A 144,179-nucleotide genomic window follows, 5' to 3' on the forward strand; every position below is an offset into this window, starting at 1 on the left:
ACCGTGTACAATAAAAAGGCCAAAGCCTATAGAACAACATTGTTTTTCATTATTTATATCATAACAAATGTAATGCCCAGCAAAAAGTGACTGTGTTTGTGACCTTTTCTCAATGGCACTGTTAACAGGGTTACTGTGTTTATATGGTGTCCCCCAGGGCTCAGTTCTCGGCCCACTCCATTTTTTTAATTTACAAGCTTCTATTTGAACAAATTTGTTTTCAGTTTCCATTGCTCTTGTTAATGTTGTCTAATTTAACAGAAATCCAGGTAATGTGCCTAGTTTGAACGTGTATGGCTGATTAAGGTTATGATTTATGGCAGTGTAGATGAATGACTGACCACAACGTGGAGTTGACAGTGAGATTGATTTATCACACAAGCAGCTTCATGCCAGGTGCTTTCATGGCATTCTGAATGGACAGAAAGAGAGATGACTTTGGGGTCAAGGGTGGGTGAAGCGAGCATGGTGCTATAGAGGATGGAAGATTAAACATCTCCTTTATCTTTTCAATGAGACGTAGCCCGCACCATCACCTTCACCTCCCCCTCTCTTTATCTCATCTAGTAAGATGGGGATATTCAACATCTGAATCAAAAGCCCAAGGCCAGAACTGCTGTTTAGATGTTCAACTTCTTCATGTCAGATCTTTCAAAAGTCTTTGGTGTCATGCGATGAAGTAAAGATTTGTATGTTAACCTAGAGTCATAACGTAGTTTGAAAATACAGCAGATGTCTTTCATGCCTGTCTGGATTAATAATGATTTCACACTCATAAAGCTCTTCACACCCATACTAAGAAAAGGAAAAGCTATAGGATCACATGCAATGACATGGTGTTCACTGAAGCATTCAACTCCTAGAAAAGACACTTAACAGCTTCTCATTTCACTCTTCTCAATCCTTCCACTCCTCATATGTGTCATATTTCTCTCTTCTCTTATTTAGTCTTTTAGCCTGAGTGGCCTTTTTGTAGCTGTAAATCATACAGCAACGACCCTCATTCACAAAGGACAGTGTGGATTGGGAATAATAACATTTGAGTGTGTCTATGAAAAAGAGAAAGAGTGTGTTACTGTGTTTAATGCACTGCAATTAAAATAGTCTGAAAATATACCACTCAACTTTAATTTAAATGCATAAATGGTAGGGAGTTTCTAGCTAGTTATTTGCATTTTGCAGCTTTGTGTATCTGTATTAGTATGCAAGTGACCGGGAAAAGGGATGTCTAGTCCATGCACAGCCTTGATTTTTTTAATGTCTTCAATATTTGAATTATGCATTTATCAATAACATATTGTGTCAGCTCATGCTCACAGAGACAAAGAGAGCAAGGAGCATCTGAAAACACATTAGAAGTCATTGAAACGCTGTCTTTATTATCATCATGTCCATCCCCTTTTGTGTCTCTCTATTGAGTTTCAGTCTAAATATGTCCACAGCAAACCTGCGATGAATTAATTATAAGGAACACCTGGCAGCTCTCTCTGTGGACTGTAGTCTTCTTGAGTCAGAGAAACCCACCCCATCACATATAGAAAGCGCAGTATACAGACGAAGTCAGAAGTTTACATACACAATGCAGAATCTGCAAAATGTTAATTATTTTACTAAAATAAGAGGGATTATACAAAATACATGTTATTTTTTTTTTATTAAAAATTGACCTGAATAAAGATTTTTACATATAGTGCACAAGAGAAAATAATAGTTGAGTTTATAAAAATGACCCTGTTCAAAAGATTCTTAATAGTGTGTTGATACCTGAATGATCCACTGCTGTGTTTTTCTTGTTTAGTGATAGTTGTTCATGAGTACCTTGTTTGTTCTGAACAGTTAAACTCCCCGCTGTTCTTCAGAAAAGTCTGTTCAGGTCCCACAGATTCTTTGGTTTTTCAGCATTTTTGTCTATTTAAACCCTTTCCGATAATTCTTTTCATTCTGACACAGCTCATTAAATGTTTAGCAGTGCTCTGTTTCACTATTATATAATGTTCTTTCAGTGAGTGTATGGAACACAGGTGGTGTAAATACATTATTCATGAGGATCTAATGTACAGCTCTACATGATCCAGAATGAATACCAGAACCAGGGATACTAACACAGCATTATAACATAGTATGCATACTATTTATACAGTAGGCTGTATAATAAAGATATTTTAAATGTATGCATCGTGTATTCATTTACCATAATTGTAAAACTACTTCAGCAAATGCATTGCACTTGACCTTAGCTTACTATATATTTCTGAACTTGACTCATTACGGCTAAATGTTAAAGGAATAGTTCACCCAAAATGAAAATTTGCTTAAAACGTACTTAACCGCAGGTCAGCCTGAGATGTAGGTAATAATGGTTTTTATCATCAGAACAGGTTTGGAGAAATTTAGCATTACATCACTTGCTCACCAATGGATCCTCTATAGTGACTGGGTGCCGTCAGAATGAAAGTCCAATCAGCTGATAAATCATCACAGTAATCCACAGGTAACAAGCACTTTTCCACACTATTTATACTAAAATGGCACAGAATAGAGCTTAAATACACAAAAAGGGATGCACCTACATTTCAGCAGATTTTCATTTTTGGCTAAACTATTCCTTTAAGACTTTTACACCAACATGCGTTATGCAAACTATTTTATATATATACTTTTTTATTTCCAAGACACTGGGTGCCTTATTAATGCTCACTTATAACATGCTGAGGTAATGTGACAGCAATGTAGCATATACAGTCGTGGCCAAAAGTTTTGAGAATGACACAAATATTCGTTTTCACAAAGTTTGCTGCTCAACGGCTTTTAGATCTTTGTTTCTGTGATGTACTGAAATATAATTACAAGCACTTCATACGTTTCAAAGGCTTTTATCGACAATTACATGACATTTATGCAAAGAGTCAGTATTTGCAGTGTTGGCCCTTCTTTTTCAGGACCTCTGCAATTCGACTGGGCATGCTCTCAATCAACTTCTGGGCCAAATCCTGACTGATAGCAACCCATTCTTTCATAATCGCTTCTTGGAGTTTGTCAGAATTAGTGGGTTTTTGTTTGTCCACCCGCCTCTTGAGGATTGACCACAAGTTCTCAATGGGATTAAGATCTGGGGAGTTTCCAGGCCATGGACCCAAAATTTCAACGTTTTGGTCCCCGAGCCACTTAGTTATCACTTTTGCCTTATGGCACGGTGCTCCATCGTGCTGGAAAATGCATTGTTCTTCACCAAACTGTTGTTGGATTGTTGGAAGAAGTTGCTGTTGGAGGGTGTTTTGGTACCATTCTTTATTCATGGCTGTGTTTTTGGGCAAAATTGTGAGTGAGCCCACTCCCTTGGATGAGAAGCAACCCCACACATGAATGGTCTCAGGATGCTTTACTGTTGGCATGACACAGGACTGATGGTAGCGCTCACCTTTTCTTCTCCGGACAAGCCTTTTTCCAGATCCCCCAAACAATCGGAAAGAGGCTTCGTCAGAGAATATGACTTTGCCCCAGTCCTCAGCAGTCCATTCGCCATACTTTTTGCAGAAGATCAATCTGTCCCTGATGTTTTTTTTTTTTTTTTGGAGAGAAGTGGCTTCTTTGCTGCCCTTCTTAACACCAGGCCATCTTCCAAAAGTCTTGGCCTCACTGTGCGTTCAGATGCGCTCACACCTGCCTGCTGCCATTCCTGAGCAAGCTCTGCACTGGTGGCACTCCGATCCCGCAGCTCAATCCTCTTTAGGAGACCATCCTGGCGCTTGCTGGACTTTCTTGGACGCCCTGAAGCCTTCTTAACAATGCAGTGGAAAGTTTTTTTCGGGATTAAGTTAATTTTTATGGCAAAGAAGGACTATGCAATTCATCTGATCACTCTTCATAACATTCTGGAGTATATGCAAATTGCTTTTATAAAAACTTAAGCAGCAACTTTTCCAATTTCCAATATTTATGTAATTCTCAAAACTTTTGGCCACAACTGTACTGTTTAAAACATAAAATAATAAGAGTACAATTCCTGCTGTTTATATAGTGTATGCTGGATACTATTTGAGAACTGTATTTAATATTTTTAATTCAGGAATAATGATCCGTGTCTAGTAGGGCTGGGTTTTGACACAAATTTCACAATTTAATTTTGATTCACAAGCTTTCGATTCAATTTGATTCAATATTGATTATTCTGGATATATATCTCAACTAATGCTGTAAAATATAGAGTCAGTTGGTACTACATTACTATAATATTGAAGGTTAAAATGAACTGATTTGTATCTAAACAGTTAAATTAGACTCATCAAGTTTTTATAATAATAAAGTTACAATTACATAATTACATTTCTACTATAATTCGGTTTTTGAAATATGAACTTGACAGATTATTTCAAACATAAACACTGAAGAACAGTAAAAATGGTAATGAATATGTTATATGCTGCATATATTTATCAAAATGCTCCTCTCTAGAGTTCATTTTTTTAACTGGTCACAAATATTTTTTATGTTAGGTGAATGTGATGTTACGTGACATTGTTTACAAGCATTACAAGTTGTATTCTTTCTTTTAACATACCTTCGGATGTTCACTCATGTTTCGTTTGTGCTGAAACTGGTATGTAAAGCAGTGGAGACAATCAGTTCGCACGCGCCTCGCACTTCCGCTTTTCTTAAACTGAGGCTCTACAGCAGTCTGTCACTCCACATTAAAGGAGAAGTTCACTTCTAGAACAAAAATTTATTGATAATTTATTTACCCCCTTGTCATCCAAGATGTTTATGTCTTCCTTTCTTTAGTCATAAAGAATTTTTGAAGAAAACATTTCAGGATTTCTCTCCATATAGTGGACTTCTATGGTGGCCACAGCTCTGCCTGAAGTGTATTCCAGTTCAGGGCAGTTAGGGTATGTCGAAAAACTCAAATCTCATTTTCTCCTCCAACTTCGTTGGGTTTTGCTAGATAAGACCCTTCTTCCTTGACTGGGATCGTTTAGAGCCCTTTGAAGCTGCATTTAAACTGCATTTTGCAAGTTCAAACTCGCGGGCACCATAGAAGTCCACTATATGGAGAGAAATCCTGAAATGTTTTCCTAAAAAAAAACATAATTTATTAATGACTGCAGAAAGAAAGACATGGACATCTTGGATGACAAGGGGGTGATTACATCTGTAAATTTTTGTTCTGGAAGTGAACTTCTCCTTTAAACAGTGCCAAAACAGCATTTATTGTTTGAATACTGTAAAAAAATGAGAGAATTTAAAAAGACTTTTCACATCAAAAGTTCATTCATTAACTGAAAATAGGCTAAACTAAACGATTCTTGGCATTTAGGAATCAATATTGTTTCGTAAAAATGAGAATCAATTTTTTTCGAGCTCTACTGTCTAACGTTATTTTGTCATTTAACAAAATACTTTATTTATACACATAAAGAATTTCTCTGGCTGTGTTGAGTGTTTAATGTATAACACAGAACAAATTTAGCTGTGAGAGAGACATAACAGTGTGTTGCTTCATGTGATAATTGCATGAAAAATGTAGATTTCCGCTACTATCCTAAGAGCCCCGAAGTCCCCTAGAGAGAGACAAGGATCTGTCTTTCTCTGGTTCTTGTTTTTTCCTTCTGGCACTTCTGCCATTGACCCAGATTTCCTGGCATAGCATGATGGCATTTTGGCAAGAAACTGAGAGAGAGAGAATGAGAGAGAGACAGAGGCTTGAATGCCCGGTAGAGGTTGAGTGGAGTTCAAACTAGTTTAATCCCTAAAACTGATGTTGTTAACATATGGTTTATGGTTGAACCCTAACCTCTGGAGTTCACTTGTGTAGTCTGAGCAAGGATCAGTTATGTACTGCTAAACTGTAATCACACAATATAAGCTCTAATTATGGGAGGACGTTAATTACCATTATTCTGTTTGGTCTTGTGGTGTAGAATAAGTTGTTTTCCTGTCTGTTTTCCTGACTTTAACTCTCCTTAGCGGTTTTATGCTGTTTTGTCTTTTGTCTTATCTTTTAACTCATCTGGCCTGATTTTCAATTTCTGTTTTATCACGCTTTGTTACAAATGATGTCCTAACTAGTGACAAGACGGACACCCACAGGAAAGACAAATCACAAATTAGATCTTTTTAATATCTAAATTGTTTCTCAGAGAGAGTAATAGCATTAAATGGAGGGCAAATGAAAACTTTCGCCTTTTAGATTAGGCTTCTGAGATAAAAGAACCTAGATGTGTCCTCTAGAGATTCAGAAGAGCAAGAAAAATCTTAAGAATGTCTCAAAAAGCGCTCAGGTTTATGGTGGAATATCAGTGTTATTTTTATCATTTCTTTACACTATTGTAGTTTTTTTATTATTAATTTAAAATTAGCTTGTATTTTTATGTTTTTAATATTGATTTTATTTTAATTTTTGATATTGTTGTTTTTGTCATTTGCATTAGTTTTTCTTTAAAATATATATATATATAGTTGAGGTCAAAAGTTTACATACACCTTGCAGAATCTGCAAAATGTTAATTATTTTACTAAAATAAAAGGGATCATACAAAATGCTTATTTTTTATTTAGTACTGACCTGAATATTTCACATTAAAGACATTTACATATAGTCCACAAGAGAAAATCTTTTTAATATCTAAATTGTTTCTCCAAGAGAGTAATAGCATTAAATGGAGGGCAAATGAAAACTTTTGCCTTTTAGATTAGGCTTCTGAGAAAAAAAACAAACAAAAAAAAAACCTAGATGTGTCCTCTAGAGATTCAGAAGAGCAAGAAAAATCTTAAGAATGTCTCAAAAAGCGCTCAGGTTTATGGTGGAATATCAATGTTATTTTTATCATTTCTTTACACTATTGTAGTTTTTTTTTTTATTAATTCAAAATTAGCTTGTATTTTTATGTTTTTAATATTAACTTTATTTTAATTTTTGATATTGTTGTTTTTGTCATTTGCATTAGTTTTTTTTTAAATATATATAGTTGAGGTCAAAAGTTTACATACACCTTGCAGAATCTGCAAAATGTTAATTATTTTACTAAAATAAAAGGGATCAAACAAAATGCTAATTTTTTATTTAGTACTGACCTGAATATTTCACATTAAAGACATTTACATATAGTCCACAAGAGAAAATAATAGTTGAATTTATAAAAATGACCCCGTTCAAAAGTTTACACACACTTGTTTAGTTGTTTAGTTTAATTTCAGAAGGTTCAAACGCTCACTGATGCTCCAGAAGGAAAAACGATGCATTAAGAGCAGGGGGTGAAAACTTTTGAACAGAATGAAAATGTGAACATTTTTCTTATTTTGACTAAATATCTTATTTTTTCATTTAGTACTGCCCTTCTGAAGCTACAGAGGATGCATGTTTCCCAGAAGATCCAAAATCCAAAAAGTTTAATGCTGTCAAACCAACTCACATGAATTACCCCCCAGTTCACCAAAACGAAAAATTACGAATCGCCATAATAATGTGTGAACATTAAATCATCTGAGCTATGAAAAACAACCTCTGCACCATAAAATGTTCCTCTGTTACATTTTCACCTAACAAAACAGTTTTCAATGACTTTGTTGTTGTGTGGCTATCAAGCTTGTGTTTACTGAGAGCAGATTTGATTTGCTGCTCTCCTACTTAATTTTTTTCAGTATGTCTACTCAACCTGCTTGTTTTTTCCCCACTTTCACCATTAGGAAACACACACCCTTCCTTCACATAGCGCACCATGGCCAAAACACACCTCACAACTATCTCAACGCACTTTCCCTCAGAGCGACGGGGAACAGAGAGCGATATTTCCAGCTCAGGTTGGCTCGTAATCTGCGGCGACTGTTTGCCTGCATCCTGTGTTTGTATTTTATCCGCCTTCCATCAGCGTGACGGCTGACTGATGTGATCTGGCAGAGTAATTACAGCCGACTGAAACTCTTTCATACGCAAAACACACTGGCTTCATTTGATGCCTGACGTTATTTATTTGCTAATTCGTTCACCTTGTTGTTTCATTAATCGTTTGCTTGCAAACATATGTAGATTTCAGATGCAAAGCAGACTGCAGAAGAAACAGTGCAAGACCTTTTTAAAGGAACACTCCACTTTTTTTGGAAATAGGCTCATTCTCCAACTCCCCCCGAGTTAATAAGTTGAGTTTTACCGTTTTGAAATCCATTCAGCCGTTCTCCTGTTCTGGCGATATCACTTTTAGCATAGCTTAGCATAGATCATTGAATCCTATTAGACCAATAGCATCACATTCAAAAATGACTGACGAGTTTAGATATTTGTCCTATTTAAAACTTGACTCTTCTGTAGTTATATCGTGTACTAAGACCGGTGGAAATGCAAAGCTTCAATTTTCTAGGCTGATAAGATTAGGAACTACACTCCCATTCCGGCGTAATAGTCAAGGAAGTTTGCTGCCGTAATAAGGCTGAAGCAGGCGCAGTAATACCACGCAGCACATGTGCAAATGCTAAACTAGCTGGGAACTCATTTTTCTGATAATACTCCGCCTGCTTCAGCCTTATTACTGCTTCAGCAGCAAACTTCCTTGACTATTACGCCGGAATGGGAGTGTAGTTCCTAATCTTATCAGGCTAGAAACTCGCAGCTTTGCATTTCCACCGGTCTTAGTACACGATATAACTACAGAAGAGTCAAGTTTTAAATACAACAAATATGGAAACTCGTTGGTCATTTTTGAACGTGATGCTATTGGTCTAATAGGATTCAATGATCTATGCTAAGCTATGCTAAAAGTGATATCGCCAGAACAGGAAAACGGCTGAATGGATTTATAAATGGTAAAAATCAACTTATTAACTCGGGGGGAGTTGGAGAATGAGCCTATTTCCAAAAAAAGTGGAGTGTTCCTTTAAGTACATGCTTCTGCTGGTTCTTTTCAGTAAGTTTGCTGCAGTCAAGTTTGCTTTCCTCTTCTAGAATGACCTCTGCATTAGTGCAGAGTGTGATTGATTTGGGTGGGGGGTTTCGGTCTTGTGGGATCTCTGCCTAGCGGGTTAAAGCAATGATAGGTCTATAGCAAATAAGCTTGAGAATTGGGTTTGGTCTTATGGGGGGTTTTACCAGCACAGCACTCCGGGATTTCAAGTACCGCTGCCTTAAACCTATGATCATTAAGAGCAATCAACACATATTTTGTATGTTTTAATATTTTCTTTTCATACATCCCCAGCTGTTTCTGATTCAGCCTCCATTTTTCTTATGTTCAAGGACACATAAATAGCTAATTCATTTGCAAATAGATAAACAATTAATAGCCAGTGGCTTTTAGTTTAAGCCTCAGCCTGACAAAATCACACTTGACAGCTTGTACGATGGTTGAAAGTATTGAGGAAGCTTTCAAAACGAATTAATTCCAGCCACTTTCCCAACCAATTGAGGGTTAGGAAAGGAAATAAAGGATGAATTTAGTGTTTTACTGAATGTTTTACATTTTAAAGCTAAATGCATCAATCAGGCCACTTTGGGAACAAAATTAAGAGCTCCAACCCCTTTTCAGTAACCAGACTGAACAGCGAAAATATTTAATACATTTTTGACCCTGCATAGACAGCAATACAACTACCACTTTCAAGGCCCAGAAAAGTTAGTAAGGACATTGTTTAAATAGTCCATGTGACATCAGTGGTTCAACCTTAATTTAATGAAGCTATGAGAATATTTTTTTTGCAGAATCTTTGGGTACGAATCCCGTGAAAAACATGACTCACGATGAAAGAGCTGAAAGATTAAAAAACTAAAACAGCATGCTTGTGATTGAGTTTTTACATCACATGTGCTTTTGTTTATACTATCAGGTAGGTTTAGGTGTAGTGCAGATGGTATGTTATTTTAAAACGTCACGGAGCGTTAGACTTATAACGCCACTCAATGGACATTTCAAGTCAGAACTGCGCTGACACGTACAAAACCAACATCACATAAAACGTACCATATGTACATTCATCTGTTCGGGAAATGTTCTCAGTGGACAGTAACAATAGTAACAATACTATTTTATATCAAATAGGTCACAAAACGTAAATGGCGGTATATATTTTGTGTCTTGCGAAACGGTTCCCACAGGTACAATTTCATAATGAGTTTAGGTTGAATAAGTAGATTTTTTTTTTTTACTTTTCGGTAGTAAAATTCTAATCTGTATTCCAAGAGCTTTTATTTTGCTGGAAAATTGCAGGAAGTTTCTGTGGCAACAGGTTTACAAACGCTTCTCATTATTAATTTCGTAAAATGCTGTAATCGAATGTTGGAAATTATGTGAATGGAAAAATAAAGTGCAACTGGCACGTTGCATTCCTAGATGCACGTTAAATTTGCACTGTGAACCAAGCCACTCTGAGACTTGCAAACGCAGGATCAGTACAAGACAGCACAACAGGCTATATGTTTAGTTAATTTTATCACAATTACAGTCCACAAAGCCATATCACAATTTAAGTTTGAGTTCAAATGATGCTTTGCCAAAAAAATCATGTGAAACATGATATTAGAGTAATGTGTTTAGAGTAATCTTTTGTGTTTTGAGAGGTGTAAATGCAAGTTCTGTCATGAAACTCTAGATGGTGCAGGCTGATAGATCATTAATGCAAACTGATGATATTCACAGTGTTAATCTACTTGGCACAAGCTGATTGGTTCATGTTGCATACGCAGCCAATGAGCTTGCAGCTTTACATTTAAATGGTTGGTTAGCATTCACTAGAACATGTTAAGTTCCTCTGAAAGCCTCCACCTCCCCAGCTCCACCTGTATAGATCTGCTACAGGTTATTATATGTGACCCTGGACCACAAAACCAGTCATAAGGTTAAATTTTACAAAACTGAGATGTATACATCACATGAAAGCTCAATAAATAAGCTTTCTATTGACATATGGTTTGTAAGGATAGGACAATATTTGGCCGAGATACATCTATTTGAAAATCTGGGATCTGAGGGTGCAAAAAAATCAAAACACTGAGAAAATCACCTTTAAAGTTCTCCAAATTAAGTTCTTAACAATGCATATTACTAATCAAAAATTACATTTTGATATATTTATAGTAGGAATTTTACAAAAAATCTTCATGGAACATGATCTTTACTTAATTTCCTAATGGTTTTTGGCATAAAAGAAAAATCAATAATTTTGACCCATACAATGTATTTTTGGCTATTGCTACAAATATACCCCAGCGACTTAAGACTGGTTTTGTGGTCCAGGGTCACATATATACTACTTGTGCAGCAGCAGTATGTCTTAAATACTCACAGCAGTGTATCGACGTATGTATTGGCAATAGTAAGTTCCTGTACTTGCTTTGCAGCAGCAATAACAAGAGATTGTCTTACTATAGGGAGATGAGAGGGTCTGTATTACTTACTATTGGAGAAAGTGTAACGGCTAACTTGGATCACATGTCCAATCACATTACAGCCTTGACATTGAGTTGTGCAACACTCAGTTGCCATTTACGGATACTGAGAATGAATGAGAAGTGCCGTAAGCTGAATCCCACCTGTCGCGTAAAGTCAGTGACTTTTTTCGTGGTAAACTCAAAAAAAAAAAGTTAAATTCAAAATTATTGTTTAATGTAAAACATGTTGAAGATTAGCAGATAGGCTGTCGATTCATAAAATGATAAGCCATTTCCTCTAAAAAGCAGTTTATTTAGCATAGTACAGCCTCTCTTCTATTGACATCCATTACAAAAAAACAGCATCTGGTTTACTTTCCCACGTACTGACAGACCAGAAGCGTTTATCGCTTTTATAGCTAATGGTTGCAGGCTTGCCCTCTTGTGGCTTTGGCAATAATGTAAAAAATAGCAATAACCAGATCAAAGACCAAATACATTAACATTGTTATGTCCATTCCCATGCAAAAATCTTCAGAGAGTTGTCATGATAGAAATATATTTTTGGTTTGTTTTGTAACTGTGGTAGGACACATTAGACTATGGCACATGTTCTCCTACTTAAAGATGGGAGCATGTGTTAAATCTACCTGAACTATCTATGCTGTGTGAGAGAGAAAATTCCAGTGCTTTTTTTTTTTACCAGGGGTATCAGGGGCAAGGATTTACAAGATAAGCAGTATCACTCTCTTCTTACTTGACCTACATAAGCTCCATTGGCCACCTCACCCATCTACTGATTTCCATCTAATCAGGATGAGCTTACAGGACATCTGACTCAGCATCAGAGCCAGGGAAGAGCTTGACTGTGCTATTGAAGAGTTTGTGCAGGAATTAGAATAATCTTGAATTTTATGCATCTTGTTGCATTCAAAATAGTGTAAGGTCAGGGTTTAAAATCAGAGCAAAATGTCAAGATATCATATTACTAGGGATGCACCGAATGTTCGGCAAACAAAATTATTTGGCCGAAAATAGGAAAAAAAGCTCTTTCGATGTTCCGCCGAATAACTGGAAAGGCAGAACAAATGATACCGAACAATAATGTGATGCAATCAAATAAAGGCGAGTACTAATGCAGCAAACATGTTGGCAGTGTGGAAGCATTTAAAACTGTCCGAGAAAGACAGAGAGACTGTTTAAAATCACATTGCATGCAGTGTTGTTTTCGTCAACGATGACGATGACGAAATCATTTCGTTGACGCCACTTTTTTTCATGACGATAACGAGACGATGACGAGATAAAAATGGCTCGTTGATGATTAAAACATGACGAGACGTGTGTGAGTTTTCGTTGACGAGACGAGAATAGACGAAAATGTTAGTGGGTGGTCCGTCCGACGTTTAAAATGCATGACATTTCCGCTTATTGTGCATGCCGATTAAAACTTAAAAAGTATCTGACGCTATGGCAAGCCGTTTTAGCATTAAATACTCTTTGCTATACTAGTATGGCAAGCCGTTTTAGCATTCCATCCTTGTTTGTCTTTTATGTTCTAAAACATACCTTCATTATTGTAATTATTGGTGAAAATAGTCGATCCGGAAGCTCACATTGTGTTGAACTATAGATCTGCTATTTTCAGAACTTATAAGTGACACTACCCAACAGCAAAATACTTACTGACCTACATTAATTTGTTAAAAGACTACCTTTTTCCCTTTTTTTGACTAAAACTAGACTAAAACCTTTTTGACTTTTCGTCGACTAAAACTAGACTAAAACCTTTTTGACTTTTCGTCGACTAAAATTGGACTAAAACTATCACATATAGAAGTGACTAAAATTTGACTAAAACTAAGAAGCATTTTAGTCCAAAAGACTAAGACTAAGACTAAATCTAAGATGGTTGTCAAAAACAACACTGATTGCATGTATTCGATGACTACAGAACGTTATGTTGTCTAATACACGCACAAATTGTATTTATTCTGACAGTGCTGCACAAGTTTGTTAGCCAGGGTTCAAAGTCCAAAGCGCGAGGAAAGTCTGCGCTGAAACAGCGTGATGAGAATCATTCATAAATCTGCTGCTGTCAGCAAAAAGTAGTACTGAGGTCAATGTTAGTATTGTAATTTTACTGTTGTTCTGTAAAATAAAATAAAAAAGTAAGACAAAAATAATGAAACAATCATTACAACAGCTCCATTAATACATTTATTATAACATTCTCCTTTGCTCAGCAAGGCTGCATTTATTTGTACATTAACAACACATGCCTGACTCAAGAAGTGGGTCTTAAAAATGCCCAAAGAATATTATTTTACTAACTTATTAATGTTAAGTTAAATTGTGCTTTGTTGGTAGGCTATAATGTCTACTAGAATGTAAAAAATGTTCAGTGTTGAGTAAATATTTTTAAATTGTTGTTTTGTAATTGACTTTTTTTTAAAGCAAGACAAAACTGTAAAAAGCACATTTAGGCTATTTAATTTATGCAATGGTGAAAAAAATTGGCAAAATACATGGAGGAAAAAACACAAAAAAATGTGTTCAGTAATTGGCCTTCGGCCCAGTTTTCAATTTTGTTCGGCTTTCGGCCAAGAATTTTCATTTTAGTGCATCCCTACATACTACACAACTACACATTATTCCCATAACAGAGTTGAACTATTGCACTTGGTAAGGTGAAAATAGCCCTTAAAATTGTCAGAAAGACCAAATTATTTTAATTATTTATTCATTATAAAGTAAAAAATAATTTAAATGCAAAATTACACTAACAGTCAAAAGTTTTTGAACAGTAAGATTTGTGTTTTTTGAAAGAAGTCTCTTCTGCTTACTAAGCCTGCATTTATTTGATCCAAGATACAGCAAAAACAGTAATATTGTGAAATATTTTTACTATTTAAAATAACTACTTTCTATTTGAATATATTTTAAAATGTAATTTATTCCTATGATCAAAGCTAAATTTTCAGCGTCATTACTCCAGACTTCAGTCTTCCATGATTTTTCAGAAATCATAATATGCTGATTTGCATATTATTATTATTATTATTATTATTATTATTATTATTATTATTATTATCATCAATAGTTAAAACAGTTGAGTACTTTTTTTTTCAAGATTCTTTGATGGATAAAAAAGATCAAAAAAATTATTTGAAATAAAAAGCTTTTGTAACATTATACACTATGATAGATAGAGTGATATAAATTAATACTTTTTTTACCAAGCATGCTTTAAATTGATCATAAGTGATGATAAAGACATTTATAATGTTACAAAAGATTTCTATTTCAGAAAAATGCTGTTCTTCTGAACTTTCTTAAAAAAAATTCCACTTAGCTGTTTTAAACATAATAAATCATGTGACTGGAGTAATGATGCTAAAAAATCAGCTGGAATAAATTACATTTTGAAATATATTCAAATAGAAAATAGTTTTTTAAATATTTCAAAATGTACTGTTTTGCTGTAAAACAAATAAATGCAGGCTTGGTGAGCAGAAGAGACTTCTTTAAAAAACCTTACCGTTCAAAAATGTACTTGTGGCAACAATGTAGTCCCCATTTAGATAATAATGGATGTGTAACAGTTGTTTTGTTTTTTTAATTACTTTTAAAGGAGCAAATGTCTTATAATGTCAGCATAACAAGGCAGATTAGACAATTTCTGCATTTTCTCGGAAAACGCATAAAACACTATAGAAAAAAACTATGTGTGATATTTGAATTTCGATAAAATGAGAAATTAAACTATAAATCATTGGTTGAATTCTATAAAACCTATTAAGGTATTGGTGATGAATGGCATAAAAAATGGATGATATTTAATAAATAGCGATTGCATTTCAAAATAAAACCATACATTAATTTTAAAATGTAGAAATGAACACGACCACAATCACAGATTTCAACTTACTATATTTTTGTACTGATGTTCGTCCTGCCCATTTGTATGAGCAAGACAGTACTGGGTGTGTGTGTGTGTGTGTGTGTGTGTGTGTGTGTGTGTGTGTGTGTGTGTGTGTGTGTGTGTGTGTGTGTGTGTATGTTTATGCTCAGCGGACAATGAAATGAAATGTATTATTGCTGTGCATTACAGCTTGAAAGCAAAAACCCTCATATGACATTCAGAGCCACATCTTTTCCCTTACGGTTTCTTTTTCCCTTTTCTTCTCTGCCTCTCACGCTGAATCCCACTATGCATGTTAATGCTAGTGTCATCACATTGCGACAGGAAATCTCTCTCTTTTTTGAATGATGCAACTGTTTGGTCACATCCTGTATCTCTGTCTCTCTCTCCGCACTCAGATTCAAATGTAAACTAGTATATTTTCAAAAAAAGGGAAAAAAAAGAAAATCTTGGCGGGCATGGAAATGACCCTGAAGAAAATCACAGATGTTCTTCCCAAGTGAACCCAACACCACACACACATACAACGACACGCAAATGATCTGGAGTTTCCTTTCCCTGGTCCCTTAATCAGCTAGTGTGTGTGTGTGTGTGTGTGTGTGTGTGTGTGTGTGTGTGTGTGTACCTGGTATTCATCACGTTGTGGGGACCAAATGTCCCCACAAGGATAGGAATACCAGTAGATTTTGACCTTGTGGGGACATTTCTCAGGACCCCATGAGGAAACAGTCTTATAAATCATGCACAATGAGTTTTTTTGATGAAGTAAAAGTGTGCACAATCTCCTGTGAGGGCTAGGTTTAGGTGTAGGGTAGGGTTAGGGCAATAGAAAATACGGTTTGTACAGTATAAAAACCATTACGCCTATGGAATGTCCCCATAAAACATGTAAACCCAACATGTGTGTGTGTGTGTGTGTGTGTGTGTGTGTGTGTGTGTGATGTAGGAAGACGGAATCCAGCTGGACTGAGACTCACAGTCCACAGCTGGACACGAACCATTATATCCTAGAGCTACATTTAACACAGCACCGCGTCACTCTTTCTACCCGCTTCATTTTCTTTTCCACCATCTTTATTCCAACAGGGAATTACAAGATGAGTAATTTTCTCCACAACAGATGCATTTACTTAATGCATTTAAGCATAAATTAAAAGAACGTGCTGAGTATGCTTGACGAGTGCAGATTGAATATGTAAAAAAGTGAATCAAAAATGTATTCTTAAAGTAGATCAAGTGAATCATTTTAATGACAGCTGGTGCAGTTAAGTTGTTGTCGAAAACAAGTAATCAATGCTAATTACTTATTCATAACATGAACCGTTATAGTATGCTGATTACTTATCAGCTAATGTTAATGTATAAATTGTGACAATTTTTAAATATTTTTGTAGCAGTAGTAGTAGTCCTTAAACTATGGAGGCCCATTTCTGCCACTGAATAAAAAATAAAAAAAAAAGGTTATTGTGACAATCTCACAATTCTCTTTTTCTCGGAGTTGTGATATAAACTTATTATAAAGTCAGAATTGCAAGTTCTGAGAAATGAAGCCAGAATTGTGAGATATAAACTTGCAATTCTTATGTTTATTTTCACAATTGCAAGTTTAAATCTCGCAATTCTGTTTTTTCTAGCAAATGCAAGTTTGCATCCTGCAATGACGACTTTTTTTTCTAGCAAATGCAAGTTCTTGCAATCATAACTTCTCACAAATGCAAGTTCTTGTTGTGATATAAACTTTATAAAGTCAGAATTGCAAGTTCTGAGAAATGAAGCCAGAATTGTGAGATATAAACTCGCAATTCTTAAGTTTTTTTCATCAGACGTTTTTTTACAAATGTAAATTAAAAAATTTAATCTGGCAATTCTGACTTTTTTTCTTGCAAATGCAAGTTCTCTTTTTTTCTCAGAATTGTGATATGAACTTACTATAAAGTCAGAATTGCAAGTACTGAGAAATGAAACCAGAATTCCGAGATATAAACTCGCAATTCTTACTTTTTTTCCTTAAGCGTTTTTTTACAAATGCAAATTTAAATTTTTTATCACGCAATTCTGACTTTTTTTCTCTCGCAAATACAAGTTCTCTTTTTTCTCAGAATTGTTATATGAACTTATTATAAAGTCAGAATTGCAAGTTCTGAGAAATTAAGCCAGAATTGTGAGATATAAACTCGCAATTCTCACAATTCGGACGTTTGTCTTGCAAATGCAAGTTTAAATCTCACAATTCTGATGGTTTTCTTGCAAATGCGAGTTTAAATGTAGCAATTCTTACTTTTTTCTCGGAAATGCAAGTTCTCGCAATTCAGACTTTTTTGTTTCAAATGCAAGCTTGTATTTCGCAATTAGGACTTTTTTCTTGTGATTTCAAATGTATATCTCACAATTCTGCTTTTTTCTCGCAAATGCAAGTTTGTATCCTGCAATTACGACTTTTTTTTCTAGCAAATGTAAGTTCTTGCAATTTTGACTTTCTCGGAAATGCAAGTTCTCTTTTTTCTCAGAGTTGTAAAATAAACTTATTACAAAGTCAGAATTGCAAGTTCTGAGAAATGAAGCCAGACATGCAAGATATAAACTCGCAATTCTTTCTTTTCCTCAAACGTTTTTTTACAAATGCAATTTTAATTTTTTTATCACACAATTCTGACTTTTTTTCTCGTAAATGCAAGTTCTCATTTTTCTCAGAATTGTGATATAAACTTATTATAGAGTCAGAATTGCAAGTTCTGAGAAATTAAGCCAGAATTTTGAGATATAAACTCACAATTCTTGTTTCTTCTCGCAATTGCAAGTCTGTATCTCGCAATTCTGACCTTTTGTCTCTTAAAGGAATACTCCACTCTATACCCACAAATGCGAGTTTAAATTCCTCAATTCTTACTTTTTATTACGCAAATTTAAGTTCTTGCAATTCAGACTTTTTTCTCGCGAATGCGAGTTTGTATCTTGCAATTGTGACTTTTTCTCACAAATGCGAGTTTATATCTTACAGTTTCGACGTTTTTCTTGCAAATGAGAGTTTAAATCTCGCATTTTTTTTCTCGCAATTGCAAGTTTGTATCTCACAATTAGGACTTTTTTCTTGCAAACGCGAGTTTAAATGTCAAGTTCTCTTTTCTCTAAGAATTATGATATAAACTTATTATGAAGTCAGAATTGCAAGTTCTCGCAATTCAGACGTTTTCTTGCAAATGCAAGTTTAAATCTCACAATTCTGGAAAACTTGCAAATGCGAGTTTAAATGTAGCAATTCTTACTTTTTTCTCGCAAATGCAAGTTCTCACAATTCAGACTTTTTTTGTTCGAAATGCGAGTTTGTATCTTGCAATTCTGACATTTTTGCTTGCAATTGGGTGTTTATATCTCACAATTCTGACTTTTTTTTGGCAAATGCGAGTTTATATCTCGAAATTCTGACTTTTTCTTGCAAATGTGAGTTTATATCTTGCAATTCTGACATTTTGTTTTGCAAATGCAAGTTTGTATCTCACAATTCTAACTTTTTCTTGAATATGCGTTTATATCTTGTGATGTTTTAAGCTCGCAATTCTTACCTTTTTCTTACAATTACGAGTTTATATCTCACAATTCTGACTCTTCTTGCAAATGCGAGTTGTTCTGACTTTCTGTTCTGACACGCAATTCTGACTTATTTTCTCACAGTTTACTTTTTTCTCATAACTGCATGATATAAACTCCCATTTGCATGATAAAATCAGAATTGCGAGTTCATTGCAATTCTAACTTTAATACTGCAATTGTGAGTTTATATCACTCAATTCTCAGAATCTCAGAATTGTAATTTTACATCTCGCAAATCTGATTAAGTCGCAATTACCTTTTTTATATTTTTTATTCAGTGATGGAAATAGGCTTCCATACCAAACAGATGTTAAAAAAGGACAAAAAATCCAAATAAATTTTCAGCATTTTTATTTTTAAAATGTTTCTATTTACACAAAATCTTCTCATGTTTTTAATTCAGGTGAGGAAAGGTACAGAATTCAAGCTCAAGTTGGCAGAGACATTCAACATTTCCTACACGAGGATAGAAAGAGTACAAATTGTGTGTTTATTTACAGTATATTTGATTTCAAGTTAAAACATTTAGAAAGGTTTCTCAACGTCCATCTGTCATCATCTTTTTCATCCGAAAGAGATTTCAAATGGAGACAAAAAAGAAATATACACGCATTCTCTTTATAATAATTTAGCAAACGATATTGACAACAAAAAGCGACAAGGTGTTGTGTATATATTGCTAGGCATTAAAACAGGGTGTAGTGACGACACAAAAGTGATGGAGACCAATATCGTGAACGGGAAGGCCAATCAGAGAGCTGCTCCCATGAAAACAACATCTTTAAATCAAAAGCCACCAACCACATGACCTTTTAAACTTCTGTCACTGGTTTTAGAATTGCTATAAAACTGTGTAATTGCTATCATTTACAATCTTCTGGGGAAATTTCCATTTTAAGATCCAGCATCAGCATTTGATAAATCGACTGTGGGAGCGCTCAAACAAAAAGCTCCTGAACTAAGGTCATTCCCCCTGTTTGTTCAGAGATCATGTGACCAAAATCAAAAGCACAAATACCAAGACTAAACAGTTAAGGGGCACTTGAAGAGACGGTACACTGCTTGTCTGATATGTATAATAAGTGGGCAAAGCTACATTATCAGACTCAACTCAGAAAACATTCAAACAAGTTCAAAATGGCTTATAAAGAAAGGTTGGACTGATTACATTAGCAGATTTCACTCGTTAATGTCCTCAAAATGTATTTTGGCTTCTGTGATAAATTACAATATACACTATAGAATAGAATGAATTTGCACTTCATTTAACTTCATGAATACAGACTTTGTCTCATTTTTGTCTTTTTCAAAAAACAGAGGGGTTCAGTAGCTATCTGTGTCTTACTCCTACTCACCTACTCAAATCTTGTTGCTTTGTTTTTATTTATTTTTAAAAAGGCACACTAGTGACCTTCAAAATGAAACATGAATGGGTTTAACATAATGCAAGATACAGTTTTGAGTTAAGAGGTAGCTTTGGGACATATGGCAAGGCTGTGACAGATAAAGAGGAGACGTTGGGATATAATAGGCTGGGTTTATAATATCTGACTCTTTTTTGGGGGGGCCAGACATGAACAATTTTACTAATGCCCGATTTATAAAAGAGCTGAATCGACAAATCCTTACATGGCTCGAGAAATGCATACAAAAATGTTTCCTCTAATGTACTGTCATCAAATCTAAGAAAAGCACCAGCAAACTTAAGTTACTGCAGCACCACTCCAACTGGAGATTGGAGAAAACACATTACAAACATACTTGCACTCACTCATATCACGGTAACTGCATAGCTACATGAACGGTCAGATTATGGATTATTTTTTGGGATAAAATCTCACTAATCCTAAAATCTCACTGTGGCCAATTAATTAGCATTCAGCATTTCAGTCTTAAACATATCTCTGTTTCTATATGTGGTATCTGCATAATTAGTATTTTGTGAGGCTTTCAAATGTGTTCTGGAAAATAGGATTATGGGGTTTAGTCAGGGTAGACGACATTCAATTTGGCATAAATGAGGCTGGGAGAGACAGTCTGGTGTACCATTTGCCATTTTAGGTTTCAAAAGGGTGATATACACCTTTTTATGTTCACTTTTGCAAACTCCGCAACTATTACCCAACAGTCTATGCAGCATAAATTGACCAATGTTTCTACAGTCACATCTAATTTTCCCAACACAGAATGGTACAACCTATTAAATTGACTATATTTCTACCCCTTATGATCTCTTTTTCATTTCCATTGAATACAAAATTGGCGCCTACCCTGACTAAGGTCCATTATGGTTATTTCAGCATAACGATGGATGATGAAGAGGTAGACACAGTGAAAATAAAGAAGAAGAGGGTTGCAGAAGATGCTCCCAGCAACATGTCTTCTGTAGAAATAGACTAAAAATAAAATTGACATTTACACTTTACACTTAAAATTCATGAGGACATCCTAGCCAGGGAATGGAGATTTACGTGTTAGTGCTCTAATCAAACACTTCAAACACAGTACCAAAGCAAACAAAACAACTGCTATCCTCCTAACTCTACAGCTACCAACGTGCTCTTCGTAGACATCTTCAGACAGCGTAATAAGAGTATTAAGTTTTAAAAAGGACAGATTCATAATGCAACATGGTATCATCTAGTCCTTTTTTAGGGAAATCCAAGGGTAGAGTTTCGTATTTTGGCTGATTTGGAAATGAAAGATGGTCCTAAGTAGTTGCAGAGTCTATACAGTGGTTAAAACAAGCTTGTTTGGTTGATATGTAATGATTATCTATAGAGAACATAATCCTAATTGATACCATGTTGGATTTTTCACATTTTTCTTAACCAATCAAGGCAAAAGTGGTCCATTGTAGATTCAAGAAAAGGTGAACTCGTAGAATCCATCAAGGGCTGGTTATGGGACAATTTTACAGCTACTCCAAGCAATGCTGTTTGTGGTGAAATGCAAGAGGGCAGTTGTCAGAAGGCCATGTTGAGGTTCTTGGTTTGAGTAGTTGAGTTGCATGCTGTATGTTCCCTTTATATCTACATGACTTCATTAAGACCTGGTGTCAACTTGGTTTGGATTACTCAAATTCTTCCATTGGGATTTAAATGGCTGGCTAAGCTGTCCTGTTGACTGGATGAAGAACAGAGGAATGGCAGAGTTTAAGGAGAGGTCTGACTCGATGACTGTGGAATGGTAGAATGGTGGACTTCAAAGGCAGGTCTGGCTGGTTTACTCTGGAATGATGTACTTACAATGTGAAATCTGGCTGGTTGACAGTGGAATGGTGGACCTAAAGGGGAGGTCAACTCGTTCCCCTTCCTTGGCATTAAAGTGTGCTGGTTACACTGAGGTCTGGGTTTGGTAACTCTCCAGATTCAGGAATTCCTCAAGCTCCCGTTGTTGTAACCCTGAAGACTTTTAGTGAAGGTATGAAGTATGTGCGTGTTTGTTTAAAGGTGTGTCTGTGTGTATTGGCGTGTGTGGCAGTGGATTTGTGTGGCAGTGTGTGTGGGATAAGCGTTGAGTCTTTGTATACTTTTTGGGTGTCGGAAGAGGCCACCCTCATCCTCATTCATTACTGGTGTCGAATCGTTCTTCGGTTCCCATAGGAGACTCTTGAACTCGATGTTTGCACTGGCCTTGGGTATGTCGTGTGGTGGAGCGGGAGTGGCGGGCAAAACAGGTAGTGACAGTTTGTGAGCTGCAGTCACAAACTGAATCCTGCAAAGAAAGAAAGATTTTAAGACATTTGCTTGATTCAGGGTTTATTCTTTGGAGCAGGTGTCTCCAAACATTGTTAAGCTTTAACTTGCTTCAACACACCTGCCTAGAAGTTTCTAGCATGCCTAGTAAGACCTTAGAGGCTTTCACACCACATAGTTCTAGGAATTAGCCAGCATGGTGGTTCCTAGAGAACCAGTTCCCCCTATGGCCGTTTTCCTGGTTGCATTCGCACCGGCAGTAGGAATTCTGAAGCGGCCGGCAGTGATGTTGCAGCATTTACAACTGTGATCTGAGCTGTTTTTGTTGTGTGTTGTTGGTTTCGTGATAATGGAGATAGAATGTAATCGCACAATTTACACGATTGAAAGAGCATGAAAATCTGACTTATGTCGCTTTTCCACAGCATGGTACAGTATGGTTTAGTAATCTCACTTTTGGGGGGGTTTCCACTGTGTACAGTACCTGGTACTTTTTTTCAGTACCACCTCAGCTGAGGTTACCAAAATGTGACATGTAAACCGCCATAAATCTCCTGTGACAACTTCCGTTGTTAAGTATTATCCAGGCTGAGTAAAGAACACAACACTGCAAACGACAGGTAGCAAAATTTTGTTATCGCTGTTTTTCATGTTTGTGAAGTAAATATTTTTGAATAGCTTTTTAAAAATGCCGGGTAGTCGGTGTTTCGTATGTGTTTGGCCAGTCAGCGTACACTTACGGCATTGGTAGTTCCTATAGAAATGTTTGAGACACTACTCTAAAGTATAAGCTAATTTAATTCTTCCAAATTGAGTTCCTAGAACTAAAAAGATTCCTAGTTCCTGTGGTGGGAACACGCCAAGAAGCGGGAACTTCGGCCAATAGTTCTAAGAACTATAAAAGGTTCCTCTGGTGTAAAAGCCCCTTTTGATTAGCTGGTTCAGGTGTGTTTAATTAGGGTCAAAGCTAAACTCTGTAGGACACCGGACCTCTAGGACCAAGTTTGGAGGCGAGTTTGTATAACACAATCAGATGTTCATGATTAAATGCAATCAACTACATCAGGGATGGGCAATTTCAGTCCTGAAGGGCCACTGTCTTGCAGAGTTTAGCTCAAACACACCTGAACAAGCTAGTCAATGTCTTCAAGATCACTAGAAAGCTACAGGCAGGTATGTTTGATTAGGGTTGGAGCTAAACTCTGCAGGACAGTGGCCCTCCAGGACTGAAGTTGCCCAGATCAACAGTGGTGACACTAGAACTTGACTGTCTCACCTCCAGGGTACTAGCGCTTGAACTCGTTACATCCTTTCCGGTGGCTACAAACTCGTCTCTTTGGGTTTTCATAAACCGCTTATTGACAATCTTTGTGATGTTGTCTGTGCTGATCAAGGCTCCAGGTAGGCATTCAGGCTTTGGTTCGTCCATTGTGCCTGGTGGCACAGTCCTGCCGCAAACATTGCGGAGAAACTCCTGGACCATGCCGTACTTCTGAGCTCCCGCTTCTCCCAGACCGATACCAATGCTAGGACAGGAGGGTTTCCCAGCAGCTTGTCTTCCAGGGCATGGATCTGCTTTCCATAATGATTCAACACTTCCGGAGTGTTCGACCACACTAAAGAGACTGGTCAAGCCATCATTGAGGCCACTCAGCACTGGGCTGTCCCGGGTCGTGGTGGAACGTGCCCAGGCGGAACCGTTCTGACATCCACTACGGTTATTAAGATTCCATACACTGCGATCCCTTGAGGAGGTTGAGGAGGTCTCGAGTTTGGAGGAGGAGGTGGAGACCCTGCGAGTAAGCTTAGGTGAGCCATATTTGGGTGAGCAACATGGTCTATCTATGCGACTGTGAACCTTCTCTAAAGATGTAGAGATCTGTCGGGAGCGTACAGATGAAAGTGAGGTGGACGGACGAGGAGACCATGTTTTCCCCTGAAGGCCCCTAGTTGTTGAAATTGGGCCGTCGGTTTGTAAGCCAATGCTGACAAACTGTGCTGTTTGCGTTCCTGTACTTGAAACGCCAACTGTTTGGCTCCCAGTATCTTTGCTGCACTTCCTCTCAAGGGAACTGGAACGAATGGCCTGTCGCACACAGTTGGTAATTTCCTTCATGTCATCACTCAGGTTGCCTGAAATTTCCAGTCCGTGGAATGGTGCAGAACCTACGGTCCGTCCTTCAAGTAGATCTCTATGCTGCTGTGAAAGTGAATTTAACCACTGCTCATAAGTGGATGAGGAAGTGGTCAACAAAGGTGCAGATGCAGCAGTTATGGCTCCGTCTCTAGATGATGGTCCTTGATGAGGATCCTGCTGGGCCTTTTCTTTGACTTGCCTCCTCTCCATTCTCCTCACAGTTGGAGGACTGTAGTAGATGCGAATGCCTGTCTTATCTGGAGCGGTGTAACTTCTCTGGATGCACTCCTTGCTTAACTCCAGTCCGGGGAAGCTGCTATTAGAGTTGGTGCTTGGGCAGTCCCATGTCTTAAACTGGTCACCCTTCTCCAAGACTGCAGAATCATTGGTTAGGTACTTCCAATTCTTCTTATTGAGATCACTTAAGTCGGTGCGAGCCAGAATGGAAGCAGGAGCAGTAGTTTGATGCTGTGCAACATTGCATTCTGGAACTCCACTGACCTTGTGACCAGAAAGGAACAGGCTGGTGTCCAGCAGGTTCTTAAACTCAGTGAGGGCAGAAATTGATTTGGTCCTGTAACGAGAGAGTGGGGATTATCATAAAACAATCATGTCTGATAAACAAGGCACAAATTTAAGACCTTAAAAGATTAGTTAACTTCCAGAAAAAACATTTCCTGATAATTTACTTACCCGCATATCATCCAAGATGTCTTTCTTTCCTCAGTCACAAAAGAAATTTGTGTTTTTGAGGAAAACATTCCAGGATTTTTCTCCTTTTAATGGACTTCAATAGTGGCCAATGGGTTGAAGGTCTAAATTGCAGTTTAACACAATCCTAAGCAAAGAATAAGGATCTTATCTAGCAAAATGTAAAAATATTTAGACTTTTTAACCACAAATGCTTGTCTTGCACTAGCTCAACCTCATGGATTACGCAGTCACATTGGAAAGATGACGCATGACGATGGTGGAAATACCGATCCAGTGTTTACAAAGTGAATATGCAAAGAAATTCAAACACCCTTTACTAAAAAGGGTAAAATAACATTGTTCAATGATTTTGGAGTCAAAAATAAGATGTTTTTTTTTCACCCTACCCTACCGGTTTGAACCAAAGTACACAAACAAAGGACTAACCGTGTGTATAAATGTTTTTTTTTTTAGAAAATGACTGATCGTTTTGCTAGATAAGACTTTTAGTCCTTGGCTGGGATCATATAGAGCCCTTTGAAGCTTTACTGAAACTGCAATTTGGCCCTTCAACCCGTTGACCACCATTGAAGTCAACTATATAGAGAAAAATCCTGGAATGTTTTCTTCAAAAAATGGAATTTCTTTGCGAATGAATAAAGAAAGACATGAACATCTTTGATGACATGGGAGTAAGTAAATTATCATGGAAGTGAACTAATCCTTTAATTTAAGTCAGTTTACCTTTGCAGTCCTGAACCACTGGTGGCAGCATCTGCTGAGATTTCTTTTTCAGATGTTATGTCATGAAGAGACTGAAAAGGAAATGATCTATTTTAGTGAAGTTTTACAGAGCAGCATGCCTTGGTCTTCCCCCCACACAGTACTCCCATTCATTTATGTGGTATTACTGAGTCAGACGATATTCTCTTTAGGAAATGAGGTCATTCAAAACAGCTAGTTTCCTCTGCGGGGGTAATGATAGTGGTATGGTTCGCCACGTCTATATAAATGACCCAAATTTTCTCAATGAAGCATGGTATTAGACTTTTATCATTAAGGATGTCATATCAAACATAAAAATTAGAGCACTGTCGGTGCTGATAGCCTTGTGGGCAGTGCACTGACATGCAGCGCTTTTGCGCTCCGGGTGTCTCGTGTTCGAATCCCGGCTTGAGGACCTTTTCCAATCCCGTCCCCTATCTCTCTCCCACTTCGCTTCCTGTCAATACTGATCTGTCCTATCACAATAAAGGTAAAAATGCCAAAAATAAATTACAGCACTGAGCTGGATGGTCACAAAAAGAAACACAGAGAAAAACTATGTAGTCTCATCTTTTTTTCCAGCCTCATTACTTACAGTGTGGTTAGTTCAGACAAACTGACCACACTGTCTCAGGCTTCTTTCCATTTGGACTAAGCACACAGTGCACAGCCACATGGATATGCAAAACCAGCTGTTCCAGATAGGTGATGCAACATGCTGAGAGCCGGTCTGCAGGCGCTCTGCGGAAATGTTTAGAGATACTGTCATATCCGCCCATTATGTGAGGGGAGCCCAAAGTCAGCGAAGGAAGTGTGGGGATGAAGTATGCGCAAAATATGTCATGATGACATCCCCCACAGACCCAAATAAAACAACAGATTAAAAGGGCTCAGAAAAACATGAAAGGAAAACATGAAAGCAGGGAAAAACAAAGCTTCCCAGGCCTTTTAATGCACTTGACCATAAAAGTTACTGTTCACCCTTCACGCCTGTTCATGTTGTTCCAAACATGTTCCAAAACTCTTTTAAAAAATGTACAGTAGACTAAGTTTGTGAATATTCTGGACCACTTTTTGGTGTACTTGTGTCCTCTGAAACTTGAAAGCGACAAGCACAGTCTTTTGGAAGGACATGAAGGTAAATAAACTATTTTTGAGTAAACAAATCCTTTATCCATATGATATCTGACCTGTGTGCCTTTGTTCTGGGTTTCTCGCAAACGCTGTTCCCATTGACTTCTTTCCTGGTTGAAGTGCTCCAGAAGTTCTAGCCTCTCTCGGCTCCAGTTCTTCTCGCTGATCTGCAGTTGTTTGGTGAGGTCCATCACAGCAGCGTAAGAGTCCGCCAACAGGTGTTGATGCTCTGCTCGCTCCTTTTTTAGTGCCCCCTTGAGGTCTGGAGAATCCTTTTCACTCCCAGCAACAGATGCCTTCCCTATTTTCCCCTCCAGCTGATGATAAAAATAAAATACAAAATGAGACGGTGAGATAAAAAGATGTTTTCAAAAGTGGAAGAGTAACCATAGAAACAGCCCCATAATATTGCAGTCAGATGCAGACAGCTGCACCATCTAGACATGACATTTTATAGATATTTCTTTGCCATACGCCATTAAATACGCAGATAAAAGTGCAATTAAATAAGTAGCTCAAAATGCAAATTTACTCACCCTCAGGCCATCCAACATGTAGATGAGTGAAACAGATTCTAGCTAATTGTACCTTTCTAGCATTACACTTGTTAACCAATGGATCCTCTGTAGTGAATGGGTGCCGTCAGAATGAGAGTCCAAACAGCTCATAAAAACAACACAATAATCCACATGACTACAGTCCATCGCTTATTTTGTGAAGTGAAAAGCTGTGTTTCAATGAAACAAATCCATCATGAAGGCATTTTAACATTCACTCCTTCCATAATCCATACTAAATATCTAGATCTTGAACTATTTTTACTTCTAACCTGTTTTCACTGGAGAAAGCAATATTGTAAATGGATAGAGGTAACAAGGAGCAACAATGTAAAGTTAAAATATGCTTTCATCAGCTGTTTTAACTCTTATACCGATGGCACCCATTCACTGCAGTGGATCCATTGATGTTCTGATGAACAAACAAACTCTTCTACAACTCCTAATCACCTGAGGGATTTTTGATTGAACTATTTCTTAAAATATGCTTAAATGAATAAAAATATGAATAAAAAAATAGAAAATTATTCTGCCAAGTACTGCCTCTATACATGATATTGGCTGTTTTACAGATTTTTCAAACATGGCTCAGCCAGTTAGATTGTTGTGATATTTGGTTATATTTTGTATTATGTTAAAATCCAGCAATAGTATTTATGAAGCCAGTCTACTCCTTATCCCCATTCTCATTTGAATTCCTTCTGTTCTCTCGGCTGAAGCCGCAAATCTTGAGAACTCATAAATTTTGTGAGCGTATGCGAGTCGGGTTATTAAAACACACAGCCTGCTGGGAACTCATCAGACAATCAGTGACTAGCTTCTCACGGTGATAATGCCTAATGAGTTTTCCTTTGGATGGCAATAAGAGGTTAATGGGTTGATGTGGTTTATTAAAGAGGGTGAAAGATATTTGTTCCAGATACCTCCTCATAAACCGCAATGATTATAAGAAAGAAGAATGAGCAAGAAATGCTTTCATTTCTGTTAGACTGTTGACTGTTGATTGTGATTTATTTTAATCACTTTTGACTCATTAATAATAGGTGGCAATGTGCAGCATCAACAGAGGACTTTATAGCATTAACCTAACAACATTAGTGGTATCAATAACCTGTCTTGTTAATGCAGTGATAAATCATTTTCTCTGACAGGTTGTTATTAGTGCCACAGAGGTCACAGATAATACTAGAGCGTTAAATCCCACCTCTCCCGTGCCTTGGCTTATTCTCTCAAACACATTCTTAGAAAAACAAAGGAAGTGCAGATAAAAAGGAGGAATGGCAAGGAGGAACCTATCAGAGCAGCAATTGTGAAAGCAGTAGGTTCTCTGGAGAGCATAGGGCTATTGCTTTTGGTGCGATCTATGCTATGTGCGCATATTTTTTGTCCTGTAACCTTTTCAACAATAAAGGGTGAGTATTTTAGCTAATCTAAACACAACTGATTGCATGCCCTGGCTCTCTATGCACTGATTAAGGCATCTACAAAGTAAACACACTTGACTTTAAGCTGCAGTGCAGTTTCTGCTCCATTAGCAGCACCAAACAGATTAGCAACAATAATGACTATCCAAATAGCTTTCCTGAACACTCCTTATGTGTTCTGTTCCATTGTTTTCTATTTATAAGTAAATGTAGTCTACAGTCCAGACTACACTTGTCTAACATTGCCATATTTCCTGCTCTTTAGATATTTTCATTGCTATCAGCCATTGATAAGTTATATTGTTATCAGTGTACTTTTTTTCTTTGTACATGACACTAATATGTGTATTTTAAAGAAATAGTTCACCAGAAATGAAAATTCTGTCATGAATTACTCACCCTCCTGTCATTTCAAACATTTCAATACCTTCATTCATCTTTGGAGGACAAATTAAAATATTTTCATGAAATCCGAGAGCTTTTTGAACCTTCATAGATAGCAACGCAACTGACACGTTCAAGGCCCAGAAAGGTTGTAAAAACATTGTTAAAATAGTCCATGTGACAATAGTAGTTCAACCATAATTTCATGAGGCTACAATAATTCTTTTTGCGCACAAAAAGGAAACAAAAATAATGACTTTATTCAACAATTTCTTCTCTTCCGACAAGCGTTCATGAAAGTATGTGACGCATGTGAGTGGTGCTGCTCGAGAAAATTGCAGACAAAAGGAGACAATTGCACATACAAAGTTTGGTGTCAATATGTCAAAGCTTTGTAGAGATACAGCCTCAGATGTAGTCTGGCATTATGCCTCAAATTTTTTGCGTCGCTATACAAAAATGGGGTTCTCTATCAATGCAAAATCCATAACATTTTGTCAGCACAGTCTGAAGATGATCTGACTCGATTTTGGAAAAAATCGGACCAACGGTCTAGGGCAAGTTCGAAAAAATAGGTTTTCAACATAAATCAAAACGGCGGACAGGAAGTTCGGCCAACTATGGCATAATTGGTATCTACATTGTCAGCATGACCCAATATTTTGAGACCACTTTCATTACAATAGGCTTATGTGGTCAACAGTTATTAGCATTTTTGAAATTTTCATAATTATTGGCTAATGAATGGTTTATTACTCTTGACCAATAGGTGTCGCTGTTACCAAATTGATGTGGTGTAATCAGTGTGAGGTGACAATGGCACATACAAAGTTTTGTACAAATATGTCAAAGCTTTGCAGAGATACAGCCTCAGATGCACTTTGGCATCTTTCTAGCTAATTCATTGATGTCAGGATATCACCCCAGTCAGCTACACAAGACACACCCTCTGGAGAACCACTTACTCGTTCCGGATCACCTGACTTCTAATTGCACTCACCTGATTCCACTCACCACACCCTTTATATACCCAGCACTTGCATTCACTCTTCATCTGGTCTACCGATCACACCTCTAGTTCCTGCTGGTTCTCCGTAGCTCATGGACTCTGTTTCTCTCATCTGGTTCCGCGGAATTTCCCACCTGCACAAAAGGACTGTTCAGATAAGCTCACGTTTCCTTCCCACCAACCATATTGCTGTTTGCTACTTACCTGCTGTTCAAATAAACTTACCTCTTTTATATTATACTTACCTCCGTCTCTGCCTTCGTCTGTGTGTGACAGAAGACCAGATCGACAAAATATGAACACCGAAGAAACCACTGCACCGAACCCCGCACCTAACCTTCTCACCGAACTCGTCCATGCTTTCAAGGCGGCACTTACACCACCTTCACCGCCATCTGCCTCAGGAAGTCCCATGGCCGTACCTAATACATTCGCTGGAGAGGCGGCTGAGTGCAGCGGTTTTTTGCTACAAGTTGAACTATACATCCGGATGCAACCACATCAATTCACTTCAGAGGATTCCAAGGTAGCCTTTTTAATCTCCCTTCTCTCTGGTAAAGCTTTACAATGGGCGAAAGCCATGTGGAATGCCAATAGCCCCATGATTCATTCATATGAGCAATTTACCAGTCATTTCTCTGAGGTTTTCAGCACAACCACCAGTGTACTCACCGTTTCTGATCAACTGTTCCGGTTGCAACAAGGCTCTTCTTCGGTGCAAGAATACACTCTCCACTTCCGGACGCTGGCGGCGGCTAGCGGCTGGAACGAGATCGCCCTGCAAGGTGCCTACAGGCAAGGTCTTCAACCTGAAATTCGTGCTGCTATGGCGCTGTATGATGATTCCATCGGTCTGGAGACCTTTTTACAACGAGCAAATCGAATATCTCAGCGACTAGCCGCCTGCCAGCCATCACTAACCGCTCCTCAGCCCGCTCCGGTGGCAGCTTGCACTCCAGTACCAGAACCTATGATCATCGATTCAACCAAATTATCTCGGCTGGAACGTCAACGCCGCCTCACTTCCGGACTTTGTCTATATTGCGGCAAACCTGGTCATATCCTGCGCACCTGTCCAGTCCGACCCCCACGTCCCGTGGTGAGTACCATACAAACTGATATTGAAACCGCCAAGTTAACTCTGATTCCTGTAACAATTCATACTGCTGAACATTCCTTCTGTCTGTCTGCTCTGATCGACTCAGGCGCCTCCGGAAATTTCATCTCACAAGACTGTCTAGATCGCCTGCAACTACCTCGCCTACGTCATCATCCTGAATATGCTGTAAAAACTATACAGGGAAAACCATTAGGACGTGGGCGGATTCGTCACTCATCACCTGTAATCACTCTGCAAGTCGGCCTGTTTCATCGCGAGAGGATTAAACTTCTGGTACTGGAGAACTCCACCGTGGATATCATCCTCGGACGTCCCTGGCTCCACTCTCATCATCCTGAACTCCGCTGGGATCCGTGTGACATCATCAGCTGGAGTAAGCATTGCCTTAAGAATTGTATGTCAGATGAACTGCCATCTACTCCTGTCCCCTTGTCTCTAGCTTCTACTCGTGTCGAGAGTCCGGACGTTACGACCTCGATTGAAATCCCAGCGGAGTACATAGACTTCGAGGATGTATTCAGCAAGCAAGCTGCCACCCACCTACCTCCACATCGGCCATGGGACTGTGCTATCGATCTGCTACCTGGTGCTCAACTACCCAAGGGACGGGTATACCCCCTGTCCAACCCGGAGCGCCAGGCGATGGAGGAGTATATCCAGGAGGCTCTCGCTCAGGGATTCATTCGACCATCGACCTCACCAGCCGCTTCCAGCTTCTTCTTCGTGGGTAAGAAGGATGGAGGTCTCCGTCCCTGTATTGATTACCGTCAAATCAACTCTCAAATAATTCAACAACCTTACCCACTTCCACTCGTGCCTGCCACCCTCGAGGAACTACGTGGAGCTCGTATCTTCTCCAAATTGGACCTGCGGAGTGCATACAACCTCGTTCGTATTCGTGAGGGAGACGAGTGGAAGACGGCCTTCATAACACCCAATGGCCACTATGAGTACCTCGTCATGCCCTATGGTTTGTCCATCAGTCCCTCCGTCTTCCAAACGTTTATGAACGAGGTGTTCCGGGAATTTCTACATCAGTTCGTAGTTGTCTATATTGATGACATTTTGATTTATTCCCGGAACCAGGCCGAACATCGCCAGCACGTCCGTCAGGTCCTACAAGTCCTACGTCAACACCATCTTTTCCTGAAGTTGGAGAAGTGCGAGTTCCACAAAACTGCTGTGCAGTTCTTGGGCTATAACATCAGCCCCGAGGGTGTGCAGATGGAGTGCAATAAGGTTCTCGCCATCCAGGACTGGCCGCAGCCCAGGACCATCAAGGAACTGCAGAAGTTTCTCGGATTCTCCAACTTCTACCGTCGATTCATCAAGGATTACAGTTCCATCACTGCACCCCTGACCTCCCTCCTTCGAGGCCAACCCAAACATCTTAACTGGAACCCCTCGGCCCACGAAGCATTCCAGCGCCTAAAGAAGATCTTCAGCACTGCTCCTCTCCTACGTCATCCTGATCCTGAGCTTCCCTTCGTAGTCGAGGTTGACGCATCTACCATCGGCGTCGGAGCAGTGCTGTCACAAGCGGCTGGTGACTCCAATCTCCTCCATCCCTGTGCCTACTTCTCGAAGAAGTTATCCCCGGCGGAGCAGAATTACGACGTAGGCAACCGCGAGCTGCTAGCCATCAAGCTCGCCTTGGAGGAGTGGCGCCACTGGCTGGAAGGGGCTAAACATCCTTTTATGATCATCACAGACCACAAGAACCTGCAATACCTTCGTGAAGCAAAACGTCTAAACCCAAGACAAGCCAGGTGGGCTCTGTTCTTCACCCGCTTCCAGTTCAAAATTACCTATCGCCCTGGATCTAAGAACATACCAGCAGATGCTCTATCCCGTCAATTCTCCAACGACTCAGTTCCCGAAACAGAGCCCATCCTTTCACCCGATCTGATCGTTAGCCCCATCCAGTGGGATATCGACACCTGGATCCAAGAAGCCACCCTCCAAGAGCCTGCTCCGCCGGAGTGTCCAGAAGGAAAGATCTACGTCCCTAGCTCTCAACGTCAACACCTTCTGGACACTGTCCACCAATCTCCGGGCTCTGGACACCCAGGTAGCAGAAGGACCCTCTCGCTCCTTCAATCTCGATACTGGTGGTCCAGTATGACCCGGGATGTCATCAGGTACGTCCAAGGTTGCTCAGTCTGTGCCACTACTAACTCTCCTCGTCATCTGCCTTCAGGAAAACTGGTGCCACTCCCAGTCCCACAGCGGCCCTGGTCCCACCTCGGGGTAGATTTCGTAACGGACCTCCCGAACTCCGACGGCAACACCTGTGTACTCGTCATTGTGGATCGATTCTCCAAGGCTTGTAAACTGCTGCCTCTACCGGGTCTTCCTACGGCTATGGAAACTGCAGAACTCCTCTTCCAACAAGTCTTCCGACACTTCGGTCTCCCCGAAGAGATTGTGTCAGACCGGGGTCCGCAATTCATTTCTCATGTCTGGAAAGCATTCTTCAAATCACTTGGAATCTCTGTTCATCTCTCCTCAGGGTACCACCCACAAACCAACGGCCAGACTGAGAGGAAGATCCAGGAACTTGGACGTTACCTCCGGGCATACTGTTCTGAAGACCAACACAGCTGGAGCAGGTTCCTCCCGTGGGCCGAGTACGCACAGAATTCTCTACGCCAGGACACCACCGGACTAACACCCTTTCAGTGCGTGCTCGGTTTTCAGCCACCGCTGTTTCCCTGGACGGAGGAACCCACGAATGTTCCAGCTGTGGACTACTGGTTTCGAGAGAGCGAGAGAGTGTGGGACTCAGCTCACCGTCACATCCAAAGAGCCATCAGACGCCATAAGGACTTTGCCGATGCTCATAGGAGAGCAACTCCACTGTACCATCCTGGAGATAAGGTATGGCTCTCCACGAAGGACATCCGGCTAAAGTTACCTTGTCGCAAGCTGAGTCCCCGCTATATTGGTCCATTCGAGATCCTGAGGCAGATCAACGAAGTGACATATCAGCTCCAGCTCCCACCCAGGTACAGAATTCATCCCACCTTTCACGTGTCCCTTCTAAAACCCTTTTTCCCTTCTGCCACAGAGTCCACGGGAGCTGGAGCTGAACCCCCTCCTCCTGAAATCTTGGATCAGCCATCTGTCTACGCGGTTCGTGAGATCCTGGATTCCCGACGTCGAGGCAGACACCTGGAATACCTGATCGACTGGGAGGGGTATGGACCGGAAGAACGATCCTGGGTGGCCAGAGACGACGTCCTAGATCCCCAACTTCTAGCTGACTTTCATCAGAGCCACCCAGACCGTCCTGCCCCTCGCGGTCGTGGTCGCCCTCGACGTCGGATTAGGGCGTCGGGAGCCGCCCCTGGAGGAGGGGGTAATGTCAGGATATCACCCCAGTCAGCTACACAAGACACACCCTCTGGAGAACCACTTACTCGTTCCGGATCACCTGACTTCTAATTGCACTCACCTGATTCCACTCACCACACCCTTTATATACCCAGCACTTGCATTCACTCTTCATCTGGTCTACCGATCACACCTCTAGTTCCTGCTGGTTCTCCGTAGCTCATGGACTCTGTTTCTCTCATCTGGTTCCGCGGAATTTCCCACCTGCACAAAAGGACTGTTCAGATAAGCTCACGTTTCCTTCCCACCAACCATATTGCTGTTTGCTACTTACCTGCTGTTCAAATAAACTTACCTCTTTTATATTATACTTACCTCCGTCTCTGCCTTCGTCTGTGTGTGACAATTGATGCATTAAATGAAAACCATTTCGTATTTTGACAAAAAAAAAACTTTTTGTCAGCATGGTGGGAAGATGATCCGAGCCATTTTTCATATCTCCTGACCACTAGGTGGCGCTGTGCCAAAACACTGCAGGTAGCCTCATGTCATGCTTATTATAACACACACCAAGTTTAGTCTCAATATGTCAAACCGTTGTGGAGATATAGCCTTGCATCCATTTTTATGTGCTTTTCGTAGAATTCGTTCGCACATTATTCGAGAATGGTTCAGCTAATCAACTTGAATTCCATAACTTTTTGCCAGCATGGTCTGAAAATGATCTGAGCCAATTTTAGTGAAAAAAAAAAACGGACTTGATGAATGGATTAAACCATATTGTTCTTTTGGTTTTAGTTCATTTGACAGATACTGTGTCAAAGCATAATGGCCCAAAACACAGCTTTAAAGACCTTTTATGTTAGAATAAGAAGTTTAAATATATTTTAAAAATGATAATATCAGGACATCCCTATTTATTAATGTTTATTTTAGATGGTAGGAACACCACAAATAATGTTGAGTGAAGTTTTGTTCATGCATCAAATGAAAACATCAAAGAATAAAAAATCTTAATCCATCAAAATGAAGATCTAATAAAAATGTCAACCTAGCCCTAGCGTCCCCACAGCTGACAAGTTCTACCTGTTGCAGCTTATCCACATTGTGTGCATGAAATAGACAATGACAGTCAAAACACGCCATTTTCCATCATTGGCAAAATTCACTGCATCACTACTTGTTTCTCATCTGCAGCCTTCAGTGTTTATCAGATTGATCCACAAACTGTATCTAAGTCCTGTTTCTTTCTCAGCTCATTAATTAAGCTATTAAGAAGACTGCAGTCATGAATGCATCTCAGAGCAAAGATATTAAACTTATCCTTCACCATCATGCCAGAAACGAGCCTTTGAGCACACACACTCCCTCTCGCCCCCCAGTGAAATGCCACATTGCTGCTGACACACTGCAGATGGTTCACACAGCTCTCTTCCCTGAATACCGCTCCATGTCCTAACCAACACCAGATCAAATAACAAATTTACAGACCACATCCAACATCTTTTCAGCCTGCGTGACAGCAAACTGATCGCAATACATGTATCTGGCTGCAGTGTTCAAAAACTCTTCTGCCCGAGGTTTCCAGAATGAATCTCCCAAGAGGAATTACTGTAATCTGTGTATGTTAAATCAATGACTATGGCCCTGAGTGCAGGAGTTAAATTATCCACTGAGATCAATGCTCAAGTAATTACTTTACACCTACAGTGCAAAGTACCTATAAAATGATTCACCTCTATGGACTCTTTCAGATTTTATTGTGTTACAAAACACAATGTATTTAACAGAGAATTTTCACACTCGACAAAGTACTCCGTAATGTCTTTATGCAGTATTTCTTGAACATTTTATTAAATGATTTTTAAAAATTAAGCAACAGGAAATGACTGCATGCATAATTATGCTGTAAATCTGTAATATGAGCATCTCTGAAAGACATTACAATTTACAGATATCTCGTAGCTTCCTAAAATTAAGGTTGAACCACTAATGCCACTGATGTGTCTATTTCATCGATGTTCTTACTACCTTTCTGGGCCTTGAATGTTTCAGTTGCACTGCTGTCTATCCAGGGTCAGAAAGCTCTCGGATTTCATCAGAAATATCTTAATTTGTGTTCTGAAGATGAATGAAGATCTTACGGTTCTGAACAACATAAGGAATTATCATTTTTGGATTAACTATCCCTTTAAGGAATGATTCCAGCTGAGATACGTTTTCAAAACTTGTCCACAATCCTGCTGGCATAGATTGATTTATATAAGCCATTTACTGTTGGCTACAGGAATATATTGATTTAAAAGCCACTTTATGCTTTTATTGCAAAGTTTCAAATTGAAATGCAGAGAACAAACTGTATTTTCAGGCATTTACTATGTAAAATGAAGATGTCAGGTTCTTTAGAAAGAAATCTTGGCACTTGAATAATGGAAATAAGAAGTTATAAATTCAGCCAGGCGAAGCTATGGTCCAACATTTACTTCCAGTCCTATTAGTTTAAGTTGTCTGATCCATCTGGATCGCCGGCGACTCACCTGAGTGATAATGCTCTTGAGTTCCATCCGTTCAACTTCCCATGATGCTTTAGCACGGGCAAACTGCTGCGTTAACTCCTGCGAGCTCTGACGCTCCTCACGCAGCTCAGCGCTCAGGTCTTGTAGGGCCACTTTCAAGTCCGAGAGAGTACTGCCGAATCCGCTAGGCTGCTGAGGGCAACAGGAGATGGAATTTAGTTACATTTACAGTTGCAATCGAAATTATTCAACCCCCATGAACTACATTTTGGCTGAAGAACAAAATTTTGTGACAACAATTCAACAAAGGCACCAGTACACTATTAGAGAAAGTTTATTCATACACATCTGAGTAATTTTAAAAACTTTAAGTTTATGAATAATGAAAGACAATCTAATTGGCTCTAAACATTCATGATCAAAATTATTTAACCCCCAAAAGTCAAATCTGGTGTAGAATCTTTTATTCTTAAAAACCACCAATAAACGCCGTTTGGAATTACTTAGAAGCTTCTGTCAGCTCTCTACTGCAATCTTGGCCCATTCCTCGGCCGAAAACTCTTTCAGATTACTGATAATCTTTGGTTTTCACTTTGACCAAATATTTCCACTGAGAATTAAATCTGGAGACTGAACAGGCCACTCAAGAACACTCTATGACTGATCCTTGAACCAAGCTTAAGTAGATTTGGATGAATACGTTGGGATGATTGTCCTGCAGGAAAGTCCACTGATCATCAGCTTCAGTCTTTGCACCAAAGGCATCACAATTCTCGACAAAATGGCCTGATACTTCAAAGAATCCAGGATGTCCTTCATACAGTCATGTTTTCTACTTCCTGCTACAGTAAAACAACCCCATAACAGGACCAAAAAGTTCCAGTTTGGTCACATCACTCCTTAAAACATTCTTCCAGAACTCCACAGGTCTATCCAGATGAATTTTAGCATGTTCAAGTTGGCCTTTTTTCTTCTTGGTCAGGAGTGGTATTCGGCAGGACTTGTCTAGAGTGCTTATAAACTGCATTAAAATATTTTTCCTCCTCTCGTCGGGTCATCTTGCTAGTCTTTGGCTGTACATTGCAGGTTTTTCTCAGTTGCTCCGATCAAACATTTTTTGTTATTGTGCTTTTTTTGTTCACACTTTGAATTAAGGAATAATGCTGCCAGCTGTGTCTCTAGGAACTTTTAAATGTCTTGGAAATCTTCATATAGCCTTAAACTTTCTAATAAATTTCTAATAAAACAATTTCTTCTCTACAGCTTTTGTGAGAGCTCTGTTGACTTTGTCATTTAAGTGTAGCTACTTAAACTTTAGCACATGCATGGGCTAAATGTATGTATCTGTAACAGCTCAAGCTAATTCAGTTTTTTTAATGGAGTTTCTAAAGGCTTAATTGTTTTTTAAGACAATTTTGTTCCCTACCATCAAAATAACTGACTAAAAAACAGCAATGTTGAACAGTGGTTGAATGATTATGACACAGTTGTGTTATTAAAAAATCCTTTAACTCGAAAACATTGACATTATCACTTTTAATATGCCAGTAATCTGTTATAGCTGCAATTTTTATAAAGTCGTGGATCTTTAGAAAAGCTTTTATTTGTAAAGTACTTCAGTCTCTGGGGGATTGAATAATTTCGATTGCAACTGTACATACTCAAGAAGACTTGACTATAATGAAATCCAAATGTAAAGCATGTTATTGTCCTGCAGAAGCGTTTTAACCCACCTGTGGGCAGCTTTTCTCTGCCAGGCTGTGCTCTTTGGGTGTAGGGTTGAGTGGCTGCTCCTCAGCAGCTGACATCTTGTTGTCTCCATAGTGGGAGGACAGACCATCTTCCTCAAGCAGGATATGGAGATCTTTGACACTGTTAACCTGGAAAATATGAAAATAATCGGACTTATATGATATTTACAAAGTACACTACGGTTTAAAACAATTTTGTTTGCTTAAAATACAGTAATATTGTGTAATATTATCACAATTTAAAATTCCTGTAATGCAAAGCTAAATTTTCAGCATCATTACTCCAGTCTTTAGTGTCACATGATCCTTCAGAAATTATTCTAATATGCTGATTTGCTGCTCAAGAAACATTCCTTATTATCGATTCTGAAACAGTTGTAATTTTCTGTATTTCTGTGGAAACTGTGATACATTTTTAATGATTCTTTAATAAAAAAGAGAATTTAGAAGAACTACATTTAACAAAGTTGAAATTTCTTCTAACATTATAAATGACTTCACTGATCAATTTTATTCAGTAACCACCCACAATCCAGTTTAATCAGGCTCCAAATGTGAAAGAATTGTGCCTTGCTGATTGCGCTCAGACCTTGTGAGGATGTTTGCAGTGTTTACCAATTTGCATAATACCTTCAATGAATCAGGTGATAAAACAATGCAAACAGAATGTTCAAATAAACCTGTGTTCAGCATGCACAATTCATTCCTAGTGAATTCGCCCTCAGCTGTTAAATAAAAAAGGCTCCACACCTCTAGGATATCCTTGCTCTCGGTGTCTAGTTTCTTGCCGAGTCTCCACTGTTTAAGGAGCCAGCGCAGCTTGAGGCTGATGAGGAGCAGGCTTTCTTTGAGCTGCTGAGACTCCTGCACCAGCAGGTTTCTCTCCTGACTCCACAGCTTCTGCTGCAGGCGCGTCTGAAGACTCAGACTCTGCAGCTGGAAGTCTCGGCGGAGGAGAGCCTTCTGATGCTCTTCCTGAAGCTATAGACAGAGAATGAAAGAGAGACATCAAAATAAAGAACCTGAGGTCTGCAACCAATCAGATTTTAGGGTTAGGGTTTTGCGTTATCAAGTGTTTGCACCTGAGAGAATTTATGTGTGTCGTTGTGGCGCGCCTGTCTCTCCTGTGACAGCGCTTCCTGCGCTCCCTGAGCCTTCTCTCTCGCCTCAGACAACAGAGCGTGCAGCTCGCCAACCTGCTCTGTCAGCTAGAGAACAACATGAAAACAGAGAGAAGGAGAAAGAGAATGCAAGTAATTGGTAAATGCTGTAGCTGCAGAGTATTTGTGATACAAATAAATTGCAAAAAACAAATGGCAAAACATGCTGCCATGTACAGCAAATGTCAAATGCTACAATGGCAAAATAATAACCACATCAAATTAGATCTGAATCTGTCTGATTATGATATCAAGTTTGCAGAAAATACAGTCTGTATTATTCTTCTTTCTGTAAAACAATAGTTTAGAACACAGCCTAAAATAGTCAGCAACAGGCACACACTTGCAGATGGGTGTCTTTGGCTGTTTTTAAAGCCCTTTGCGTCACAATCGTGTTAAGTTAATAATAGACTAACTTGTTTCTCAAGACTTACAGTGCCTTGCGAAAGTATTCATACCCCTTCTTTTTTTTTCATCTTTTCTTTCAACTTTTTCCTCCTCAACAATCTACAATCCACGCGCCATAATGACAAAGTGAAAACAGAATTGTCACAACCTCATATATTTATTAAAAATAAAAATAAAAACTGAAATAAGTATATTGCATAAGTATTCATACCCTTATCTCAGTACTTAACTGAAGCTTTACAGCCTCAAGTCTTTTTTGGGTATGATGCAACAAGATTTGCACATCAATATTTAGCAATTATCTGCCATTCTTCAACCTCACCTCTTCACAACTCAAGCTTTGTCAGCTTGGATGGGGTCTGGCAGACATTTTCAGGTTCTCCAGAAATGTTTGATTGAGTTCAAGCCCAGGCTCTGGCTGGACCACTCAAGGACATTCACAGAGTTGTCTATAAGCCACTCTTGCTGTGTTCTTAGGTTTATTGTCCTGTTGGAAGTTGAACCTTCTGCCCAGTCTGAGGTTCTGATTGCTCTGGACTAGGTTTTCATTAAGGCTATCTCAATATTTTGGTGCAATGAGCTTTTCTTCTACTCTGAAGAGTCCCTCAGTTCCTGCCACTAAAAAACAACCCCGCAGCATGAGGCTACTACCACCACACTTTACTTTTAAGATGGTACTCTGCAGGTGATGAGCAGTGTCTGGTTTCCTTCAAACATGATGCTTGGAATTGAGGTTCATCAAACCAGAGAATCTTGTTTCTCACAATCTGAGGGTCCTTTAGGTGTTTTTTTGCAAATTCCAAGTGTGTTTTCATGTGTCTTCACTGAGGAGAGGTTTGAGTCTTGCCAAACCACCATAAAGCCAAGATTGGTGGAGTGTTGTAGTGATGTTTGTCCTTCTGTAAGTTTCTCCCATCTTCATATATAATCATGGAGCTCAACTAGAGTGACCATCAGCTTCTTAGTCACCACTCTAGCCCAAGGCCCTTCTCCATCAATTGCTCAGTTTGTCCAGAAGGCCAGCTCTAGATAGAGTCCTAGTTATTTCGGACTTCTTCTATTAAGGGTAACAGAGACTACATGCTTCTGTGAACCTTCAGTGCAGCAGAATTGTTTTTGAAATCTTCCACAGATGTGTGGCTTGATGCAATTCTGTTTCTGAGCTCTACAGACAGTTTTTTTTTTATCTCAGAGCTTAATTTTTCTTCTGATATGCATTTTCAGCTGTTGGATCTTTTATAGACCTTATTAAGACGTGTGTATGCCTTTCCAAATCATACCTATTCAATTGAACTTGCCACAGGTTAACTCCATTCGAAGTGTAATAACATCTACAAGCAATATGAATGCTCCTGTGGTAAATTTCAACTGTCCCAGATAAGGGTGTGAATACTTATGCAACGGAATCACAGTTTTTAATTTTTAATACATTTGCAAAGTTGTTAAAAACCTGTTTTGTTTTCTTAAGGAGTTTAACATAAGGCAGCAACATAACAAAATTGTACAAATTAAGGGGTATGAATACTTTTGCTAGGCACTGTATATAGAGCCCTCTAAGAAGGTGAGGAAACCAGTCTGAACATACTTTTTTTTGTTTTGCATCCCTAGTCGTTTTACTCTAGCAACATCAGTCCAACATCGAATGAGCTCTCGCCAAATTTCATCACATGAGATCAGAGCTTGAGCACAAGATGGCAGTTTTCTCCTTTTCTTTGTGAAAATCACATTTGCTATTTTGTAGAAATGCTGGGTGATTAATTGTTTGGGTGGAAACTGTTGATGGCTGGAGGTTTCACTGGAATGCTGCAAGGGCGTTTGGCACAGCGAGTGGGACACCAAATTACATAATGCGTTCTTTCATGATTTAAAGCTCAGCATAATGGACTATTTTTAATCATAATGTCAAAACTTTAAACTGTCCTCAATTTAAATACTGCATATTTCTCAGGAGATATTTATGTAGTCTTTAACAAACTTAACAGATCCAAACTGCACCAAATCTACCAGAAAAAATAAAGAAGTAGGCCTCAGCCTCATAAGACATCCTGTACAAACACATCAGCTTCTGTACTGAGGTAAATATAGTGTAACGTAAGAGCGTAGTGGGATTAGAGCAAAACTAAACCGCGTTGGCAGCGAGAACTATACTTGCTCATATCTCTCCATGGGTGAACAGGTCTTGTTTTATTTATGAACACATGGGTATTTTTATATTGTAACCACATAAATATTCTTCAGAGTCTATGAATGTCCCATTTAATAGACTTTTGCAGCCATTACCTAGAATCTAATTTCCAAATTCCCTGTGAACCTCGGATTTGAGTGACCGTAAGTCCTCATTGTAGCTTCTGAGCTTTTGAAATGTACTAATTATCAACTGATAGAACCACTAATTCTGTGGATTATATGCATTCTGGGATTGCCTTATGTATGAAGATTTTGTCCAAAACCGTCCAGACGAGCAATGAGTTTTGGAACACAGCCAGTGTGTGTTCAACTGTAAGACACTAACAGAAGTGAAATGTTTTTGTGTGTGCATGTTTTAGTGCCTTACCAGATCAGAGTTTGTTTCCTTTAAGTCAGATCCCTCGTCCTTGTTGCTGTCTTTGTGGCTGTTGCTCTCCTCCTCTGCCTTGCACAGGTGAACTTTGACCTCACAGTCTGGCTGGTCTCTAGAGTCAGGCTGTTGCATGCATGCATGGGCAAGTTAATGAAGGAAAACAAAAAAACAACAATAAAAGACGAGCATGATAGAAGACAGACAAGATCAAGAGGAATATGATGAAGGAATGGAGTGATGTAAGGGCAGAATAGACACATTTAAACAAAATGACAAATGAAACATGGGGAAAAGGCATAGTGATACCCATCACCAGCAAATAAAAAATCACAAGACGATGAAAAGTATGTATAGGAAAAACAGTTTGGTCATTGTGATATCAGACAAAATGGCAAAAAGAAACAAAACAACAAGTAGGGAAAGCATCATCTTTGGTTTGAGGAGGAGGAGGAAACAGGAAATGGAGTAGAGGGAAACAAAGGAATCATAAAGAGAGGGAGAAGAAAAACAAAGGGAGAAATGTAGCAGCGACCACAGGTCATGGTGCCCATGCAGTGAGGAAAAAGAGGGAGAGAAGGAGGAAGGGAAAAGTCTGGATTGGATCTCAAGAGTTGGGCCTCTAATGGAGCCTAAATGAATGCCTGTTAGATTCATCCAAATGTGTCTAATACAAAAGTGCTGTACTGGACCCCACTGATTTTCTATGGATGAACAAATACAACTTCAAAATGTCTTCTTTTATGTTCCACAAACAAAAGAAACTCATACAGATTTTTTATGACATGAGGATGAGAAAATGATGACCTGCTCCTTTAAAGGGAAGTTTACTTTCAGAATAAGAAATTCCTGATAATTTACTCACCCCCATGTCATCCAAGATGTTCATGTCTTTTTGACTTCAGTCGCAAAGGAATTAAGGTTTTTGAGGAAAACCTTACAGGATTTTTCTCCATATACTGTAGTGGACTTCAATGGAGGCCAATGGATTAAAGGTCCAAATTGCAGTTTCAATGCAGCTTCAAATGGCTCTACACGATCCCAGCTGAGGAATAAGGGTCTTATTACATATTCAAGTAGGAAAGGTCATGCTCAGTTAGTTATTCGTCTATGTATTTCGCTTCAAAAAGGTAGGGTAGGGCGAAAACCTCCATCTCATTTTCTCCTCCAAATTCAAAATCGTCAGACATCGTTGTTTTACTTTTTTTTATTATTTTACTTTCTTTGCACGTTTGCTTCGTAAACACTGGGTTGGTACTTTCGTCCAAGTCATGCGTGACCTTTCCAACGTGATTACTTATTGAGTGAAGTCCAGCAAGTGCAAGACAAGCATTTGTGGTTAAATATACCAAAATGGTATGATACATAAATTTTTTTTTAGCAAATTATCGATCGTTTTACTAGATAACACCGTTATTCCTTGTCTGGGATTGTGTAGAGTCCTTTACAGCTGCACTGAAACTCTAGTTTGGACCTTTAACATGTTGGCGTCTATGGAGAAAAATCCTGGAAACGTTTCTTCAAAAACCTTACATTTTTTTTCAACTGAAGAAAGAAAGACATGAACATCTTGGATGACATGGGGGTGAGTAAATTATCAGGCATTTTTTATTTTGGAAGTGAACTTCTTCTTTAAGAGGCTACGCTACTATCATTCTTTAGAAATATCTATGAATATCAAATAATGATTTTACACTTATTTGCTAACATGCATGGATTAGCCAACTTATGATCGCTTGAATAGTCAGGTTAAAAATGCAAAATCTAAATTCTAAAATAAATAAATATACTTTACAAACAAACGTATACTATTTGGTCACATTTGAATGTAATGACATAAAAATACCTACTGTAATACCAAAACAGTGGATTCTCCAATCAAAATAAAAACTTTCATAACAGGTCAGTTCGTAACGGTGATCTACTCCATTAGAGGCCTAAATGCTATCCACTATGAGGCCTTATTATGCGCTACAAGCATGCATTGTTATAGTGGTCGGCAAACCTTTCTAAGGCAAACTCAATGATCTAATCAGGCAAAGCAACGAAAAGAAAAATTGCAGATAAAAACAGACAAAAATCCAAGCAAAAAGAAAAGAATAAAGATGCAACGGAATATCTGACCAAGAGATTGTGTTGCATACCTTCTGTTGGGTCGTGTACTGGTTGAACTGAGCATCTGCAGGGCATGAGCAGTTTGCTGCAGGGTCCTCAGCCTCCGACAACAGGGGCATCAAGGACATCCCTTCCACACGCTCCCTCTCTGGGGGTTGCCCCAGGGCATCCACCCTCTCACTGAGGGCCTGTAGCTGAGCCTGGAGGGACTGCAGTCTGCCATGCAAGGCCTCCACAAGGGGCAGCGTGGAGTTCTCAGCCTGGCTCTTCTCAAGCAGAACCGGTTCTGCAGACTCATTTGTCGTAATCTTACGATAGACACCGTCTGGTGAGATACAAGATGGGTCGGGTGACGTCAGAAGCTGAATGGCTGAGGTAACAAGTTGCGCCTGGTCGCGAATGGCAAGGAGGTCTTTTATGCTGAGGCACTGAGCTGTATGAGTGTGACTTGTTCCTGAAACTATCAGATTCTTCTCCTCTAGAATATCGTTCTGCTCATCGCCAACCGGGCCTTCGCGATGCGCCTGGCTGGGGAGGCACTCAGCCGAGTCCCCTGCTTCAGCATCGGTCTCCAACGCTGGACGCGCGGAGCCTTGGTTGGAAGCCAAGTCGCATCGTTGAAGGTTAGAGAGAAGTACGCGGTTCTCATACTGAAGCTTTTTTACTTTGCCGTTCAGCTCTGAGATCTGAAGCCTGGCAGCATGTAATTCTTTATGGCTGGCTTCGTTTAGTTCAGATTCTCCATCTTCAGAATCACCAGGAAGGATTGTGGGTGAAGTGATGGTTGTGGATGACGACGGCTCTATCTCAGTGACAGGGGGAAGCTCAGACTTGTAATGGTTAATCTCGTTCATCAAGAGCTTGTTCTGCTCTTCCATTTCTATCAGAGAGCGCCGCAGCAGATCCGCCTCTTCTTCTACAAACTGTAAGTGCCGCTGTAGCTCCATCACATTCTCAGATGTTGAAAGCAGAAGCTGATTTCCGACTCCACCCGGGATGCCGACTCCACCTGGGGAATCTTGGATCTTCATGTCGTCCATTTCGGCACGAAGGCCGCGGTTCTCCACCTCCAACTCTACGATCCGTCGGCTTAGGAGGTTTGCCTCCTCTTCTACCAGTTTCAGGTGGACTTTGACCTCAGCCTCTCGGGTGTGAGGAGAATCAGCGACCTCTTCAACAGTTAGTGAGGCATCAACCTCTCCGTACACAGAGCGATACTTTGCCAGTTCCTCCCTCATGGCCTCATTGTCTTTGACCATCTTGGTGAGCTTCTTGCACATGAGAGCTGACTCCTCTTTGGCGAAGTGAAGCTGGCACTTTAGGTCTGAACTGTCCTCTGGAGGCTGGAGAGGAAGATTTGCAGAAACGAGACAATTACTAGCTGCTTCAATATTGAACAATATGCTATCCCTATACCCCTCTTCCACCACCACTTCAACTTGCTAAATCTTCTGATCTTGAACCAAAATCAAAAAGCCATTGGCTAAGGTGGGGTAATGTCCTTGCCGCATAACAGGGTTCCCGCTCTAAGCCAAATGTCAAAATTCCCTGACTTTCACGGACTAAAAGCTGAACTTCCATGACCTATAATGATAATAATTGCTCACATATCATCAACTTCATCATCATTAACTTTATTTATAAAGCACTTTAAAACAGCCACAGCTGACACAAAGTGCTGTACATTAAAAACTAAAACAATCAACATTCACAAAAAAAAAAAAAAATGAAACAAACAGATACATTTATAACTAATTAAGTTATTAAGAAACTAAGTCTCACTGAGGCCAAAAGCCAAAGAATAAAAATGGGTTTTAAGACGTGTTTTAAACATATATATTTTAGCACAAAACACACAATTTTTTTCTCACAATTTAGACTCTTTTATCTTGCAACTCTGACTTTTTTCTCAAAATTGCAAGTTTGTATCTTAAAATTCTGACTTAACTCGCAATTGCGAGTTTATATCACATAATTATGACTTCATTTCTCAGAATTGTGAGTTTATATCTCGTAATTCTAACTTTATAACTCACAACTGCAAGTTTATATCATGCAATTCTGGCTTTATAACACACAACTGCAAGTATATATCACACAATTGCAAATTTATTTCTCAGAACTGTGAGTTTGTATCTCATAATTTTTACTTAATTTCTCAGAATTGTAGGTTATTTCTCATAATTCTGACCTTATAACTCGCAATTGCGACCTTATTTCTCAGAACTGTGAGTTTGTATCTTACAATTCTGACCTGTGTGTTTATATCTCGTAATTCTGACTTTATAACTCGCAATTGTGACTTTATTTCTAAGAATTGTGAGATAAGTCGCAATAATCTTTTTTTATTATTATTTTTAAATATTTATATTTATTACTTTTATTTTTATAATTTTTTGTAGTCAGGTTATGCAAGAAGGTAACAAGAACAACTTTTTAGGATCTCTTTTGTGATAAATGCATTTGGTCTGTACAGTAATATCTGAACCAAGACCACTTTGTAGAAGCTGATCAAGAAAGTAGACCACAACCATAATGGCCTTAAAGGGATAGTTCACCCAAAAATGAAAATTCTGTCATTGATTACTCAACCTCATGTTGTTCCAAACCTCTAAGACCTTCATTCATCTTCAGAACAGACTGTATTTTATAAAGCTACGAGAAAAATGTTTGTGCGCGAAAAAATAAAAAAATAACTATTTTATTTAACAATTTATTTTCTTTCGTGTCAGCCTTTGACGCGCATTCAGAAGAGTACCACAACGTAGGGCTGGACAATATGACCTAAATTCAAAATCTTGATTACTTAAATGCTAATTTTTTTGGAATGGCTTAAAAAAGCAGAGCATAGACTACTCCTCCATGTTGCCATCAAACCTGCTACTGTAAACAAAAGCTTGCAATGCTTCTGATTGGTCCAATGCGAAATAACCAACTTTTACGTCAGTTAGAGATTCTGAATTTCGGTTTTGCTTACTTTCCGATTAATCGATGCATGCATGTTGTGGTACTGTCGTAAATGTCCATCAAAGACCAATATGGCAGAAAGGAAATTGTTAAATAAAGTCATTATTTTTGCATTATTTCATAGCTTTATAAAATTTTAACCACTGATGTCAAATGGACTATTTTAACAATGTCTTTACTACCTTTCTGGGCCTTGAACGTTTCAGTTGCATTGCTGTCTATGCAGGGTCAGAAAGCTCTCGGATTTCATCAAAAATATCTTTATTCGTGTTTCGAAGATGAACGGTCTTACAGGTTTGGAACGACATGAGGGTGAGTAATTCATGACAGAATTTTCATTTTTAGGCGAACTATCTCTTTAAGAAATAATAGAACAATGACAATAAACATTTTAAATTGATAACACCTGCTTCTATAAGTACAGTCTGATATCAATGTGTACTTTACCAGTCCTCGTTCAGATCGTAATAATATCACAATAGCAGCATAACAAGTCATCTAATGTATTGTAGTATTAGTATGTATTACCTGAGGCGATGGTTTTTTATCAGGTTTGTTGTTTGTTGGTCTGGCACCTCTCTTCTTCAAAGAGTTCTAGAGAGAAAAGATGATAAATTAATTTAAAATGTGTAAAAACATGAATGAGTAACTCTTGAAAATCCCCTCCCCAGCCACCGCTCATCCACTCTGATAACACACCATCACTTCTATCTCTCTCTTTACGATATTTTATTCACTAAATAAATCATAATTTGGCAGGAAACCAGCATGGAATTAAACTGATACACATCAAAGAGTGAGGTTTTTCATTGTTTCAATGAAATAAAAAAAACGTCACTGCAGAAAAGGAGATAGGAGAAGGAAAGACATTATAAAACAAATAAAAAAAGAGTCTTGGATGCTGATTAGTTAGTACATATTCACAATATAGCACAGCCTTATTGCATAAAATAGCACAGGAGAATGGGTGCTGTTTGGGTGAATACAGACAGACTGCTGCGTGAAATTCAATTTTCACTTTCTGTGGTATATGGGCTGACAGAATGGCACAGGTTAATGGCAATGCAGCTTTTAATGGCACTAAACTTCATTAAAATCAATAGATTTGTGCTGAAAGAAAATGAAGGCACTGACTTAGCAGTGTATCGACCATTTTTGTGCCACTGTTTATTTTAATTTAATGTGTTTTGCTGAGTGTGTGGAAAAGAAGTCTGAACATAATGAGATTATAGCAACGTCATTTATCCCTCTACTAACTCCCACAAGGCCTGAACATGTAACGGCTGTACAGTGTGTGTATACACATGCTGTGTAATGGGGTTTTCTTCTGTGTATGACTCCTCCAGCACGAGCACACTCACTCACACTCACTATAGTGACTGAGTGCTTCCTGCTCTTGCACTCCACACAGTCATGATAAAATTCCATCCACTTGCCAGGCTGATGCAATTCTGCCTTTCTAATGCAATGGATGTGTTTCCCAAACAGTCTCTTTCTTGTGACACTCACTTTCACAATTTCATATTATACGTTTTTTTAATTGACGTTTGCAAGAATATTTGTATTTGCCAATAGATTGACCCTCACTGATTTGAGTAACATGAACAGTTTAAAGACAGTTCAAACTGTCTACTAAAGAAAACATCTTTCATGACTCATAGTGTGCAAAGCGTGTGCGAATAAGTTCTTTTTACCCCTTCCAGAAGTCATGTGGCAACATGAACATGGAATATTCCTCATATTAAGCAACCAACATGAAAATATGGGGAACGGAATTACAATATGAGCAGTTTTACTAAAGACAATGGCTCACCACTAAACAGCTATAGGAACCAAAATATATATGTGACCCTGGACCACAAAACCAGTCATAAGGTTAAATTTTACAAAACTGAGATGTATATATAATATGAAAGCTTAGTAAATAAGCTTTCTATTGATGTATGGTTTGTTAGGATAGGACAATATTTGGCCGAGATAAATCTATTTGAAATCTGGAATCTGAGGGAGCAAAAAAATTAAAATACTGAGAAAATCACCTTTAAAGTTGTCCAAATTAGGTTCTTAACAATGCATATTACTAATCAAAAATTACATTTTGATATATTTACAGTAGGAATATTACAAAAAATCTTCATGGAACATGAACTTTACTTAATTTCTTAAAGATTTTTGGCATAAAAGAAAAATCAATAATTTTGACCCATACTATGTATTTTTGGCTATTGCTACAAACATACCCCAGCGACTTAAGACTGGTTTTGTGGTCCAGGGTCACATATTTTAAACAGAAGTATTGCAAAATAATGCAATGTAAAACACAATTTCATGCCTTGTAACTCAGCGGCACTGGCAGGCGTGGCAAAGCGTTCATTTTGGAGAGTTTGTGAACTAAGTTCCAGATTTTTTTCACATGATGGGAATAACAATAAAACAATAACTTGTTCAAACACTGATCACTTCTGGTCTAAAAGCTGCAACTACAAGTCAAGATCAAAATGACGTAGCAAGAGATCTTTTTATTTGCTTTGTAACGTTACATACATCTAAATTTAACAGATTACTGAAAAACTAGATGTATTTACAAGATACTAGACGTGATAGCAAGTTGCTAGCATGTTGTTAACATGTTTATAGCATGTTGCTAGCAGGTTTTTCTCATTACCATGTTGTTTCGTGCATCATATGCATGTTGCTACCATTTTGTTAACATGATTTTAACATGATTAGCATGTTTCTAGCATATTGCTAACACGTTTGTAACATGATTATCATACATGTTTTAGCACAATTAGCATGTTCCTAGCTTGTTTCTAGCATAAGTAGCATGTTGATGGCATTTGTTGCTACCATGTTTTTAACATGATTGTTAAAATGTTGCTATCATCTTAAAACATGATTTTCATGTTGCCAGCATGTTACTAACATGATTAGCATGTTAGCATATTGTTAACATTATTTTAACATGATTAGAATGATGCCAAAACGTTTTGCCATGACTAGCATGTTCTTAGCATGTTGTTAACATGATTGTTACTAGCATGATTAACATGTTTTTAACATGATGAGCCTATTGTTACAACAGTTAGCATGTTGGTAACATTGTTAACATGGTTTTAGCGTGATTAGCATGTTGCTAGCATGTTGCAAAATGATTAGCATGGTCTCAGCTTGTTTCTAACATGATTAACATGTTGCTAGCATAATCAGCATGTTGTTGGTGTTGCTACCATGTTTTTAGCATGATTAGCATGTTGTCAACATGTTTTAGCATGACTAGTATGTTCTTAGCATGCTTAGCATTTTGCCAGCATTTTATTAGCACGTTAACATTTTTTAACATGATGAGCCTGTTGTTGGCGTGATTAGCATGTTTGCAATATATTGTTAAAATGGTTTAAACATGATTAGCATGTTGCTAGTGTGTTTCTAACATGTTACTAGCATGATTTAGCACAATTAGCATGTTCTTAGATTGTTTTTAACATAATTAATATGTTGTTGGCATAATTAGCATGTTGTTACCATGTTTTTAACATGTTTTTAGCATGAATAGCATGATGTTAGTATGCTTAGCATGTTGTTAGCATGTTACTAGCATAATTAACATGTTAACATGTTTTTAACATGATGAGCCTCTTGCTAACATGTTGGTAACATTGTTAATGTGGTTTAACATGATTAGCATTTTGTTAACATGTTCCTACCCTGTTTTAACATGTTAAGCATGTTGTCAGCATGTTTAGCATGACTAACATGTCCTTAGCATGTTAACGTGATTAGCATGTTGCCAGCATGTTACTAGCATGATTAACACGTTAACATGTTTTTTTTTTAACATGAGCCTGTTGTTCGCATGATTAGCATGCTGGTAACATATTGTTAACATGGCTTTAACATGATTAGCATGTTGCTAATGTGTTTCAAACATGTTGTTAGCATGTTGCTAGCCTGTTCCAAGCATAATTAACATGTTAACATGTTTTTTTTTAACATGAGCCTGCTGTTAGCGTGATTAGCATGCTGGTAACCTATTGTTAACATGGCTTTAACATGATTAGCATGTTGCTAATGTGTTTCTAACATGTTGTTAGCATGTTGCTAGCCTGTTCCAAGCATAATTAAAATGTTAACATGTTTTTTTTTAACATGAGCCTGCTGTTAGCATTATTAGCATGCTGGTAACCTATTGTTAACATGGCTTTAACATGATTAGCATGTTGCTAATGTGTATCTAACATGTTGTTAGCATGTTGCTAGCCTGTTCCAAGCATAATTAAAATGTTAACATGTTTTTTTTAACATGAGCCTGCTGTTAGCATGATTAGCATGCTGGTAACATATTGTTAACATGGCTTTAACATGATTAGCATGTTGCTAATGTGTTTCTAACATGTTGTTAGCATGTTGCTAGCCTGTTCCAAGCATAATTAAAATGTTAACATGTTTTTTTTTAACATGAGCCTGCTGTTAGCATGATTAGCATGCTGGTAACCTATTGTTAACATGGCTTTAACATGATTAGCATGTTGCTAATGTGTTTCTAACATGTTGTTAGCATGTTGCTAGCCTGTTCCAAGCATAATTAAAATGTTAACATGTTTTTTTTAACATGAGCCTGTTGTTCGCGTGATTAGCATGCTGGTAACATATTGTTAACATGGCTTTAACATGATTAGCATGTTGCTAATGTGTTTCTAACATGTTTTTAGCATGTTGCTAGCCTGTTCCAAGCATAATTAAAATGTTAACATGTTTTTTTTTAACATGAGCCTGTTGTTCGCGTGATTAGCATGCTGGTAACCTATTGTTAACATGGCTTTAACATGATTAGCATGTTGGTAATGTGTTTCTAACATGTTGCTAGCCTGTTCCAAGCATAATTAAAATGTTAACATGTTTTTTTTTTTTACATGAGCCTGTTGTTAGCATGATTAGCATGCAGGTAATATATTGTTAACATGGCTTTAACATGATTAGCATGTTGCTAATGTGTTTCTAACATGTTGTTAACATGTTGCTAGCCTGTTCCAAGCATAAATAACATGTTAACATGTTTTTTTTTAACATGAGCCTGCTGTTAACATGATTAGCATGCTGGTAACATATTGTTAACATGGCTTTAACATGATTAGCATGTTGCTAATGTGTTTCTAACATGTTGTTAGCATGTTGCTAGCCTGTTCCAAGCATAATTAAAATGTTAACATGTTTTTTTTAACATGAGCCTGCTGTTAGCATGATTAGCATGCTGGTAACATATTGTTAACATGGCTTTAACATGATTAGCATGTTGCTAATGTGTTTCTAACATGTTGTTAGCATGTTGCTAGCCTGTTCCAAGCATAATTAAAATGTTAACATGTTTTTTTTTAACATGAGCCTGCTGTTAGCATGATTAGCATGCTGGTAACATATTGTTAACATGGCTTTAACATGATTAGCATGTTGCTAATGTGTATCTAACATGTTGTTAGCATGTTGCTAGCCTGTTCCAAGCATAATTAAAATGTTAACATGTTTTTTTTAACATGAGCCTGCTGTTAGCATGATTAGCATGCTGGTAACATATTGTTAACATGGCTTTAACATGATTAGCATGTTGCTAATGTGTTTCTAACATGTTGTTAGCATGTTGCTAGCCTGTTCCAAGCATAATTAAAATGTTAACATGTTTTTTTTTAACATGAGCCTGCTGTTAGCATGATTAGCATGCTGGTAACCTATTGTTAACATGGCTTTAACATGATTAGCATGTTGCTAATGTGTTTCTAACATGTTGTTAGCATGTTGCTAGCCTGTTCCAAGCATAATTAAAATGTTAACATGTTTTTTTTAACATGAGCCTGTTGTTCGCGTGATTAGCATGCTGGTAACATATTGTTAACATGGCTTTAACATGATTAGCATGTTGCTAATGTGTTTCTAACATGTTTTTAGCATGTTGCTAGCCTGTTCCAAGCATAATTAAAATGTTAACATGTTTTTTTTTAACATGAGCCTGTTGTTCGCATGATTAGCATGCTGGTAACATATTGTTAACATGGCTTTAACATGATTAGCATGTTGCTAATGTGTTTCTAACATGTTGCTAGCCTGTTCCAAGCATAATTAAAATGTTAACATGTTTTTTTTTTTTTACATGAGCCTGTTGTTAGCATGATTAGCATGCTGGTAATATATTGTTAACATGGCTTTAACATGATTAGCATGTTGCTAATGTGTTTCTAACATGTTGTTAACATGTTGCTAGCCTGTTCCAAGCATAAATAACATGTTAACATGTTTTTTTTTAACATGAGCCTGCTGTTAACATGATTAGCATGCTGGTAACATATTGTTAACATGGCTTTAACATGATTAGCATGTTGCTAATGTGTTTCTAACATGTTGTTAGCATGTTGCTAGCCTGTTCCAAGCATAATTAAAATGTTAACATGTTTTTTTTAACATGAGCCTGCTGTTAGCATGATTAGCATGCTGGTAACATATTGTTAACATGGCTTTAACATGATTAGCATGTTGCTAATGTGTATCTAACATGTTGTTAGCATGTTGCTAGCCTGTTCCAAGCATAATTAAAATGTTAACATGTTTTTTTTAACATGAGCCTGCTGTTAGCATGATTAGCATGCTGGTAACATATTGTTAACATGGCTTTAACATGATTAGCATGTTGCTAATGTGTTTCTAACATGTTTTTAGCATGTTGCTAGCCTGTTCCAAGCATAATTAAAATGTTAACATGTTTTTTTTTAACATGAGCCTGTTGTTCGCGTGATTAGCATGCTGGTAACCTATTGTTAACATGGCTTTAACATGATTAGCATGTTGCTAATGTGTTTCTAACATGTTGCTAGCCTAGAGCCCTGCATTTGAGCCCGAGCCCGTCGGGGCCCGACTTTTTTTTGCCCCTAGGGCCGGGCTTCGGGCCAATTTTCACGTCATAACTTGCACGCATATCGGGCTTCGGGCCTGCTTTAGAAAAATATAAAAAGTTTAATGAGATTTAATGCGTGCGTCCCCGGAAGCGCCAGTGATGCCTAACTCGCGCATAGCAGAGTATGAGCGGAGCGCGGAGTGGAGCGGTGTGATTTTGAATGGAGGAAAGAGCGGATTTTTTTAAAAGTCGGAGCGTCATGATTTTCACTCTCTTCAAGAGCGCTCCACCACCGCTCCATCATGAGTACAATTCATGCCAATGGTCCATAATATAACTGCACATTAAGCAGGAAATCATATGTTAAACATGTTCAGCTTGATAGAGATGGATCACTCAAATCAGAAATAGTGTGATCTGTAGGTAAAATAACTGACGAAAACGTATTATTTTCATTACAAACTTTGCACTGGATAAAGCAGCAATACTCTTTTAATGCTGACAATTATCAGCTGTGGTCGCTGGTCGGAACAAATATTGCACACTATGTTTGAAAATCTCCTGTTATTTTATTTTATTATATTTTATGAACAGGACTGTTACATTTCACACATACTTATTTATTTATTTATTTTTTGACGCGGAGCGGTGTTTCTGATATCAGTGAGCGAGGAGTGGAGCTGGAGCAGAGCGATTATTAAATGCAAGGAGCGCGGGGGGAAATTGTTGCCGCTCCACTCCGCTTACATACTCTGCGCAACACAGAGATTTTCAGCCACGTGGTAAAGTTGTGTTTTTGAAGTTTTCTATATTATTATTAATTCTTTATATATTTGTTCATTATTCGTTTACTTTACCACTGCGACTTTGTATGTTCCGGTTTTGCGCAGCAGAGCTGCCTGCCCAGTTTGAAATGCCTTTGTTCTGAGATGGTGATAATAAACTTTAAATCTAACATTGTGATATATTGATGTTTGTTTTATATCTGTGGACTGCATTGTAGACTAGTCAAGTGTTGATTTGATATATAGGTTAAATTGAGTAAACTCACTGTGGACCACATACCGCTTGGATATCGATGTCACTTAAAAAACTAAAACTTACATTTAAAAAACAAACAAACAAACAAACAAAAAACTCCAAACATTTCTCTAAATTGTTCTGATAAAAAAACCAAAACGAAAAAACATAAACTTCCTATTAAATACGAATCTGGTCTATTTTAATGGCTGTAACAGTATAAGCTGTTTGGCGGAAAAAAAGACGGGCTTCGGGTCGGACTCGGGCCAAAATTTTTGATAAGCTGTCGGACACGGGCCGGGCTACAGCCTGTGCGTTTCGGGCCAGGGCCGGGCTAGGGCTTAGATTTAAGGCCCGTGCAGGGCTCTATGCTAGCCTGTTCCAAGCATAATTAAAATGTTAACATGTTTTTTTTTTTACATGAGCCTGTTGTTAGCATGATTAGCATGCTGGTAATATATTGTTAACATGGCTTTAACATGATTAGCATGTTGCTAATGTGTTTCTAACATGTTGTTAACATGTTGCTAGCCTGTTCCAAGCATAAATAACATGTTAACATGTTTTTTTTTAACATGAGCCTGCTGTTAACATGATTAGCATGCTGGTAACATATTGTTAACATGGCTTTAACATGATTAGCATGTTGCTAATGTGTTTCTAACATGTTGTTAGCATGTTGCTAGCCTGTTCCAAGCATAATTAAAATGTTAACATGTTTTTTTTAACATGAGCCTGCTGTTAGCATGATTAGCATGCTGGTAACATATTGTTAACATGGCTTTAACATGATTAGCATGTTGCTAATGTGTATCTAACATGTTGTTAGCATGTTGCTAGCCTGTTCCAAGCATAATTAAAATGTTAACATGTTTTTTTTAACATGAGCCTGCTGTTAGCATGATTAGCATGCTGGTAACATATTGTTAACATGGCTTTAACATGATTAGCATGTTGCTAATGTGTATCTAACATGTTGTTAGCATGTTGCTAGCCTGTTCCAAGCATAATTAAAATGTTAACATGTTTTTTTTAACATGAGCCTGCTGTTAGCATGATTAGCATGCTGGTAACATATTGTTAACATGGCTTTAACATGATTAGCATGTTGCTAATGTGTATCTAACATGTTGTTAGCATGTTGCTAGCCTGTTCCAAGCATAATTAAAATGTTAACATGTTTTTTTTAACATGAGCCTGTTGTTCGCGTGATTAGCATGCTGGTAACATATTGTTAACATAGCTTTAACATGATTAGCATGTTGCTAATGTGTTTCTAACATGTTTTTAGCATGTTGCTAGCCTGTTCCAAGCATAATTAAAATGTTAACATGTTTTTTTTTTACATGAGCCTGTTGTTAGCATGATTAGCATGCTGGTAATATATTGTTAACATGGCTTTAACATGATTAGCATGTTGCTAATGTGTTTCTAACATGTTGTTAACATGTTGCTAGCCTGTTCCAAGCATAATTAACATGTTAACATGTTTTTTTTAACATGAGCCTGCTGTTAACATGGTTAGCATGCTGGTAACATATTGTTAACATGGCTTTAACATGATTAGCATGTTGCTAATGTGTTTCTAACATGTTGTGAGCATGTTGCTAGCCTGTTCCAAGCATAATTAACATGTTAACATGTTTTTTTTAACATGAGCCTGCTGTTAGCATGATTAGCATGCTGGTAACACATTGTTAACATGGCTTTAACATGATTAGCATGTTGCTAATGTGTTTCTAACATGTTGTTAGCATGTTGCTAGCCTGTTCCAAGCATAATTAAAATGTTAACATGTTTTTTTTAACATGAGCCTGCTGTTAACATGGTTAGCATGCTGGTAACATATTGTTAACATGGCTTTAACATGATTAGCATGTTGCTAATGTGTTTCTAACATGTTGTGAGCATGTTGCTAGCCTGTTCCAAGCATAATTAACATGTTAACATGTTTTTTTTAACATGAGCCTGCTGTTAGCATGATTAGCATGCTGGTAACACATTGTTAACATAGCTTTAACATGATTAGCATGTTGCTAATGTGTTTCTAACATGTTTTTAGCATGTTGCTAGCCTGTTCCAAGCATAATTAAAATGTTAACATGTTTTTTTTTTACATGAGCCTGTTGTTAGCATGATTAGCATGCTGGTAATATATTGTTAACATGGCTTTAACATGATTAGCATGTTGCTAATGTGTTTCTAACATGTTGTTAACATGTTGCTAGCCTGTTCCAAGCATAATTAACATGTTAACATGTTTTTTTTAACATGAGCCTGCTGTTAACATGGTTAGCATGCTGGTAACATATTGTTAACATGGCTTTAACATGATTAGCATGTTGCTAATGTGTTTCTAACATGTTGTGAGCATGTTGCTAGCCTGTTCCAAGCATAATTAACATGTTAACATGTTTTTTTTAACATGAGCCTGCTGTTAGCATGATTAGCATGCTGGTAACACATTGTTAACATGGCTTTAACATGATTAGCATGTTGCTAATGTGTTTCTAACATGTTGTTAGCATGTTGCTAGCCTGTTCCAAGCATAATTAACATGTTAACATGTTTTTTTTTTACATGAGCCTGCTGTTAGCATTATTAGCATGCTGGTAACATATTGTTAACATGGCTTTAGCATGATTAGCATGTTGCTAATGTGTTTCTAACATGTTGTTAGCATGTTGCTAGCCTGTTCCAAGCATAATTAACATGTTAACATGTTTTTTTTTTTACATGAGCCTGTTGTTAGCATGATTAGCATGCTGGTAACATATTGTTAACATGGCTTTAACATGATTAGCATGTTGCTAATGTGTTTCTAACATGTTGTTAGCATGTTGCTAGCCTGTTCCAAGCATAATTAAAATGTTAACATGTTTTTTTTAACATGAGCCTGTTGTTAGCATGATTAGCATGCTGGTAACATATTGTTAACATGGCTTTAACATGATTAGCATGTTGCTAATGTGTTTCTAACATGTTATTGGCATGTCGCTAGCCTGTTCCAAGCATAATTACAATGTTAACATGTTTTTTTTAACATGAGCCTGCTGTTAGCATGATTAGAATGCTGGTAACCTGTTGTTAACATGGCTTTAACATGATTAGCATGTTGCTACCATGTTTTTAGCATGACTAGCAGATTCATGGCATGCTACATTTTCAGTGGCATTGTGATGTTACATACATCTAAATTTAACAGATTGCTGAAAAACTAGATGTATTAGCAAGTTACTAGCATGTTTTAACACGTTAACATGTTTTTAACATGTCTGTTGCTAGCCTAATTAGCATGTTGCTACCATGTTTTTAGCATGACTAGCAGATTCATGGCATGCTGTTAGCATTTGATTAACATCTTAACATGATGAGCCTGAAGTGCTAGCATGTTAATATCACATTAGGTGCGTTCCGATCGACAGGGTCCCTACGCAGTGTTCACTGCTCCCTACTCCCTTAGCACGGTATATCCGCTGAAGTGGACTTCGCTGACAATAATCGCTCATTCGGAATGCCCTGGAACGTCATCAAAGCAAATCAACGGCAGGGTCACGCAGATTATGATTTAACATAAATAAATATTGTAATTTATTTTACTTTCAAATTTAAATACATATAAAAAACGTATGTATCTAAAAAATATAGTCCAAATGTATATGTTTAGACCGTTAACACATTAACAGATTGTAGTGGTCTTATCTCACGCACTTACAGCCTATATTTAACTATCCTGTGATAACATTAAATAAAACAAGACAGAGCTTCACCTCGCCAGTTTTACTTTCATTCATAAAATACAATATGCAAATGTAACATGACTCGCCATAACCATTCATAAACACTCTAATTTGTATAATAATAACAACATTTATTGCAACCGCTCCATTGCAGAGCCTTTGAAAAAAAACTTCAACGGCTCTGCTCCATCATTACTTCAAACTGGTGAGGCGGTGCGCAATGACAGTTGAGTAGTTTTCCCCGTCCACTTCCTGTAAAGTGAAGTACCGATGTTCCCTTACTCCCTATGCCGTTCGCAGTGCCCTTCGAACTGAACATGTTCACTCCCTTCGGTTTGGAATCTCACTTAAGATGGCAGAATACCCTGTGAAGTCCACTTACGGTCGAATGGAACGCACCTATTGTTAACATGTTTGTAGCATGTTGCTAATATGTTTCTAACATTCTAAACATACTCCTAGCATGTTAACATTTTTAGCAAGACTAACAAGACAAAAACCAGCTAAAACCAGTTGATTTTTTGCCTCTTTAACTCTGGGGCACTGGCAGGCGTGGCAAAACATTTAATTCACTTTAAATGCTGCAACTACAAGTCAAGATGAAGAAATGAAGTAGCAAGAGATCTTTTCATTTGCATTTGCATTCAAAAGTGGAGGCAGATGAACGTGAGCTTGCAGGCGTGGCTTTAAGAGAATGAAATGTTTTGACTGGAAGGTCCAGCAATGACATTTTGATTATACATCACATTTGCTAACATTAAGATCTATAGCATGTTTTTAGAAAAGAGTGAATTGTCATTTCATGCTGACTTCAATAAGAAACACAATGTTCATCATTGCATAATTCTGTACTGCTAGCACATGTTGAATCCAAGTAGTTTGTCACCTGAGCTCTGAAAAGCTTATCAGCTACCTGAATTTCAACACCACGAAACCTAATGCAGGTACGGAAATCTGAGAAGCGCACACACACACACACACAGGTCTATTCAGCCGTGCCCTGATCTTGTGCCTGCTTGATTTATTCTTATGAAACACACTCATCCTCCAACACAGGATATAAGGAATAAGATGATGGCATGTTACAGTCAGTGATGAAGAAAGAGTGTCACTGTATTAAAAGAAAACCCCATCCATCCTGAAGGAACAACGGAGGACCCATTTATATCAGTCTCTCTAAATTCACCTGCTCATTTGACTGAATTATGATGACTTGAGTTAGTGGAGTGTGTGAAACTGAGAGGTTCTCCAAGTCACACACTTTTTCCTTCAAAATTGAATGAATGTCGCGTAAGAGAGCCTGTTGAGACACGAGTCTGGATAGAGAACTGAATGTTTCTAAGAGGATTCTATTTCTTTCCTGTGTTTAGACAAGAAAATCTACGTACAAAAGACAGCATAGGAAGCATGTGTGCACACTGGTTTGAGGAACTTGAGACGTTGTGTGGAGGGACATTTAAATAGGTCTTAAAAATAACTGTTGTGTGACAGAACAATCACAGCACTTTAACATGAACATGTCAAAAGGCATCACTGAATGGAAGTGTTAGTTATTTGTCTGCGCTCTCCGCCATCTCCAGAGGTTTGTGTACTCCTCTACATCCCAAATGACTCCAGAGAGAGAATCACACTTCATTTCCTTTCATAAAAATAGAAGGTGACAAAGAGAGAAAGCTGGGAGGAGAGACACATTGGTAAAGATGTGGATGGATTATCTATTTTGAGAACTGAAAATAATGCCATGAAAAAGAGAAAAACAGCTGATCAGGAGAGCATTGTGTTCACTGAACAAATCACAATATAGCTTTTCAAATCATTGATTTTCAGTAAAAGTTGCGATTATATATTTATATTAAATAAATAAATGTGCGACGCGTGTTTCTGAGTGAAATCAGTATTACCAAAATGAATTTGCAATACAGTGGTGGCACAGAAGAACACACAAGTTTGCTTCAAAAGGCCATTATTGATCCCCCGGAGCCATGTGAGACACTTTTTATGATGAATGGATGCACTTTATTGGGCTTCAAAATCTTAACAGCCATTCACTGCCTTTATAAAGCTTGGAATAGGTAGGACATTTTTAATAGAACTCCAACTATATTTGTCTGAAAGAAGAAAGTCATATACATCTAGGATGTCTTGAGGCTGAGTAATTCACGGGGTAATTTTTATTTTTTGGTGAACTATCCCTTTAATTTATTGGAGAGTCGAATCCAGACATTTTTCCACAAATCTGAATTAAAAACGCTAAATTATTTTAATTTTTAACTGAACGCCACAACTAACAAAACATTTTGTGACAACAATGGACTGCAGCATGCAAACTATTATACTACGCTTGTCATTGCGAATGCGTTCTGCTTCACATACTAATTAAAACAGTATTCTGGATGGAGTGCACACTGCACACCGCTCCATAAGCTGGACATAAGCAGAGAGAGAGGCCGTGGTAAATCCATTTTCGCATTGTATGTTTTTTCTCAATTCCCAGACTGCAGAGACACGAGTCCCCGACCGTTCCAGACTATAATGGGTTCCCATGACAACGGCTTTTGTAAGCAGTTCCCCTGTAGAGTTCAATGGAACAAATTGATGAATAAATGGGGGGAGGAAGTTGGAAGAGGGAAAACAGGAAATCACAACCTTTCAAATCCATTTGACATGAGGAGGCCCCTCTCCTGTGGCACAAACAGGCAAAACAACCGCAGAAGATGACCATGCTTTGCCAGCTTTCTCTCTTACTAACTGTACTGAAACACAAGGGTGCTAAAAGCCAGATCATTAGCATAGCATTTTTCATAAGCAACTGCGAGCCTGCAGGTGCTGCGTGTTTCCCACACACAGTACGTCCCTCCGTACATGATTGGGAAATGAGATATTCTGTCGCTTTGATCCATGGCAACTGAATGTGTATTAGTTCACAACAGCAGGATGGCAGTGATAAACAAATACAATACATTTCCATTCCAGTCTTAAAGGGACAGTTCACCCAAAAATGAAATTTCCCCCATAATTTACTCACCCTCAAGCCATCTTAGGTGTCTTTTTTCAGGCAAATACAATCAGAGTTATATTAATAAATGTCCTTGCTCTTCCAAGCTTTATAATGGCAGTGAATGGCTGTTGAGAAGTCCAATAAAGTGCATCCATCCATCATAAAAAAGTACTCCACACTGTTCCGGAGGGTTAATAAAGGCCTTCTGAAGCAGTGTTGTTTTCGTCAACGATGACGATGACGAAATCATTTCGTTGACGCCACTTTTTTTCATGACGATAACGAGACGATGACTAGATAAAAATGGCTCGTTGATGACTAAAACATGACGAGACGTGTGTGAGTTTTCGTTGACGAGACGAGAATAGATGAAAATGTTAGTGGGTGGTCCGTCAGACGTTTAAAATGCATGACATTTCCGCTTATTGTGCATGCCAATTAAAACTTAAAAAGTATCTGACACTATGGCAAGCTGTTTTAGCATTAAATACTCTTTGCTATACTAGTATGGCAAGCCGTTTTAGCATTCCATCCTTTTTTGTCTTTTATGTTCTAAAACATTCCTTCATTATTGTAATTATTGGTGAAAATAGTCAATCCGGAAGCTCACATTGTGTTGAACTATAGATCTGCTATTTTCAGAACTTATAAGTGACACTACCCAACAGCAAAATACTTACTGACCTACATTAATTTGTTAAAAGACTACTTTTTTCCCTTTTTTTGACTAAAACTAGACTAAAACCTTTTTGACTTTTCGTCGACTAAAATTGGACTAAAACTATCACATATAGAAGTGACTAAAATTTGACTAAAACTAAGAAGCATTTTAGTCCAAAAGACTAAGACTAAGACTAAATCTAAGATGGTTGTCAAAAACAACACTGTTCTGAAGTAAATCAGTACATTCGTGTAAGAAAAATATCCATATTAAAAATTTTCTAAATCATAATCTCTTGCATGTGTTCACGAGAGAGTGACTTTTCAGCGGATGACATAGGATGTAGACAAAGCGTAAGCTCCGGTGAGAATATGCTAGTCTCTCAAGAACCAAGTTTTGTTAACAGCAAAGGAAGTCTCCTCTTGGTTTCTATCGAAATTCTCAGACATTTTTCTTTACAAATTCTGATTTTGTACTTGAAGTGTGCGCATCCGCTTTCGTCACCGCGTTGGCCACTCTCTCATGAGCGCGTGTACAACAGTTAACGGAAGCTAGAGATTGTCTATAAAGTTTTAAATATGTTTATTTTTCTTACACGAACGCATCAAATCAATTGAGGAGGCATTTATTAACCCCCCGGAGCCATGTGGAGTACTTTTTATGATGGATGGTTGCACTTTGTTGTTCTTCAAAAAATCAACAGCCATTCAATGCCAAAGCTTGGAAGAGCCAGGACATTTTTTATATACATACAAATGCATTTGTCTGAAAGAAGAAAGTCAGTGAGTTAATCATGGGATAATTTTCATTTTTTGGGTGAACTGTTCCTTTAACACGAGGCAACTGCAGACAAGAATCCACTTTAACCTACTTCTTTCAATCCTTATACCCACACGCTGCCATTTGAGATAGTGGAAAGTATGCTTTTCTAGCATTTTCACCTCGTTAAATGTTAGCCAAGGTGTCTTGAAACAAAAATATGAGATTTCATCAGGATTTCATCAGGATTTACCTCTCTGTAATGCGTCAAAAACAGGCTGCTACTGTACCTTTAAGACCTTAACATTTAATCGACTGACCTCTATTTAAATAGAGCACGAATAAACATATATTTCAAAAGAGTAAGGAAAATCTTAGTTTGCATGATACATCTCTTACATAATGGAATCCTAATGGAGCACATACACTTAAATCACTCATATACGCACACACACACACACACACACACACACACACACACACGCACACACACACACACACACACACACACACACACACACACACACAGGTGCATGCAGCTCCTCTGCGAGCCAGGTTTTACTGCTTGCATCTGTCAGCAAATCACTGTTGCTGTTTTACCAATGCGAACACATTGTGTCACATATTGGGCTCATCCTGTTCTTGGATTACTAATTCTGAAGTTTTGGCATATAGCAGCATTTGCCTACAGCTTTCTCACACTCACGAAGAGTGACATATGCTTCTGTCCACCCGTGAGCGGGACGGTTCTTTTACATGCTTATCAGGCTGAGTGTTAATTAGAGCTGGGAAACACTTTTATAATTACACATAACGCCCTGAGACCCATGAGAGAAACGCAGATATGAGTGTGTGGGGGATACAGAACGGAGAAGTGATGGATGGAAATAGAGTCACGTGATTCTTCAGAAGTCAGTCTAATATCCTGATTTGGTGCACAAGATACATGTTCTTTGATTAATAGAAAGTTCAATAAAACAGCATTTATTTAAAATACAAATCTCTAATATTATAGATGTAGTAAGGACATTGTTAAAATAGTCCATGTGAGACCTGTGGTTCAACCGTCATGTTATGAAGCTACGAGAATACTTTTTGTGTGCAAAGAAAACAAAAATAATGTCTTGCTTCCCTTACTACATTTCTGGGCTTTGAACGTGGTAGTTGAATTGCTGTCTATGCAGGGTCAGAAAACTCCAAAGATGAACAAAGGTCTTACAGGTTTGAAACAACATGAGGGTGAGTAATTAATGACAGAATTTTCTGACATATTTTAAACTATGGTAAACTATGCCTTTAACTGCACCCAAAGTTGTCAATAGTGGAGCACAGGCATAAAGGACACATAAAGGTCACATGGATTGAGGAACACTGTGTCCTTCCACCTCATTCTGTTACACCTCTACATGAACACATTATTAATGGGGCTGTAGCATATGAAGAGGCCGTTCTGCCTCTTTCTTTCTTTTTGGCTTGTGAGGGTTTAATCTCTACGCTTCTGTTGTATGCACACTCTTCACACACACATACAAAAAATGGCACCACAACAGCATAGGACTCCTCCCTTTCATTCTATTATCCTTTCCTTGAGTGCACTCCACTGTTTCCATTTATCAACAATTTCTACATTCAACTGGAAAAACTGCATCATTAATTAAAACACTGCAGATCTGATCAACCATCTCATGAATATAACAGAATGTAGACCTGTGAATTTCTAGCTCAGGAGTTCTCAACTCTAGCCCTCGAGGTCCATTTTCCTGCAGAGTTTAGCTCCAACCCTAATCAAACACACCTGAACAAGCTAATCAAGCTCTTCATCATTACTAGAAAGTTACAGGCAGGTGAGTTTGATCAAGGTTGGAGGTAAACTCTGCAGGAAAGTGGACCTCAAGGGCCAGAGTTGAGAACCTCTGTTCTAGCTGATCACTTAAAAGGTTGCATTTTGTGCCATTTGGTGAAGTTCAAAAGATTAATGACTGAGAAACAGACAAGGAAGAGGTGGTGAATCACACTTGTACTGAGCATGAAGTAATTGCTCCCAGGTGTGGGCCAATCAAATCTAACTATAGCAGCCTGTTTCTCATTAGCACCACTGACACAGCAATCAAAAGCAGTCACAGTTTGCCTTACATTGGGGAAATATCCCAAAACCACTGCCAGAAGATATCTTTATCTATAACCTGAGAGAAAATTGAAATGACGATAAAATTTCTTTCCCTGAATATGATAATCTTTACATTTTTTAACATTTACAGTTGAAGTCAAAAGTTTACATACACCATGCAGAATCTCAGAATGTTATTTTACCAAAATAAGAAGGATCATACAAAATGCTTGTTATTTTTTATTTAGTACTGACCTGAATAAGATATTACACATAAAATATAGTCCATATATAGAGAAAATAATAGTCGAATTTATAAAATGACCCTGTTCAAAAGTTTATTTAGTGGTTCTTAATACTGTGTTGTTACCTTAATGATCCACAGATGTTTTTTTTTGTTTGTCCCGAACAGGTATACTTCCCACTGTTCTTCAGAAAAATTATTTCAGGTCCCACAAATTCTTTGGTTTTTCAGCATTTTTGTGTATTTGAACTCTTTCCAACAATGACTGTATGATTTTGAGATCCATCTTTTCACACTGAGGACAACTGAGGGACTCATACAACTATTACAGAAGGTTCAAACGCTCACTAGCTGCATTTCCATTACCCCCTAAATATGCATAATGGAAATGCGTCAAATTGCACAAAAACTCCCATATATCGCAAAAAAGTTTTTACACTGGCATGAAGTGGTTTTTCAGGCAATTCGAAAAAGGAATATTATGCAAAACAGCAATGGAAACATTTTTTTTTTTGCATTTACAGGTCACATTTGATTAAATATAACCAAAATCCCCCAAAAATCAGTTGCCATGACTTATCGCGAGAGGAAAAAATTACGTTTTAGTCACATAACATCGGTTAATGGAAACGCAAATCTGTAATGGAAACGCTCACTGATGCTTCAGAAGGTAACAAAATGCATTAAAAGCCAGGGGGTGAAAACTGTAGATGTGTACATTTTACTTATCTTGCATAAATATAATATTTTGGTTCATTTGGTGTTGCTACAGAAGATACTTGCATGTTTCCCAGAAGAAAAAAAAAGTTAAATTTACCCAGATCTTCAAATTCAAAACGTTTTTACCTCTCAGCTCTTAATGCATCGTTTTTCCATCTGAAGCACTAGTGAGTATTCGAACCATCTGTAATAATTGCATATGAGTCCCTCAGTTGTCCCCAGTGTGAAAAGATGGATCTTAAAATCATACAGTCATTGTTGGAAAGGGTTCAAATACACAAAAATGCTGAAAAGATTGGACAGTGGACAGTTTAGTTTCATTTTTATAAATTCAACTATTATTTTCTTTTGTGGATTATAGTAAACGTCTTTTACGTGAAGTACTACATAAAAATAGCATTTAGTATTTTGTATGATCCCTCTTATTTTGGTAAAATAATTAACATTTAGCAGATTCTGCAACTTTTGGCTTTACTGTACATTAATGAGAAATGACTATAAACCCATTCAGAATCAGCTCTTCATCTACGACCTGTCCTAGACACCACCAAACCTTTGGATTGAGTATCTGTCCTCGTTTCCTGCGTGAAAGACAGTACAACGTCGTAATGGGAGCAAAACAACCAGCTCCCCACAGCCGCATAAACTGCTCTTTGTCTTTTTATCTCGCCCTCCCATTTCACAGGAATTCAATCAGGGAGCCCATGCGCTCGTTAGAGAGAATAGCAAGCACTTGACGCTCATTAGCGTGTCAGGTTGCGAACCGCATGCGCTCTTGGCGGATGAAAAACTCTCCAAACATTCCTCTCGTTGCTCACTTTGTTCTCCCATTTCTATTAAGAGTGACATTTGGCATTCAGAGAGGGAGGCTGAATTTGGAGGAGGTTTTTGGAAAAGACCAAAATAGGTCAGATTCCATAGTTTACAAGCATGAAAATAAATGGGTAAAATTTGTAGGTTTGTAGACATTTCAATGGTCTATTCTTCATTTTTGCATTTGCAGACAGTCTGTACTTGTCCTGAACTAAAGCACATTTCAGACTCAATTCAATTTTCTTTTCAATTTGTAGTAGAACCTCTCAAACCCCAAGAGGCTATATGTGAAATCTCAGAGAGCAAGCGAGTAAGAGAAAGAAAGTCTGAGCTGGAGAAAAAATGATGGACAAGTAACACACAAGACCACTATATTATAGGATATGGGAGGGAGGTCCTGGAGAAAGCCATCTATAAGCATTCCCATTCATCTCAATGGCAATTGTTTGCCTAGAGCAGGATCTCAATGGAAGTAGGCGAACTTGAAATCGCACTCAATTTTGCAACCCGTCTTTTTTAAGCCATAAATGCATTGTGACAGGGCTGATTGCACCACAAGAACACACCACAGTCCAAAACACAAGTGACAATCTTGAGCCGTGACGTCAAAAGACAAAGATTGTCAATAAAGAATGACGCTTTATGGAGTCACATGGTGTAGTTATGGCATACTAACAATGCTAACAAACCCCTTTAAGAGGCACCTTATATATTTCATTTTTTCTGATTCACTAAGTTATCTCAAGCACTGATACAAACAAGTCATGACTGTTAGATGCGCATTGAGACAGCTACAGTGTTGATAGGGGGTGAAGAAGACAAATAGAGAAATTCACATTGAGACATTCAGTTGATTTGCTATTGACATTACAGTTCAGAAAATGTTGCAGCACACTATTGAAAAGTCATTGTTAGATTATTGTAATAGTCAAGCATTTAGATGGTCAATTATAGAGCAACAGTCATTATTCTGTTTCAATAGACAAGACATATAAACCAGATTATTTATCCAAGAGCTGTATAATTAGATTGAGCATTTAATGACTTGTTAATCGATGGCCTTTCTCTATTAATGAAGATAATGGTCTATAGTACATAAAACAACAAACACATTGCACTTTAATCAGTACTTGAATAGATTTGTTGCCAAATACCACCGAACTGCGTTGGCGGAACAAACTGAAGTATGAATTTAGTATGATAGCATGATGAATTAGTGTGCATGCTGGTATAAAGAGTTTAGTTGTACTGTAAATCAAGGCATGCAGTAAATATACAAGCATATTGTGCACAAGCAGAAAAACTAGGGGTAATAGTGAATCCCACCACAAAACAATGTATTTGCAGCCACTAATATTGGCACCCTTGGTAAATATGAGCAAATGGCTGTGAAAATCATTCTGCATTGTTTATCCTTTTGATCTTTTATTAAAAAAAAAATTACAAAGTTCCAACCTTCCACTGAAGTAAAACAATGGACAATTGGGGGGGGGAATCACATTATGAAATAAATGTTTTTCTCTAGATAATGTTGACCATAATTATTGGCACCCAATTATTGCGACATCCTTTTCCCAAGATAACAGCTCTGCGTTTTCTCTTATAATACCTGATATGTTTGGAGAACACCTGACAAGAGATCAGAGAGCATTCTTTCAAACAGAATCACTCCAGATCCTTCAGATTTCCAGCTTCATGTTAGTGCTTCTTCTCTTAAGTTCACTCCACTCATTTTCTATAAGGTTCAGATCAGTGTTTTGTGATCAGTGACATATTTTTGTGTTTATTTTGATGTTCATTTTGGATCATTGTCCTAATCAAAGATGCAACCATGAAATTTCTAACATTTTTCTGTTGGTATTTGATAGAATCCATGATGCCATGTGTCTAAACAAGATGTCCAGGACCTCCGGCAGAAAAATGGGCCCACAACAACATTAAAGATCCAGCAGTATATTTAACCGTAAGCATGGGGTACTTTTTTTTATCGAAACCCAGTTGGCTTTTTTATTTTGACAGGTTGCCATGAAGTTTCTGTGTGTACAGTGTACAGTATGATATGATGCTAGTTTTCTCAAATGAAACGGTAAAAGTGACACTCACAGCAGCTTTGGAGATTGGGTTTATCTGTTCATGTATGTATGTATAATGGCATGTGTTAAAAAAAAGTCTTGCGAAGAAAATAGCTATAATAATATCTGGATTTATTACACCAAAATGTATTACCCAATATCAATTAACTTAATTTAAAGGTATGGATCAAATAGAAATGACTTTGTAAGGTAACTACTGCACAAATCCACCTTTTACATGTAAATGTATTAACATAAATTTTCAATATGCATAAATCTTACTGTTACATATGTGACCCTGGACCACAAAACCAGTCATAAGGTTAAATTTTACAAAACTGAGATGTATATATAATATGAAAGCTCAGTAAATAAGCTTTCTATTGATGTATGGTTTGTTAGGATAGGACAATATTTGGCCGAGATACATCTATTTGAAAATCTGGAATCTGAGGGTGCAAAAAAATCTAAATACTGAGAAAATCACCTTTAAAGTTGTCCAAATTAGGATCTTAAAAATGCATATTACTAATCAAAAATTACATTTTGATACATTTACAGTAGGAACTTTACCAAAAATCTTAATGTAACATGATCTTTACTTAATTTCCTAATGATTTTTGGCATAAAAGAAAAATCAATAATTTTGACCCATACAATGTATTTTTGGCTATTGCTACAAACATACCCCAGCGACTTAAGACTGGTTTTGTGGTCCAGGGTCACATATACAATTAAATCAAGTTCAACCCATATTTTATGTGATTTATACACACCTAGACCCAGGTTAAATATTAACAAATTGGATGGTATAAAAATTATTCAAACAGATTTTGCTCCAACATTTTGAATTCCAATGTCACTTTCAGTTTTTATCCAGAATCTGGTATTTACTGTACAGTATACAGTAAGGACTACCGTAATACTCTGTTTTAATAGAGCTGTAGTTTCTGCTGGCCATATCAGCTCAGGTTATTGGTCTAGACAGATTACATTGATAAGGTGAGCAGGTCACTGGCCAGCAGTAATAAAGCCATTTCACTGAAGAGAATCGCTGAAAGTGTAATTCTGACGTGATTAAGTCATCAATCTCACTCTCTGCTTACTTCTCAAGCCATTATATCTAAAACAGAAGATCCTAACTACAATCACACTTCACACGCACAGCGCTTCTCCAAAAGCAATTTAGGAGCTTTGTCTGTAATGAACCCATCACATTTTAAGATGACTCATAAATCTATATTTAAACCACAGGGTTGCCATTTTCGAACGTGCTAAAATAATACGAGTCTGCAGATTCCAACAAGCCATAATGAATAACTCTTTAACAGATCAGTGAGGTGTACAGACGCAGATGAATATTGATAGTTAGTCTTGTGCAAAAGCAATGAAGCGAAGACTGTTATCCATGCTCTATATAAATCAATGCCGCAAAGTGCATGTGCATGCTTTTCTATAGCACTCAGTGTGAAGATTGTTGGCTGACCAAGATGAGGTTCACGGGACGTGGAGTTCCCAAGAGCCTAAATGTGAGGAGACATGTCTTACATAAGATCTGTCTCATACTTAAAATCAAAGCAATGGCTTACTGATCTGATTAGGAAGAAAGCGGAGGATCTGAGATCTAACCATTTTAGCTTCACCTAAGAGACCTGTGAATTCGATGTAATGATGTAAAGGCCTCAACATGTGTGTATATCTGGTAACAGGAGTAGGGACTTGTTTTTTGTACAAACAAATGCTTCTTTTTTACTTTTTTAACATCTTACACAATATAAACAATATATAAAAGCATGAATGAATTGTATTAAACTGACTTGGTTCAATAATATGGCTTTTTTAGCATAATCAATAGCATTGCAAATGGAATTCATTTAACCTCAGTCTTGAGAAACACAAGTGGACAGGAGCTGCGTGACACAATTGAAATAGCACTGGAGATCAATAAATCAATACAAGCTCTCTGTGAGAAAAAAAGCTTGTACAACTCTTACAGAAATATCTGTACCACAAACACACAGTTGAAGTCAAAAGTTTACATACACCTTGCAGAATCTGCAAAATGTTAATTATTTTACCAAAATAAGAGGATCATATAAAATGCATGTTATTTTTTATTTAGTACTGACCTGGATACGATATTTTACATAAAAGATGTTTACATATAGATGTTTAATACTATGTTGTAACCAGAATTATCCATGTTTTTTTTTGTTTTTTTTATGATAGTTATTCATGAGTCCCTTGTTTTGTCCTGAACAGTTAAACTGTCTGATGTTCTTCAGAAAAATCCTTTAGGTCCCACAAATTCTTTGGTTTTTCAGCATTTTTGTGTATTTGAACTCTTTCCAACAATGTCTGTATGATTTTGAGATCCATCTTTTCACACTGAGGACAACTGAGGGACTTGCAACTATTACAGAAGGTTCAAACACTCACTGATGCTTCAGAAGGAAAAAATATGCATTAAGTGCTGGGCGTGAAAACTTTTGAACAGAATGAAGATGTGTACATTTTTCTTATTTTGCCTAAATATCTTTTTTTTTTTCATTTAGTACTGCCCTTCAGAAGCTACAAAAGATACTTGGATCTTTCCCAGAAGATAAAATAGGTCAAATTTACCCTGACCTTCAAATTCAAAAATGAACAGCTTTTGTTTGTTTGAACCTTCTCTAATAGTTGCATATGAGTCCCTCAGTTGTCCTCAGTCTGAAAAGATCAATCTTACAATCATACTGTCATTGTTTGAAAGGATTCAAACACAAAAACACTGAAAACCAAAGAATTTGTGGGACCTGAATGTAAAATGTAATTTATTCCTGTGATTGAAAAGCTGAATTTTCAGCGTCATTACTCCAGTCTTCAGTGTCACAGAAATCATCAAAAATCAGAAATTATTTGTTGCTCAAAACATTTTCTATTATTATCAGTGTTGAAAACAGTTGTGCTGCATCATATTTTTGAAGAAACCATGAAACCATCAGGATTCTATAATAAATAGAAATATTAAAAAACAGCATTTATTTGAAATAGAAGTCTTTTGTAAAATTATATGTCTCTACTGTCACTTTTGATCAATTTAATGCACCCTTGCTGAAAAAAAAAAATCTCATTGATCCCACACTTTTCAAAAAATATGCCACTAGTATCAAACAATAATAAAAAATAAATAAACTTATTCAATCAGCTTAGTTAGCATGTACTTGTCTGGATAATATTCCAGCCTCCAAAAAGATTGTCACAGCAGGGAACCTGACAGATCTAATCCTGTCCAACATGCTAAACTTCTTTCAAACAGCTGATCTCAGCCGGTTTCCACAGCCACCATCTTAATACATGACATGCTGCTCACCTAATGCAGTTTATGTGGACATGTATCCAGGAGACAACACAATTACACCAGCATTAAAAGCAGAAATAGACCAGCCAGTTGGTGCGTGCATGTGTGTTTTGTGTGTGCATGGGTTTTATAAATGACCTACAAGCACTGCAGCATTGTCACTATCAAATCTAATAACCTCCAGCTGGATGTGTGTATGTATCAGACGTAAGCGTCCAGACATCAGTCAAACACACATTTCCCTTTCTGCGCGTTCTTTGTCTGTCAGTTCTGCATAGTGCTGAGCTCCATAAAAAAGAGCCTACCGCAAACCCGCTCCCTCCCAACATCCTCTTATTGTTTGTTTTGCCTGTGCCATTTGTTCAGTCGTGTAATTCTCAAGTGGAAGCAGTTGGAGATTACAAGCTCTCTGTCTGATGTGTACAAACATACCCACACATACAGAGCTATTAAGTGTTCGTATAACATCAGAGCCTTGGTTAAAGATGGATAAGGGCTTTCATTTAAATGTGCAGATCAAAATCCTACTACGGTGACTTTGATGTCAGAACACTGACATCCCAGATCCTTCTAAAAAGTGTGCCTGACCAACATGTCCCGCTGTGTCTGGTGATCTGACATTCAAAAATAGCTCTTAGGCATTAAACGGATCAGAGGAAAAAGGAAGACATGATTGAATGACAAACAGCAACAGTCAGAGGACCAGTCAATCAGTCGAGTGCTGTATGTAAACATGAGATATTACACACAGACATCTGCTCTTGCCTTTAGTTTGCATAAAGACTGTATAAGTGTGTATGACAAGCCAGACAAAAAGTAAAGCTTGGTTTAGCTTATTTGTTTAGAAATTACAATACTGTTCAAATTAGTTTGGGCTTGGTAAAATTTTGTAATGCATTTTTTTTTTTTTACATACACCTTGCAGAATCTGCAAAATGTTAATTATTTTACCAAAATAAGAGGGATGATACAAAAATGCATGTTATTTTTTTTATTTAGTACTGATCTGAATAAGATATTTCACATAAAAAATGTGCATAATGGGCACAAGGAAATAATTAATGAATTTATAAAAATGACCCCGTTCAAAAGTTTACATACGCTTCATTATTAATACAGTGTTGTTATCTGATTGTTCTAAAGCATTGGTTTTTTTGTTTAGTGATAGTTGTTCATGAGTCCGTTAAACCGTTAAACGGCCTGCTGTTCTTCAGAAAAATCCTTCCTTAGTTTTTCAGCATTTTTGTGTTTTTGAACTCTTTCCAACAATGACTGTATTAATTTGACATACATCTTTTCACACTAAGGGCGAACTGAGGGACTCATATGCAACTATTACAGAAGGTTCAAACACTCACTGATGCTCCAGAAGAAAAAAAAAAAACGATGCATTAAGAGCTGGGGGTGAAAACTTTTGAACAGAATGAAGATTTTGCATAAATATCATATCATTTAATACTGCCCTTCAGAAGCTACAGAAGACACTTACATGTTTTTTCTTTTCCCAGAAGACAAAATATGTTACTCTGATCTTTAAAATGATCTTAATGTTTCCTTTTGGAGCATCAGTGAGCGTTTGAACCTTCTGTAATAGTTGCATACGAGTCCCTCAGTTGTCCTCAGTTTTAAAAGGTGGATCTCAAAATCATCCAATACACAAAAATGCTGATTTGTGGGATCTAAAGAATTTTTCTAAAAACAGCAGGCAGTTTAACTCTCCAGGACAAACAAGGGACTTTATCACTAAACAAAAAAAACAGCTGTGGATCATTCAGGTAACAAGACAGTATTACGAATCAAGTGTATGCAAACTTTTGAACAGGGTCATTTTTATAAATTCAACTATTATTTTCTCTTGCCGACTATCTGTAAACATCTTTTATGTGAAATATCTCATTCAGGTCTGTACTAAGTAAAAAATCACACGCATTTTGTATGATCCCTCTTATTTTGGAAAAACTATTTATATTTTAAGGTGTGTGCAAATTTTTGACCCATACATTTGAATTTAATTTAAATATAAAGCTGAATTTTCAGCATCATTACTCCAGTCTTCAATGTCACACGATCCTTCAGAAATCATTCTAATATGCTGACCTCTCCTCATGAAACGTTTCTTATTATAAACAATGTTAAAAACAGTGTATGTGTTTGTAGTCTATCCTATATAGTGCAGCCTAGGCCTAAATGTACACCATGAGTTCTGCATGATTCAGTCTTGCGTGTCTTGTGTAGTATGTTTAGTTTTTCATGCAGACCTTTACTAGAGCATGAAATCACTATCTATATGTGGATGTGTGTCATATTAAACCAAGGGGTTGGTTGCACTTCCTGTAATGCAGGAATAGTACAGGTCAAATATTAACATTGGTGTTTGCTAAGGCAATTCTCAAAATTACTATTGCTCATACAAATTCGTTAAAGTTGGACAACTCAAGATGTACTTAAATGGGTCGAAACAGGACTCTAAAGTTTAACTAACTTAATTTAAAAGAATTATTAATTTTACAGCTATTAACATGCAGTTGTGTCCAAAACTTTACATTAAGTTTACACTTAAAGGGATAGTTCACCCAAAAATGAAAATTCTGTCATTAATTACTCGTATCTTAATTTGTGTTCCAAAGATGGACAAAGGTCTTATGGGTTTGGAACAACATGAGGGTGCATAATTAATGACCTATTTTTAATTTTTTTGGTGAACAATGCCTTTAACCGCATCCAAACGTTTGAATATATATGTTCCTTATTTCATGTGAGTGAATGTATATGGGTGCGTTTCTTACTTGCTTTTATTCTCAATTTTTCCCATCATGTTTTAACCCAGTACAAAACTACAAATGCCATGTGCTTTGATCCCTCTATACAGGTCAGACCATACAATACAGAAAAGCACAACAAACACAGCTGCCAAACCTTCCCAGACTCAAGACCTCACAACCTGGCAGCTATTGTGCCTTCATTTAACTCGGTTCTTTGTGTTATTTAGAGCCATGTAAATATTGGATACAATGAAAACTGCACAGTGTAAATAATTTTTATCTTCACTGATGCCAAAAATATCTTGGAGTCTGAGAACACTTACTTTATTATGACTGTGTGCATTGTGCGTTCGTGACTCTAATTCACTGAATAGTACTATAACTGACAGAAAAGGGCAATTCGAAATGACCAAACAAGCATTACAAAGTATCATGGTACAGGACGTTCTACTAGAGTTACTGGACCATTAAGGCACTATTAGTATCTTTAAGGTGTCATGTAAAGGCCATTGTAGATGAATATAGTGCTCATTCAATACCATCCATTCAGAGAGCATCACTGCACCATGGTACCGCCACTGTAAGGGAAAAGTAAATCAGTTTGTCTTTACATGACAAGGCTCATCTATCTGGAAACAATTTCTTATAAAAGCTCACAGCACTGTGCTTACTGACCTATGACTGTTCTTGTAATCATCAAATAGTTTGTGAGTCAGCATTTCATTACCCTAGTTCTGACCACCAGCTGAATCCCACATCATCCCTCGAACTTTCAGGGAATTTTCAGAAATCCCAGAATATTCCAAAACGACAAGGGAAAAGACAGGGGTTTTAAAGTTTAAATAGCCCTGACGCATGACTCCGTTGACTGTTTTCCTCATCTAGTGTTTGTTTCCATCAGAGCGGCTGATGCTGAGTTAATGAACCCTGCTTCAGTGACCCTGAACTTCCTTCCTTTCTCAGGGTTTCCCCCTCAGAATGAAGCAAAGATACTAGCTTCCTGAAAAATATAAATAAAGGTTCAGTCAGCCTCATAGGACTGTTTCCTCTAGCATAGTCTTGGACTCTGGATCAACAAACAAGCTGTAGTCATATGGATGATCCCATTAATTTGCTGTTCGTGAGACGCATTGGACTCTGAATGATAAATTAACACATGAGCTGTGAGTTCGAATGTGTATTTGGAGAAGGAAAAAGCAGTAATTAGGTTCCGCTCTTATCCTAACCTTTAACTGTACTGAAGACTATTAAATGCCTGTAAAACAGGCCCTATAAAACAGCCCCTCCACATAGCGACCACCATCAGAAAGCCATAAACACATACAAACACACACCGTCTTACACTCCCAGCAGCGGGAGACATGTGAACCTAATCACCTGTGAGACTTCACACCAGCTACAGAACCGATCAATACTGGCTGTGTGTTAAATGAAGTACTGAGAGAGAGTTTGAGAAAGAGCGATGGAGAGCATAGAAGGAAAACGAAAAACCTTTGTAGGATAGGGAAAAAAAGAGGATTTTTTGGGTGGGGTTTTATCTAGGTTAAAAAAAACCTTTATCAGCAAGCTTTCATTTTGAGTGTTTATTTTTGTGTCAGGAAGGGAGGTCTTTGATGGTGATCTGATGACATCAGCATGGTCCTCATGCCGGCGCTATTCTGTGTCGCTGACCTACTAAAAGCCTGAGAGCCATATTAAGACTTATATGGCTTAATATACAACAAATGATTCTCTTAATGAAATACGTAGTAGAAAACCCATGAAAGATTTATGTTATTTAAATAATCCGAGTTCTCAAAGACTTACTTTTAGTCATCATTTGGGTAGCACAAATATTCTGAATGCCTTCGGCAGAATTCAGATTAGCAATTTTAATCTAGATTAAAAGAACCGTATGTAAGAAATGTATTTCAGTTAATCATAAAATGGCCCTGACATGTCACTAGACATTAAGAAATCATGTTCATTTCAAATACTTATATCACTGACAACAGTGGTCCGGCCAGGATATTGTCATTTAAAAGTGAGAGTTGCAGCCCACAACTGATGTTATTGTTGTCATTTTGTGTTTTGGTCTGAGGCTCCACCCTCCAGCTATCGACCAATCACGAAGTCAGTAGAGTTTCGTGATCCGGGTTGCCAGCTCTGCTCTAGTTACAGCTGCAGCTAAGAACGTGTCGGATAAAACATGTATAACGTTACGAAACCTAAAAGACCTCGTTATGAATCCGAAATACGTCATGACAAAGTCCGAAATAAAACAAGGATTTGTATAGGAGATGATTTAGCCTATTTCCAAAAAAAGTGTTCCTTTAAAGGCTCTTTAAATTGACCCTGACTGGTTTTGTGGTCCAGGCTCATAAATATGTCTATATAAGACAAAAATAATGTATAATCAATCCTTATCAGCAACTTGAAAAATAAGTTTCATTATTTTATACAGAAAAAGATGTATGAAATCAGTTTAGCCATCATTATATACAGATATTTTACTGTAGAATGCCACGATTGACCCATCAGAATTGAGTCAGCATTGAGTTATACATCTTTTTCATCCTGTATTTTGTTAACTGAGTGTATGTATGTCCGACAAGATATTGTGTTCTGCCAGATCATCAGATCATCTTCTTTCACATGTAATGATCCATCGTTTCTTCCCATTCTTTGAGTCATCTGTTGTCTGAAAGGCTCTACTGGCTCTTTTCTGGAAGTTCAGTTGAGTATGAACTCTCGCTGTGTACCATAAGTGCTCACTATGCCAAGAATTCAGTCCTCAACAACAGAGAGTGGCACGCATCCTGCCCTGGGCTTTCAGCCAATAAGAACGCAGAACAAACCTGTGAGTCGACCAAAAGCAGAGCAGTCGAGCGAATCAGAGCACTGGCATTGACTATCACAGCAGTATACAACACCCCGTAAAATGATTCTCAAAGAAAAACTGAACTGACCAATAATGACCGTTGCTTCATACAATAATGCATTCATCACTTTCTATCACGCAGCAGACATAGCTAATAGAGCACAGACCGAACATTGAGCCAACACAGACCATCCTGCCAATGATCCATTACTCAGAACACAAAGAAACATTTATTGCCAAAAGAATGCAGGCCAAAATAGAGAATTAACCAAACACAAGGAGCATGCTTTATGTTCCTCCTCGTTAAACTGTCAGTAGAGAAAATCTAATGCTAAATTCATGTGCTCCCGTCCACCCTCAAACCCACCCACCCGAGCTGACATTTACACAGAGAAAGTCAACAGATCGGTCCAAGCGGAGAGCTCTCAGCTCCTGTCCTAACACACATAGAGCTTTGACTACAGCAGAGCAATGTACCTCAAGTTAAACGAAAGTGTCAACATTAAGAGTTCTGCCCCAAGCCAAATCAACTACAATATAAGGGTCAATGACGTGACGCCCCCTTTTTCTGTCCGGGTTAAATTTATTTTGCAGAAAAAACAAAAAAATACATAAAAATCTCTCATCTACTTGTTATACCTTCTTCACCTACTAAACCACTCTAACTTCTCCAAATTTTTAAGTTTTTCATCATTTTTCTGCTATCCGAAGTGCCAAAACATCATATGGGGCGACCGTCCAGCCTTGACTTTTGTTAGGACAACTGGTTTAAAAACACTTTAAATCAACTTAAATATATAAATTTTCCTAGTTGGCATAATTTCAAACATGTTTTACATCCATTGACAAAACTATAAAGCATTTGCACATATATTTCTATCATGATATACAAACGAATGTTGTCCGAATTATGTTGATTCTATCCATATCATCCGGGGCGACCATCATCAAACCACAATTTTGGGACCTTTATTTTGAAAAACATCTCAAGGATGGGATATTGCATCAGCCAGACACAAGTGAAGACCCCCTGAAAACAACTTTAAGGTAACTCAGTCTCTCTCATATAGTAAGAAAAAGCATTTTTTTAACTGCTGTAATGTCGTAGTCACTTTTGGTCATCATGTGGGGCGACCACCCCAAAACTGTGAATTATAAGTTTTTTCCCACAAATCTATATTTTGATGATAAATTTGATAGTGGCATGTCACTAGAAGAAGCTAGTTTGGTTTCTGAGGCTAACTGTTAGCCTGTTATACTTGAGTGAACTTGAAAACATCATATGGGGCGACCGAGTATCATGTGGGGCGACCACTGCTGAGTGTTTTAAATGATGGATATATGTCCTGTATTTGTAGTTTTCATATTCTATACATCAATTATATACATAGAGTTAATTGTTTAAGCATAATTATTTGTATATTTTATCTTTTTTTCTAAATTCAGCCATTTTCCATTCCTTTTATAGGGATAAACATTTATTTTTTGTTGTAGTACAATCCTACACGAAAAATGTAAAAAATATACAGAATGACATTCCATTTATGTGACTATACATGTATTAGTCATTTTAAACAAGTTTTAACCTATTTTACCTATTTCCTAGATGGCACGATTAACAAGAAAAGAGAAGACTGCTCGTCATAGACAGAAAGTCAACTCCGACCCTGCAGCAAGAGCAGAGTATCTTGCAAGGAAAAGAGAGAGGTAAAGAAAAAAGAGCTTTAGCAGTGAGCTAGAGTCACTAGAGCTACAGAAAGTAGGAGACCAGGGTAGATCAAATAAACAGTTTAGACTGTATGCTACAATGAGCTATTAAACATTGGTCACCGAAATTGTTCTCATCAATCTGGACAACTTTTATAAATTAAACTCATTAGCTAAGACCAACAGGAAGCCGGATATTTTGATTTGAATGTGGATTTTTGGAAAAATCAGGCTAACAAATTCATACTCCTCATAAGAACAACATGCTGTTCACACCAAACTTTATCAACATGAAAAGAAGATTCTAAATATGCTAAATTGCGAGCAGATTTTGGATATCTTCGTGGTGATTTTTTAAAGTGATTGTAAAAAAGATAACCGTAATATTTTTTTTCATATCTTTAAAGTGCAGCATCCAAACTCTTTAAAACTTTTTTCACACAGAGAACTAGTCATTCTGAGCAAATGCTGTTAATCCCATAAGTATACAAGGCTCTATGAATTAAAGAAAATTAAAGAAAGAAATCAGAAATCTGCTCTCACTCTGCCTGCCTCCAAGTATGTGTGTCGAGTGTAAGAGTGAGTGCAGGGGGAAGGGGTGAAAGGGAGAGGGAGAGAGACCAGTGAATAATGCTGTTTTGCAGACCATCTTTGAGGAAGAAATGCACATTGATATAGTGTAATCTACATAAATATGTCTGACCTTTGAGAGGCTGATATTTGAGAACATATAAAGGTTCACTAACTGTTTCATTGTTTGTATTTTGCAGTTGTTGTTTTTTTTTTTTTTTTACTGAACTGTACCATGAACTTGTCCTATGCAGTCACATTGCAAAAGATTAAGAAAAATACAACTTTTTAGCATGAGCGATTTATCTTCATTGATAGACAATTATTTTCATAATGTTATTTATTGAATTTAAAATTATAATTAACAATTTCAAGACAATCTTTGACAACAATACAAACTTTACATTTTAATATGAATACTTTTTTTAAGCTTAATATTAATTTACATTAATAAATGCTATTTAATTATTGTTCATGTTAACTAATATAGTTAATGTTAACAAATGAAACTGGATGGCAAAATTTTATATATTGTGTGTATGTGTCTGTGTGTTGATTTTAAAAAGTGCATCCCTTTCAATTCTGTAAACTTTAAATCCAAACTGGCAGAGCGTTACTGTGAATGCATGTGCCAACTGGGCACAATTTTCCTGATGCTATCGGGATGGTCATCGCTGCTTGCAGCTTTAATTAGGGCCCGAGCACCGATGGTGTGAGGACCCTATTGGAATTGCTCCGTTTAAATGTTAATGTCCTTCTGATTTGTTATATTTAAATGTTGAAATGTTATTTGAATAAAAAGAGATCAATTTTCTTTTGTCTTGAACTCTTTTGTGTACATTTTAACTGAATTTTTATACCTGTGGTTTTCTTATCATTTGGGGCGACCATATGTCATGTGGGGTAACCAACAAATGGCAATAATTACACTAAATTCATAACCAAATATCCATCAGTTTAGCCTCAAATATTAATCAGTGGTATGCTATTGCTGAATGTGTAACATCTTTATGAATGCAAATTCATTTTTTTTTGCTTTTGAAGTAAAAATCAGTATTGTAACTGGATTACGAGGGAGACTCTGATATTATAGAATAAACTTGTAAAATAATGGTTTTCAAAAAATGAAAGGGGACTAAAGTTTGTCTTTCTTCATCAGTTTATCTACTTACTGATATGTGTTCAACTAGTCTTAATAATACATAAAAATGTGAATTTTGAGATATATTACGGTCGCCCCAGATGACTTTTTTAAGGCTATGTTTTATTAACTAAGTGTAAAAACACTAAAATGTAATTTTTTTTACTTTTCTTTATAAAGGCATGTGTACACTACATTCCAAATATTTGGAAAATGGTCAAACATATCCATATTTTTGGTATTTTAAAATTGGCCTATTAAAAAGTCTTATACGTCAACGACCCATAAACACTTTTCCTTTCAGAAACTTTCCCTGGGGCTCCTAATGAAGCCTTTTCAGCTAATCTGAAACTAATTAATGATCCCATTTTTTCCCAATTAGCAACTTCTTACTACACAACTTACACTAATTTCCATCACTGCAGTTAAAATGGCCAAAAATGGATATAAATAGCCAACATCTGTAGCCACATACATATGACTTGTGGTTAATATAGAATTTAAAGGCATAGTTCACCCATAAATGAAAAATCTGTCATTAATTACTCACCCTCATGTCGTTCCAAACCCGTAAGACCTTCACTCTTTGAAGAATTTATTGAATAAAGTTGTTAGTTTTGTTTTCTTTGTGCACAAAAAGTATTCTTGTAGCTTCATAAAATTATGGTTGAACCACTGATGCCACATGGACTATTTTAACAAAGTCCTTACTACCTTTCTGGGCCTTGAAAGTGTCAGTTGTGTTGCTGTCTTTGCAGGGTCAAAAAGTCCTTGAATTTCATCAAAAATATCTTAATTTGTGTTCTTACGATGCACAAAGTTCCTAAAGTTTTTTTTGTTTGTTTTTTTTGGATGAACTATCCCTTTAAATTCTATATTAACCGATAGAGATATTATTAGCGGTGAATTCTAAGACATGCTTCATATTTTTATGACAAATGATACCACAAATCCTGCGATTTGTCTTCAAATGTACAGATTTTGCATGGTGGACTGTGACACAAGCTAGAAAATCAACCAAAATCCCATAGACCTACACTGAAGGAAGGACCTGAGTGATATCTAGGAACCACAATATCATAGAGATTTAGAGGTGGGATATTGTCACTTGGGTCAGTAAGTAACCTAGTGTTGTCCAATACCACATAGCTATGATTTACCAACCACACAGATGAGCTTTATCCACCTTAGCAGTATCTTTATTTCTGGTTCATAATGCATAACACTTCTTTCCTGTGGTAAAATTCACATCCGCTGATTACATTTTCCACAAATCTGAGATGTGTCATACTTGGAACATCTACAGCTCATTTTAAAACCCACTTGGTATCTACTCAACATCCTGAAAGTTTCTAGAATAATCAGTCGTCTCTTACCTCTCTGGCCTTCTCCATCTCTGCTTGCAGGACCTGCTTGGCCACCTCCAGATCCTGTAATTTCACCCTCAGCTCCTCGTTCTCCTGTTCCAGACGAGATCTCTTCTTCTCCACAGTGTCCAGCTCATTGTGCAGACGGATGGACACATCCTTCGCCACCTGAAACAATGACAACTGTTTTATGAGGTGAACATTTTAAATAATCTTTTTGGAAAAAAAGATGCACTGTGAGCTATAGAAGCCCATTTCCACCACTAAATAAAAGAAAAAAAAAAGGTTATTGTGACTTTTTATCTGACAATTCAGACCTTTTTCCTAAAAATTATGAGACATAAACTTGCAATTGCGGATTATAAAGTCAGAATTGTGAGATATAAACACAATTCAGATTTTTTACTCAAGATTGCGTGATATAAACGTACAAATTTGTGAAATAAAGTCAGAATTGTGAGATAAAAATTCGCAATTCTGACTTTTTTCTGGCAAATGCAAGTTTATATCTTGCAATTCTGACTTTCTTTCTTGCAATTCTGACTTTTTTCTGGCAAATGCGAGTTTATATCTTGCAATTCTGACTTTCTTTCTTGCAATTCTGATTTTTGTCAGGCAAATGCAAGTTTTATATCTTGCAATTCTGAAAAGATGCACTGTGAGCTATAGAAGCCCATTTCCACCACTGAATAAATTTTTTTTTAAAAAGGTTATTGTGACTTTTTATCTGAAAATTCATCCGACTTTTTTCCTAAAAATTGTGAGATATAAACTTGCAATTGCGGATTATAAAGTCAGAATTGCGAGATATAAACACAATTCTGATTTTTTACTCAAGATTGCGTGATCTAAACGTACAAATTTGTGAAATAAAGTCAGAATTGTGAGATAAAAACACAATTCTGATTTTTTACTCAAGATTGCGTGATATAAACGTACAAATTTGTGAAATAAAGTCAGAATTGTGAGATAAAAACTCGCAATTCTGACTTTTTTCTGGCAACTGCGAGTTTATATCTTGCAATTCTGACTTTCTTTCTTGCAATTCTGACCTTTGTTTTGCAATTCTGACTTTTTCTGGAAAATGCAAGTTAATATCTTGCAATTCTGACTTTCTTTCTTGCAATTCTGACATTTTTTTTGCAATTCTGACTTTTTCTGGAAAATGCAAGTTTATATCTTGCAATTCTGACTTTCTTGCAATTCTGATTTTTTGTCAAGCAAATGCAAGTTTATATCTTGCAATTCTGACTTTTTTCTCACAAAATTTTTTTTTTTTGGCAAATGCGAGTTTGTATCTCGCAATTCAGACTTTTTTTCTCGCAATTCTGACTTTCTTACAATTCTGACTTTTTCTGGCAAGTGCAAGTTTATATCACTCAATTCTGACTTTTTTCCACATAATTCTGACATTTTTTCTGGCAAATGCGAGTTTATATCTCGCAATTCAGATGTTTTCTCTTGCAGCTCTTTGTTTCGCAATTCTGATTTTTTTTCTGACAAATGCGAGTTTGTATCTCACAATTCTGACTTAACTCGCAATTGTGTGTTATAAAGTCAGAATTGCAATTCTGAGAAAAAAATTATTTATATCTCGCAATTCTGACTTTACAACTCGCAGTTGTGAGTTTGTATCTTACCATTCTGAGAAAAAAGGTCAGAATTCCGAGAAACTTGCGATTGCAAGAAAGAAAGTCAGAATTTTTAGATAAAAAGTTGCAATTACCTTTTTTATTTTTATTTTATTCAGTGGCGGAAATGGGCTTCCTAGTGAGCTGCCTTTGAAGACAAGCTTGGTGGAAAAATAACTCAAGATGGTGAATAAGGCAAGAAAAATATTTATATTTATTATATTTTAATATTACATAAATGATAAACATATAAATAAACATTTAATGCAATGCTGAAAATTTGTTTAGTGTACTGCCAAATACTGATTCAAAATACTGCATGCTGTCATAATTAATCATATTATAAAATCCCTCCTGTTTTCGCTTTTAGCTTTGCCAGTGAAAAGTAGTGAAGAAGGTTAGTTTATAAGTCTGTGATTCATCTCTCCCTAAAGGTAGAGGAAAGCTCATTAAAAGCGGTTGATCGTAAAGCTGCACTAACTTCGGTGTTAGGCAAAGAAAGAGAGAATCCACTGGTGTGGTACTGGTGTTTGGATCGTTTTAGCAACACAAGGCTATTTTTCATTACTGACAATGTTCGTATGTTTCTAAAGGGCACATGTAAAGAAAGGATGTAGGTTTGTGTGAGAGGAATGAGGAAAAGACAGGGCAGCAGTCACTGAAAGGAGTAAATGGGGATTGTGAAGGGGTAGGAGGAGAAACACAGTCCCTGTTTGTGAGGGAGGATTTTCTCCTCTCTGTGTGTCTGAACCACAGCCAAGGTGCAGCTGGGTACCCACAATGCTCCTCTGTACCAGCACCACACTCTAATTCATATCAGATCCCTCCATCTCTCATTCTTTCCTTTTCTTTATTTCACCAACAGTCTCTCTGTCTTTAATTTCTCTTTGTCAGGAGCTTTAATCATCTTTGTTTATCTATCAGTGTTGTGGAAGAAACAACAACTAAACTAAAACTAAAAACAGCAAAACCACTAACTCAACTATATTTTTAGTAGTGTTACAGTAGTTGTTTCAGTTCAGCTTTTCCAGTACAAGCTTTTCCCCCCAAAGTGTTGTGCTGTGGTATGATAAAGTCGTGTTCACTGTTTTACTGGTGCTTTATATTGTTTCTGCCACTGAATAAAAAAATTAAAATAAGGTGACTTTTTTTTAACAATTTGGACTTTTTTCTCAGAATTGTGAGATATAAACTTGCATTTGCGTGAAAAAAGTCAGAATTGCAAGTTTATATCTTTATAACTTGCAATATAACTTTTTTCTCACAAATGCGAGTTTATATCTCACAATTCAGATTTTTTGTGAGACATTAACTTGCAATTGCGAGTTATAAAGTCAGAATTGCACGATATAAACTCACAATTGCATGTTATAAAGTCAGAATTGCGAATTTTGAGTTTATATCTCGCAATTCTGACTTTTTTTCCACAATTCTGACTTTTTTCTCAAAATTGTGAGATATAAACTTTTATATTTCTCAGTCATTGCGACTTTTGTGATATAAACTTGCAACTGCAAATTATAGTCAGAATTACGAGATGTAAACTCAAAATTTAGAGAAAAAAGTTATAAGAGATATAAACACGCAATTCTGACATTATGTTTGAGTTTCTATAATTCTATAATTTCTATAATTTTGAGAAATAGTGAGAATTGCGAGTTTGTATCATGCAGTTCTGAGAGAATTCAGAATTGCGAGATGTAAACTTGAAATTGTGAGAAACAATGTCCAACATTGTCCACATTATCCTACAGTATATGAAGAAAAACATTGAAATTATAATTAGAATATATAGGTTATGTACCAGTACTATGTACTATATATAATATTAAAACCTTTTAATGAGTAGAAATATTGACTATGTATTGACAAACAATAAAATGGAATACCCATATCATTTATTTTCTTACAATTTTGTTATTAGTTATGCAATTTTGTATTTTAGTTTTAATATTGTATTATAAGTGTAATGTAAGTGATGTTTTTAATAAACTTTTAATGAAATCTTTTTTTAATGAACTGTAAACATTTTTATATATCAATGCTATTTTTGATTATATATTCAACTTGAAGACATATACAGTTATTAACTGTAAATTGCACACCATTAAGTTTAAAAACACCATCATCAAAACCTAAAGATCTTCGAATTCCAAAAGTTTTCACCCCCGGCTCTTAATGCGTCATGTTTCCTTCTAAAGCATCAGCGAGTGTTTGTATGAAAAGATGGATCTCAAACTCATACAGTCATTGTTGGAAAAGGGTTCAAATATACAAAAATGCTGAAAAACTAAATAATTTGTGGGACCTAAAGGATTTTTCTGAAGACAGTTTAACTGTTCAGGACAAACAAGGGACTGAAAAAAAACTATCACTAAACAAAAAAAAAAAGCCTGAAACATTTTTATTCAATCTATATTTTTTATTTAGTGCTGTCAAACGATTAATCGCATCCAAAATACGTTTTTGTTTACATAATATGTGTATACTGTGTATATTTATTATGTATATTTAGATACACACACATACAGTACATAGTTTGAAAATATTTACATGTATATATTTATATTCATATAATTTATATAAAATATAAATGTATTTTTTAATATATACATGTGCATACATGTGTAATATATGTGACCCTGGAGCACAAAACCAGTCTTAAGTCGCTGGGGTATGTTTGTAGCAATAGCCAAAAATACATTGTATGGGTCAAAATTATTGATTTTTCTTTTATGCCAAAAATCATTAGGTAATTAAGTAAAGATCATGTTCCATGATGATTCTTTGTAAAATTCCTACTGTAAATATATCAAAATGTAATTTTTGATTAGTAATATGCATTGTTAAGAACCTAATTTGGACAACTTTAAAGGTGATTTTCTCAGTATTTTGATTTTTTTGCACCCTCAGATTCCAGATTTTCAAATAGATGTATCTCGGCCAAATATTGTCCTATCCTAACAAACCATACATCAATAGAAAGCTTATTTATTGAGTATTCATATGATGTATACATCTCAGTTTTGTAAAATGTAACCTTATGACTGGTTTTGTGGTCCAGGGTCACATATGTGTTTACGATTAATCGTTTGACACCACTAGTTTTTTTACAATAAAGTTCCAGTAACTACATCTTTTAGCTTTTTAATATAACTATAACAAGACTTTTTAAACAGTCTTTTTGTGGACAAACAGCCAAGCACAAAATAAATCAATATCGCCATTCATGCTATAGTATAAAATACATTTCTAAACCACAAGCCCAGGGTTTTGTAGTAATTGCATGTCTGCATGTCCTCTCACACAAAAGCTTTAATTATCAGAGCTCCATAAGTGTCTGTTGGACCCAGATTATTTGCATTCACTCCTCCCTCTACACCTGCCTTTGTCTGACAATGTCACGGCCAGTTGTCGTTTTTACATGCAAAAGAAGACAGACACCTCTAGATCCACAGGGAAAGGGGTGAAGCACTTCAATGCCGTGTGTGTGTGTGTGTGTGTGTGTGTGTGTGTGTGTGTGTGTGTGTGTGTGTGTGTGTGTGTGTGTGTGTGTTTAGGTGCTTTGTTGTCCGCCCCTCTCACCACAGCCTGATGTGGAACAAGCTGGCATATCTGACCAAACGCAGAAATCAAAGAAATTTAATGACCCATCAAAGACCAATAATGGCTCATTTACATGTGACCATGACTGTTTGTCAGCAGAACTTGGTCAAATATGTAAATGGCTCTGTGGAATTTGTTTGTCTTTGATTATGTGTGTGTGTCGCTCTTCTCTGATCCTGCTTTTCAGGATTGCTCCGCCTCTCCGCTGTGCAAACGGTCGTTTCAAATGACTTCCCTCCAGATCTGTATCTGCTAGCATCTGCGGGACAGCCGCACTATAAACTCACCCTTACCCTGCTTAAAAACAGCAAGTTGCCCGTTGGTTAACCTCTAAGCCCACATGCAGCTCAGATGAGCCATATGAAGACAGTCCAAGGGCACCAAATACAGTTGTGTTGAAAGAAACCCATTAACACAGTTTCACTAAACGGACTGACGCTTTAAATGCAGCTTCCAGCCATATGTCACTCTCGAGTTCATTTTACAAACCCTGCCTTTGTAACTCACACGCGAGTAATAGAGTCAACATGAAATGGCATTCGCAAGCCCTTTTACTTACATAACGCATTGCATTTCTGAGTGAAACAGGATATTTGGTTAGATCAAATGTAGGGCAGGTAAATGGAAACTTTAGTCACCTGCTTCTCAATTTTTTATTCTAGAAAAGAGACCCTAGTTATCTCAAATGTGCCTGCTCTAGAGTTTCATCTCAGCTTGGGTTCTGTTTTTCAAAGTAGGGCTTTGTCTAGCTCCATGGCTGTTTGACGTGTGAATGCGGCACATGGCTGATTATGCATGTGCACTCCTCATATAGATGATAATGAAGCGGTTCGACGGCGAGTGGACCAAGCCAGCTACACAATGAGGAGGTGTTCATTACTATGTGTGTCTTTCTCACTCCTCTTATCTCCAGGATGCTGCTGTTCAGCTGATATGTGAACAGGCGAAGGCCAAACTGACCAAACAGTATTTTCCTCGCTTATCAACATCTGTCACCCTCACTTCCTCTTTATTATTCTCCTTCTGCCTGGAGAATTTTTCTGCTCAGGGGTTGCGCTTTTATAGCTTAGAAGATGCAATGCAGGTCTCATTAAGACCAAAAAATACTTACATTTTGTGCATATGCTAGGGTATACAGTTGAAGTCAAAAGTTTACATACACCTTACAGAATCTGCAAAATGTTAATTATTTTACCAAATGCATGTTACTTTTTTATTTAGTACTGACCTGAATAAGATATTTCACATAAAAGGTGTTTACACATAGTCCACAAGAGAAAATAATATTTGAGTTCAAAAGTTTACATACCGTACACTTGATTCTAAATACTGTGTTGTTACCTGAATGATCCACAGCTGTTTTTTTTTTTTAGTTGTTCATGAGTCCCTTGTATGTCCTGAACAGTTAAACTGCTTCAGTAAAATCCTTCAGGTCCCACAAATTCTTTGGTTTTTCTGAATTTTTGTGTATTTGAACCTCTTCCAACAATGACTGTATGATTTTGAGATCCATCTTTTCACACTGAGGACAACTCAGAGACTGATATGCAACTATCACAGACGGTTCAAACACTCACTGATGCTTCAGAAGGAAACACGATGCATTAAGAGCCAGGGTGTAAACTTTTGAACAAAATGAATATGTGTACACTTTTGTTATTTTGCCTAAATATTGTATTTTTTTTTTCATTTAGTGCTGCCCTTTAGAAGCTACAGAAGATACTTATATGTTTTGCAGAAGACAAAATAAGGTTAACCTCATCTTCAAATTCCAAAAGTTTTCATCTACTAGCACTTAATGCATTGTATTTCCTTCTGGAGCATCAGTGATAGAACCTTCTGTAATAGTTGCATACGAGTCCCTCAGTTGTCCTCAGTGTGAAAAGATGGATCTCAAAATCATACAGTCATAAAAAAAAAAGTTCAAATTAGGGATGCTCATATTGACCGTGTAACCGTTAACCGACAGTAAGAATTTTAACCGATTATTACTATCAGTTAAACGGTTTAAATTATTTTTATTTTTTATTTTTTATTTTTATGTTTGCTGCATGGTGAAAGAAAAATAATGTTTACTCATGGGCGCGTGTGGACACGTGCAGTGCGGCTGTTCAGACATATTTTGCTGAGCTCCTGCTTTACCTTCTCTTAGTTTGTGTAACTGATGTAGTAGCCTATATGCAACACAATGGCAATGGCGATATTGGGTTATCAGAGAGTGAATCCGTGAATAAATGTATTCAAATTCTGAATTAATTATAGTCTAAAAAGTGCACGCTCCCCTTACAATCACTGGAAAGCTGTCACTCATACATTACTGTAGTTCATCGCAATCTCACAAAGTTAACAAAGTAATAAAATAACCTTTATTCTGTACAATTAATCTCTTATTTACATCATGTCTACACTTCCTTTGTTTTAATGAGAGAGTTCGCGGAGGTGTAGAAATCAGCAGAACTGAAACCGGCACTTTGAGTGGTGAGTGGATTGTAACATAGCCGCCTCTGATTGGCCACTGCGATTATAAAATCAACATATGTGACCCTGGACCACAAAACCAGTCTTAAGTCGCTGGGGTATATTTGTAGCAATAGCCAAAAATACATTGCATGGGTCAAAAATTTGGATTTTTCTTTTATGCCAAAAATCATTAGGAAATTAAGTAAAGATCGTGTTCCATGAATATTTTTTGTAAAATTCCTACTATAAACATATCAAAATGTAATTTTTGATTAGTAATATGCATTGTTAAGAACCTAATTTGGACAATTTTAAAGGTGATTTTCTCAGTATTTTGACTTTTTTGCACCCTTAGATTCCAGATTTCAAATAGATGTATCTCGGCCAAATATTGTCCTATCCTAACAAACCATATATCAATAGAAAGCTTATCTATTGAGCTTTCATATGTTGTATACATCTCAGTTTTGTAAAATTTAACCTTATGACTGGTTTTGTGGTCCAGGGTCACATATATGTCTGTGATTGGCTATTGAACGCTGTGAAAACACATTTCTCCACATATGACCAGTGGATGAAAAGACCCGAACCGCAAATTGAAAGGATTTTTGTGATGTGTTTTTGTCGCGGATCTAACAGTTAACAGGCAGCGTTCCAGTCTATCCGTACAGCATGTGGACGTGTTAAAAACTAGGTACACTGAGGTATAGGCTGGCCTGCTATATATTTTTATGTCCGACGAGAAGAATAAGACCGGTACCATCAACTATTATTTTCTCTTGTGGACTATATGTAAACATATTTTAAGTGAAATATCTTATTCAGGTCAGTACTAAATAAAAAAAAAACATTAATTCTGTATGACCTTTCTGGGCCTTGAACGTGTCAGTTGCATTGGGTCAGAAAGCTTTTGGTTCAGTGTTGTTTTTGACAACCATCTTAGATTTAGTCTTAGTCTTAGTCTTTTGGACTAAAATGCTTCTTAGATTTAGTCAAATTTTAGTCACTTCTATATGTGATAGTTTTAGTCCAATTTTAGTCGACTAAAAGTCAAAAAGGTTTTAGTCTAGTTTTAGTCAAAAAAAGGGGAAAAAGTAGTCTTTTAACAAATTAATGTAGGTCAGTAAGTATTTTGCTGTTGGGTAGTGTCACTTATAAGTTCTGAAAATAGCAGATCTATAGTTCAACACAATGTGAGCTTCCGGATCGACTATTTTCACCAATAATTACAATAATGAAGGAATGTTTTAGAACATAAAAGACAAACAAGGATGGAATGCTAAAACGGCTTGCCATACTAGCATAGCAAAGAGTATTTAATGCTAAAACGGCTTGCCATAGCGTCAGATACTTTTTAAGTTTTAATCGGCATGCACAATAAGCAGAAATGTCATGCATTTTAAACGTCTGACGGACCACCCACTAACATTTTCGTCTATTCTCGTCTCGTCAACGAAAACTCACACACGTCTCGTCATGTTTTAGTCATCAACGAGCCATTTTTATCTCGTCATCGTCTCGTTATCGTCATGAAAAAAAGTGGCGTCAACGAAATGATTTCGTCATCGTCATCGTTGACGAAAACAACACTGTTTTGGTTTTCATCAAAAACATCTTAATTTGTGTTCTGAAGATGAATGAAGGTCTTATGGGTTTGGAACAACACGAGGGTGAGTAATTAATGACAGATTTTTATTTTTTATTTTTTGGGGTGAACTATGTCTTTACACATCTGCATCCTCCATTAGGACTGGGTGTGGAACCACAGAAATGTTTTATGACATCTGATTTTAAACTCTCTGCCAATAAGCGGAAAACTACTAGATTATCAAAATTTTCTTGATATTAATCTCATTTCTGATTTTTGCTTCCTACAGCTGTAAACATTCTCTGTTTCTCAGCTGTTGTTTTGTATAAGCACATGACTGGAGAAGCTCAGATGGATAACAGAGGGAGAAAGGAAGCTCCAGTGTTCCTCCAAACCCAATTTCACAAGCCCCAACAGCTGATGAGAAGGTGTAGAGCTGTTTTCCGTCCTTCCCCTGACAGATCTGGGAGATGTTGCTCTCATTGGATGAGAAATGAGGCCAGTGCTTTAGAGAGCAGGAAATGGTGCAGGGATCTGACAAACATTCAGATCCTCCATCAACCCTTTTCACCCCCACCCCCTCCTGACCATGACATCATCCCCTCCCCCTTCATCTCGAGAGACGGGATGGGAAGAAGTCGAACATGGGAAACTCGTCTATGACAGAGTAAGTCCAAGGGGGAAAAGATATTTGTCTTTCACAGCCTCTTGGTCAGAACATCACTGACCTCTGAATGGAGTTCATTCATACGGAAAGTACCGAACAATAACTGACACGCACGTGGGTTATGTGCTTTATCATCTGAGACCCAAAAAGTGTACAGAAATTCAAGGGTTTTACTTAACATATAAAACATGATGGCCAGACAAATGATTAGTCATCCTTAATTTGTATTATATTACATTTATGTTAATTACATGGCTTTCTTGAATACTTGATTGCAATTGGTGATTGGCATTATTCTGGGGCAATCAATTTCCTAAATATCTGTGCTCCCCAGATCATTCTTGTCACATAATATAATATTTTTAACTCATATGTGACCCTGGACCACAAAACCAGTCTTAAGTCGCTGGGGTATATTTGTAGCAATAGCCAAAAATACATTGCATGGGTCAAAATTATTGATTTTTCTTTTATGCCAAAAATCATTAAGAAATTAAGTAAAGATCATGTTCCATGAAGATTTTTTGTAAAATTCCTACTGTAAACATGTCAAAATGTAATTTTTGATTTGTAATATGCATTGTTAAGAACCTAATTTGGACAACTTTAAAGGTGATTTTCTCAGTCTTTTTGATTTTTTTGCATCCTTTCTGATTTCAAATAGATGTATCTCAGCCAAATATTGTCCTATCCTAACAAACCATACATCAATAGAAAGCTTATTATTGAGCTTTCATATGATGTATAAATCTCAGTTTTGTCAAATTTAACCTTATGACTGGTTTTGTGGTCCAGGGTCACATATTAGCAATCCATATCCAATTATTTATAGTTTTGGTAAGTAAGCCAGATAATACGCAGAATAACAGTCAGCTGGTCTTTTTTTGTGCACAAAAAGTATTGTCATATCTTTATAAAATTAAGGTTGAACCACTGATGTCACATGAGCTATGAAACTATGAAAGATGTTCTTACTACCTTTCTGGGCTTTGAACTTGTCAGTTGTGACGCTGTCTATGCAAGGTTTAGAAAGCTCTTGGATTTCATCAAACATATCTTAATTTGTGTTCTTGTGTTACAGGTTTGGAACGAAATGAGAGTGAGTAATTAATGACAGAATTTTCATTTTTGAATGAACTATCCCTTTAAGCCCAGAGTATAATGCAGTTCTTTTGTTGTTTTGTGTGAGCACATGACCGGAGAAGCTCAGATGAATAACAAAAGGAGAGAGGAAGTTAAAGTGTTTCTCCAAACCCAATTTTCATAAGCCACAGCAGCTGATGAAAAGGTTTAGAGCTGTTTCCCATCCTTTCCTTGACATACACTAGCATATGCGTACAGTAAAATGTGCAGCTTTTCAAAGTATACAAATGCAGGCGGTCGACACAGGCGCTCTAAAAAGCTTAATCTTAGTCCAATGTCTGCTCTGTTTTTCTCCAGAAGTTATGACCAATAAAAATGTCTTTGTACTCTTTTAAAATAAAGTTGTGGCTATCTCATAACCCTCTCACACAAATGCTTGTCATTGTGGGCGTCTGTTGTTGTCGCAGTCTCTGCTATTTTGTTGTTGTTCCATCTCTTTAGTTTTATTTTCTACTGTGAAACAGTGGCCCGGTCCAGTGTTGCCACCTTGTGGAACAATTGATTAGTGGGATGTATGTAAATGCAGTGACGAACGCAGAAGTGACAAAAGTGAAAGAAAAACAAAACAACCAGTCACGAATTTGAAGTACAAAACGAGGATTTGTAAAAAAAAAAAAATGTTGGAGGATTTCGATAAAAGCCAAGAGAAGGCTGGTTTTCCTTTGCTGTAAACAAAACTTGGCAAATTCTCACCAGATCTTACGCTACGCCTATGTCCTATGTCATTCAGTGAAATGCCATTGGCATGTAAACTCGTGTATGACAGTTAGTGGAAGCTATATAATGTTGATTAAATAATTTATTATTGACTAATTGTCAGTTTCAGATTTTGGCTGCATTAAAACGTTAATGAGGTTTTCTGTGTTTCATAGGATATAGGCGAACGTGATGATGAACGCAGAAGTGACGGACACGGAAACGCAGTGGAGAGAGCAAAACAAAACAGCAGTCACGAATTAGAAGTACAAAACGAGGACTTGTAAACAAAAATGTCAGAGGATTTCCATATAAGCCAAGAGCATATTGAGAAAATCACCCTTAAATTTGTCCAAATTAAGTTCTGATCTGAAGTTTTGATCTATTTACAGTTGGAATTGTACAAAATATCTTCATGGAGCATGATCTTTTACTATGATAATTCAAGAAAATTGATCATTTTGACCCAATACAATGTATTTTTGGCTATTACTACAAATATACCCATCCTACTTAAGACTGGTTCTGTGGTCCAAGGTCACAAATAAACCTAGGATGGCATGAGGCACAGAAACGCAGTGGAGAGAGCAAAACAAAACAGCAGTCACAAATTAGAAGTACAAAATGAGGATTTGTAAACAAAAATATCAGAGGATTTCCATATAAGCCAAGAGGAGACTGGTTTTCCTTTGCTGTAAACAAAACTTGGTTCTTGAGTCTAGCATATGTGACCCTGGACAACAAAACCAGTCATAAGGGTTCATTTTGGCATCAACTCATGCATCACATTAGAGACCTGCGCGGGACGGATTTTCCAGTCCCGCTCCCGCAAGATTGTGTCCCGCGTCCTCCCACTCCCGCGGAAATAAATGTTATCTCGTCCCGCTCCCGCCCGCGACATTCATGTTTTGTCCCGCTCCCGCCCGCAAAAGCCCGCATAAAATTAACCTATAGAGATTTTTTCAGTACATCGGTTGAATTTACATGAAAAAGTTCAGTAACATCTCGTAAGTTCCACTAGACCCCAGCATAAATGCTCTGGATAAAATATTTGTTATTTAGGCTAAGCATCAACATTCACAAACCACTGTTATTCTTAACAAAAAAGCAAACATGAGCTACTGCGTGCATCCACGGCAGAATGCAAACAAACAAAGCTCCTTTAAAGTTGACATCTCAGTACGCAATCTCATAAAGCTCTTATAACACAATTGATATTATGCACAATTAGCCTTTCATAAATGTCTACACTTTGTGTGTTGTAATTCGTAAGCACGCAATATTCAGCACTGTGCAAAACTTTTGAGCAGTGAGTGGATTTTAACTTGAACACCACTGATTGGCGATGCGTTCCAGAAATCAGCAGATGGCTACATTCCTCACGCTGCAAACAAGCTTTAAATCGAAACTGCCTATTTTCACGCTTACTAATCATATTTATGTTGTTCTTGCAGCTTTTGTGCAATAGGTGAATAACAATTTTTTGTTTTTAGATATTTTATGTTTAGATATTTCTATTTTGCGGGAGTCCCGCGAATCATTTTATTTTCCCGCATCCCGCACACACACGAGTCTCTACCCGCCCGCACCCGCACTTGCCCATCAAGTTTCGTCCTGCGCCGCACTCTGTTGCGTTGGGTCCCGCGGGATTGCAGGTTTCTACATCACATCACGCATACATCACACAATATATACTGAATAAATAGGTTTTCCATTGATGTATGGTTTGTTGGGATAGAACAAAATCTGGAATCTGAGGGTGCAAAATCACCTTTTTTGTCCAAATATAGTTCTTCGCAATGCATATTGACAATCAAAAATTAAGTTTTTATATATTTACATGGAAAATATCTTCATGGAACATTATCTTAATATCCCAATGATTTTTGGCACACAAGAAAAATTGACAATTTTGACTGATACAATGTATTTTTGGCAAATATACCCATGCTACTTAAGACGTTTTGTGGTCCATGGTCACATATTCTCATTGGAACTTATGTTACGCCTACGTCATCCACTAGAACGCTACTCTCTTGTGAACGTGTGTACGATAGTTAGTAAAAGTTCAATTAAGTTTACTAATTGATTATCAAATAATTGTGAGCAGCTACATTAAAATGTTTTCTGTGTTTCAGGAAATTCAATTCAGTGCATCACTTCAGAGTACTGATTGTTGCACTAGTTGTCTTCATAACCCTGTAAGGCTACAAGAAAATCTGACTTAGCACTTAGATCTGCAAAATGCTTTGTTGCTGTGCTAAGCTGAATATAAAGAAACAATGTCCTTCCTCCCTAAAGCCTCGCAGGCCTGTCACTGCGATAGCAATGGAGTATTTCAACCAGTTGAATGCACGAGCGCTGTGAAGATCAGTGTAATCTGACCTGGCTGTGCCGGTAGTGAGGAGAGACAATTGACCCTGTGTTAGGAGACTCTTGTCAGCAGTTAAAGAATTCAGCAGAGGCTGAGATGTTTTTTTTCTGCACACACCATCCCCCTTCTGTGTTTCACGCCACAAATCGATTGTGTGCTGCAGCCTCTGATTCTTACCAGCTGTGTCCTGAGTGGTAAAACTTAAGTATGTGACAGTGTTACTTGTTAAAGTGCAACACAGTCAGTCTCAGTAGCACAAAAGAGCCACAGCATTTGCTTGGCAGAGGAAATCACTCTCCCTCCTTTTCCTCCCTCTGTTACTGTATACAAATCAGCCATGTAAAAGAGGAATACAGACAGCGAGGCAGTGCTGATGGGAATGAGATCATGCTTATTTGTCTTCTCACTGACAGACCACAGAAAGGAAGCATTGTGTCCTCAGCCATGTGAGACAGTTGCCTGTGTGGTGCATTACATGCTGCCTAAAGCACGATCTTATAGTCTACCGCAGACGTTTACATCATTGGATATTTTCATCAGATTTCATGAGGCACAAGATTATTAAAACAATGATTTAAGATAGGGTAAAAATTAATTTAAGAAACGTGTCATGAACGTGTACTCTCCTTAAAGGGATAGTTCACCCAAAACGTTACCCCATGATTTAGTCACCCTCAAGCCATCCTATATAAATGTGACTTTCTTCTTTCAGCCGAATACAATCGTGTTATATTGGCAGTGAACAGCTGTTGAGATTTTAAAGTCCAATAAATTGCATCCATCCATCATAAAAAGTACTCCACATGGCTTCGGAGGGTTAATCAAAGCCTTCTGAAGCAAATAGATGCGTTTGTGTGAGAAAAATATCAATTGTTTAATCTTTTTAAACTATAATCTCTAGCTTCCGCCAACTGTTGTAAACGTAAAGAACGCGGAAGCACAAAAGAGAGATCTAAACGAAACACCAGTCACGGTGTTTCATTTACAAAACGAGTGTTTGCAAAAGAAAAATGTTAAAGGATTTCAATATTAACCAAGAGGAGGCTGGTTTTCCTTTGCTGTAAACAAAACTTGGTTTTCGTGAGACTAGCATGTTCTCATTGGACTTTACGCTACCCCTACGTCCTTCGTCATCCGCTGGAACGCCACTCTCTTGTGAAAGCGCATTCGACTGTTAGCGGAAGCTAGAATTTATGGTTTGAAGTTTTAAATATAGATATTTTTCTTACTCAAATGCATCAAATCACTTCAGTAGGCCTTTATCAAATCCCCAGACCAGTGTGGAGCACTTTTTATGATGGATGGATGCACTTTATTGGTCTTCAAAATCTCAACTGCCATTCACTGCCATTATAAAGCTTGTAAGAGCCAGGACATTTTTTTATGTAACTCTGACTGTATTCATCATATGTGACTCTGGACCAGTCATAAGGGTCAATTTCGTGAAATTGAGATTTATGAGTTATCTGAAAGCTGAATAAACAGTGTACCATTTATGTATGGTTTGTTAGAATAGGACAATAATTGGCTGTGATACAACTATCTTCAAATCTGGAATCCTGAGGGTGCAAAACAATCTAAATATTGAGAAAATCACCCTTAAATTTGTCCAAATTAAGTTATTCTAATCAAAAATTAAGTTTTGATCTATTTACAGTTGGAATTGTACAATATATCTTCATGGAGCATGATCTTTACCATGATAATTTAAGAAAATAGATCATTTTGACCCAATACAATGTATTTTTGGCTATTGCTACAAATATACCCATCCTACTTAAGACTGGTTTTGTGGTCCAAGGTCACATATATACCTAGGATGGCTTGAGGCAAGTAAATCATAGTGTACTTTTCATTTTTGGGTGAACTGTCCCTTTAAATACACTTAAATTGTATTTTGTTAGAATTGTATTATATGCAAACACTGTGTCTTAAAAACATACTTTCAGGATTTAAAGTACACATGGCGTAGTTTGAGTCGAACTCAACTTACAAATTGCGAATCACAGTTAGCTAACACAATATGTTTGGTGGTTTTTATCTGTAATAATGACTTCACACCAACCAAACTAGTAAGTTGCTCTAACCTTGACGTCTTGCTCCAGTGTTCGGATGAGCTCCCCGTCCACTTGTCCGGTTTGAGCCACACGGATGCTGCGTCTCTCTGCCTTCTTGAGGCGGTACTGCAGGATGCGGCAGGTCTTGTTAGCCTGATCCAGCTGCTGTCTGAGCTCCTGGAGCTGATAGACATCCTCCTCCATGTACATGTCTCTCATCTCCAGCATCTCAGAGCGAAGCTCCTCCATCTCATCCTGATATACACACACAAACCATTTAATCATCATTTTAGAAATGACTATGCATTTTGCAAGCGTTTACAAAAACCCAGTGGTGTTAACCTCAAAGAATGCACATGATGCTTCTGACCCAGGATCAAGAGCAGCGTGAAAACCCATTTGAGATAGTACTTTGAGTAATATCTGGATCAAATGTATTACACAACATTACGATTTTCCTGGAGACTCTTTTACTACACAGTTTACATAATAGCTCCATGTTTAGAAAGCAGCTTTGCTCCAAACCCAAATAAACTATTTATACCCCAAACGGGTAAAAAGCGTCTAATAGATGCAGTGGGCCACCGCGTGCTGTCACACATTTCCAGTGAATATAGGTCAACTACTGCAGAGCAAATCACGTGCTCAACGCGCGGATAAACAATGGAGTGAAAAGTGGGCGCGGGCGCAGTGGACTGACTGCTGCAGCATCTGTACAAACAGCTGCATTATTCAAGCAAACACCCGCGCAAGAGACACTAGCCACTAGCCTTTTTAACGCTTTCATATTAGGCATGGCAAATGAAACAGATCTGGTTCTGTCATGGTCTTGTGATAGTTTATGAAAACCAATATTACAAAAGAATCACTGTTTATTTCTTACATATGACTCATAGTAATGCTGGACGAATGACAAACCCATATGATAGTAAACAAGGATCTTAAATATATGCATGGCGAGAAGAATGAATACAGTGTTAACAGTTTCAGGGGGAAACACTGACTAAGGAATATAGACATTTAGATAATGATATATGGCAGAAATACAGTATTATACTGCTTACCCTGCAACAAATGTACCATTGTGACTAGTTTCCACCAGAATATTAGAGTTACTACAGTTATTTTGACTAATTACACTTAAAAGCATCTTGTTTCCATCTCACAATAATTTCTGTCATTTCAATTTGGTTTTAAGAATTTCTTAACCTTATTTTCTTGATAATTCAGTTCTAAGTGGGCTAAAGTGTAATTAAATGTACCACTTTTATTTGATTTCTGCAAATTAATGGGTAACACTTTACATAAGGTTTCATTAGTTAATGTTAATGTATGAACAAACAATAAACAATACATTTATTACACTATTTATTCATCTTTATCAACGTTAGTTAATAAAAATACATCATTCATTCATTGTTAGTTCATGTTAGTTCACAGTGCATTAACTAATGTTAACAAACACAACTTGTGATTTTAATAATGCAATAGTAAATGTTGAAATTAACTAAGAATATCAATAAATGCTGTAGAGGTATCATTCATTCTTAGTGCATGTTAACTAATGAACCTTACAGTGTTAACAATTAATGCAATAATCTGGCATTTTCATTTTGAGTGGGTTTCATTTTTATAGTGTAATAAACAAAAATATTATGAAAGCCTCTTATTCTAATATTGCATTACTGTAACTCTAACTGTACAATTTGGGAAAGAAAACGTTATTTAAAGATTAAGCAAGGTGCATGAAGTACCATTTTGGTTCTGTTTAGTTCTTAAGATGGTTATTTTAGAGGTTTTGATGTTGCATTATGTTCTTGAGAACAGTGTTTTGGTTCTTGGGCGTTTAAAGCACCAACACATCGATGGTTTCGAAAGGACTAGACAATAACATCAAGTTGAACCTTAACCTGAATGAAGCAACTAAGATATTTTGGTGGAAACTGTGGTTGCCATGACTATAAGGCAAAGGCACTGCTTTGATTTTACAATAAAATAATAATAATAATAATATAATCATCGTGTTACCTTTAAATAATCATTCTCCGACCTGAGTTCCTCTATTTCCCTGACTAATTCCTCATGCATCCCGTCCATTAATTCCTCAGTCAGGTCTGAAAACGCCAAAGACGTGCTGGCAGGCATCCTGCTGTCGAACGAGGTGAGCGAGCGCTCGTCCCCGGGACTAACGCTCCCCTCTGCGGCGTCCATTCCCAGCGAGAGCCGGTCTTTCTCCAAGCTGGTTTTGGTTTGACCAATCCTGTCCAACAGTCCATGTTCCGCTGCCGCTTTTTCGCCATCAATCCCGCCGCGGCTGCTGGTCTCGGTGTCGCTGCTAAGAGCATCTGTGGAGACTTTATTCTCCTCCGAGGCGCAGTCGGAGAGCTCGGAACTGCTGTCGGTGAGTGAGAGTTTTCCAGGAGCGCAGCCGGAGTCCTTGCTTAAATCATCCGATCCGATGCTGGCATCCGAAACTTTTCTCCGGCCGCTTTTATTAGACTTAACGCTGCCCTTCTGAGCACCGGCCGGGGACAGCGCGGGTTTGCCGGTTGGTTTACTCTTCTCTGTTTTTGTCTCCTTCCCGGTAACCGGACTACGTCTGGACACGCGGCCGCCTAAATATATGGCCCCGGGTTTAACGCTCAGTGTCGGGGTGCCGATACCGCCGCGGATTTTAGTGAGGGACCACCCGGGCACATCTTTGGGTCTTGCAGGAGACGGTGCCCGGTGTATTTTCTTTTTCTCGGTAACTTGTAGCGGCTGTGCAGGCGGCTGCTGTTGCGACGGCTGCGGCTGCTCTTGTTCGCCGTTGCTGCTCTCCATTTTCTGCTTTTGCCTCTTTTCCTTCGACGAGACAAAATGCGTCGGGGAACCGGTGTCAACCTTTGTCTTGGTCATTCATTCCGTTTACGAGACCCGAATATAGCTGAAATGTACCTCTCCCCTAATACAGAAGTTGAACTGGTAAACGCTTCACACCAGATCAGCCGACATTAAAACCACTGGAAATCCACAAGAAAATGCGATTGCTTGGTTTGAGATGCTTATATTTTTTATTTACCACGTCTGCAAGAAATTCCCCCGTGTGCTTCCTCAGTTTTGAAATGCGGCTGCTGCTCTGCTGAGTGTCGGCTGGAGTGTTAGTTGGGTTCCTTTCTCTCCGCCCAGATAGCGGCTCTGACCGTGACGAATGGATCTATGGAGAGCTTTGCGCGCAGAGCACTACTGCCACCAAGACACAGCACATGAACCCTTCATCCTGAAGTAGGGTTTGGAATCGACCACTAGTTCTTATTCAGAACCTGTTCCATTCGGAAAATACCGAAATCGAATTATTTTCATTACGTTTCTGTTGAAGATTCCAACGTGTCTTTTCGATGCACCGAACTAAAATAGTCTGACAGTAGATATATTATAACAGTGTGAACAGTTCTTTTGCGCATTCAGATTATGCAGCGCAAAACGTGATACTCTGACCAGTGTATTACGATTCCTTAATGAATTACTCGACTCTCTTAAGTGGTTCATTAAGAGACAACTCGAACAGATTCCTATGTTTTTGGTTTCTTATGTTTTTGCGACTTTTTATCTCAGAATTGCGAGATAGTTATTCTTACTTTTTCTCAAATTGCGTGATATAAACTCACAATTGCGAGAAATAAAGTCAGAATTGCAAGATAAAAAATAGCAATTCTGAATTTTTTCTGCAAATGCGAGTTTGTATCTCGCAATTCTTACTTTTTTCTTAGAAACTTAGAATTCTGAGAAATTAAGTCAGAATTGCAATTCGGAATTTTTTCTCACAAATGCGAGTTTTCAGAATTGCATGACATAAACTCAGAATTGCAAGATAGTGTCACAATTCTTACTTTTTTCTCAGAATTGTGTGACATAAACTCAAAATTCTGTGAAATGAAGTCGGAATTGCGAGATAAAACTCACAATGGGAGTTTGTATCTCGCAATTCTGACTTTTTTCTCAGAATTGCATGACATAAACTCAGAATTGCGAGGAATTAAGTCAGAATTGCAATTCAGAATGTTTTCTCACAAATGCAAGTTTGTATCTCGCAATTCTGACTTTTTTCTCAGAATTGTATGACATAAACTCAGAATTGCGAGGAATAAAATCTGAATTGCGAGATAGTGTCACAACTCTTAATTTTTTCTCAGAATTGTGTGAAATAAAGTCAGAATTGCGAGATAAAAACAAAAAAAAAATCAGTGCCTTTGTTTTGTCTCAAGATGCACACCAGTAATGTTTTCTTCTAAGCATGTTTATAAAAATTAGTTAAATGTCCTAATTGAACTATGGCCTAATCCTGGCTTAGTCTAAGCCCTGTCACAATTCTTACTTTTTTTTTCTCAGAATTGCATGATATAAACTCACAATTGACTTTTTCTCTCAAATGTGTTTGTATCTCGCAATTCTGACTTTTTTCTCGCAATTGCAAGTTTATGTTTCACAATTGACTTTCTAGAATTGTTAGATATAAACTTTCTCAGAAAAAAAATTCTCAGAATTGCATGACACACTCATAATTTGAGAGGAACGAAATAAGAATTTTGAGTGATAAATCAGAATTGTGAGATATAGTGTCACAATTCTTACTTTTTTCTCAGAATTGCGAGTTATGAAGTCAGAATTGCAAGATATAAACTTAGAATTCTTAAGAAATTTTTAAAAAATTCTCAAAATTGCACGAAATAAACTCAAAATTGCGTTAAAATCAAGACAGAATTGCAAGATAATGGTGAGAAAAAAGTCACACTACCTTTTTTTACTCAGTGGCGGAACCGGGCTTCCATACCATTGACTTTTATAAACTGGCTCTTTTTAATAAATCATACAATAAATTTTTATTTTGATTCATGAACAAATGACTTTTATGAGTCGGATCCTTTAAGTGAATGACATTAAACATGGTGTATTTCCCAAAAGCGTTATAAGCTATCTACGGTCATAAGTTCCATTAAACTCTATTGTTAACAACGGAAAACTCCGACCATAGTTAGTTTGGGAAAATGCACTCCAGGGTGGTAAACAGTGTAGTCCAATTCACAGAAGAATGATTTAAATGAGCCGGCTCTTTTTTAATGAATCACAAACATTCAGTGTTCCACAAACATTCATCAAGTGTAGACTGCTTCCCATACGAATTACTCTTCATAAACCTCCAGGACAAGCAGTGTAGTGCGATCTCCGAATGATGACTTTTATTATGAGTCGGCTTTTTTGATCAATCATGTACAGACCAACCAGTATAGTCAGATTCCCAAACAAATGACTCGTATAAGCCATCTCATTTTGATGAACCTATTTAATGACTTAATAAATCTTTTTAATGGATCTCGAAATAAAATGAACTAGTGTTCAGTTGAGTTTTATAAAACTTTAATAGTAATGATTTTTTTAATCTTTAATCGTCTCCATAACACAGTCTGTTTTGTCTTTTTAGCTTCAGTTATTTGTCTATATTGGCTGATCCATATTTGACATCAGTGAATATTTCTTGTATAGGTTCACTTTTAAGAAAATGAGCTATTGATAGATCATTATTGCCAAGCATTTGGGTCACACCATTTTTGTCTTAAAACTTTATAGTTACTTGATGATCAATACATTTTTCTGTGCTGATGACTGCCTCCCACAGTAGGTAAGGCAGGAATGTGAGCATAGGTCACATGCGCCATAATTAGTCTGTAATGATCTGCTTTATTCAGAGAATGTCTTCCTGGCCAAACAACAGAGCCTTATTAAGGGCTCCTTCTGGGATCCTGACAAAGGTGGTGCTCCCGAACTTCACATGAGCACATAGTTAATAGGTTCACCCATGAGAACACCCTGCTGGAAACAGAGCAGAGAAACTGGTTACTGACTGTACTAACTGAGCCGTTTTCAATGCCACATGAAAGAAGAGGATTTGTCCCAAACCTCCAGAGTCTCAGTTTGAGACTGAGGCAGATCAATGAAAGGCTTCACTTAATCTTTTATTGATTTATAAAGAGGAACAAGCCTTCGTCCACGGGTGATGCATTCCTGTGTATGCACCGACTGTACTTTTGTTCTTTATAAAGAGCAAAACTGCCACTGTATGTCAGAAATCAAAATAACACAGATGTGCTGATGGCATTATTTGCTACAAAACATATAAATAAGAGTTTTGGAATGGATAATGGAAACCTGAATGCATTTGTTTCCTGTAAGACAGCAATTATCTGTGCAGTGTTGAAGCGTTTAGGGATTTTGTTACTGCTATGACTGTAATGGCTGTCAGCAGCCTTGCCACACTTGACTGAGGAATGTAAACCCACAGGGAGACACAGAAAATATCCCCAGTGCTGCTGGATATTACATATTCTATTTCATGGTGGGCTTAATTAATGTAAAACAGTATTTTAGTCCCCTGTCCTGTATACTTGGCCTAAATAAATGTGATAATGATACTAGCAGGATTTCTGCTGTTGTTGCTCCGTCTCTGAGGACTTGGACCCCGCAGTCCTCTGGTCTCCATGTAATGGTTGTGGTGGCGACAATGACGAAAGTGGGCTCATAAATCCTTTTTGGTCTTGTCTGATGAGAAATACATCTTGTGGACTGATGCACATAGTTTGACTTAAAAGCACAAAATGAAGATTTTTTTTTATTAAAATAACTAAAAAACACTATGTATTTTATTGACTTGTGTACTTACATTATTTTAAATGTTTCCAAGAATGTTTAAAATCAGATAAATAATTAATTTTAACCCATAGTAGCCCATACCTTGTCATTGCATCGCCTGCCAACGACATCATACACCCACGATTTCCGTGGTATGTTAATCGTTTTATCTACAGTAATGTTAATAAATATTTAATACATGAGCTCATCCATGAACATGTTTTCTGCCCCAGTCCCGTCCGAGTTAATATGCGCCTTTATAGTGGCGAAAATCACTTGCATTTACGGATTACTTAGAAAATATTTTTTGTTTATTAGAAATGATTTTTTTTTTTTTATCATTTTAATAATTACTTAGAAAGAAAGAAAGAAAGAAAGAAAGAAAGAAAGAAAGAAAGAAAGAAAGAAAGAAAGAAAGAAATTATATATTTGGGTATCAGAAAACACTGGGTAACTGAAGAAAAAACAATGTCTCAAATTTTTCTCTATCCACTTACCACTAAAGAAAATGTCACCACTTTCTATGGATTACATGAAAAATAATAAAATAGAAAATTAAATAAGATTGTATTAAGTTGCATTGATTAATTGTATTAAATAAAGCAAGCTGTAAAACAAACAAAACCCTATGTATGTTGTGATAATTGTTATGTATGTTATGCAATTATCTAATTTAAATTAATTTTGCATAAATATCAATCAAATATATCAGTGATCAGACAAATATATATATAAGTATATGTATGTATAAAATGTTTTAAAGAAAGGTGGTTGCAACACCTATTTTCTATGTTAACAACTAACATCAATCTGGTTATTAAACTTTATTTATATATGTGTGGAATATTTTGGTAATGAGTTTTCAGAAATTCAAACCTCACTTAAAATTAACAGATAGGACACTACCAGTCAAAAGGTTTTGAGCAGTAAGGTTTTTAATGTTTTTTTATAGAAGTCTCTTCTGCTCACCAAGCCTGCATTTATTTGATCCAAAATACAGCAAAATCAGTAAAATTTTGAAATGTTTTTACTATTTAAATTAACTGTTTTTATTTGAATATATTTTAAAATGTAATTTATTCCTGTGATTTCAAAGTAGAATTTTTAGCATCATAACTCCGGTCACATGATCCTTCAGAAATCATTCTAATATTCTGATTTGCTGCTCAAAAACATTTATTATTATTATTATTATTATTATTATTATTATTATTATTATTATTATTATTATGTTAAAAACAGCTGAGTAGAATTTTTTTCGGTTTACTTTGATGATTATTCAGAAGAACAGCATTTTTCTGAAATAGAAATCTCTTGTAACAATATTCAGGTCTTTATCATCACTTTTGATTATTTTAAAGCATCCTTGATAAATGAAAGTATTAATTTCTATAATTTCTTCCCCCTTTCTGATAAATGCTGATCTTTGGATCTTACTATTTATCAAAGAATCCTGAAAGAAATGTACTAAACTGTTTTAAATAGTAATAATAATAATAAGAACAATAATAATTGTTTCTTGAGCAGCATATTAGAATGATTTCTGAAGGATCATGTAACACTGAAAACTGGAGTAATGATGCTGAAAATGTAGCTTTGATCACAGGAATAAATTACATTTTTTAAAATATTCAAATAGAAAACAGTTATTTTAAATAGTAAATATATTTTAAAATGTTACTCTTTTGCTGTATATTGCATAAAATAAATGCAGGCTTGAGCAGAAGAGACTTCTTTAAAAAAAATATTAAAAATCTTACTGTTCAGAAACTTTTGACTGGTAGTGTATAACTTATAATTGTGCCTCTTGAGGTTATAATTAGTATTTTCAAAGTTAAGCATCTCATTTCTGTGAGGTTTTCATGACCATTTATTAAATAAAACATAAAAAAATAATAATTATTGCAACTGTTGTAGAGTTCCAGGCCATATTTAATAACTTTTTTTCTCCCAGAAGCTTTAAATTAGTATGATAGATGTGTAAGACCAGTTTCTGTTAAAATATATATTGGTTCTAATAAAAAAAAAAAATCCTTATTTGTACAGAGTAGAGATTATTGCTAATTCTAACAAAACTTTGGTGTGCTTACAACTACTATTGTATCTTGACAAAGGTGGATATTACAACATCTGTATCAGAGACATGAGCTCAAAGCATTCAAAAGATGTTTTGTGTGTTAATTTAGCCACTAGTGCCACCTAATGGTCACATTAAGCAACCACAACAATGACTTCTAAAAAAATTACCAAACCTTAACTGACCCCTGAAATGACTCCTGATACCATAAAATGTATTGTATATATTGTGCCAGTAATGTTTCATAATAACTTTTAGGTTTCAGGTTCCTCTTATCTGACTGTGATATAAAGATTCACTTTACACATACTCAGCCAAACTCATGCATCAATGATGAGAAGGCAGTTCTTTCTGTGCGAACAGAAACAAAGCCATGTTGTACAGGGTCAGTGGGTGTAATTGGCGTATGTAATGCTGGATGAAAGAGTCCTTTTTACTGTAGTTGTGCTCAAGTCCCACTCTTTAGTCCTGCGAGGTCTGTTGGAGCAACAGTGCAGGAATAATTGTACCCTGGTTCATGGTTTTTGATGAAAAGTTTATCATTTGCCTCCACCACTGTGTTTTATTGCTGACAGCTGACTGGCTGCTCTGTTCTATTTGGATGAAAATGTGGCTCTAGGCTCTAGACAGCACACATTTATCTCATAGTATATTTTAACCATCAAGGCCAGTATGTCAAAGTGACACCTGTTTTTAACCTTTCATGGCTCTTTGTCTTTGTCAGCCTCAGAGGTGGTTTCCAACACACACATTTCAATGAGTACAATTAAGCAGTGAGGTCAGTGCAGGTCAGCTGTGCTGTATTGAGCTGCTCTGGGAACAGTGAGGTATATCAGTGACGTCTGCCTTCATTATTAATGAGAGACATAAAACAAACAGAGCAAATTTTTATTAATAATGCATACGCTTTTCATTACACTCAATCGTTTTGATGCCTTCATAGAGAATGCCGTATATTTGTGGCTCGTAGCACAGAAGCACGGCACTGTTAACCTGCTTCTCTGTACTATTTAACATTTTCATCAATGACCTCAAGTAATAACTGCTCAACTTGTATGAATTCAAGCATTTCTTGGAATGAACATTAGGCTGAATTGAAACTGGAGTAGCCTGAAAGGTGGTTCACAGAACAGACTGTACTATACGATAAGCAAGGTTGTGCTTTTCGGTTCAATAACTTGATGTCAAGATACTGTGTAATAAATGACTGGAATGAGAGGCAGTAATATGATCACTGGCAAAACTCAGTAAGTAAAACTGAAGGCCTAAAAATGCTGTCTAGTTAGGCAGCTCACCATGGTTTTAAGACACAGCCTTGATTTATGAGAGTGAGAGTGCTGAATATTTTAGTTTTGTTGTCATTTTTCCACGCAGCTATTCACGTTTGTTTTGTGTGTGTGTGTGTGTGTGTGTGTGTGTGTGTGTGTGTGTGTGTGTGTGTGTGTGTGTGTGTGTGTTTAAAATTTATATTAGATATTATGTATTAAAATATGACATTAAAGCACTATAAAAATGAAATATTAACATTTTATTATAATATATGCATACATGTGTGTGTATAAAATTTATTTTAGAAATTAATCATATTAAAGTATGAGATTAAAATGCTGTGTGTGTGTGTGTGTGTGTGTGTGTGTGTGTGTGTGTGTGTGTGTGTGTGTGTGTGTGTGTGTGTGTGTGTGTGTGTGTGTGTGTGTGTGTGTGTGTGTTTGTGTAAAATAGTTATTAGAAATTTATTTTATTAAAAATTATATTATATCAGAATTGTATATAATAATATAATATATACATACACGTATTGTTACAATAACAATATATATGTGAGCAAAAAATAAATATTAAAAAATCCATAACAAATATAGTAATATCATACTGTATATCATAAATAATAAAATACAGCAGTTACATTGCTTCTTTTGTCATTATAATAATAAATGAATGTGGGGTTTATTTAATAACATTTTTTTAAGCAACCCTTTAGATTCCTTCTGATATTTATCTGAATAATTTAATGCAATTTAATTTAATCACAGCAGCCAATAAATACCTATTTGAAGCTGTAACAGTAAATGTAACTATAAGAGTTTATTTTGTTAAAAAAAAAAAACACGAAAACTATAGTGACTTTGAACCTTTTATGTTAATATTTTTTATTAATTAAAAATTAAATAAGTCGTGTATACGTTTTACGCTATTATAAACGAACCATACTGATTGTATCGCATATCAAGTCATTAAAAAAAGTAAATGTTGGGTTTAAGTGAGCAAACTCTGCATTATAAACACATTATTGTGCAACTACGATGCAAATAGCCTTGCTCTGACGTAGCCTGTCAGGCGACGAAATCCCCGCACTATAATTGGCCAAGAGGCACGTCAATCATATCACCCATATCGATGTCTTCCGGCTGTGTGTCAGCCCTTCAGCAGCAGCAGCAACAGCAACAGCAGTAGCCCAGCAGCATCATCCCTGCCCAAGAGAAGCGAAACCCAGCCATCATCACAGGTAACGATTTTCTTCTTTAAAAGTAGCTCTTTAGACTCATTCACACCAGTATCTAAAGTTGTAAAGCAACGCTTACCAGCGGGCGAAACGCTCTCGATTCGTTGCTAAGTAAGTTTGTCAGTTAACATTAGCTGCTGGAGCTTTAGCCCGTTAGCATCTGTTTACAAGCTCCGGCTGTGCCTCTTAACCTAGAGAGCTGCCTACATGCATAACACTGCTTAATAAACAGCGATCACTGGCAAAATAAACGAGGAAATCTTAATGTCAACAAAACGCTGTCTAGTTAGGCAGCTCACCAGGTTTTGAAACACAGCCCTGATTTAGAGTGAGAGTGGAGTACTGAATCTTCTAGTTTTCTTGTCATTTTTTCACATAGCTATGCACGTTTGACAACAAACAAACAAACAAACAAACAAACAAAAAAATGTCCAGAAAAGCCTTGTCTATTGATCGACAGTATGAGTTTTCAGAGGTCGAAACCTGTCGTGTTGAATTTAAAGGCTGTTTACTTGTCATTTTCCCAGCTTATTTTGCTATTACAGCTAAACAGACGTTTTGTAAACGCTTTGCTTTTGACATATTTTGTACTGACATGAACAAGTTTGTGTTATTCCCTGAGGCTTTATACACCAGCATGTTATGGATTTGAAAAAAAAAAAAAAAAACATGCTCAGTACATGACTGAGAGAGAAGTTACTTGATCTCTATTTACTGTAAGATTTTTTTTTTTAAATATTTTCTGTAAGCCATTCCAAAAATCCTGTTTTAGCAAAACTGTCAGAATTACAGGTTTTGGCCAGATGATTTTTTTTTTTCTCAAAGAGGTGTGTGTTAATGTTGACTTGTTTGCATTTTGTTATGTTGACTCATGCAAGTTCTGTGGTTTTTAATTACAGCATCTGATAAAAATGAATAGGTAGTCTATAAAAGTCCTGCCAGTTCATTACAGGTGTTCAAATGGGTAAAAGGGTACAGTATTGTCAAGTGGGTCTGCCATGTGGACCGCTGAACAGTTATTGCTTGATTTCCTTTCCTAAGGTGTTATGCTGTGTATTGCTTGGGGCAAGTCTGTAGACAGATATAGATGAGTATCAGGCCACATTCCAGAGAGTAAAGCAAGGTGTCACCGCTTTGTTTTATGTGCAAGCGCATGGAGATTCCCACACCGCCTTGACTTGCTAACTAGTGTGTGTCATTGTCAGGTATGTGCTTGCACCTCTCCCAAGCAGACTACATTCCAAAGGTCTCAATGAAACTGAGAGTAACGCAAAAGACTGATTCATTCCCCTACTGAAATCTCGTGGGTGTTTGTGTTTCCCTACAGTAACTTTATTAGGCAGTTATGCCCTTTCAGGGATTTCCTCTGCCTGGTACTGATGCGAAAAAAAAACTTTGTTTGCAATGCCGATCATTGTTAATAAACTCTAAATTCTCGTTATGGCCTAATGAACATTTGTAGAAAATGTAATCACTCTCAGGCCGTCCAGGATGGAGAAATGTATCATTACATCACTTGCTCACCAGAGGATCATCTGCAGTGAATGGGTGCCGTCAGAATAAGAGTCCAAACAGATTATCACAGTAATCCGCAAATAATCCACACACCTTCAGTACATCAGTTAACATCTTGTAAAGTGAAAGTTGCGTGTTTTTAAAGCACAAATGCATCATTGAGGTGTTTTTAACTGACACTTCTGGCCAAAATACCAGTTCAAAATAAATAATATTGCTTTCTCCAGTGAGAAAGTCCATCTCCTGTCAAAATCCACCAACATACACTCCCATTTAAAAGTTTTTTAATGTGTTTTAAAGAAGTCTCTTCTGCTCAACAAGCCTGCATTTATTTGATCTAAAATACAGTTAATATTTTTACTATTTAAAACAACTGTTTTCTATTTGAATATATTTTCAAATGTAATTTATTCCTGCGATTAAATCTAAATTTTCAGCATCATTACTCCAGTCTTCAGTGTCACATTCTAATATGCTGATTTGCTGTTTATCTAAAATAAAAAGCTTTTGTAACATTATACGCTAAATACCTTAAAGTTTAAAGTCTAAGTCCGAAGTATAATTTTTTTAAATTTTTGGTTAACATAATGATAATAATAAATGTTTTTTGAGCAGCAAATCAGAATATCAGAACAATTCTGAAGGATCATGTGTGTGGAGTAATGATGCTAAAATGCAGCTGTACAATCACAGGAATAAATTACATTTTAAAACATATTCAAATAGAAAAGTTATTTTTTTTATTTTTTTATTTTTTTTTTTTTGCTGTTTTTACCGTGCTTTACAAATTCAAATCTTACTGTTTGAAAACTTTTGACTGTAGAACTGTTTTAAACTGTTTAAGCTTGAAAATGGTACTTGAATTGTACGTCTTTCTCTCCTGATTCAGACTTTTTTAAACTTATATTTTTATTACAAACACACAGCTTTTCACTTCAAGATGTTAATTAATAGACTGGAGTCATATGGATTACTTGTGGATTATTGTGATGTTTTATCAGCAGTTTGGACTCTAATTCTGACGGCAACCACTGCAGAGGATGCACTGGTGATCAAGTGTAATGCTAAATTGATTCTTACAATCTAGTATCTAAATCTTGAATGCCCTGAGGGTGAGTAATTCTGAGCAAAGTTGATATTTTTGGGTGAATTATTGATGATAGTGTGCTGGATCTCGTAAGACCCAGACTTCTCATTACCGCACCTGCACCTGAGTCTTTATTTTTCACGCAGAGATATTGTGCGTGATTATCGGTTGCCACGGCACCCGCTTTCAGTCGTCTCTGATTCTGTTCCTCTCGCTCCCGGGAACCCTGTTCCCAGATCTGAGATCATTACTCTAGCACAACACCGTGTCTCGGGGGACGACTGAGACGTCTGTGTTATTTTAACATTTCAGCTGATTGCAGAACACTTGTTTTCCCATGTAGGTGAAAGTGCATCAGAGATAATGTATTAGATTCTGTTGAAACCTTGAGCAATACCGTCTCTCTCTCTTTGTCTGTCGTATTTGATTTCAGAGGATTGGTTGTGTCTCCTTTTGACCCTTTGCTTGTTTTGACATTGGCTCTAATGTGTATTTAAGGGGATAGTTCATCCGAAAATCTAATTTCTGTTATTATTTGCTCAGTCTTGTGTCATTTGAAATACAATCTTTCTTTAATGGAACACAAAAGGCTGATCTAATTTCTGTTCAACTTAAACTCACCATCTCAACTCTATAATCCGTTCACCATGGTTAACAGCCCTCTGGAGGGGATAATTATCGGTGAATAACCTTTTCGTTTTTTTCATCCTACAAAGCTACTATATGACATGTATAACACACAAATTGACCAATAAATTATTCAGAATTTCTATTATATATATTTTTATATACATGTACTTATTTTATTCTTACCCAATTCAGTCAACCACTGTAAAAACTCTTATATACATGATATATAAGAGTACTGGGTTTAAAAAAATCTGTGATTGCATTTTGTCTCCGTGTTGAGTAACCGGCAAAATACTGGAAGTGGGACATTCCACGAACGAGAATCCCGACCGTTTTCCAAGGCTGCGTGCTATATTAAACCCATTCAAAAATCATAATGTGATTGAATTAAATAAAGTTATTTATATGAGTTTAGGTTACATATGTGTGTGCTCACAGTAAATGCTGCTCCACACAAACAGTCAAACTCCATCTCTGCATATTGCTATGAGTTTGAGTTTATTATAACGTTCATCTGGGAATGCAATGTGTGCCATTTAATTAGATTTGTAAGCAAATCATTTATAAACCTGTGCAAACACAGGAGAATACATCAATATTTTTCTGAATATGTTAACCGTTCATCGCATTTAAAAAAAAAAAAAAAAAAGCTCAAAACCTCGCTCTGAGTTTATACATTTTGATGTCCACATATTTAAGAAATTGCAGTGGTTGTAGCATTTCGGTTGTAAAGAATTGGCCAAATATTAAAGATTAAGTGGACATTTGAATTTAATGTTGTTTAGTCAATATTAAATAAGGATAAGGTCAATAATCCTCAATAAAGCCATATGAGTACTTGCTTACTTGCTACTATATTTGAAGTAATTATTATTGCCTCATTGCTATTAATGCATTTAAATCATTTTAAAGGCTGTTATTTGCTTAGGTCTATTTGTATAACTACAAAATAAACTATATTTTTCCAATTACTCGATTAATCGTCAGATTATTCAACCAATTACGCAATTACCAACATAATCATTAATGACAGCCCTAATTTATGTTCTTTAATTCAATTAATCTATGCTCTGTAATGCCTGCTACCAAATATGGAAGTAAATGGAAGTAAGAAAGTCTTGCATGATTGGAACAACATAAGGGTGCGTAAATGTCAATGATGGCAGAACTTTTTTTTTTTTTTAAAGTGAACTATCCCTTCACAATAACGTCCCACACCTTCACATCCCTTTTCTTCTTTGAAACCTGACTGTCTGCATTTTTTGAAAAACAATTAATGATTAAAGAGTTGATCTGACTGTAACAGAGACAGCTGAAAGTTGTCTTTCACACTGCTGTTAGACTCATTTCCTACTCTGATTCACTCACGAGTCATCCGTTTGGCCTGACCCTTGACATCTGCCCTTTATAAACTCATAAATAACCTTGACCCGCACTGAGGAAAGCAATTCCCAATTGAAAACAAGCATCACGTGGTTTGGGTCATCAGAAACCAATTAGACATTGCAAAGTGGTTGAGATGCTTTTGAATAGCTGTTTGTCCTGAACAGTTAAACTGCCTGCTGTTCTTCAGAAATGTCCTTCAGGTCCCACAGATTATTTGGTTTTGCAGCATTTTTGTGTACTTAAAGTCTTTTCAATAATGACAGTATGATTTTGAGATCCATCTTTTCACACTGAGGGACTTTTACAGAGGGGTGAAAACTTTTTGAATTTGACGATTAGGGTAAATATAACTTATTTTGACTTCTGGGGAACATGTAAGTATCTTTTGTAGCTTCTGAAGGGCAGTGCTAAATGGAAAAAAATATGATATTTAGGCAAAATAAGAAAAATGTCACATTCCGTTCAAAAGTTTTCACCCCGATGCATCGTTTTTCCTTCTGGAGCATTAGTGAGTGTTTGAACCTTCTGTAATAGTCCCTCAGTTGTCCTCAGTGTGAAAAGATGGGTCTCAAAATCATAGTCATTGTTGGAAAGGGTCCAAATACACAATAATGCTGAAAAACCAAATTGTGGGAAGGACTTTTCTGAAGAACAGCGGGCAGTTTAACAGTTCAGGACAAACCAGGGACTAATGAACAACTATCACTAAACAAAAAAACTGCAGTGGGTCATTCAGATAACAACACAGTTTTAAGAATCAAGTGTATGTGAACTTGAACAGGGTCATTTTTATAAATTCAACTATTATTTTCTTTGGGGACTATATGTAAACATCTTTGATGTGAAATATCATATCCAGGTCAGTATTAAATAAAAAACATGGAAAGATGCACAATTTGAGGTGTCATTCGTAAATAATACAAGGGTTGTAGACCCCTAAACCTATATGAGCAGTAGTAATATTGACACTTTCCTTGGGAAACACTGTTATTGAATTTGTAAGGTAATTTGGTAACACTAAAACATGTCAGATAAGGTTTATCATTAAAAAACAAACATTACGGAACACACTTGTAGCTTTGCATATCTAACCTAATAATGGGTTGGTTCATTGACTTTTAAGTTTTCTGTGGAAAAAACCTTTTCTCAAATGGCCAAAAAGTCATAATGGTTAAGGAAAGAAGTGTAGCAGTAAGGGAGTCTTCAATGCAGCTTGATTTGTCTTTGCTTTTCATGTTACTTAAGACTTCAGAGTTGTCCTGGGGCTGTAATAAAACTGCTAATTGCTCTCCAGTAATTTGTGCTCAGGGAATTCGTGGAGCACAAATGGCAGCCTCCTAGTACAGACCGGGAAAGATATTCAGCAAGCTTTCTTTAATTAACTCCAATAGCTACATAAAGTTTTGTCGCTGGCTAATAGACTTTAACCATGCTAGAAGCGTTCCCTCAGGTCTTGTCTAGACTGAGATAAGGCTGTCCCATGATATGAGTCAGGTCCGGTAAAGGCGTTTCAGCATACAAGCCCATGGGCGGAGACTCACTAGCTCCACCTTTCATTTCAAGAGCGTCCAGCTAGATTCAGTCAAACATGACGGATGAATAGCTGAATGAATGTAGGCTCTAAGATTATTGGAGTAACAGATAGATGATTGTTTTTTTTTTGTCCATTTCAGTCCTTTTTTTTTTTTTTTAATTTAAATGGACTGTATGGTCCACCATTGAGTTGTTTTCTTGTTTGTGAGTGTGGTTTTGACTCTTTTATTTTGGTATCTCCACAGGTGCCCCTGTTTTGGACTTGGTTGTGTTAACAAGTCTCCAGAGACAAGAAAAGAAAAGAGAGACCATGTTTTAGAGACCTCGTGTTGGCAGCCCAATTTCTACAATGAACAATGAAGACGAGTTCTATGATGCCGTCACAGGTAAGACATTTTAAATCTTTCAATTTATAGTATGTTTAGTATTAAAGGGATAGTTCACTCAGAAATTAACGTTCTGTCATTAATTACTCACCTTCATGTTGTTCCAAACCTGTAAGACCTTTGTTCATCTTTGGAACACAAATTAAGAAATTTGATGAAATCCGAGAGCTTTCTGACCCTTCATAGACAGCAACGCAACTGACACGTTCAAGGCCTTAAAGGTAGTAAGGACATTGTTAAAATAGTCAATGTGACTGTTTAGTGGTTCAACCGTTATTCTATGAAGCTACGAGACCGCCAGGGGTCAGAAAGCTTTCAGATTTCATCAGAAATATTATAATTTACTCATTTTTGAGTGAACTATCCCTTTAATGAAGGTCTATTTACATGTGTCCATTTGCACTCTAACCAATCATAGATTAAAAAAAAAAAAAAAAAGGAAGTTGATTCAAGATCGGAAGTCGTTCATAGCGTCACCTCTGTGACACAAGCCCATCCAGGGCTGTCGCATGTCATGAAAACATTGTCATTCTCTCAGCGCTGCCTGAGTTCACACACAGCAGTATTAAACAGCTGTGTTTTCTGAGAACCATCTCATTTGTACCCTATTGTGAGTGTTTTGGCCACTGTTGACTTTAGCCTGCAGTCTTGTGTGTTTGTTATGACAGAGTGGCCGCAACACTGTGCGCCGGTCTGGTGTCGGCTTACCGCGGCCTGTTCATGGCTTCAATTATGTAGCGCTGCGTTCAGATGGTCTGATGGCTTCTGTCATTGCTGAAATGAAATGAGATGAAAATAATGTTATGAATAAATAAACATGGCGATACAGACTTTGGCAGGTCATTGTGCTGGACTCCTGAAGCCTGATGTCAGCAGAGTTGCTCATATCAGATGGTACAAAATGTGAAAGAGACAGATTTTATACCAAGTTATTAAATGGTGACATGGTTAATAACTGCATGTTGATATGAGGTGTACAGAAGATATTGGGTGAGGTCTTCAGCATTTAATTTTCCCAAATTTTCAAGAGAGATTTCAATGACTGTATTGGTTGTTGGCTGTTCTCTTCAGAAAAATCCTTCAGGTCCCACAGATTCTTTGTTTTCAAACACTCACTAATGCTTCAGAAGGAAACACAATGCATTAAGAGCCGGGGGTGAAAACTTTTGGACAGAATGAAGATGTGTAATTTTTAATATTTTGCTTAAATATCATATTTTCTTCATTTCAGAAGAGAAAATAAGAAAAATCTCCATTCTGTTCAAAAGTTTTCACCCCATGGCTCTTAAAGTGCCCCTATTATGCCTTTTCAAATATGATATTTCATGTAGTGTGTCATGTAGCTGTATGTGAACATAAACTATCTGCAAAGTTGTGACACCGACAGTGCACTATAAATGAAGTTTTTGTCTAACAAAAAAAAGAGTCGGCTCACATTCGCATAAACGAGTCGTCAGCAATTCGAATCTTTTTTCTGTAACGGCCACACGTCACGAGCTACACATTTGCGTAATGTCCGCCCACGTTCAATTTCGCGAACAACTTGCCCGCCCACAAACAGCAGGCCTACCATTTTCACGTGGATTAACGTTACATCATGTCAAGAAGACGCCCTGCGCTGTGAGAGTGAATTTGTTTTATATGCCCTTCCGAAAGATGACACTACCAAGAATGAGTGGTTAACATTAATTTTTTCAACACCTCAGCAGTCCAATGCCAATCTTGTGTTGTGTTCGCGTCATTTTACTGATGACTGTTTTTCCAATCTTGGGGAGTAACGTTACAACGCGAGATTCACCAAACGCATGGTTTTAAAAAATGGATCAGTGCCCGGTTTATCTGGACCGGCTTGCTCCTCTGAACTTCTACCTGTAAGTATGATTAATAATTGGTGATTTTATTTTCTAGCGATCGTTCAAAATACGTCTTTGTGTGCGTTATGGTGTGTAACAACCCCGCACATGTCTTGGTAAGCGGCTAACTTGCGTTTCTGTAGTTCTGTTGTTCAGCTGTGAGTGCAATGTAGTATAAAAATTGTGATTGATGCAGCTTGACTGTCTGTCTGCCTTATTAGTTTAAGTAATGATAAACGATGGCTTAACGCAGTGTTATGGGTTGTACGTTACAGTGTTGAAGTTCACAACGTAGAGGTGTGCCCGGTTCGCTTACAAAAGCAAATTGCAAGCACTTTCCACAGTTATAATATGACACCCACTGAGAAACGTCCTGCTCCAGTCGTGCTTGCATAACAGTTTCTTGTCGATGTGCCACTTCTTCAACCGTTTCATCGTCAGACTCCGGCTCGAATTGATAGGGTAAAATCGAGGCTATCTTTTCTATGCATTAACAGGTTTCCACAGCTGTCATTCAGTTATGCCAATGGGCGTTTCATTTTGCGCTGAAGCGGTAGACCAATCCAAAAGGACTGCACCATCTGACCAATCACAGCAGTGAGGGCTCACTGAAAGGAGGGGTTTAGAGAGACTGATTCTTCGAACTGCTTCACACGAGTCGTTTACGAATCATTTAGAAACGGGGTAAAATTAAATCTAATTTTTGAGAAAACTAAAGTGTTTTTTGAACTTGCATACATGTAAACCTGTTTTAAGAGACTATTACAACAATATTAACTACCTTTAACGTCATAATAGGGGCACTTTAATGCTTTGTGTTTCCTTCTGGAGCATCAGTGAGTGTTTGAACCTTCTGTAATAGTTGCATATGAGTCCTTCAGTTGTCCTCAGTGTGAAAAGATGGATTTCAAAATTATACAGTCATTGTTGGAAAGGGTTCAAATGCACAAAATGCTAAAAAAAGAGAGGAATTTGTGAAACCTGAAGGATTTATCTGAAGAACAGCGGGTAGTTTAACTGTTCAGGACAAACAAGGGACTAATGAACAACTATCACTAAACCAAACAAAACAAAACAGGTGTATATAAACTTTTGAGCAGGGTCATTTTTATAAATTCAACTATTTTCTCTTGTGGACTATTTGTGAACGTCTTTTATGTGAAATATCTTATTCAGGTCGGTACTAAATAAAAAAATAACATTAAATTTTGCACAATCCCTCTTATTTTGGTAAAATAATTAACATTTTGCAGATTCTGCAAGGTGTATGTAAACTTCTGACTTCAACTGTGTATCTTAAATATTATTATTAATTGCTTTTTTTTCATACAAAAATTGTGGAAAACAAAAAAATAAAGGTTGGCTATGCCTGTTTCACTGGGGGAAAAAAACAAACAAACAGAAAAACTATTAACTTAATTCTTTCGATTATTTGTGCAGCCCTAATTTTATATATTTTATATAATTTATTTTGAAGAGTAAAATGTTTCACCCTCTTAAGGTTGCAGTCATGCATCTCTGTCTGTCTCTCTAAATAAGATGTGTTTGTGTGCCCCAGGCTTGGATTCAGACGAGTCGTGTGAAGGCACATCAGAAGCCAGTTTTAAAGATGCTGTAGTGTATGACGGCGCTCAGAAGAACAATGGAGCTGTTCCTCAGGAGAACGGAATTAAGAAGCACAGGTACAGCCAGATTCCAGCGCTGTGACCCATATCCTCCTTTATCATGCTCTTTGTCTCTGCGTTTAATCTTTCTCACTCTCTCTCTCTGTCTTTTGTTTGTCTAGATTTTTATTGTTCATCTTACCTTGATAGTTAATTCAAGTTCTTTTTTTAATCTGCACATCTGAAAAGTTTTTCAAACTAGTACACTTAAGAGATATATGTGCATGCCTATTAATGGGAAAATATTCTTCTGCCCTCTTAGGTCGTCTCTACCTGCCCCCATGTTCTCCAGGAATGATTTTAGCGTATGGAGCATTCTCAAGAAATGCATTGGACTGGTAAAGATAAATAAATAATCATTTTAGCTGTAAATTTGGACTAATTTTAATAATTAATTTTTGTGGGATATTCCGGAGTTTATTATTTGTTATCTTCAAACAAAAATGTTAACTTCCCTTCCCCCTCGAAACAATACCTGTTTTCTCATGACGTGTACCCAACGTGAGAATGGATCAGTAATAAACCCTCGCCTACAGCCACTGTCACTCACGTGAGATCACAGCAATTAGCTTTTCACACAAAAAAAAACTTCTCAGGAAGGGTGAAATCTTCTAAAATCCAATTCCTTTTCAGTAGTGAATTATGTACATGCAGTCACATGTCACTGTTCAAGATCATGTCAAGCTGACATAGTTTAACTTAACCATATCTCAGGATGTTCTCTATTCATTTGCACTCCATCCAGCTGTTTTTGTATTCAGAAATGTGTTTTAGGGGCCCCTTAAGGAACTTGTCTGAACACTGTCTAATGGACATGACCCTGAAGTAGTGTACTTATACAGGGTGACATATCTTACAAATCTGACTTTTTCTACAACCCAGTAAATTATTTTGATATATGCCTTTCTCTGCAAGCTTGTGCAGAAACAAGCCACTACAACTGTACAACGGTGTACCAGTTCTAACACCATGGCGAAAGTTCGAGCAAAGCATGCCAACTGTTCTGTCATTGGCTGCACAGATGAGCACAGAACACCTATTTAGAGTCCCAGCCTCAGAGGAGAAAAGAGAGCAGTGGATTTATTGATGTATTTACTGTATATTACGCTGCTGCCATGCAGATCTAATATAAACGTGATTTCCTTCCCTGCTGTTAACCTTCACAGGCATAACCACCTGTTTTTGTAATTCCTGTGTGTTTTTAACATGAACTTGTGTGTATCTGACAGTTTAAGCGCAATACGACATGAAAGAGTGAGAACTTGGTTTAATACTCGCATGCCGCGTGACAGCCGCTTTCTGTGTGCGTATATCAAAAGTTTAAACTAGGTTAAAGCTAGGGCTGTCAGTCGATTTTAAAATTTAATCAAATTAATTACATGGTGTGTCGATTAATCTAAATCACAAAATAAATTTGACTGAAAATACCCACAAAAGATTATTTAAAGCTATTTTTGTGTTAAATGAGAAAGTATCAAGTAGAAATTACAAATCATAGCTTTAGAAAGATGTATTGTATTTTTGATTGAATGTAGAAGTTATTACATGGCCTAATGATAATTTGAGAAACATCTCAGTATTTTTTGTTGATACGATGAAAGTCATTGGTAACCAAAACAGCTTTGTTACCAACAGCCTTCAAAATAGCTTCTTTTATGTTCCACAAAATGACGACATGAGGGTGAGTAAATGATGACAGAATTTACTTTTGTTTTTTTTGTGAACTATCCCTTTGTTTGTTTTTATTTTGTTTTAGTGGTTGGCATAGATTAAAATGGCTAATTTGAATTCTGCCGAAGGCATTCAGAATATGTGTGCTACCCAAATAATGACTAAAAGTAAGTCTTTGAGAACGGGTTTCTCAAGCCAGGTGGCGCATTAGACCAGGGGCTCATCTCCTGTTTCCAAAATGCATCACAAACTGCTTGACAATTGCATTTTCAACACAATTAACTATACAAACTTGTGTAACCAACTATTCCTACACTGCATGTACTTCTGCGCAAAAGACTGCGCAAATGTGCGCGTTGCAGATAAATACACATTTGCGCACTGGCATGGATATCTGCGTGTATAGTCTTCGGTTATACTGCGTTGCTTTTAGAAGCGTCAATTCAGTTGTTGCATATAGTTTAATGTCTTTATTTTGGGATTATCAAAGTAAATAATAACTCGCGCACGTGCCCCAGTAAAAAGGGTCTAGCAACGCCCCTGCCCTGAAGCAAACCCAGCGGCTTCATAGCTGCATCCATGTTAGCACGTCTCGTTTGATGTGGTAATTTCACAGTAGGCATACACACAGGTTCGAAGACTCGTTCTCGCCCCCTACAGTGCAATTCGGCTAGGTATACATCCGTGCTAAAATATCAAGGTGAAAGTCATCATAGCTTCGTTGTATAGACCCAGCTCCCAACCTAACTTTGAGAATAGATTAACGGCGATATTTTTTTTATTTATTTTTTTTAGTTGTTGCCCTGCGTCATATGTATCAACCATAGACTGTAAAAAAAGATGGACGACTCATCTCCGCTTCATTCCATATAGGAAAGTGAAGCCAAAATGTCTTAATATGGCCGCTGCCATCTTGGGGGAAATTACGTCATTTGGAGCCAGATTCTGCGCAGTAGAGATTCGTTTGGAGCCAGAGTCTGCGCAGTAGTGTCGCGAGGCGGAGCCGCGGTATCAAAGTCCCGCCCAAACTCCCGCAGACCCAATCGCAAGATCACAATCATGACACCACACCCCGTTTTTATAGCATAAAATAACTACCTAAAAGCGAACTTTTTTGAAAAATGAACACTTGAACATGAATCAGCATTATAAGAACTACCTCACACGATGGAAACCATCTTTGGAAAAAAATTATTTCAAGTGTAATTCGATTATTTAGTTTGGCTCAAGTCCCATTAGATTACATGGAGAGGGCGGGGTTTATGACCTATACTGCAGCCAGCCACTGGGGGGCGATCGAAAACTTTTGGCTTCACTTTTCGAGACTAGTGCGGCACACTTGGTATCAACAGTCAACTATATGAAATATAAAATGATGTACAGATTTGGGGGCAGGGCCAGTGCGTTAACTGCGTTAAAATATTTTAACCACGTTATTTTTTCAGAACTAATTAATCAAGTTAACGCATTAAGCTGACAGCCCTAGTTAAAACACACGATTTGAGTGCGTTAGACAAATCAAAACCAAACGGATGGATTTTTTTGGCAGAATGTCTGAGGCATTAGCTGTAAAGGCATAGCTCATTTGCATTTAAAGAGACATGCACAAAAACAGCATGTTTCTGCGTTCACTCAAAATAGGAATTTACAAAATGATATAATAAATTATCTGTGGGGTATTTTGAGTTGGAACTTCACAGACACGTTCTGGGGACACCTGAGACGTATTTTACATATTATAAAAAGAGTCATAATAGGTCTCCTTTAAGAACTACTAGTCAACTCATTTGAAAATGTGGCGTTTTCAGAACTCGTGAAGTTGTAGCGGTTTTTGATCCTGCTCACCCTTTTTGCCGGTGCTGTTTTCTAGGAGCTGTCCAAGATCACCATGCCCATTGTGTTCAATGAGCCCCTGAGCTTTCTACAGAGAATCTCTGAGTATATGGAGCACACATACCTCATCCAGAAGGCCTGCTCACAGTCCGACTCTATAGAGAGAATGCAGGTGAGACCTCGCACACCTTGGGTGTTATAATTGGTGTATAATTTCAATTATAAGCTGAAGGGCTGGGTTAGTATCAAGATGAATCATAATACTTTTTCTTTTTATCTATTAAGACGGTCGCTGCTTTCGCTGTGTCCGCAGTCGCTTCTCAGTGGGATAGAACTGGAAAACCTTTCAACCCACTTTTAGGAGAAACCTATGAACTCAGACGGTAAAGAAATCAGCAGAGTGTTTAATAACAAACTGTGGCGATAAGATTTGAGGATGTTGTTAAATGTGAATTAGATCAAAGTTGCTCTTGAGGGAAACTGTTCTCTGTCATTTATGTAACTCTACTTCTCCTTCCCCTTAATGCTTCCTTCCTCTGCTCTCAGAGAGGATCAGGGTTTCAGACTGATCTCAGAGCAGGTGAGTCACCATCCGCCAATCAGTGCGTTTCACACTGAGAGTCTGGCAGGTGACTTTGTGTTTCACGGCTCCATCTACCCCAAACTCAAGTTCTGGGGCAAAAGTGTGGAGGCAGAACCTAAAGGGACCATCACGCTAGAGCTTTACAAGTAAGTGTGCCATCTTTATGTGCACACACATACACAGAACATGATTTGACCTGATATTCCCTGATTAGTTTTTTTTTTTGGCCTTTTATTATTATTAATAATAATAATAATAATAATAATAATAATAATAAATCCTTTATTTATTCCTTCATTCATTTATTCATTCATTTGGTTTTCTTTATTTAGTTTTGGGGGTTTCTTAATTAGTGTTTTTTGCTGTTTAGTTTGTTTTGGGATTTTCATTTATTTATTTATTCCCTTTTGGGGGAGTGCTTTGTTTTGTTTTTCTTGCCTGCTTTTTGTTTGTTTGGTTAGTTGGTTGTTTAATTTGCTTTTGTTTAGTTGTTTAGTTTTGAGGGGGTTTTTTGGGTTAGGTTTTGCTTTGTTTTTTGTTTTGTTTGTTTTGTGATTTTGTTTGGAGCCTTAAATTTTTTTTTGTTTTTGGCTTGGTTTTGCTTTATTTGCCTGCTTTTCCATTTTAGTTTTTTTGTTTGGTGATTTGATGTTACATTTTAATGTAGCTAATGCTGTTTTGTTTTGTTTTTTTGCTTTGGTGTCTGTTATTTAGTTTTGTTTGTTTTTGGTTGGGACTTGCTTTTTTGTTTTTGTTTGGGGCTTTTTTTGTTTGTTGGGTTTTATTATTATAATTTTTATTTTTTTATTATATTATTACCTTTTGGGGGGGCATGCTTTTGTAGCTTAATTTGCTTTTTTCTTTTTATTTAGTTTAGTTTTATGGGTTGTTTTGTTGTTGTTTTGTTTGTTTTTTTATTTTATGGTTATTTTTTTTTGTTTGTTTTGTTTTTGGTTTTGTTTTGTTTTTTGTTTGGTTGTTTGATATTACATTTTAATGTAGCTATTGCTGTTTTTTTTGTTTTGCTTTGGTGTCGTTTTTTTTTTTTTTTTTTTTTTTTTTTTTTTTTTTTTCTTGGGTTTTATTATTATTATTATTATTATTGTTATTTTATTATTAAATATTAATTTATTGCCTTGTTTGGGGGGCATGCTTTTGTTGTTTGGTTTTTCTTTGTTTTGTTTGGTTTTGCTTTGGTTTTCGTTATTTAGTTTTATTTTGATTGGTTAATTTTGGTTAGGTTTTGCTTTTTTGTTTGTTTTGGAATTATTATTATTTTTTTATTTTTTTTGTGGGGGGGCTTTTTATTTATTTGTTGTCGTTGTTGTTGTTGTTGTTGTTGTTATTATTATTCATTTATTTATTTATTGCCTTTTGGGAATGGGGCATACATTTTTAGCTTAATTTGCCTGCATTTGTTTTTTGTTTTTCTTTTAGTTTGGATGTTTGATTTGCTTTGTTTTTTTGGTCTTTTTATTTATTTTGTTTGGTTTTGTTTTTTAAATGTTGCTAATGCTGTTTTTTGTGTATATATCTAGCTTCCTTGCTATTTTCATGTTAATGAAAAGGTTTATTGATTGTGTGAGTGAGATTATTCTTGGATGAGTCAGTGGCATCCTGGTTCGATTTGAGAGCAAAGGGTTGTGGGGTTGCTGAGTAACTGCTTGCTCACATACGTGTGTGTGTGTTTATCCTCACAGGCATAAAGAGGCATACACATGGACGAACCCTTTCTGCTGTGTACACAATATAATTTTAGGTAAACTGTGGATTGAACAGTACGGCACTGTTGAAATTGTCAACCACAGGTAAAGCCAGACTATTGAGTATTTATGACCATCTATTCTATTGTGCATTCACATGGATATATTTAAATGATTAATGTGATGTGTGATTGCTTAGTACTGGAGAGAAGTGCGTGCTGAACTTTAAACCCTGTGGGATGTTTGGAAAGGAGCTGCACAGAGTTGAAGGTTACATCCAGGATAAGAGGTGAGATCCTGACTCAATATATCAGTCATCTTGGATTTATACCAACACATAACAGCATGGATAAAGCATTACACAAAAGAGCAAATGTTTCCTGTTGTCATTTTCATTAGAGAAATGCACTATTTACAATCAGTCTCGATTCGATTATTCTGTCCAATAGAAGGGGGTTACTTAGACTTGGTAGCAGTATTCATTTGGTCAAATGAGGTGACTTTTTATTTTTTTTGTTAGAATACTGACATGTCTGATATGACAAGTCATATGTACAATTAATTTCTTTGTATTTTTTTAATGATTGAAACAATGACCTTTTAGATAACAGACACCTTTGATACCTACGACATTAGGTACTAATTTGATAATTAAGGTGCGATTAAATGACTGGAGGTGCCAAGCCATGTACAATTGGTTATAGAAGATGTTTGTAATCTACTGCAGCATCCAGCTACATCAAGAAACCTTTTCTTTTTTTCTTTTTTGGTCTAGGCTTCCAGAGTAAAACCATTCTGAGATACATACAAGTATACATAGAAGAAACAGAGAACATACAACAATATTGATCAATGTAGTACATATGAGAAGCATTTCTTTATGATATGATTTGTAATTATAATATATAAAACTTTGGGATTGGTAGGATGTTTTTATTTTAAAGAAGTCTTTTCTGCTCATCAAGACTGTTTATTTAATTAAAAATACAGAAAAAAAACAGTAATATTGTGAAATATTATTGCATTTTAAAATGGTGGTTTTTTTTGTTTGTTTTTTTTTCCTTCAGAAATCATTTTAATATGCTGATTTATTATCAATGTTGGAAACGTTGTTCTGCTTAATATTTGTTTTGGAAACTGATACTTTTTTCAGGATTCTTTGAATAAAACGTTAAAAATAACAGCATTTAAAATCGAAATCCTTTGTAACAAAATACACTACTGTTCAAAGTTTGGGGCAGTTTTCTTTATCTTTTTCTTTCTTTGAAAAAAGTTAATACTTTTATTCAGTAAGGATGTGTTTGTAAAGACCTATATTGTTAGAAAAGATTTCTATTTTAAATAAACGCTGTTTTTTAACTTTATGAAAGAATCCAACATAATACATAATATTAAGAAGCACAACTGTTTCCATCATTGATAATAAATCAGCAAATTAGAATGATTTCTGGAGAATCATGTGATACTGAAGACTGGAGTAATGATACTGAAAATTCAGCTTTAATCACAGAAATTATAAGAAGTATATTAGAATAGAAAACAACTATTTTAAATTGCAGTGTTATTTAAATAACATCATGATAATGCCCTTCAACCCACCAAAATATCAATAATAACGTCAACTAGAAGTAAGCTGATTGAGGAAAATGCGAATTTGGCTTAAAATAGCTACAGGGAGTTTATGTTCCTGAAAATGTGAAGTGACGATCCGTCCACTTACTAGTGAACAGATATTAGTGCTCATGACTGAACATGTTACGTAATTGCTTTTTTGTGCAATGTTAAGGTTGTGAGCTAACAACTGTCATGCCAACGTTTCAATGGATTTAAGACATGTTCCCGTTTCTTTAATGGTTCTTTATTTAATCAACGCCTGTTCTTTTCCTCTGTGTATGTCACATGCAGTAAGAAGAAGCGCTGTGTGATTTACGGCAAATGGACAGAGTGTATGTGGAGCGTCGACCCACAGGTGTACGAGGCCCATCGGAAGTTCGAGAAGAAGGGAACGACGGACACTAGAAAGCAGAAACAGGTGTGAAAGATAATAGCAAAGCTAACAGTTGACCACCGATGCAGTCCACCACTTATGCTTCGATTAACTGAGCTCTTTTCCTTTTTAAAACTAAAACAAAGCTATGTTCTTGTTAAAGAATTAGTTGACCCAAAAATGAAAATTCTGTCATTAGTTACTCGCCCGTAAGACCTTCGTTCATCTTCAAAACACAAAGTAAGATATTTTTGATGGAATCCTTTCATCAAAAATATCTTAATTTGTGTTCTGAAGATGAACAAGCACTGCAAAAAATGCTTTTCTTACTAGTTGAAGATGTGGCTCCTTGCATTCCATATTAATTACTCACCCTCAAGATCTATGGGTTTGAAATGATATAAGGGTGAGTAATTAATGACATTTTCATTTTTGGGTGAACTATACCTTTTAAGGTAACAGAGGGTGATGTAGAGCATCATTAGGAGGTGTATACCTGTACATTATGCAAGGAGCCACATCTTAGACTGTCTGCAGTGATTCATGCACAGTAAAGAGAATAATGGAGTGTTGTTTTAGGGTTGCCGAACTGTTTGTATTGGTGTGTGTGGTTTAAATATGTGCTTATGTATGTACAGAAGGGCTGTGTGTAGGTGTAGAGAGAGCAGGTGTGTTAAAATACTCATCATGCCTTAGACCTTTGCCTCTGTTCAGGGTTTTGTTAGTTCATTTGTTTATTTAAACACGTGTCCCATTACATGACAACACACCCAGTTTATTGCTATATTTAACAGACGTCTTGTCTCTTGTGTGTGTGAGCTTCTGTCTGTTCTGTATGGATGCATATATTTGTGCTTGAAGGGATAGTTCACCCAAAAATCACCATATCAGACAGTCCATACCACAATTTGACTATTCCTCTTCTGTGAAACATAGAAGAAGATACTTTGAAAAATTTTCTGTTTTCTGTTTACAGCATATACAGTCAAGCCAAAATGTATTCAGACACTTTCGACATTTCTCATATTATTAGTTTATTCGCTATAGTTTAGAAAATGGTTATAGAATATGAGAGTTAAACGGTGTCAAAACAAACTCTTTGATAGAAAGGTATGTAATGGATTACAATCAACTAAAAATTCAGACAACTGTTATTATAATAATATTTACACAACTATCAATACTTTGTTGACCAATTACCAAGCAGTGCTTAGATTCAGATCTTCAGGTGTTCAGTCTGTGGTGTAAAAAGGTTGCATTAGCAATTAAAGAAAAAACACTTAAGCATAACATGGTCAGGTCATAGTGTCCAAATAATTCTTGGTCCCAAATTTGTACTGGTAGTCCACTGTATGAAGAATTTTGGGGTATAATATGTCACAGTTTACTTTATTTTGCTATCCTCACTTACATAAATTAACTATAGTGTCCTGCACCCACTAGTAAAAAATATAAAAAATTATATCTGGTGTCTGAATAATTTTTAGTTTGACTGTAAGTGAATAGTCACCCAAACATTTTTGTTGTAAAAAATTCTAAACATTTATTCTTTTGGATTTAGCAGAAGAAACTAAGTAACCAAATGACATTTATTGTAAACCATAAAAGCCTGAGCTGACTTTTCAAGCCAAAATGTTTCACAAAAATAACCTCATTTGAAATGAGGCAATAGATATACTGCAGATGACACTTGGTTTGATAACTTGTAATAGGTTTTTGCTTTTCCTGAATACTAGGTATTGTGCAAATAATAAAAATTAAAGGTTATAGCTCTGCCTGAGTATTTAAACTGTATTTGTACCAACAGGAGGAGACCGAAGCCGTCAATGAGGATGCCGATGAAATGCCTGAGGTACAGGAGACTGTGGCAGTGATTCCTGGTAGCACATTATTATGGAGAATATCATCTAGACCGCCACATTCAGCAGAGGTACACACTGTGATCACTGTTACGTTCATGTGCAGAGACCTGAAGGCACAAAACAAACCTTTAAACTGTAACCTATGATTTCTTAAAAGGTAAAACATTGCCGTTCAAAAGTTTGGAGTTGGTGTGATCATGATTTTAATGTCTATTATGCTCACTAAGAGTGTTTATTTTATCAAAATACGAAACAGAGTTGGAAAAAATGTCTTTTTCAAAAAAAAAATTTCAGAGGTAAATCAATAACAATTACATTTTAACAACATTTCAAGTGTAATATGAGATTTGTTGTATTTTGAATCCAATTTTTCTTTGTAAAAGGCAAAAAGTTGATCATACTGATTTCAAACTTAAGTATTCATTAGTCTGAATATACGCTGAACCAGAAACTATTATAACATCTTAGTTGATAATTCAATATGCTTTATTTTTGACAAAACATTCCATGTTTCAGTCATGACTGCACATTTTCAGTAGTAACAGTAATGGTTTGGTAGCGACCACATCATATTACAGAGTTTTAACTTGCATTATCAGAATCAGAATCAGAAAGAGCTTTATTGCCAAGTATGCTTGCGCATACAAGGAATGTGTTTCAGTGTTATTAGCTTCCAGTACACAGAGATAACAATGCACAGACAATAAAAATGAGAGAATAAGAAAAGTTACGCATATGTAAGCATAAATAGACCAAAAATAAAAATAGAAAATAATAATAATAATAATAATAATAATTTGTAAAAAATAAATTGGCAAATAAATATGTATGTACAGTTGTGCTATAGGTGATAGGATGGAATGCAGGGATGTGTTAGGGTGAAGGTGGTAGCAGTAGATGTCAGATTATTCCACACATGTTTTGCACAATGGGAGGAACATTTTAACTGTTCATAAGGTGGATTGCCTTGGGGAAAAACTGTTCATGTGTCTGGTAGTCCTGATATTTGGGGCTCTGTAGCGCCGGCCGGATGGTAAGAGTTCAAAGAGGGGATGGCTTGGACGTGAGGGGTCCAGAGTGATTTTCTGAGCTCTTTTCCTCACTCTGGATGTATACAGTTCTTGAAGGGTGGGCAGACCGAATCGTTCTCTGCAATCATATAAATGTATACTTGTATGATATTATTTGCATATATAATTGCATTATATAAGTAAGAAATATAGAAATTAATACTTTTATTTGGCAAGGATGCTTTAAATTGATCAGAAGTGATAAACACATTTATAATGTTACAAAACATTTCTGTTTTAGATAAATGCTCTTCTTCTGAACTTTCTATTCATCAAAGAAACCTGAAAAAAATATATAGAAATTAGTTATTTGAAATAGTAAAAATATTTCTAAATTTTACTGTTTCTGCTGTACTTTAAAGGAACACTCCACTTTTTTGGAAATATCGTGTTCAAAAATGACTAACGAGTTTCCATATTTGTTGTATTTAAAACTTGACTCTTCTGTAGTTATATCGTGTACTAAGACCGGTGGAAATGCAAAGCTGCGAGTTTCTAGGCTGATAAGATTAGGAACTACACTCCCATTCCGGCGTAATAGTCAAGGAAGTTTGCTGCTGAAGCAGTAATAAGGCTGAAGCAGGCGGAGTATTATCAGAAATGAGTTCCCAGCTACTTTAGCATTTGCACATGTGCTGCGTGGTATTACTCCTCCTGCTTCGGCCTTATTACGGCAGCAAACTTCCTTGACTATTACGCCGGAATGGGAGTGTAGTTCCTAATCTTATCAGCCTAGAAAATTGAAGCTTTGCATTTCCACCGGTCTTAGTACACGATATAACTACAGAAGAGTCAAGTTTTAAATTGGACAAATATCTAAACTCGTTGGTCATTTTTGAACGCGATGCTATTGGTCTAATAGGATTCAATGATCTATGCTAAGCTATGCTAAAAGTGATATCGCCAGAACAGGAGAACGGCTGAATGGATTTGAAAACGGTAAAACTCAACTTATTAACTCAGGGTGAGTTGGAGAATGAGCCTATTTCCAAAAAAAGTGGAGTGCTCCTTTAAATAAAATAAATGTAGGCTTGGTGAGCAGAAGACATCTTTAAAAAAAAAACATTAGAAATCTTACTGTTCAAAAACTTTTGACTGGTAGTGTGTGTGTATATAAATTAGGCTTACTAATATTTTAAATATTGTGGGTTTCGTATGATAATAGAAGGATCTTAGTAAACGTCTACGACATAACATCTGAATACTTAAATGTATTTTAAATGTGTTTTTTGGTTGTGGGACAGCACTTTGGACTAATTCTATAGAATGGCCCTAATACTGTTTTAAATTCATTCAAATTTACAATAACATTTCAATGTAATCATCGGCACCATTACTCCCGTCTTCAGTGTCACATGATGCTTCAGAAATTCTAATATGCTGGTTTGCTTAAAGGGATAGTTCACCCAAAAAGAAATAATTTCCATCTGGGTGAACTAACCTAACCCTAATGGAAATCTTCTGTAAGATTATGAATATCTTTACTGTCACTTTTGATCAAATGAACACATCCACATCCATTACTGAAGAAAAGTATTAATTTATTACAGAACAACAATCAATTCTACAGTAGGGTAGTAATGGTGATCTACCTGTTTTTAAACCCTATCTATTCACTTCTAGATGTACAACTTCACCAATTTTGCCATGACTCTGAATGAGCTGGAGCCTGGCATGGAAGGAGTGCTGGCACCAACAGACTGCCGCCTGCGGCCTGACATCAGAGCCATGGAGAACGGCAACATGGGTAATAAAGTCATTAAAACCTAAAACCAGTCCTACAGCGCCCCCTGCTGTTCATAGATGCTAAAGACAAACACTTGATTTCTGACTTTGTTTGTGCAGATGAAGCCAGCAGAGAAAAAGAGCGACTAGAAGAGAAGCAGAGAGCATCTCGTAAAGAGCGGGCCAAAGATGGCGAAGACTGGTCGACTAGGTTGGTTTTTCTCTTTAATACTTTGAAATACTTTCATTCATGCGATCCAAGATTGTTCATGTCTCTTTTGTATTGTCACTCGCAAAGAAATTAAAGCTTTTTGAGGAAAACATTCCAGAACTTTTCTCCATATAGTGGATTTCAATGGGGATCAATGTATGGCAAGCCGTTTTAGCCTAAAATATACTATACGTTACTCGTCGTAATTGCATTTTTACTAGTAACAATTCAATTAGAGAGCTCTATAATTCAATTCCTACTAGTAATAATGCCAATTAGAGAGCTCTCTAAATCAATTTTTACTAGTTACAATTACTGTTACAGAGCTCTCTAATTCAATTATTAATACTTGACAATTCCAATTACAGAGCTCTCTACTTCAATTCTTACATGTAACAATTTCAATTAGAGAGCTCTACAAATTAATTTTTACTAGTCATATGTCTTCATTGACTTCCATTCATTAATTACAGAGCTGTGCAACTGAATTTTTACTAGTAAGAATCACAATTAGAAAGCTCTTTAAATCAATTGTTACTAGTAAGAACAGAATTAGAGAGTTCTTTTAATTCAATTACAGAACTCAGCAATTAAAAATATCTTTAATGTGTTTTTTACTAGTAAAAATTGATTTATAGAGCTCTGTAATTGCATTTTAACTAGTAATAATTCAATTGGAGAGCTCTCTAATCGGAATTGTTACTAGTAAAAACTGAATTAGATAGCTCTTTAATTGGAATTATTACTATTAAAACATTTTTAAAGAGCTTTCTAATTGGAATTGTTACTAGTAAGAATTCAGTTGTAGAGGTCTGTAATTAAAAATTAATGGAAGTCAATGGAGACGTATAGATAGATAGATAGATAGACTTTATTGCAGACTCATGGTCCATCGTTTACAAAAACAACACACAAAAACACACACAAAACAAAAAAAAATAAAAAAATTTACTCTATCCTTTCAGGAGACAGTCATACCAGTGTCTCCAAAGTTTAGATGTATAACGTATGGCGCTATATTCAGTGTTAATCAGTATCATGATGACACTATTTCCAGACTCATTAAGTCGGCAAATGAAACTATACATTATGTTCCTCAAAACAGCCGTCAATGTGTTAACTCGAGCAGACACAAACAAGTCACTGGCACTAGTACATCTCGGCTTTTTTAACAAAAGTCTTAGTGCATCATTATAAGCCACTTGTAGTCTCTGAAGGCTGGCTTTTTTGTAATTCCACCAGAGATTTGCTGTGTACAGAGAAGTACAATATGCTTTGAACAAGGTTAATTTAACTTCATCAGAACAATAACCAAATTTCCGAAGGAGTACATTAGCTTGTGCATATAACATACGACACTGACGATAAATGTCCTCATCATCAGACAGACGGTCTGTGATCACATGACCAAGATATTTGACTTCATCACAGACCTTAAGAACATTACCAGACAACTTAAAGTCAGGGAATATCATACCTTTGTCCTCTTTCGTTCGGCAAATCATGATTACACTTTTAGATGGATTATATTTGACATCTTGTTGTTCTCCAAACTCAGAACACAGTTTGAGAAGATGCTGGAGACCAGCTGTACTAGGACTAAACACAACCAAGTCATCAGCATACATTAGATGGTTTACTACTGAGCTTCCAACCATACAGCCAGTTCTGCACTGGTTTAACTGTTTAGACAGGTCATTCATATAAAAATTAAACAAAATAGGAGATAAAATGCTTCCTTGTCTGACCCCATTGCAGACCTGAAAAGGAGCAGACACACAGTTTGCCCACTTGACCTGCATAGTCTGGTTTGCGTACCAATATGACAAGCATCTAACTATATACTTGGGCACACCCACTTGACATAGTTTATAGAATAATTTTCGATGGTTCACACGATCAAACGCCTTAGAGGCATCTAAAAAACATATAAAAACAGATGAATTCTTGCTCTTGTAGTCATTTAGTAGTTCCTTTAAGGCATAAATGCACATATCTGTGCCATGTTTAGGCTTAAACCCAAATTGATTATCTGTTGAATGAACTAGTTTGTCAATCCTTACCAGAAAAATTTGCTCAATAACTTTAGAGAGTATACTAGAGAGCGCAATGGGTCTGTAATTATCTGAATTGCCCACTTTTCCTACCCTGTCTTTTACTACAGGAACTAGGAGAACCTTCATTATGGATTCTGGCATAAAACCATGAACAATAAAGGCAGTGAAGCATATGGCAAGAAGAGGCGCTAACCTTAAACTTGCAAATTTGAGATGTTCAGCAGAGATGAGATCCATACCTGTAGTTTTATTTACAGACAAGTTTTTGATTGCTTGAAAAACCTCATGAGTTTTAATTGCATCTACTACAGTAACATTATCAACCTGGTAAGGTTCACTCTGAACACAGGTGAATAATTTACTATAATGCTGTCGCCAAAGTTCTAAAATCATATTTGTCCCAGAGACTCCGTCTACTGTACAAGGGAGAGAGGGTTTGCTATTATTAATCATTTTTACATTTTTCCAAAAGGCTTTTGTATTCTTGCCTAATAGTTTTTTGGCCATGGAATCAGCTCTCATGATTTGTTCATTCTTCCTAATAAATCTTATTGCATATTTGTATTTCGCATTTGTCCTCTTTTTATGGTCAAATATAGGCCCCTGTCTAGGTTTGCCCGCTAGGACCCAAGATGTTGTTGCTTCGCGGGCTTCAGTGAGAAACTGAGATACATGTGTATTCCAACCAGGCCTAATTTTGCCTTTCTTTATGTGTTTATTATAAGGTAAACTTGCTTCAAGTAATATTCTGACTATGTCTGAATACATAGAAGAGATATCTGTTCTGTGCCTGATGTTTGGGCAGTTACTGTCTGTACACAGAATTGCATCTCTTGGTAATTGTATATTACATAATAATTGATCAGTGCAAGCATAGTAAGAGGCCAATTCTTCTGTAGAGAGCTTGGTCCAGTCTATGTGTTTCTGGTTTGGATTATTTTCAACGTTAACCGTAACAGGTATACAATTAGATCTGATTGTCACCTCAACAGGGATGTGATCAACAGTTGACATATCATATAAAATTTTCATCTGTACCAAAGCAGCATGAGCGTCAGCTGTAGTGATGCAATGATCCAACCAGGATGTAGTGTGCCAGGCTTCACTTATATATGTATAACTCTCTGCTGGTAAAAGCACTCTGCTCGATAATATTAGATTAGTATCAGTACAAAAATGATCCATATGCTTGGCAAATACAGATTTCTTATCAGAGATATCGGCATTCATGTCACCAATTACATAAACGCAAGTAAATCTGTCATCTTGTATAAAAGAGCTAATAAAAGCAAGCTTACTTAAGTATTCTTCTTCATTGTGGTTGCATTCATAAGGAGCATAAACATTTAAAATGATAAAATCTTTGTCATACTGTGACACGTGTACTGCAATACACCAGTCCACACCAAGCCTAATCACACTGATCACTGAGTCCAACCTTTTATTCCACAAGATAGCCACACCTCCTGGTATCCTTCCTTTTTTAATTCCCAAACTGAGGTCAGTAGTTGACTCTCCAGCACCAAAAACACTGCCATTAATAGAATTTAGACCTTCTAAATCTTGTTTAGCTAGAAATGTTTCTTGTAAGCACAATATGTCACAGTGTTCCAACAACTGATCGACAACAATTCGGCGAGCTTTATCATCAGCGCTCTGACTCAAGCGCAGGCCACGACAGTTATATGAAACAACTTTAATGTCCATAGCAGTCTTAGTCGTTTGTGCTCACTCCAGCAGCAGGTACACTTAAGACCCCAGAAGAAAGCGGGACATTAGCGCCAATGACAGCTTTACGCTGCTCATAATAACGCCTCACAAAAGTTCCCTCTGGCCACAGCTCTGGGTTGTACATGACAGCTACATCACTGCATTCCGCGGACACTTTAAATGAAGCGTATCTGTTGTTTACAGTAGTGATTTTTTGACACTTTACGTCATGCCCAAGTTTGGCTTCCAAATAAGCGCGTAACGTTTCCGTGTCAATGTCTGGGGAAAATTTCGAGGCAAAGACACTCACCAGTTTAGTTTTCACCATTTTGATGTTCCCTGCTGCTCCAGTTCCCACGATAGTTTTAACAGCTTTCCTCCGTCTCAGTGTAGGGTTTCCGGAGTGAAACGCTGGCTTAGTAGCGACAGGCTGTCCATGTTGTCGGTGACCCCGTTTCACAACCTGGCTCCACTTTGGAGATCCAGGAATCGGTGTTATTCCTCCGATGCGCACTGCTGGTTTGTCTCCTTCCACACCCAGAAGAGATTCTCCCTGTGCCTCGCAGAGGCTGTGTCCCGCGTCCAAGGCTTTGAATCCCCCGACCAAGACCTCATTGGCCTCCGTAGCCTCCAGCTCCCTCGCTGGGGTAATCTGGCTAGCGCGTCCATGCTCAGCTCGCAGTTCCAGGGCGCGTACCCGGCTTCTCACATCCGCCGTAACAGCATGCAGGCCTTCGCTGGTCTCAGTTTGGAGTTGCAGAGTATGCTTCATAGCAAATACTACCGCATGAAGCTGCTCCATTTTACGGAGCAAGCCACATACATCCACATTAGTGAACGTCACAGGTGGCAATTCATCCAAATAATGAGACACAAATCTCGGCACATTGTCCCCACATTCATTTAACACTTTGAGGCAGGTCTTCACATTATTGGCGTCTTTTTGCGCACCTTTATGAGCGATATTACGCTGCGTAGTAGTGCATAATTCAAATAGCGTTTTCTTTGATGTTTCTATCCAGTCAGAGTCAAATGTGTTGACGGCCAACAAAACAATCTCATCCTGACTTAAAGTCCTTAATTTAATAGAGAGGAAGTGTAGAAATTCATCCTCAACTATAACTTTGCCGTCAATAGTTTTATATATCTCTGGTTTCAAGCGGGGTCTAGCAAACCCAGGAAACCCAGGAACTCCTGAAGAGCCCAAAGAACGTGCCGCCATGTCTAGTGCCGCCATCAGATGGTAGTTTGAAATAAGTAGTTATGAGTAGTAAAAATGATTTTGTAGAGCTCTCTAATTGGCATTGTTACTAGTAAAAATCGAATTATAGAGCTCTCTAATTGAATTGTTAATAGTAAAAATGCAATTATGACGAGTAACGTATAGTGTATATTTTAGGCTAAAACGGCTTGCCATATCAATGAATTGAAGGTCCAAATTGCAGTTTCAATGCTGCTTCAAAAATCTACATGCTCTCGGTAAAGGAATAAGAGTCTTAAAACAGTCTTAAAAAATAAAACTTATATACTTTTTAACCACAAATGCTGTGGTGCTATACTGCCCTCCAAAGGCAAAGCGCAGTAACTACGCATTTGGTCAAAATTGAGTTAAGGCTTAAAATGGACTGTGTGACAACTGCTTTGTCCTGTGGCAAAGTCTCCTAGTTCAGTTTTGTCCCAGAGAAACAAGAGTGTCAACATGTTTGACTAGCTGGCGTAAAAACTTTTAAGGCATTTTTCTGTTTCAGTGTTGGTGTAGTTACTGCACTTTGCCTTTGGAGGGCAGTATAGTGGATGTAGTGTTTACAAAGCGACATGCAAAGAAGTCAAACGCCCCTTAAAAACAAAAACGGTTTCTGCTTTTACGTTTTTTTTATGCAATATTTGTAACCTCTACTCCTGTTTTTTTTAGGTGGTTTCAGTTAGGCACAAATCCATACACAGGCTCACAGGACTGGATGTACACTGGCGGCTACTTCAATAGAAAATACACAGACTGTCCTGATATCTACTGATGAGGAGATGCAAGTTCAAAGGGCAGAAGTTCCTCCTATCTTCCCGTCTACAGAAACCCTCTACATGACGATAGCACTTACACTCTCATTAATATTGAGTTCCCTACATCCTCGGCACTTGTTTATGATTGTGCTTTTGCCCTTTGGAAGCGACTTCTTCTCTCACATCCCATCAACCCTTTAGGTTTTATCAATGGAGGACAGCGTTGAAACAGCAGTAGGAGAACCAATTTGCCTTTTTCTGCCTTTGAACGTACAAACCCCTCATCAAAGCTTCAGTCTGTGATGCTGGAGCTCAATATAGATATAGTTTATCACCAATTCAAATGTGACTCTGAAATGCTCTGGCCATTTTCCGTGTACAGTAGGCGTATAAAAAAACTAATTCCAGATGTTTTGAGTTTGGCCAGCACTGAGCCACCTCTGATCCAGCTGTACGTAGAGCGTGAAGGTGATCAAACATTAATGTAATAACGACAGTAATAATGTTTAGTGGATGAATGTTAATGAAGTGTGTGTGTGTGTGTGTGTGTGTGTGTGTGTGTGTGTGTGTGTGTGTGTGTGTGTGTGTGTGTGCGCTTGTGGCGACTTAATGTAAAAAGCCATAGCTTTTGTTTTAATTGGTACAACATTTTGCCTTTTGGATTTGCAGATTCAGATTAAACTTTATGTAAAATCATGGTGACGCATTTTAAAAATGGCCTCAAAGCTCTTTCTTTTTTCCTTTCACTTCGTAGAGACTCGTGGGATGTAAAATAGGCTTGTACCGACATGCTTAAGTTGACATACTGTAAATGCACAGTTTTTTTATAAAATATTGGTGTCACACTAAATTGTTCCTCGAGCACTATCCGTTGAATTTGTTTAATGAAAGTAGGGTGTCACAGGTTGTTCTGGCCATTGGCATTTGCATCTGTTATCTCTGTTCTCAAACATAGACATGTACACTGTGTATTTGAGAAACTGATTAACTCTGTGCAACCCATCCAGTTGCTCAAACCCCACTTCTTAATAAACATCTAGTATGGCAGCTTATGAAAATGTAAATATAACCTGCATCTCATTTGAGAGAATATTTCCTGCTTGTAGATGCCATGAAAAGTATTTGATCTAATCATATTCTCATTTAAACCATAAGCTTTTCATGCAAAGACAAATGGGTGGGTTTGAAGCACTAGAACTGTTGTTTTTTTTTCCCACTTGGCAGTGTTTTAAGTTTATTTGAATATGTTAGACCTTTTATTTGATCTCCTAACCACCTTTCCCCTCTCGTCTGAGTACTAAACATCAACGGGAATGTCAAGATATAGTTTGCATCTGTTAGATACACACGTGACATTCAGTACACTACTTGTTTTGCATCCTGTATTGTATCTGATCCTTCATTAAATGTACATTTGATTATTTGAAAACTAGCGTTATAAAACTAATATTCCACAATTAAACTATAGATTTTATTTTTATGCGGCTTTGTGTCAGTTTATTGTCTTAACGTATGTTCCAAGATGTTGCACATGGTTTTCTAGATTCCTAGTTATTATAAGCACATAGTTTCTTATTTTATGCAATGGTTTATTTTTATAGTATTTAACTTCTTTTGTTTTTGTTAAAAGGTGTCAAAAGGTATTTTCACTGTGAGATGAGGGTTATTTAATTTTTGGACCGAGTTTAAGGGTAAGAACAAATTCTACTAATTAAAATTTTAGTATGAAAGTATTATTTGGAATAAAAAAAAAAGTGTTGACTCCTCTCTTTCATTCCTGTAGGACTTGTATAACGTAAATTATGTCTTTTACTGAAATAAGTATTAGAAAACCCATTAAAAACATTGCTATTTAAAAAAAAAATCCATATTGTTTTATACATATTTTGGACTATGGGGGCGCTATTGTTTTGATGACGTCAAATGGTTGCACAAAGTGAGCTACTGGCTACCTGTTACTATTTTTACTGTAACTGAAAAAAAAAACCTGATACGATGACCAAAGGTATTACAGTGGTGTGAAAAAGTGTTGGCCCCCTTCCTGATTTTTTTTTATTTTTTATTTTTTTTGGCATGCTTGTCCCACTTTAATGTTTCAGATCATCAAACAAATTTAAATAATAACCAGAGATAACACAAATAAACACAACATGCAGTTTTTGAATTAAGTTTTCTATTATGAAGGGAAAACAAAATCCAAACCCACATGGCCCTGTGTGGAAAAAGTGTTTGCCCCCTAAACTTTTGTTTTTCTTCAGCCATTCAGAGGTGGATTTGCTGGTGGCTGCATCCGAAATCGCATACTTCCATACTATTTAGTAGGCAAAAAGCAGTAGGCGAAGAAAAAGTATGCATGAAATCTCAAACACCACAAAAGAGTAGGCGAGATTTACCAGGATGAAGCACTATTTCTCGCGAGATTCAGGTGTACGTATACCTAAGTATGGTTCGAATATGCCTACTTACCTACTATATAGTAGGCGAAATGGGTACGTGAGAAGAGTAACCACAAAAGAGTAAGCGAGAGATCCCCAGATGCCTACTGCGTCCCGCCCAGATTTCGAAGTGCCGATCGAGGGATACTTTTCTACTTTTCTATCCCAGAAGCCCACGGTCAATAGATCAATAGCCTACGTCAGTGGTTCTCAATCCTGGTCCTGGGGGACCCCTGCTCTGCACATTTTGCATGTCTCCCTTATTTAACACACCTGACTGAGATCATTAGCTGATTAGTTCAGTTCATGGATCTCTCTCCTCATGAGCTGATGATCTCAATCAGGTGTTAAATAAGGGAAACATGCAAAATGTGCAGAGCAGGGGTCCCCCAGGACCAGGATTGAGAACCACTGGCCTACGTCATCATCGAACGTGATGGAGAACAGCAACAAGGGTGTTTTCAAAAGTGAGTAACCTTACGCTGTTCCTTGTGTCACAATCGCGTAGAGCAAACTGTTAAATCGCTTAAGGTGTAACAGTATAATATATTTGTGATTTTTCTGTAAAAACATGTTTTATATGTATAGCAAACAGGGGAGATCCAGTAAACACACGTATATCTCCAAAGTGAATGTACATAAACCACATACATCTTAAAGATGATTGTTAAATGTCTATTTAATATGTGATAGGAAAAAGTTCGAAAAGAATTGCAGATGAGCGCGTAATAGACATCTGAGTGTTGTGTGCTGTTACAGTAGAATTCACTGTTGTCAACACTATTTACTTTATATGAATGGAATGTAAATAAACGCATGTACATATATAGTAACTAAACATAACTGATCTTTTTTATTAATATAAATAAATAGAGGAGCATTTGTGTTGGATAAAATGCGAGTGTAAAGAATAAAGAATAAAGCTGCAGAATTGGCACAGCTGTTGATGGCAGTTGTTATTTACAGGCTGTGAACACATGATTGTCAGAACAATTACTTTGAATAAAGCTTTGTTTTATGTGTCTTTGACTTTTGCCACTCCTGGGAAGGTTCACCACTGTTCCATGTTTTCGCCATTTGTGGATAATGGCTCTCACTTGATTTAACATCAAGGTTACTTTTATTTATTCTTTTACAAATTTATTCATGTTTCTTGTTGTCAGTTAATAAAATATAGCATTAATTCATTACTTGACTGAGAATTGAGATGTATTCACATTGACTGCATAGTCATGAATATGTCATGCATATGGCGTATTAAAAAATGCATGTAGTTCATTTTACTAAAAATATAATTCATTAGTGGTTAGCATTTATCAGTATTATTGTTCATAAGCGTTGGTGTTGTCTAGCAATGCATTCTGAGGTCATCTTTAATTTCTAAGTAATACTTAATTCTTTCGAGTGTAAAATCAAAAGTCTGCTCCAAAGACGTGATCTTCCAGCAGCTGATTGACGTC

The 144,179-nt window shown here is 37.0% G+C and overlaps 2 protein-coding genes across 2 annotated transcripts; one reads left to right on the forward strand and one right to left on the reverse strand.

Moving 5' to 3' along the window:
* Positions 1–19,197: 19,197 nt before the first annotated feature.
* Positions 19,198–100,824, reverse strand: mtcl2 (microtubule crosslinking factor 2). Its single transcript, XM_073823508.1, has 13 exons — positions 100,608–100,824; positions 84,365–84,523; positions 49,123–49,188; positions 45,657–46,970; positions 43,510–43,638; positions 40,470–40,595; positions 40,138–40,368; positions 39,370–39,516; positions 37,658–37,828; positions 27,347–27,607; positions 26,136–26,206; positions 23,838–25,272; positions 19,198–22,580 (listed from the first exon to the last, which is right to left on the reverse strand). The coding sequence occupies exons 1-13, from the start codon at positions 100,803–100,805 to the stop codon at positions 22,428–22,430; spliced, it is 4,461 nt and encodes a 1,486-aa protein (XP_073679609.1). The 5' UTR covers positions 100,806–100,824; the 3' UTR covers positions 19,198–22,427.
* Positions 100,825–111,713: 10,889 nt separating this feature from the next.
* On the forward strand, positions 111,714–141,764 carry osbpl2b (oxysterol binding protein-like 2b). Its single transcript, XM_073823052.1, has 14 exons — positions 111,714–111,823; positions 118,217–118,357; positions 121,769–121,892; positions 122,137–122,212; positions 125,416–125,550; positions 125,664–125,761; positions 125,925–126,107; positions 127,662–127,769; positions 127,864–127,953; positions 129,570–129,696; positions 131,459–131,581; positions 134,207–134,330; positions 134,429–134,519; positions 140,199–141,764. Exons 2-14 carry the CDS (start codon positions 118,321–118,323, stop codon positions 140,299–140,301), a joined length of 1,419 nt encoding a protein of 472 aa, XP_073679153.1. The 5' UTR covers positions 111,714–111,823; positions 118,217–118,320; the 3' UTR covers positions 140,302–141,764.
* The last annotated feature ends 2,415 nt before the right edge of the window (positions 141,765–144,179 follow it).

This window comes from Garra rufa, chromosome 18 (assembly GCF_049309525.1).
Source record: "Garra rufa chromosome 18, GarRuf1.0, whole genome shotgun sequence".
NCBI classification, from domain to species: Eukaryota; Metazoa; Chordata; class Actinopteri; order Cypriniformes; family Cyprinidae; genus Garra; species Garra rufa.

Coding starts and splice junctions, on each gene's coding strand:
- osbpl2b (XM_073823052.1), top strand. CDS start 118,321: ATGAACAATGAAGACGAGTTCTATGATGCCGTCACAG. Junction 127,954..129,569: donor GGTTACATCCAGGATAAGAG/GTGAGATCCTGA, acceptor TGTCACATGCAG/TAAGAAGAAGCGCTGTGTGA. Junction 131,582..134,206: donor GACCGCCACATTCAGCAGAG/GTACACACTGTG, acceptor ATTCACTTCTAG/ATGTACAACTTCACCAATTT.
- mtcl2 (XM_073823508.1), bottom strand. CDS start 100,805: ATGCTGGAGATGAGAGACATGTACATGGAGGAGGATGTCTATCAGCTC. Junction 40,369..40,469: donor ACACACATAAATTCTCTCAG/GTGCAAACACTT, acceptor CTCTGTCTATAG/CTTCAGGAAGAGCATCAGAA. Junction 27,608..37,657: donor TCAAGAGCATTATCACTCAG/GTGAGTCGCCGG, acceptor TTTTATCATCAG/CTGGAGGGGAAAATAGGGAA.